We start from the raw sequence: 144179 nt of genomic DNA on the forward strand, positions 1-144179 counted from the left end.
AATGTTGATTATGCATATGGATCCTGTGCATCTTGAAACTCGGGTCCATATGGATTTGGCTGACTGGTTGATTCTTTAGAGGAATTTGAACTTTCTGAACTTTCTTCTGAATTGGACTTTGGAGCTGGTGCAGGAGGTTTATCATTAGAAGGTTCATCTTTTAATTGGGCCTGGGCCTGATCCATCAGGAGACGGGCCATTTGTAGCAATTGATCACTGGATGATCCAGGTTTAACCTTGGGCTTTGATTGGGCTGATTTGGATTTATCCTTGGACTGGGCCGAGGCTGCAGGAGCAATGACTTTAGCCTTGGACTTTGATTTATCAATTGTGGGCTTTGCTTTATCAGTTGATTTAATCTTTGCCTTGGATGATTTGGGCTTGGAACCACTAGATGAGGGGCTTCCAAGGTTGATTGTAGGAAGTTGGCTTCCTTGCGTAATTGAAGCAGTTGGGTTCTGCTGAGCTTTAACCATAGCAGGAGTAGGAGCATGTTTGTTAATTGGGAATTTAGATTGGACAATTTCAACAATGCGATGCACTGTGAATTTGTCCCACCATTTAACAGAATGTTGCCGATAGACCACATCATCAGAAATACCATAGTGCCATTTAAATATCCAAGGAATTTAATATTTGGATATAAAAATTAACAATTTGGGGAATTCCTTTTAGTGTGGAGTAAAGGGAAAACAGTTGTAAAATAGTTAATTTGTTCAATCAGAATATCAGGGAAGATATCTGAAATGGCACCATAATGAGTCCACCATTGCAGAAACCAAGAAGGAAATTCTGATTTGAACTTTTGATCAAATTGTATGAACCAAGAGTGACTGAAGGCTTCATTTTGGTACAAGAAAACCTTGAACCAAGCATCAATGTAATCATAGTAATTATATGGGAGAGAGTGACTAGGTAATTGTTGAAGCCGATAAGGAGAACCCCATTCAGCTAGGGAAACAATGTTGTGAATATACAAAGAATGGTAAAGAACCTTACTAGAGTAGGTTCGATCATAAATGGGTTTAATCAAAATCGATTGATGATTGGTCAGGATGTCTTTATAGAAGGTAATTGATTTTTTTGGATGCATGGGAACAAAATGCCATCCAGGAGGAAAATAAGATTTAGCAAGATCAGAAACAGTTTGACTCTTTGGGTGACTAGGCTCTTTGAAAAAGAGATTAGTAGTGGTTGATTTAACATAATCAGAACGGGTAGATCTAATTGGGTTAACAGGAAATGGAGTAACTGAAACTGCTTGGTTGGGAGAGGCAAAATGATTAGTAGCCAAAGCAGAAGAGTAATTAGATGGTCGAGGAATGTTACTAAGAACTTGGTAACGGTTAATCATTTTAATAGGATGGTATTAGGTTACTAACTCTAAAGGAGGAGGAACAATTTGTTGATTAGATGGGACCAAGGCTTTAGAAGGAGGCCTTGGGCGAGACATCTGAGAAATAGAAACAAAGGTTAGCAAAAAGATTAACAACTACTAAGGAGATCTAAATATGATTGATGATAATCCAAACAATTGTAATAATCAACAAGTAAATGGCGACGAGCTTGGATTTGGTGGTAATTGATGTACTGAGCACGTTTAGTAGTTTTTCTAGCTAATTTGAGTCGGGCAATGCGATAAGCAAGTTGGTTTATTAGGGTTTGGTAATTGGTAATTTGGGATTTATGGTAAAAGATAAAAGGAGTGGCCATCCCTATCCCCCTTGTAAAAATTCCCGGGTAAGAAAATCAGGAATAGAATTTTTACAACCAGGTATATATTCAATATCAAAATAAAAAATACTTAATATAGATTGCCATCGGGCAAAAAGTTGTTTACTAGCAAGATTTTGAACATCTTTTTCTAAAACATATTTAGCAGATTTGCAATCAACACGAAATAACAACTTTTGATTTAAAATATAATCTTGAAATTTACCAATACATAAAACAATGGATAAAATCTCTTTTTTAATAGTACTATAGTTTAATTGTGCTTTATTCCAGACACCAGAATGATAACGAACAATTTGTTCAGATGATTGAGGAGTGACTTTCTGAAGAAGAATGCCACCATAACCAATATCAGAAGCATCAGTTTGGATAATTTTGAATGGATTTTCAGTAGGAATACCAAGACAAGGAAGAGACTTAACATATTGTTTGACTTGTTTAACAATAGCAGTATGAACAGAAGACCAAGGAGGAGGACAATCTTTCAACCGATCAAAGAGAGGTTGACAAGTTTTCCTAAGGTCTTTATAGAACTCAGCAATGTAATTGAGTGAACCTAAAAACCTTTGTAACTAGGTTTTATCCAATATTTCATCAGGAAACTTAGATGCAAACTCAATGGAACGACTAATGGGTAGAATGGTATTTTGGTGAATATCATAACCTAAAAATCTAACTTTCGTTTGAAACAATTTAATCTTAGGAGCAGAGATAACTAAACCATGACTTTTAATAGTATAAAAGAATGCATTTAAATGTTTCCAATGTTCATTAATTGATTTTGAGAAAATTAGTATGTCATCAATGTAAACAATAGAAAAATGACTAAATGGGTTAAATATGTCATTCATTATATTTTGAAATTCACTAGGAGTATTTTTTAATCCAAATGGCATTACATTCCATTCATAGTGACCAAAAGGTGCAGTAAAAGCAGTTTTATATCTATCTTTAGGATGAATTTGAATTTGCCAAAAATCACTTTTTAAATCAAATTTACTAAAAATAACAACTTGACTAAGTCTTTTAATCAAATCTTTTTTATTAGGAGTAGGATATCGAATCCATTCTAAAACTTCATTTAATGGTTTATAATTGATGACTAAGTGAGGGACACCTCTTTCTAATTCAGCATTTTTATTAACATAAAAAGTATGACAAGACCAGGGTGATTTACTTGGACTAATTATTATATTTTTTAATAGTTCATTGTTTTCTTTTTTACACATTTCAAGTAATTCATGATTCATTTGAATCGGTCTAGATTTAGTAGGAATTTATTTTTCATTAAAATTCTTAATATATGGCAATGTGACTACATGCTTTTTCCTATGCCAAAATGCAGTAGGTAAAGTAGAACAAACAGTTGTTTCTAATTTTAACTTAAAATCATTAATTTGAGAAATAATAACTGGATCAATTAATTGTTGATCAATTCTTTTATAATTAATTTCTTCTTTGAGAAAACGTAACTGTCAAGTTAATCGATTAAGAGTTTGGGAAATAGAACAATCTTTTAATTGATTTAATTCTAACATTTCAGGAGGAGATAAAAATTTAAAAGTAACAGGTTGATTGAAAACATGTGTAGTGATTCCTTCACTAGAAGTAGTAAATGGATATAATAAGAATATAAATGGTGTACCTAAAATAACTTTATCAGTCATATTTTTTATTAAAACAAATGAGATTTTAAAACAAACATTATCTTGACAAACATGAACTTTAGGTAATTTATATTTAATATGCATTTTACTACCATTAGCAGAGGTTAATTTTTCATGACATTTCTCATAATATTTAGTGGGGAGTAATCCTTCTTGAATACAATTAAGATTAGCACCAGTATCAATTAAAGCAATAACATCTAATTCAAAATTATGAATAACAAGTTTAACTTTTGAATACCATTTTTGAATATGAATTTTATTAATTAGGTTTAATCTTTTATCTTCAAGATTGTGGGATTGATGTGATCGATTATCAAATAATAAATTTTCAGGATTAGTAGGATCAGAGTCATGCTCAGATTCATTAGGAGATTCAGCATTATTTTCTTGGAAATTATCTAAACTTTTATTAAGCTTTAATATAATAATTTCATCTTTTAAGAATCTATCTTTACTTTGTAAATCTTTAATAGTTTGTTTAATCTGATTGATTTCATGTTGTAAATCCTGTAATGTAACTTCTTTTTGTTTATTTTTAAATCTTTCTAAAGTTTTAGATAAACTAATAATAGGTTTATTAAACTTAGGTTTTCGATCAGGATTAGTTAATAGAGATTTTAATTTATCAGTATATTTTTGTTTTAATTCAGGATCATCTAATCGGCTAATTAATTTAATAAGAGCAGATTCTTCTTGATTTTGTTTAGTAAGAACAGTAATTTGTTTAACTGGTTTACAACAAACATCATTACATCCTAATTCAATATTATTATCCGAATCATTACTAGGTGAATGGTAATCAGATGAAGTACTAGAATTATCAGAAGAATTACTAACAGATTGATTTAATTGAAAGATTTCATATAATTGATTTTTGGTTTCATCATTAATTTGGAGTTGATTAACTTTATCTTTTAATTTTTGTCTTCTACAACTCTGGTTTGAAGATTTTTGTTCATCTATTTGGTAAGGTCTTTCCTCTTGTTTTTTTGTGATTATTTGGAATTCACCTAAGGGTGATTTTGTGAGACCGTTCGTGTCTCGTTTGTAATCGTTTGGAAACTCTTTGGTTGATAGTGGAATCAGATTTCGATCCCGTGGACATACCTCATATTAAGGGAACCACGTAAAATTCTTGTGTTACTTTTGATTTAATTTTTCCGCATTAGTTTTTATTCTCATTGATTGATTTACTTGTGGGAAATCTTATATTTTCCCTAACAACAGTCATTGTGCTACTTTCGATTTTATGACGAAAGTTTTAAAAAATTTGTATTGCAATTTATTGAAGCGACGTTTGGCCAATTGTTTCAAACTCCTTATGGGCATGTTCTAATCTAAGCTGCAATTTTTGAAAATGGAAAAGGCCACGTGCGTCACGTGAGGAAGGAGCATTTGGCATGAAATGCTTTCCATGTGATTTGAATAGGAGCGTCTGCCTTTCCAACACATATATTTTTTGGATATAAATTGAAGTGTTTTGGTTGGAGAAAAATAAGAAGTGAAGAAGAGAAAATTTTGTGATATTGGATTGCTCTTAAATATTGTATTGCACTTCATTGAGTTATATTTTATGTGAGAAAATTTGTCGAGAGTTTGAGCAAATTGTAAAAGGGTTTTCTATCCCTTCCTCTTATTATTCTCGTAAAGAAGAGTTTTTGTGAGTGATTTTTCGAGATAAAATCACTTGGGTTAGGTGAGACTAGATATCGGATTCAAAACTAGTCAGAGTGATTGGGTTCGATTACTTGTTGTAAAGGTGCACTACCACCCGTAAAGCTAGTAGTGTAATTACTATTTGAAGAATAGTGGAGAAATTCCTGTGGAGATACTTAGGGAGTGGATGTAGGACTGGCATGCCGAACCACCATAAATTGCTGAATTTGTTTTTCTTTTCCTTTTACTCATTTTATTTCATTACACTATTTGATATTGTTGAGCATAATTAATTATTTATTATTTGGGTTAAATTTTAATTTGACAATTTATTTAGAGATTATTATTACTCTGTTATTTTATTTGTTAAAATTCAAATATTTTGATTATTATTTTTAATATTGTAAAATTATTTTTAATAACCCAATTCACTCCTCTCTTGGGTTGCCTTCCTGAGGTAACAAATACGATCGGTTTGGCAGTTTGAACTTTACAAAATTTGGGCATTGTTTTGAATTATAATTAATAACTTTTACAATATCTAATAACTAGTAATCTGAAAAAAAATGTATTATTTGTCTATAGTAGGTTGTAACAACCCTGACCTGAGATTAACTTTTAATCCATGTTTAAGGATGCCTAATAAGTAATTAAGGGGAAATTCTGTGTTAATTGCTTATGCGTTGCATTATTTGTGTTTCTATCTGTCTAAGGTAGAAATATATGTTTGTGTTTTTGTTTTGTTCTGCGAATTGAAGGCCTTATCGGCATTCGATTACGAAATTAACTTTGGTTATGTGTTATTTGGAATTTTTAGGATTTTATGGTAGGTTGAACTGAAATTCGATTCAGAATGAAATAATTAGAATATAATAATTGCCATTACTTAGCTTAATCCAAACTTAATTAGAGCCCCTAACCAAGCCTATTTAAGGCCACTTCTTGCACTATAGATACTTTACACTCTTGTTTCATCATTCTTGAGACTCCAAATGAGAGAGAGGGGGGGGGGGATAGAGCGTGAGAGTTGAATTCAAGAAGGAAATTGAGGAATTGCTAGAGCATTCAAGGGAATTAGCTTGGTACCTTAGTGAATTCACCATCTAGAGCTGAATTGAGAAGTTGAGGTAAGGACTCAACACCTAGAGTATATAATTATGATGTCTAAACCATGAATTCAAGAGGATTAAGTTGAGTTAAGCAAGAGTTGAGCTAATGAGTTGGTAGGAAGATCATATCATGCATGTATGCATAATTCTTTACATTTTGAGTTTAATTGTTAAGAATTCTCACATGCTAGTTTTGAGAATTTACCATGTTTTCCATCAATCTACCTTAGTTGATCATGATTTGGAAGCCTTGAACTCAATCCATTACTTACATGTTATGCTTTCAAAATTTTGAGTTTGAATTTGCACAATTAACATGCTTTTGGACCTTGATTTCGCGAAACGATTTTCAATTCTCAATGTTTACAAGTTTGAGCTTGTTTTCTCAAGTTTTGGGCCTAAAAGTTTCATTTTGAGACTTTGGGTTCGAGTTTTGAGCTTGAGAGCAAATCTAGAAATTTCAGAATTCTGCTCCTTCGCTCGAGTGACAGAACTTATGCTTGAGCGACCACCTTAATTTTTGTACTTTCGCTCGAGTGATAAATAGTTGGCTCAAGCGTGAATTGCATGCTCCCAGAAATTTACCATTTTTGCAGACCACTTGAGCGACAAGAGTTGCGCTTGAGCGAGGACCTCAGTCTCACGCTTGAGCGACCGTCGAGCGTGTGTCGAGTGGAAAAATCAAGCAACCTGTACTTTTGCAGAGTTCACAGACCACTCGAGCGACTACTCACATCTTTGAGCCTCTGCTCGAGCGACGAAAGTTGCGCTCGAGCGAAAGCCCTGTTTTTAGCAAATTTTGTTAAGTATTACAAAGTACATTTTGGCATTCTCATTGCATACTAGGCATTCCTAAGCCATAATTATGACATAATAATGAGGATAAGAAATAGAAACACACCAAGATAAGAAAGAATTAAGTTAATGATTCCGAGTGTGTAATTCAATATGCATTCATTCTGTATCTATGTAGGTCACGCGTCGCAAATTATCTAATTTTTCTACTCTCTTTGTTTACTTTGGAGCCATCTGTGAGTAATAAATTTGTAAAGTTACGTTTACGTTTAAGTATTTTTTTATATGATATGATATGAAAAGAAATGCTCTTTTCTGATATGTTATGTTCTGAATTAATGAATGATTGTCCATATATTGAAAAGTAATCGTGGCATCTTTAGCACAAGGCCCTAGCCCGGGGGTAACAATACCGTGGTCTATGAGCACAAGGCCCTTGCCCGGGGGTAATAATATCGCGGTCTCATGGCCCACGCCGGGGGTAACAATACTTTGGCTCAAGCATGTTACAAGTTCCTGGTATCGAAGGTTCCTTTATGGAATGGGTCAAGTATGACCTTTAATGCTCTGTATATGATCTGTTAGCGCTAATGGATGTATTACGTATGATCCTCTATGAAACTGAACAAGCACATGTTTCTGAACTTCGAATAAAAATATGCATCTATTTCTGCTTTTCGAATTTGATTTGGAACATCGTTCATTTAACCCTTTACTTTGTTATTGTTCGTTGGGCTTCCGCTCACTATTTATATTATGTGTGTAGGTGAGTAGGCGCGTAACCAGGCTAAAGCTACTGCCTGGAGAGCTTTGGTTTTGTCAGCCAGCCATTGTGCCTCCCGAGGAGGTTCTAAATGTCATGTGGTCATGTTTGTGAACATATAAGACTTTGTTTTCTTTTGGAATATGAACAAGTTATCTATTTATCTGTATATTGGGCTAAGTCCCCTTTTGGCTATCTGTAATGACTATGATGTATGACTATGCTAATTATGACGTCACGTGTATATATATAGAGTTTTGAAATTTTTGTCCTATGTATGTCTTTACAGCTCAATGAACTATGTATATTTTATATATTTGCGTCCGTAGCCCTTGATTATGTTATAGTCTATTTAGAGGCCTTTGGTAATCCAAGAATTACTGGCCGGTTATGATGCTAAACCTATAGGGGCGGGTTTGGGTCGTGACATAGGTCATGACACCACGCATTCATATTTTTAAGGCATTGTTTTTCATTTTCACAAAAATATATATTTTATTTTTTCTACTGTATGTTGTTACTTGTTCGCACTTTTTTCTTTTTTAAACTTCATCTACAGGCGGATCGGATTCATACGGGTGCATGATGGTTGATCCGCTATCCGAATCGTATCCACGAATTTTGAAATATTTCATCCGCATTTGTTCGTTGAAAGATACACATTCGTTCACAATCAATCGGGTTGAATTGGTTCAGTCAAGTTAGGTGAGTTGGACAGATCCATGATTATCCCTAATTAACGGAGTTGGACTTTGCTTTAGTCCATACTATAAGGGAGTTATGTGTATATTTTTCTTCATCACAGAAAAGTAATGCGTTTTTGAGTTAAATCATAAGCAAGTAAAATATAATTAATCTTACTTTATAATATTTACAAAAATATTTTATAATTGAGATAGAAATGAAGACAACCCTCTCTCTCAGGTGATTATTCGGTAGTCTAAGAATATGATCACGTGGTACTCTATGATAATATGATTGGTGGAGAATGTTGAGTATTAATAATTTGTATTGAGTGATTGAGGAACATGAGTCAACATAATGAATGGTGATTTGTGAAGGAGTATGACCACGTGATATTCCGGGACTATTGTATCATTTTCTTCCTCTCATGAAAAATTATAACATAGGTCCGCCCCATATTCCATGTGGTATGCCCTTGTAATTCTATTGGTTACATAACCACTATTTTCTATTTTTTTTTTTCTTTCTATGTGTTACATAAAACAACCAATAAAATTGAAAGGGCACACAACCTAATTAGAATTCCTAGAAGCTAGGATAATTGTTCCCCTCCCAGATACTTACACCTATCTTTATAATAAAAATAAAATAAAAAATATTTTTATTCTCTTCATAAAATGTTCAAGTTTGTCTCTAATTCACAAAGTAGACTGAACAGTGGTGTTAGACCTTGTGAGCCTTGTAAATAAATTGTCGGGGTTTGAGCCTTGTAAATGAATTTTAAATTTTGAATTTTATCAATTTAAATTTTAAATTTTTGATTAATCTAAACTATTTGTCTATTTTTATTAAGTAAAATCGATAAAAAAAAATAAGTTTTTTAGTCTTTAAATTTAATGAAAATAGTACTTTATACATTTTATGTATACTGACATTGAGTTTAATGACTAAAATTAACTTTTTTTCCTTTGGTATTATTTAATAAAAATAGATGAATTGTTAAAATTGAAAACAAACCAACATATTAGAATTTATATAGACAAAATTAAAAACTCCGGAATAAATTACAAATACACTCCTAGAGATTTGTTTAATTGTTCTATTTGATTTGAAAAATTACAAATACGCCCTTATTAGAATTTTTTATTTAACAAAACTAATTAAAAAAATAAAATTTCTAACTGCTCTCCTTCCTATAAAATAATAAAATTACCTAAATCATTAATTGAAATAAATTTACGAGACCATTAAAAATTATTAATTAATTTTGATTTATTAATAAAAGTGATTATTTGTTATGAAATTTAAAACTTCAAAAAATAGGATATAATTTTTAAAACTACAAAAATTAATTTATATTTTAAATAAATTTCAAAAAGTGTATTTATAATTTACCCAAACTCAACTCATTTCTTCACACTATATCTATACACTTATATAAGAGGGAGTTGGGTTGTGGTATGGTAACATGGCTCTCTTTTTTGTTTTCCCTTTTTGCCTTTGTCTTTTGTTTTGTATTTGTCTTTTATTTATTTATTTATTTATTTTGCTTGGATAATTTTGTAATTTTTATATTTTATTTATAATTTTTGTGTCTTCTCATAACAGTTATAAATCATTTATGTAATAAACAAATTTCACTATTAATTTTGGTGGATGAATCTGGTACCTGAATTGATAACAAATTCATTTATGTAATAATTTATTAGTTTCTCTATGTTTTGGTGGCTGTTCTGAGTCTAATACCAGAATTGATGCAACGGGGGTTGATCTGTCCTGATTTGGGTTCCTATTTTTGGTGGATGAATCTGGTACCTGAATTGAATTGGAATCAAGATCTTCTCTTAACTTTTCTCCTTGACTCTCTACTTGTTAGGTTATTGGGCCCAAAATTTTGATGATCCGAACCGTTCTCATTTTAAGATTTATTAAATATATCATACCTGTAAAAAATCAAGTTAATCGGATATCAGAAACTATGCGTTCGGATCATCTAACTAAAAACCATCTTTTAAAAAAATTTAATAAACAGTTTTCCGAACACATACTTTCTGATATCCGATCAACTTGATTTTTTACAGGTATGATATACTCAACAAATCTTAAAATGTGAACGGTTCGGATCATCGAAATTGGGCCTAAAAGTAGGTCCAATAGCTCGGCAAGTAGGAAATCAAGTAGGAAAGTTAAGGAGAGGATCCGGGTTCCCTGATGATGAACCTGTCTTGGTTTGGGTTAGCTATTTCTGGTTGAGTCTGTTTTTGGTGGATGAGTCCTGGTCTGCTGGTTGTTTTGTTTTTAAATTCTGCCCTGCTGCTCATTCTGGTTGGTTGTAGGTGGTTGTTGGCTGTTTGTTCTGTTTCCTTGGTTGGTTGGTCACCAACTCTGGGGGTGTTAGTAAATGATAGGATGAGTTTTTTTGTGCCAATTTAGTTGGGATGATTTACCTCATTTTGATGCTTTTGCACCTGCCTCTCTTTATTGATGTTTTTGTTATGTACTCTGTACTGTGCTTTATATCAATGAAGTGTCTTTGTTTTGCCGATCAAAAAAGATTATGCTTGATTGTAATTTTATATTATAATTTATTGCATTTTCTCAACTAATTTGAAAGATAAAAAAAAATGAGAAATATTTTTAAGTTGTAAAATATGATTTTTGAAACTTATTTAAGACTCTTAATACATATAGACAAAATAACTCTATTTCTTTTGTCTTAATTATAATTTTTGAGAGGATGTTAGATATTTGCACATAACGTGTAACTAAACAAGTTTAACCTTTTGTTATTTTTATTTTTTTATTTTAATAAAAAAAATATAAAAAACTTATACGAAACAAAATTATAACTTATTTTAATTTTTTTAAACTAATAATCTAAAACGTTATAGTTGTAAAAACTTGGTTACATGCGATACAAAATTGAGTCATTAGCTATCAATATTTTATTCAGAGTAAATATGGTAGAGACTTAAATCACTAAAATTGTGACACATCAAATGATAATAAAGTATTGTATATAAATTTGTCATATTCACATTTATTATTATTCAATGATGATAAATACTAATATCCAAATATTTTTTTTTAGCTGGTTTTACAAATATTTTTAGTAAATTTTTAAATTTTTTACTTTTTTTGATAATGTTATTATTGCTAGAAAAAACCTATGTATTTGAGAAAAAGAGGGCCATGCTACCCCCGCACAACCCAACTCTCTCTTATATATCAGTACGTAGATATATATTTGGTAAAGTTTAAGTGAGTGTTGGATATGACAATACCAAATGTTACTTAAGTAAACAAGAATTTTATGGGAGTGTTTAGAGATTTTTTTTTAAATTATTTTTATTCTTATTTTTATTTTTATAAAAAGGTTAGTATGTTAGTAAAATTAAGTTATAACTTAAAGGAGCCGCTGCTGATCTATCAACTCAAATCTTAGACCTTCCACTCACCGCACTCTAAGGCACGACTACATACATGCCACTCGGCCACAAGGGCCTTGGCATTTAGAGATTAAAAATGTCAAATATTGCTAGACAGTCACCTAAACAATAATATATTTGTTAAAGATTGTCACGACCTAAACTCGGTTCCTGGAGGTTCGGTGTCGCGATAAGACAAAAATTGAAGTCATAGCAAATTAATATTACAGCGGTGTAAAATAAAATGGTATCCAAAACTTTATTTAATTATAACAAAAACATATGCATTGGAGCTTCTTTTTAATTACATTACCAGAGCTGGACTATGACTATAAAGTGCCTTGTGCCTACCCCATGCGATGGTCTTGATACGTCACCTGAAAGTGGTTAACAACTATAAACATGTGGCAGAGCGAGAAATATTATATTGAGAGCATAAGATAGCCACCATGGATAAATATTTGGCTAAACAAAAAATGGTTTAGTTCGAACGTATAATACAGAAATCATATAAATAAAATAACTATAACCATGATACAGAACAGAACAAAACAAAGGTCAATGGATTTTTAAGTCCTCCAAAACATGAGATTTTCAGAGGGCCAGATATTTAAGTTCTCATGCATGGAACTTTCAGAGGGTTACAAAAATACAAATAGAATAGAACAGAGGGTCACATAAAATGTGACAAATTAAATGACCAACAGATATTAAAGTCCCCCAAGACATGGGACACCGTGGTGATACTTATAAAATAATTATTTAAAAATGTATTTAATAAACAATTTTATCCATAAATTTTCCATTTAAAGCAAATAAAATTCATTTAACAAATAAAATATTTGAAAAATTAGTATAATTTACAAAATATAATTTCTATAAAATAATTTATAATCACTCAAAATATGGTATAATAAAACTCATCCTAAAATTAATCCCTAACTTTTTGCTCCGGACTCACTCCCTCTCATAAATCTCTCGTTTGTCAGAGCATCCACAATGGACACACTAAGTTGTGTGTTAGTGTCAGTTGCCAATTTTTGCCTAGCTGAGGGTATTGTTTGGTGCTGCAGTGGACCTGTTAACGCGTGTGTTAGGGGTGTCTGTTAAAGTCAGCTGCTAAGTTCTTTGTTATCTGCAGTGAGTGTTCTAGCGAGGGGAGGGAAGCGTTTTTTTTGTCTTACGGGTTGACTGGCCGGTTGATCGGTCAACGGCAAATTTTTTATTTTTTATTTTTTTGGACTTGAAATTTAATTTTGGGCTTGAAATTTTTGATTAAACTAAATTATTTATTTATTTTATTTATTATATACACACACACACACATATATATATATATATATATATATATTTATGCTACGTAGCTCAAATTTTGTGGCTCAAAAGTGGCTCAAATGGCCAAAACGACGTCGTTTTGAGTACAGAACAACATAAAAATGGTCAAAACGACGTCGCTTTGGCCATTTGAACCACTTTTGAGCCACAAAATTTGAAGTACGAGACATTTTCCTTTAGTACACACCTTAATACACCACTTAACACATCCATTGCACTACCACTCACTCTCTAAAATTAACAAATTCTTAACACATCTTAACAAATATTTTTGAGTCCCATTTTTATTATTTTTATATTATATAACACATACTTTAATAAACAATTTTAACTATCCCGTTATAAATGGCCTCATATTTCCTACCTCTTCTATTCTTCCACACGACTTACCACGTTCCCCAACACGTGGTACCACGTTTCCTTTCTTTTCGGTATGTATATATATATATATATATATATATATATATTTTGTGGGTGTCTTTTTCTCCTATAATTTAAACTTTATATCATTTTGATTATTAATTTTTTAATTATGATATATTTAATTTTAAATTATAAATTTTGTTTTAAATAAGGACATTTAAATATATCATTGCTCCATTTCAAGAGTAAAGTTATTAATTTGATAAAATATAAACTTTTGACAAAAATAAATGTCAAAAAAATATTTTTGAATTTTTAAAAATTATTTCTATCCACTAAAGATAAAATTATGTAAAATTGATAAATTTTGAAGACATTTATTTATTTTTTTACCAATTAATTTTTATTACTTGTTGGATGATGATCATGTAATGGGTGTTTATTTTTATTTTCATTAAATTAGTTTCTATTTTTTCAAAAGTTAAATATATCGACAACTTTGATATTGTTATGAAACCAATTCATTAAATCAAAAAATCTAAAACTAAAAAAATTTCATATATTAAATATATCGACTGTATATTAAAAGCCTAACAATCACCTATTACATGATTATCATCCAAACGCATAATAAAAATTAATTTGGTAAAAACATAAATAAATATTTAAAAAATTTATCAACTTTATATAATTTTATCTTTGGTGGATAAAAATTATTTTTTAAAATTCAAAAATATTTTTTTGATATTTATTTTTGTTAAATTAATTTATATTTATCAAATTAACGATTTTATCCTTGAAATTGAACAATAATATCTTCAATTATCTTTTATTTAAAATAAGATTCAAACTTTAAAATTAAATGTGTCATAATTAAAAAATTAATAATTAAAATAACACCAATTTCAAACTACAAAAATTATTAGCGCCTTTCATGCTGTTTTTCCTTCTCTCTTCTTTCTATCTTTCTTTCTTTATTATTATAATATATCTATCTATCTATCTATCTATCTATCTATCTATCTATACTATTATAAAGTGAACACATAATATGGTGTCCTGAAGCTTGCTTTACTTTCCTCATGCCATGTGGCAGTGTTTTTTATTTTTTTAAAAAAAGTTAAAAAAAGAGATGGGCAAGGCTTGAACCCATGACCATGGGTTTAAGTATGAGGACTCATACCACTTAAACTAAGTACACATTATAATATTAATTTCATTATTATTTCCTTTTATTCCTATTTATTTAATTTGCACGAGTATGAGGACTCATACCACTTAAACTAAGTACACATTATAATATTAATTTCATTATTATTTCCTTTTATTCCTATTTATTTAATTTGCACACACATCGTGTGTGCCCAACCGCTAGTACTATTATAAAGTGAACACATAATATGGTGTCCTGAAGCTTTACTCTCCTCATGCCATGTGGCAGTATTTTTTTTTATAAAAAAAAGTTAAACAAAGAGATGGGTAAGGTTTGAACCCATGACCATGGGTTTAAGTATAAGGACTCATACCAGTTAAGCTAAGTACATATTATAATATTAATTTCATTATTATTTTTTCTTATTCCTACTTATTGCACACACATCGTGTGTGCCACCCACTAGTATATATATATACGAACGCTCGCAAAGTGGCCAAACAATATTATATTATCATTATGTTTTTTTATTTTATTTTATTAAAACACAATTATCTTTCTTTCCCTATTATTATAATAATATAATACTATATATATATATATATATATATTAATTGTTTGATTGCTTTAAGGGAACGCAAATTGGCCAAACAATATTATATTATCATTATGTTTTTTTTTTTTAAAAACACAATAACTCTTAATTTAAATCTAATTATATTTTATTATATACAATTATAAAATTAAATATTTTGAGATGTTACAAAGATACTTTTATGCCACTTCAAATTATTTTCCTTTCTTATCCAATTGATAGTAAAAAATAATAAAAAATAATTAAATATTTTTACTGCATTCTAATCAAACATAATGCAATAATCTCTAATTTTTATTTAAGAGTGATGATATACAAATAGAATTGAAAAATTAAAAAAAAAAAATTTAAATTTTTTATTTGTTTTCAATCTAAATCATTTGAATATTTTTGTTAAATAAAACGGACGATTTTTTTTTATATTTAGTCATTAAATTCAATATAAGTATATAAAAAATATCTAAAATATAATTTCCGTTAAATAATATATAGAATAATATAAATTATTTTAATTGTTTCATTTTCAATCAAAATACAATCTATCATCATTATCTTCATAATTTAAAAAATGTCATTGACACTTCATTATAAATATTTTTTTTCTTGTATAAATTTTTTGCTTGTAAACAATATTTTCTTTTGTATAATTTTTTTAAAAGTATATTGATTAATGTTTGGTTTATTGGAATAAAAGTGAAATGTAATATAATAATTATTAGGGAAAATTATAAAAAAAAAATCCAAGGGCTTGAAACCTTATAATAAAATAAAATTTTAATTTTATTAATTTAAATCTTAATCTTTTTATTTATTTTTAATCTAAACCATCTATTGATTTTCATTAAGTGAAATTGACGAAAATAATCAGTGTATTTGGTTTGAGTTTTTTTGAATTAAGTTTTTTTGAAAATTGAGTTTTTTATTTTTCGTATTTTTTTTTTATTTTTAGTGAATATTTTTAAAATTTTAAGCATTTTTTTTTTACTTTTTTAGATGCATCTTACTTAAATGTGTTTAAAAAGTAAAATATTTGTGGAAAAATATTTTAAAAAATTAATAAATACAAAAAAACATGAAAAATGTACTGATTTTTCTTATTTTTTTAATTTTATATTTTTGGTATTTAGTGAATTTTTTAAATATTTTTTTCACAAAAATTATACTTTTTAAGTGTATTTATGTAGAGTGTGCCTACAAATTAAAAAAATTTGCTTAAAATATCAAAAAAATTTAGTAAAAACAAAAAAAAAATATGAAAAACAAAAAAAGTAAAATTTTATGAAAAGTATTTTTTAAAAACTCAAACCAAACAATCACTAAACTCAATAAAAATAGTATTTTAGATATTTTTTATACACTTACATTGAGTTTAATGACTAAAGTATTAGTTTTTTGGGTCCATTTTACTAAATAAAAATAGATAGGTGGTTTATATTGAAAAAAAATAATAAAAATAGAGTTTAAATTGACAAAATAAATAATTCAAAATTTATATTTTATGAAACGATTTTATCTATTTTGTAATAAACACTGTTTTCAGTAAAACTAAAAATATTATAGTTGTAAAATTTAAATTTATAATAAAAATTATGTGTTTGGTTTGAGTTTTTTTAATTAAGTTTTTTGAAAATTCAATTTTTTGGTTTTCCTATTTTTTTGTTTTTAGTGAATATTTTTAAAATTTTAAACATTTTTTTTTACTTTTTTAGATGCACCTTACTTAGATATATCTAAAAATTAAAAAATTTGTGAAAAAATATTTTAAAATTTTAATAAATACATAAAAATATAAAAAACGTACTGAATTCTCATATTTTTTTTTGTATTTTTAGTATTTAGTGAATTTTTAAAAGGTTTTTTTTCACAATTTTTTTACTTTTTATGTATGTTTATATTAGGTATGTCCAAAAAGTAAAAAAAAGGGAAAATTGGTCTAGGGCCCCTCTCCCACTTTTCGTAATGGAAGAAATCCACAAAATTATTTTTTGATATCTAAGGTCCCTAAACATATATCAGAGAAATTTGACTCTTTGTCTCGTCTCTACTCTCTCTCTCTCTCTCTCTCTCTCTCTCTCTCTCTCTTCTCCTCTCACCCACTGTTTTCCAAACCCAAGGCAACAAGCTCTGCTCCTCCACCCTCCTTTCCACCCTCCTCTACGACCTCTTCCTCAACACCTTCTCCTCTGACTCCTTCCTCCGCTCTGCCATCGTTGCAGACCTCCGCGCTGCCCGGATCTGCGACCTGGTCTCATAACAGGTCGCTACTATTCTCTAAACCTGAGATTCATGCATATATATATATATATATACGCATCTAGTTGAGCCTTGAGGTTGTAAAATTGAAGTGATAAAATATGCAGATTTGGTATTCTTCTTGGCTTCCAAGTTTTTGAAGACAATTCCTCAGGTAGTGTTAATTAATCACTCGCTGAAATTTTTGATGATGTACATTTAATTTATATATCTTATTGTAAGTATTTATAGTAGGTGCAAGTGTGTTAATGAATTTGAATTTTTGTTCAGGCCGCTGCGACGACTTGCTACGTTGCTACGCATCCGAGGCTTGAAAACGTTTCTGGAAAGTACTTGGCAGACTGCAACAAAGCTTCAACATCCAAATTGGGATCAAACTCTACCGAAGCTGCAAGGTTGTGGTCTGTCTTGGAGCTCATGCCCCAAGAATTTCTCAAATTTCTCTAGATTCAACCCAGAGAAATTTGAATTTTCTCTGGATTCAACCCAGAGAAAATTCAAAGGATCAGACCAACATTCATGTTTATCCTGATTGGGCAGCCATGCAAGTTTTTCATTTGATGCATGCTCTTATGGAACACAAAAAATCAAGTTATCATGTTCCAAAGAATTTTATGTTTAAGTAGTGATTCAAGATAGTTTGTTACATCTACGTTGCTACCCCGAAGTCCTCTTGGTGTGGTTTTGCATTAGAGCTTGGGGCTAGCTTTTAATTTATATATATATATATATATATATGTTGTTATTGTTGTTTATTCACTCAATGGAGTGAACTGTTGATAACTTTTATCTTGCTTTTGAATCTAACCTGACAATAATCCCAGTCATAAACAAAATTGACCAACCAACTGCTGATCCAGATCATGTTAAAGCTGAGCTAAAATCAGAGAATTTCTCTGGACGAACCCAGAGAAATTTCAGTTCAAACCAGAGAATTTCTTTGGACCAACCCCGAGAAATTTCAGTTCAAACCAGAGAAATTTCAATTCTAACTTGTGATGCAACTTTAATATTGATTAAGTTTACCTTCTTTTCTAACCATGCAGCCAGAGAAATTTTGAATTTCTATGGAGAGAAGGGTGATATTGCTTTGTCGGCATGTTAGCTGCTCGGATCATCCACCAACTGGTCTGTTCATATAAAGGAGAAAAGAGAAAATAAGAAAAACTAGCAGCCCGCCAAGCATACATCTAACCATAATCAAGGTAATCTTCTTTGATGATTTTGGGTTATGTTTCTTTGGTGGCAAACTAGCCACAATCTTTTTTGGGGGATTAGGCCCAGCAAGGTTTCCATCATAGTTGCTTAATTTGAAGATCTCAGCTCCATTTAAAATGACGTTATAATATTGAGATTTTGTTTTCGTGTTTGGGTGTAGCTCTAGCCACAGGTCTTGCTTCTCCCCATTGTTTACTTTTGGAACCAAAACAACATAGTCTCAGTACACTGGAATTGCGTACCCGTTGCTCCAAGCAATAACATTAGCTTTAACTTTGGCTGTTTCATTGTTGATGAATATGTCAAACACCCCCTGGTTTACATTTTTCATCCACCGATTCACCTCGCAAAAATGCAGCTGAACAAGGTAGAAGAAACCAGAATCAATGGGGAAAAACCAGCTCAAATTGTAAAGCACATTGACATTGGAATATAGTCCCATGGCTCTAGCTATCTTGTAGACCATCTCAGGTGCAGTGCATAGCAAGGAAGTGAGTTGAGGTAGGGAAATTCTTATGTTAAAAAAAAAAAAAAGGGCAGAGAAATTTACAGTGGGAATTTTAAGGAAGTCCAGAGAAATTTTCAAAATTTCTCTAGAAAGTCCAGAGAAATTCTTCCCATCATAATATCAGGGACCTTAAAAAAAATACCCCTAAAAAAAATACTAAAAATATTAAAAAAATTCAATAAAAATAAAAAAACACGAAAAATAAGAAAGTAAAATTTTCTGAAAAATGTTTTTGAAAACAGCATGGTTAATAAAATGTAAATTTATTACAATAGTGTCCTACGCCTTTCGCGGGCATTTTTTTTCTAGTATATATATATATGTTCATGGATGCAAGCAATGGCACCATTCTTTGCTTAACTGACTTATTATCATCTCTCTCTCTCTCTCTCTCTCTCTCTCTCTCATCATGGAAACTACTATCAAACAACAACAGCAGAAGCCTCACATAGTCATTTTCCCCTCACCAGCAATGGGTCATCTCATCCCACTCAGTGAGTTCGCTAAGCGACTCGTCCTCACCCACAACTTCTCAGTCACCTTCATCATCCCCAACTTTGGGTTTCCCATCAAATCCCAAAAATCTTTCCTCGACTCCTCCATGCCCAAAACCATTCAAGTCCTCTATCTCCCTCCTCCTCCCCCTCTGGCCGACGTTCCTTCCGATGCCGATCCTTCTTTTTTTGTCATAACGGCCATGACTCGTGCTGTCCCGGCTCTCCGTGACTCGCTCAAGCTCTTAACTGAGTCAACTCGCCTCGTCGCCCTGATAGTCGATGTCGTTGGCACCGACTCATTTGAAGTAGCTCGAGAATTCAATCTGCTACGGTACATTTTCGTGCCTTTATGTGCAATGTCACTGTCATTGCTTTTGCATTTGCCCAAGTTAGACGAAGAAGCTCAAGCTCACGGTTGCAGTGACTATAAAGACATACCCGACCCAATCAAAATACCCGGTTGCATCCCGATTCGGGGCACACAGTTTGTAGATATGTTGCAGAACAGAAACACTCACACTTACAAATTGTTCATTTACCATACCAAAAGGTACAATCTGGCTGATGGGATTATCGTCAATAGTTTCCTGGAGTTGGAATCTGGAGCTTTTAATGCTTTTGCGGATGACGGGGAGGATGGGTCGGGTAAAAAACCGCCCATATACCCGATTGGACCCTTGTTACAAACCCGTCCGATAAGTGGAAATGATGATGATGTGGAGTGCTTGAGGTGGCTCGATGAGCAGCCACGTGGCTCAGTGTTATTTGCGTCCTTCGGGAGCAGTGGAACCCTTTCACAGGAGCAGCTAACTGAACTAGCCTTGGGTTTGGAGATGAGTGAACAGAGGTTCATTTGGGTTGTTAGGAGCCCAGCTAAGGATGGTGCAAGTGGTGTTCACTACAATGCACAAAGCATTAACAAGGATGATGACCCATTTGATTTCCTACCAAAGGGGTTCATGGAGAGGACAAGAAGAGGGGGGTTGGGTCTATTGGTTCGGTCGTGGGCCCCACAGATTCAAATCTTGAGCCATGGCTCAACCGGTGGATTCCTGAGTCATTGTGGTTGGAACTCAATACTAGAAAGCTTAGTCAATGGAGTGCCTTTAATTGCTTGGCCACTCTTTGGAGAGCAAGAAATGCATACAGAAATGCTAACCAAACAATTCAAAATCGCGTTTAGACCAAATAAGAACGAGGAAGATGGCCTTGTTGGTCGTGAAGAAATCGCAAAACTTGTAAGGGATCTTATTTTAGGAGAAGGCGGGAAACCACTTCGACAAAAGGCAAGGGAGCTGAAAGAGGCGGCCGCCACCGCCACGAGTGCACATGGATCATCTGCTAGGTCACTTGTTCAAGTCATCCAAATTTGGAAAAATCATGAAACGGTAATGCTTTGACACCCGCTCTGATACCATTTGTAATGCTCCACCTCCACCACCTGCCTACCTGCCTGTTCTGTTGGGTCTATCATCATGACTTGACTCGAAATGCAAAGGTTTAAGTTATTTAGTAATAAAGCTCGGGGTGCGGAGGTTCAAGTTATTTAGTAATAAAGCTCGTGGTGCCATGTATAATCAAGATCACCCATATGTAATCTTTTGATATCCTCAATGGTTTGTTGTTTAATGCATCACTTATGTCTTTGTTTTCCTTTCTTTCTTTCGTTGTTAAACCGTGGAGTTACACTTCTTGTATCAGTTAATGTTATTCAAATCAATCAATATGGGAGAATATGTTAGTATCAATAATACTACAAATTTAAATTTTTTATTTTGAATGTTATTTGAAAATATCAATTCTTGATTCTAATTCATTCCATACTTAAATTCCACATTAGATTAATTCAATTTCCATTACATAAGTGCATTATCGAGGGATAATTTTTCGGTGTCAATAAGATTTCAAGTACAAGTATTACATTTATTTTAAGGATTTTCATAGTATTACATTTATTTTCACTTTCTCTTCGCTGGGGAAATTTCTCTTAATAACTTTAGAAAAAAGTTAAGGATCATGAAATTTTTTTCATGAAAATAATCATGAAAGATTTATGATTTTTAGATTACTTTGACTAGTGTGTGGTGCTTTATTCTAAGTGTAATCCAAAGATCACAAAGCTTTCATGATTATTTTCATGAAAGGTTTTTCATGATACCTAACATTGTGATAACTTTATGGGAACTTATTTGTAGGAGTTAATAGGTGAATTTGTTATTCAATAGTTTATATGATAATTAATGTGTTTTTCATCAAACACTATTAAAAAACATCATTAATTATTAATTTTTAGCGACAATTTAAAAATTGTCATAAAAAATGCCACTGATTATAAGTTTTAGTAACAATTTAAAAAACTTGTCACAAAAAAATGTCACTAATTTTTAACTTTCAGCAACAGTTTAAAAAATCGTCACAGAAAATTTTTTCTAATTGTAAGTTTTAGTGACAATCTATAAAAATTTTGAAAAAAAAAATCACTAATTATCAATTTTTAGCGACATATGCAAAAAATATCACAAAATTATTTTTAGCGACGATTTTACTAGGACTTATTTTCAATAAAATTTGATGAAAATTAAATCTAATTATTGGGACCTATTGGTAGTTTACCCTTTATTTTTAAGGATAAATTACAAATACACCTCTTGAGATTTATTTAAAAATAAATTTCTCTTTCTAGTTTGAAAAATTACAAATATCTCTTTTTTATAATTTTTTATTTAATTTAATTAATTGAAAAAATAAAATTCTCAATTGTTCTATAATGATAAAATTACCTTAATTATTAATTGAAACAAATTTATGATATTATTAAAAATTATTAATTGATTTGATGATTTATCAATGAAAGGGTCATTTGTTATGAAATTAAAAACTTTCGAGGATGGAATGCAATTTCTAAAATCAAATGGATAAATTATATTTTAAGCAAATCTCATGAGTGTATTTGTAATTTACCCTTATTTACAACACAAAATTCAAATTATAATACTATAACTCCATAATTACGCTCATTTTTGTTGTAAGTTGAAATCACAATGCAACGGTACCCATTTTTTAATTATATTTTAAGAAAGTGAGCAAATATTATAAATAAAAAAAAAACTTGTAAAATATATTATATCAGAAATGTCAAGGATCCTAAAAAAACTACCATTGCTCCTACCATATCATTCATATTCTCTTCATTATATCATTTCATTATATTATTTAATGATTGTGAAAGGATACGAATTATAAAAAAAAAATATTTAAAAAATTTGTGAAAGAACAATATCAATAGCTAATATATATATATATATTAAATATTTAATTATGAAATAAAGGTAAGTTGACATTTTCATTACAAGGTACACCCCTAAGAGCATCTCCAACGGTAAAAAGCATTTTACTTATCTAAACATTATTATAAAGTATATATTTTATTTTGTCTATCAACTATTTCATATTTCTTCTCCAACCATGCTCTTTATTTTAACTATTCATCTAACACTTTGCTTGGTTAGAGTTTTCAAAAAATATTTTTAAAAAAATTCTACTTTCTTGTTTTTCGTATTTTTTTATTTTTATTGAATTTTTTAAATATTTTAAGTATTTTTTTTTAATTTTTAGACATACCTAACATAAATATACCTAAAAGTAAAAAATTTGTGAAAAAAAACCTTTCAAAAATTCACTAAATACCAAAAATATACAATAAAAAAAAGAGAATTTAGTACATTATTTATATTTCTATGTATTTATTAATTTTTTAAAATATTTTTTCACAAATTTTTTACTTTTTAGATACATCTAAGTAAGGTGCATCTAAAAAAGTAAAGAAAATGTTTAAATTTTAAAAATATTCACTAAAAACAAAAAAAATGCGAAAATCAAAAAACTTAGTTTTCAAAAAATTTAATTCAAAAAACTAAAACCAAACACACTGATTAATTTTATAAAATGTCACATCAGCAACAAAGATGGAGGGAAATGATCTTAATGATTAAATAGATTTTGCCTAACTTTGAAGGTTAGCTATGATAGGGAGTAGTTTGTATTATGCTGCTGTGCATCACATGTGATTGTATACCTGGATTAGTTAGAGAGAGAATAGGTGGTTAGGCAGTTATATAGTTTGTTACATAGATATATATAGTTATATACATATGGTAGCTAGTATATATAACGCTCTTCAATGTAACTGATTGATTAAGATGAATGAATAAACTTTGAAGTTCTTCGTGGTATCAGAGCCCTGTTAAGCTCCATCGAGCGATCAATGGGTTCCTCTACAGAATCTTTATCTTCTTCTTCTTTCATTCCGTCAAATCTCAACATGCTGATTTCAAATCTAAGTTCTCTTGTTACCATAAAGCTTGATAGCACAAATTTTATCATCTGGAAAAACCAGATGCAAAACATTCTTCGTGCAACAGACTTGTTGAAGTTCGTCGATGGTTCGTTTCCATGTCCTGTTGCTCATATTCGCAATTCTTCAGCAACAGAGGTTAGCAATCCAGATGCGATTCAATGGCAGATGATTGATGCACATCTCTTGAGTTGCATCACAGCTACGCTTTCACCTGCAATTTTTACAATAATTCTTCACCTATGGTCCAGTTCTGCGGTGTGGACTGCACTTGACAAACGTTTCACGAATCTTTCTCGCTCACACATTCATCAACTGAAGAACAGATTGAATTCTGTTTCGAAAGGCTCCGATTCGATGGAAATCTATCTGAACAACATCAAATCTATTGTTGATCAACTTAGTATTGCATCTTCCTTTATTGATAATGAGGATATCGTTCTTATCGCCTTGAACGGCTTACCGACTGTGTATGATTCTCTCAAGACAGCCATCCGAGTGAGACCTGAAAGTATATCTATAGAAGATCTCTCTTCTTTGCTCTTCTCAGAAGCTCTTCATATTGAAGGCAAGTTACAACACAACTCAGATCTTCATTTTGCTCATGCAACACAGTGAGATTCCAATGTCAATGCTTCCAAAGGTTATGTTTCCTATCATAATAATCGTGGCTCTTCTCGTGGTGATTCTCGAGGCACTTTTCGTGCAAATCGATTCAGTTCTAATCGATACTCTTCTTTTCGAGGAGGTCGGTCTCAAAATTGCACCAGATCATCTTTGGAACCATTTGCCAGATTTGTGGAAAAGCTAATCCCTCTGCTTCTAAGTGTTGGCATCGGCTTGATCTTCAATATCAGCCCCAGACACATCAGTCTCAACAATCACCTACTGCTTCTTCATCTGGTGCTTCCGTGCCTCATCAATCCAAGGCTTTTCTCACCACCACCCCTGATGATACTGCATCTCATGCTTCTAGTCCTTGGTTCTTGGACTCTGCTGCTTCTGACCTTGTCACAAATGACCTTCATAATCTGAATTCTTATCAGTCCCATACTGGTTCTGAACAAGTTACCATTGGCAAAGGCACTTCTCTTCCTATATACCACACTGGCAAAGGTATTCTCTCCACCCCACACCACTCCTTTAAGCTTGCGAAAGTTCTTCATGTCCCTTCCATACAGTCCAATTTGCTCTCTGTTCAACAATTCGCCAAAGACAATGATTGCTCCATAATTTTTGATAAAGCTACCTTTTCCATCCAGGACAATCATTCTAAAGCAATTCTTCACAAAGGTTTTCGTGCTAATGGCCTCTACCATTTTCCTGTGGGTTCTTGCCCTTCTCCACATGTTTTTGCTGCCTCATCAACATCTCCTTCCACTGCGGCTATATGGAATAAAAGACTTGGCCATCCTTCATTTGCAAAATTTCAATTACTAAAATCTGAATTGTCATTGTCTCATTTTTTCAATAAAAATGATTTGTCTTGTGTTGCGTGTTCCATTTCTAAATGTCATAGACTTCCATTTGTTCTTTCTAATTCCAAAACTAATGTTCCATTAGCTTTAATTCACACTAATGTTTGGGGACCATTTAATTGTTCCTCTAGTGCTTATCGCTATTATGTGTTGTTTGTTGATGATCATAGTCGCTTTACATGGATTTATCCTCTTGTCTATAAAAGCGAAGTCTTTTCTAAATTCATGATGTTTAAAGCATTTGTGGAAAAATAATTTGGTTTCCTCTTAAAATACTTCGCTCAGATGGGGGTGGTGAATTTATCAATACTCAAATGCAAGACTTTTTGAATTCTCATGATATTCTTCATCAATTTTCTTGCCCACACACTCCCTCTCAAAATGGAGTCACGGAGAGGAAGCATTTGCACATTATTGAAATAGCCATCGCCCTGTTATATCAATCTTCTTTACCCCTATCTTATTGGTTTGAAGCTATTGCTACAGCCACCCATCTCATTAATCGGCTTCCTAGTGCTTCTCTCTCTAACTGTTCTCCTTTTGAACTACTGTTCCACATTAAACCTGATTACTCTCATCTTAAAGTGTTTGGTTGCTTGTGTTTCCCCTGGCTTAAGCCTTATGCTTCTCATAAATTGGGACCTAAATCTGCGTCTTGCGTTTTTTTGGGCTATCACCCTTCTGTCAAAGGCTACCTCTTCTCTCAAGGGTTTATCCAAAGCAAATGTGATTCATCCTTGTTTGTTCATAAAACCCTTTCTTCTCTTACCTACCTTTTGATATATGTTGATGACATCCTGCTAACTGGTTCCAATGAGTCTTACATTCAAACTCTCTTGACTGCCATGCATCACACTTTTTCAATGAAGGACTTGGGCCCTCTGTCCTATTTTTTTGGTATTTCAGTCTAATCCTCACCTTCTGGGTTTTTCCTCTCCCAAACCAAATATGCAGTAGACTTATTAGCTAAGGCCAACATGGTTGACTGCAAACCTTGTGCCACCCCTGTCTCCCTGAAACCTCTTATTTCCTCTGATGCCTCTTTTCCTTGTTCTAACTCCTCTCTTTATGGGAGTCTTGTGGGTGCTTTACAATATCTCACTATCACCAGACCTGAGCTCTCTTACACTGTCAATCAGGCGTGTCAACACATGCATTCTCCTACCATTGCTCACTTTTCAGCTGTCAAGAGGATCTTGTGATATGTTAAGGGCACTATCCATTTTGGTCTTCAGTTCCATCCCAGTCAGTTCTATTTGCATGCTTATAGTGACTCCAATTGGGCTGGGGACTCCACTGACCGCCGCTCTACTTCTGGCTACTGTATCTATTTGGGTAGCAATCTCATCTCTTGGTCCTTCAAAAAGCAAGCCACTGTTTCCCGATCATCCACTAAAGCTGCATACCGCAGTCTTGCTCACACTGCTGCTGAGCTGTCCTGGTTACAAATGCTTCTCACTGAGTTCTCCATTTCTCTATCAACTCCTCCTACGTTATGGTGTGATAATCTCTCCATGTCATTGGCTACCAATCCTGTTTTCCATAGTCGATCCAAGCATGTTGAAGTCGACTGCCACTTTGTCCGTGAAAGAGTTGCTGCCAACAAACTTCTCCTCAAATATGTTCCTTCTGCTGATCAAGCTGCTGACATTTTTACCAAACCTCTCTCTACTGCTCGGTTTTCCTTTCTCACTGACAAGCTCATGGTTTCTTCCGCTTCCATTAGCTTGCGGGGGCATAATAGGGAGTAGTTTGTATTATGCTACTGTGCATCACATGTGATTGTATACCTGGATTAGTTAGAGAGAGAATAGGTGGTTAGGCAGTTATATAGTTTGTTACATAGATACATATAGATATATACATATGGTAGCTAGTATATATAAAGCTCTTCAATGTAACTGATTGATTAAGATGAATGAATAAACTCTGAAGTTCTTCAAGCTACATGTAGCTAGTGAATGCGAGTTGAGTTAAAATGCCTAATCATATGTCTAGTGCATTGGAGTTAAAAAAAAATGAGTTATACTAGACATGTTGACTAACAAGTATTATATACCTACTGGGTTGGAGATGCTCACCAACTACGTGTGGGATCTAGACTGTCCACTTTCAAGCTTAAAATAAAAAATTAAGTGGATATATCCTATTTTATTATAAATTTATTTTTTAAGTACATTTAAATTAAATGAATTTAAAATATAAAAAAATCATTAAAAAAGTTAAAAATTAAATAATAAAAAAAACTCAAAATTATTTAGTTTTCAAAACCAAACAGTGATTGATTTTCTATACACTCCTACTACCGATGATTGATCTTCAAGGTCATTCAAATTTTGTTTTTATTCACCTATTAGCTTTCACCTTTATAAAACTTGTTTATATAGAGGTCTTCTCTCACAAGGATTAAGACGAAAATTTACAAACAATTAGTGGGAAATAAACCAATAATTGGGAATTAAGAGAAAGTGGTGATTTGGTCAACCACTAACTCATATTACAAATAACTCATAACAATGAATACAATATATATTTATTCAAAGCTTCGTTCTTGGTCACAATTCATATTCGAAAAGGACACATGAGCCCCTAAGCCTCATCACCTAAAAATATGTAAAGAGAAATAGAGTTAGATTTAACAAGCTTAGTAAGTAAATTAGTACAATGCCAAAGCTAAAAAACTAAAATTTCAGAAACCTACGAACCAATGAGTATGAAAAGAACTAAAAATTACTAACATAAATTAGTATAAAGAATATAAGTTTTGAACCGCTTAACTATAATTCGATGTGAGAGGTCACAAACTCAACCTAAACAATGAATCTATTCAATTACACTCATTTAGATTTTATTTGAATTTTTCCAAATCTATAAATGAGTTTAAATGTATTACATCTTACAAATGTAATCAAAATTTATTTTAAAATGGTTAGAAGTGAGAATATATAGCGATCCCGATTTTACCCCGACCTTCATTGTGCTCCAGACTCGGGTTCCATGGTTGAATATTGTACCCATGTCTTATTTTCCTCCTTTAATTCTTTAAATTTGAGCTTTGAAATATGTTGAGCGTGTTTGGAATAGGTTGGTTGTTACTTGGTCTAGGTTGTTGTTGCTCAGATTTTAGTTTCTTCGCTCAAGCGAGGTCTCTTGCGCTCGAGCGAGCCTTGTGTAGTTTGCTTCTTCGCTCGAGCGAAGTTTCTTGCGCTCGAGCGAAATTTGAGAGTTCTCAGGTTTCTCTCCCAAACGCAAATTTTCTGGGGAGGTGAAGTTCTTTGCTCGAGCGAGGCTTCTTGCGCTCGAGCGAGTCTTGTGAAATTGCTTCTTTGCTCGAGCGAGACTTCTTGCACTTGAGCGAGCGTGTGCGTCTGTGGTAGACCTGAAGCTTTGCATTCTGCGCTCGAGCAAGGTCTCTGTACTGTGCTTTATATCAATGAAGTGTCTTTGTTTTGCCGATCAAAAAAGATTATGCTTGATTGTAATTTTATATTATAATTTATTGCATTTTCTCAACTAATTTGAAAGATAAAAAAAAATGAGAAATATTTTTAAGTTGTAAAATATGATTTTTGAAACTTATTTAAGACTCTTAATACATATAGACAAAATAACTCTATTTCTTTTGTCTTAATTATAATTTTTGAGAGGATGTTAGATATTTGCACATAACGTGTAACCAAACAAGTTTAACCTTTTGTTATTTTTATTTTTTTATTTTAATAAAAAAATATAAAAAACTTATATGAAACAAAATTATAACTTATTTTAATTTTTTTAAACTAATAATCTAAAACGTTATAGTTGTAAAAACTTGGTTACATGCGATACAAAATTGAGTCATTATCTATCAATATTTTATTCATAGTAAATATGGTAGAGACTTAAATCACTAAAATTGTGACACATAAAATGATAATAAAGTATTGTATATAAATTTGTCATATTCATATTTATTATTATTCAATGATGATAAATACTAATATCCAAATATTTTTTTTTAGCTGGTTTTACAAATATTTTTAGTAAATTTTTAAATTTTTAAATTTTTTACTTTTTATGATAATGTTATTATTGCTAGAAAAAACCTATGTATTTGAGAAAAAGAGAGCCATGCTACCCTAGCACAACCCAACTCTCTCTTATATATGAGTACGTAGATATATATTTGGTAAAGTTTAAGTGAGTGTTGGATAGGACAATACCAAATGTTACTTAAGTAAACAAGAATTTTATGGGAGTGTTTAGAGATTTTTTTTAAAATTATTTTTATTCTTATTTTTATTTTTATTAAAAGGTTAGTATGTTAGTAAAATTAGGTTATAACTTAAACGAGCCGCTGCTGATCTATCAACTCAAATCTTAGACCTTCTACTCACCGCACTCTAAGGCGCGACTACATACATGCCACTCGGCCACAAGGGCCTTGGCATTTAGAGATTAAAAATGTCAAATATTGTTAGACAGTCACCTAAACAATAATATATTTGTTAAAGATTGCCACGACCCAAACTCGGTTCCTGGAGGTTCGGTGTCGCGATAAGACGAAAAATGAAGTCATAGCAAATTAATATTACAGCGGTGTAAAATAAAATGGTACCCAAAACTTTATTTAATTATAACAAAAACATATGCATTGGAGCTTCTTTTTAATTACATTACCAGAGTTGGACTATGACTATAAAGTGCCTTGTGCCTACCCCATGCGATGGTCTTGATACGTCACCTGAAAGTGGTTAACAACTATAAATATGTGGCAGAGCGAGAAATATTATATTGAGAGCATAAGATAGCCACCATGGATAAATATTTGGCTAAACAAAAAATGGTTTAGTTCGAACGTATAATATAGAAATCATATAAACAAAATAATTATAACCATGGTACAGAACAGAACAAAACAAAGGTCAATGGATTTTTAAGTCATCCAAAACATGAGATTTTCAGAGGGCCAGATATTTAAGTTCTCAGGCATGGAACTTTCAGAGGGTCACAAAAATACTAACAGAATAGAACAGAGGGTCACATAAAAAGTGACAAATTAAATGACCAACAGATATTAAAGTCCCCCAAGACATGGGACACCGTGGTGATACTTATAAAATAATTATTTAAAAATGTATTTAATAAACAATTTTATCCATAAATTTTCCTTTTAAAGCAAATAAAATTCATTTAACAAATAATATATTTAAAAAATTAGTATAATTTACAAAATATAATTTCTATAAAATAATTTATAATCACTCAAAATATGGTATAATAAAACTCATCCTAAAATTAATCCCTAACTTTTCGCTCCGGACTCACTCCCTCTCATAAATCCCTTGTTTGTCAGAGCATCCACAATAGACACACTAAGTTGTGTGTTAGTGTCAGTTGCCAATTTTTGCCTAGCTGAGGGTATTGTTTGGTGCTGCAGTGGACCTGTTAACGCGTGTGTTAGGAGTGTCTGTTAAAGTCAGCTGCTAAGTTCTTTGTTATCTGCAGTGAGTGTTCTAGCGAGAGGAGGGAAGCGTTTTTTTTGTCTTACGGGTTGACTGGCCAGTTGATTGGTCAACGACAATTTTTTTTTTTTTTTTTGGACTTGAAATTTAATTTTGGGCTTGAAATTTTTGATTAAACTAAATTATTTATTTATTTTATTTATTATATACACACATATATATATATATATTTAACACACACCTTAACAAATCCATTGCACTACCACTCACTCTCTAAAATTAACAAACTCTTAACACATTTTAACAAATATTTTTGAATCCCATTTTTATTATTTTTTATTATATAACACACTCTAATAAACAATTTTAACCACCCCATTGTGAAGGCCCTCATATTTCCTTCCTCTTCTATTCTTTTTCAATTCACCGCACGGCCACACGACTTACCACGTTCCCCAACACGTGGTACCACGTTTCCTTTCTTTTCGGTATGTATATATATATATATATATATTTTTTGTGGGTGTCTTTTCGTACTATAATTTAAACTTTATATCATTTGAATTATAAATTTTGTTTTAAATAAAGACATTTAAAGATATCATTACTCTATTTCAAAGGTAAAGTTGTCAATTTAATAAAATATAAATTTTTGACAAAAATAAATGTCAAAAAATATTTTTAAATTTTTAAAAATTATTTCTATCTACTAAAGATAAAATTATGTAAAATTGATAAATTTTTAAGACATTTATTTATTTTTTTACCAATTAATTTTTATTACTTGTTGGATGATGATCATGTAATGGGTGTTTATTTTTATTTTCATTAAATTAGTTTCTATTTTTTCAAAAGTTACGTATATCGACAACTTTGATATTGTTATGAAACCAATTCATTAAATCAAAAAATCTAAAACTAAAAAAATTTCATATATTAAATATATCGACTGTATATTAAAAGCCTAACAATCACCTATTACATGATTATCATCCAAACACATAATAAAAATTAATTTGGTAAAAATATAAATAAATATTTAAAAAATTTATTAACTTTATATAATTTTATCTTTGGTGGATAAAAATTATTTTTTAAAATTCAAAATATTTTTTTGATATTTATTTTTGTTAAATTAATTTATATTTATCAAATTAACAATTTTATCCTTGAAATTGAACAATAATATTTTTAATTATCTTTATTTAAAATAAAATTTAAAATTTAAAATTAAATGTGTCATAGTTAAAAAATAAATAACTAAAATAACACCAATTTCAAACTATAAAAATTATTAGTGTAATTCGCCAGTTTTTCCTTCTCTCTCCTTTCTATCTTTCTTTCTTTATTATTATAATAATATAATATATATATATATACGAACGCTCGCAAAGTGGCCAAACAATATTATATTATCATTATGTTTTTTTATTTTATTTTATTATCTTTCTTTCTCTATTATTATAATAATTTCTTTCTCTATTATTATAATAATATAATACTATATATTAATTGTTTGATTGCTTTAAGGGAACGCAAATTGGCCAAACAATATTATATTATCATTATGTTTTTTTTTTTTTTTAAAAACACAACAACTCTTAATTTAAAATTATATTTTATTATACACAATTGTAAAATTAAATATTTTGAGATGTTACAAAGATACTTTTATGCCACTTCAAATTATTTTCCTTTCTTATCCAATTGATATTAAAAAATAATAAAAAATAATTAAATATTTTTACTGCATTCTAATCAAACATAATGCAATAATCTCTAATTTTTATTTAAGAGTGATGATATACAAATAGAATTGAAAAATTAAAAAAAAAAAATCTAAATTTTTTATTTGTTTTCAATCTAAATCATTTGAATATTTTTGTTAAATAAAATTGACGAATTTTTTTTATATTTAGCCATTAAATTCAATGTAAGTATATAAAAAATATCTAAAATATAATTTCCGTTAAATAATATATAGAATAATATAAATTATTTTAATTGTTTCATTTTCAATCAAAATACAATCTATCATCATTATCTTCATAATTTAAAAAATGTCATTGACACTTCATTATAAATATTTTTTTTCTTGTATAATTTTTTTGCTTGTAAACAATTTTTTCTTTTGTATAATTTTTTAAAAATTATATTGATTAATGTTTGGTTTATTGGAATAAAAGTGAAATGTAATATAATAATTATTAGGGAAAATTATAAAAAAAAAATCCAAGGGCTTGAAACCTTATAATAAAATAAAATTTTAATTTTATTAATTTAAATCTTAATCTTTTTATTTATTTTTAATCTAAACCATCTATTGATTTTCATTAAGTGAAATTGATGAAAATAATCAGTGTATTTGGTTTGAGTTTTTTGAATTAAGTTTTTTTGAAAATTGAGTTTTTTATTTTTCGTATTTTTTTTTATTTTTAGTGAATATTTTTTAAATTTTAAGCATTTTTTTTTTACTTTTTTAGATGCATCTTACTTAAATGTGTCTAGAAAGTAAAATATTTGTGGAAAAATATTTTAAAAAATTAATAAATACAAAAAAAAATGAAAAATGTGATTTTTCATATTTTTTTTGTTTTATATTTTTGGTATTTAGTGAATTTTTTAAATATTTTTTCACAAAAATTATACTTTTTAAGTGTATTTATGTAGAGTGTGTCTACAAATTAAAAAAATTTGCTTAAAATATCAAAAAAAATTTAGTAAAAACAAAAAAAATATGAAAAACAAAAAAAGTAAAATTTTATGAAAAGTATTTTTTTAAAACTCAAACCAAGCAATCACTAAACTCAATAAAAATAGTATTTTAGATATTTTTTATACACTTACATTGAATTTAATGACTAAAGTATTATTTTTTTGGATCCATTTTACTAAATAAAAATAGATAGGTGGTTTATATTGAAAAAAAATAATAAAAATAGAATTTAAATTGACAAAATAAATAATTCAAAATTTATATTTTATGAAACGATATTATCTATTTTGTAATAAACACTGTTTTCAGTAAAACTAAAAATATTATAGTTGTAAAATTTAAATTTATCATAAAAATTATGTGTTTGGTTTAAGTTTTTTGAATTAAGTTTTTTGAAAATTCAGTTTTTTGGTTTTCGTGTTTTTTTGTTTTTAGTGAATATTTTTAAAATTTTAAACATTTTTTTTACTTTTTTAGATGCACCTTATTTAGATATATCTAAAAAGTAAAAAAATTATGAAAAAATATTTTAAAAATTTAATAAATACATAAAAATATAAAAAGCGTACTGAATTTTCGTATTTTTTTTTTTGTATTTTTGATATTTAGTGAATTTTTAAAAGATTTTTTTCACAAATTTTTTACTTTTTAAGTATATTTACATTAGGTATGTTCAAAAAGTAAAAAAAAAATATTTAAAATATTAAAAAGATTCTATAAAAATAAAAAAACACGAAAAATAAAAAAGTAAAATTTTCTAAAAAATGTTTTTGAAAAAACAGCATGGTTAATAAAACGTAAATTTATTACAATAGTGTCTTACGCCTTTCGCGGGCATTTTTTTCTTGTATATATACTAGCGTATACCCGTACCTAAAGACACGATATAAATAATATTAAGATTAAAATGCAGTTATAAAAATATATTTAACAGACTATACAATTCCAAACAAATCAAATATAAAAAAAATTAAATATCAAACAATGCACACCAGCTAGTGCTCTACAATTTAAAAGAAATTAAAACTAAAATGCACACCAGGAAGTATCCACAATTCTACACATAACCCAAGTATTCCATTTCGAGCCGGTATTGCGATTTATGGGTGGAAAATGCCAAACCCACCAATTTTCCACCCATAAATCAAAATGGGATTCGTGGATATTTTTGTGATTTGGTGTGGCTCAAGTGTATGATAACATATTTAATGAGATTACTATCCCAATTGAGGATAGTGATTCCCTCTATTTAGACATTCAATTTAAAAATCTATAAACAAATAAAGAATGTTGATCCGGATCCAAACCCAGCAAAATTTTTTTAAAAAAAAATGGAACCCAGTTTGGTAGAATATAAGCCTACCAAGCTTTAAATAATATTAAGATTAAAATGCACGAATCCCATTTTTTTTAATATAAAAATTAAAAAATAAAAATAGAAATAAAAGAAGAAGAAGAAGAAAAATAAAAATAAAAGCCTATAAGTAAAGAGATGATTACCACTATGTGAAAAGGTAAAAGGAAGTAGATAACCTGGAATATAATAAAAACTGCAACCTTATCCAACATACAAAGATGTTTGAACAGATAGGAACATCTCAAACGTGCGCGGCGCGCACACACATAAATCACAGTTTCTACAGTAGAAACTACGACAAACAATGATACTTTTATTGCTTTGCAAAATGAACTCAAATCAATGTTATTTATTGCTTTCCACCTTCTGCTTAGCAATTATAGCATTTTATTGCTTTGCAAAATGAACTCAAATCAATGTTATTTTTCTTATAAAAAACTACAGGCTAATAATATGAAAAAGGACAATCATCTTCCCAATACAGATTTCCAAATGTATAAATTCAAGAACGCCACTTTGACTGACAAAATCATAGATTGCAGATGAATTCAAATCCAAATTCCGATCAGATAAAACCTTTACAAACAAAAGATTGAGTCTTGAAGAACAAATTGCAAATATATAAATTAGGTAAATTAGTAAAGGGTTCAAACAAAAAGTAAAATGGAAAGATCATACACAATAAATTTGTGATTGTTTAGAGGAATCGGAGGCCCCTATTTGAACCTGTAGCTTCAAAAAATCTCGACTGCAGGGCAAAGATGATTGTATATAAGCTAAAGATCTTACAATAAATATATCATTTCAATACCCATATTACATTATTCAACAAATCCACAATTACTTTTCATCTCGAAAATCCCAATTCACCTTTAACTAAAACTAAGCAGGTACAAAATCTTCAAAAATCAATTCCTTATTAAAAAAAAAAATGGAAGAACATATCTCAACAAAGGTAGCAAAACCCTAATCGTGTCAATCAGTAATCGATGTCAGACCAATGTAAGAAACTATAAAGTGAATAAAATTGATAATCAAAACAACAAAATTAAATAAATAAATAAATTCAAGAACGCCACTTTGACTGACAAAATCATAGATTGCAGATGAATTCAAATCCAAATTCCAATCAGATAAAACCTTTACAAAAAATGATCAGAGAGGTTAATCAAAGAAAAACAATTAAGGTTTTTTAGTTCTTAATAGTAATCCTATAAAAGAATAAAAATATTATAATAATAGGTATAGTGAGCTAAAACTTTGTGTAAGTAGAATTTTCCTTTCATTTTATTAGGTAGTTAAAAAAATGTTTTAACTTTTTGTGTTCATAGAATTACACTGCCTTCGTGCTTGTTGTTGACTTGAATTGGCAAGGAGTCAGTTACAGTGAATTGGCAAGGAGTTGGTTACATTGTACTATAACTCTTCATCCATCTATGACATTATTTATATTTGTGGTATATGACTGTAGTTGGGAGGCTTTAAATGCATCCTAAACTTTTAATTGTATTTAGAGCCTGCCCTTATAATTGTATGCATACCTAGGATAAATGACAAATATATCAAGTAATTCATGGTTTCATATATTGATTTTTGGGAAATTTAAAAAAGAAAAAAAAAACTTCAAAATCTTGACCTCGGTAACAAATTAATCCTAACTTGAAATTATTTTAATTCTAACCATTCATTTCTATGGGCCATTTAAACAGTCTAACAATTTTTTTCCCTTTATTTTGGTGTTGACAGTCATTTGCTACCCTTACCATGATCCATCACTACCCCCATCTCTTTTCCCCATCTACCACTACTCCTCATTTTCCTCACAAATGGGCATCAAAACGTCTATTTCTCTAACCCCAATAAAAAACAATGGTCACCACCACAGACATTAATTTCATATGGTACTGTCAAAATTTCACAGGTCATGTATCTCACCAACTTAAGGTACAACTCTACAAACCCATATCAGGTAACCTGCCCTCATTTCATTTCCAACAATTGGAGCCTTAGGATTATTGTTTGGTAATCAATATTCATGCATAATCCAATTGGTTTTTTCGCCTTTGGGAGAAATTCCTTTGTAGAATACTAATGCGGTTCTAAAGCCAACATCGGCACCCATAAATCTCAGTCTTGTTAGTACCGGTAACCTTCCAGTATCCATCACCTGCAGCTCGATTTGGCTGCTTCCCATTCTTATACTTTCGATCTCTTGGTGTAAAGAAATACCATTCCTTCTCTTCATATGGCTTGTAATTTTCTGTTAATTAACACCAGACATAATATAAATAAAAGTCATTGAACATGTTAGACTATTAGCCGGCCCTTATTCCTTAAAACTTCATCGAATGTTAGAATATACAATTCATAAACCAAAGAACGAATATGCATACATCAAAGGAAGAAATAAAAAGAAATCAGAATGCGCTAAATTTCAATATGAGTAACAAAACTAATGCAATATTGGGACAATCATAGCAGCCAACATGATCTTGTTAATAGCCGATCAAAAAAACATGATCTTGTAAAAAATATACTCACAAAGATAATATATATAAAAAATGTATACAATCCAGATTCTTTATAAAAAATCTATATATAAATAAAAAAATCTATACAATGTATATCCAAATAAAATCTATACAATCTATATCCAAATTCTTTATAAAAAATATATAGAATCTATAAAAAAAAAATCTATACAATCTATAAACAAATAAAATCTAGCACATAGTCACCACATAACATGAAAAGAGTGATCTTACTTGAAGAGCAGCAGTTTCGGGAGCGAGGGTATGGAAGAAGAAGAACAGGGCTGGAGAGCAGTAGAGGGAAAATCTAAAAAGAAATTGAAAATATTATAACTTCACATACCATAGGCGCAAACATTTCAAAGCAAACTAAAAGTTCAACACATCTCCTGAAACTAAAAAAATATAAAAAGTTTGAGATTCAAAGCAAACATTTCTCTCATAATCCATTAAGGTAACCCGTGCCTAAAGGCACGGAGGAAATAAAGTTCAACACACCTTTGAAACAGGGCCATGCTATACTTAGGTGAATTGTTTTGCCTAAAAAGTGGGAAAAAGTTGAACAACTAATTAATTTAAGGATAAATTACAAATACATCTACTGAAATTTGCTTAAAATACAAATTGTCTCATGTGGTTTAGAAAATTACAAATACCTTCCTGTCAGATTTTTTTATTTAAAAAAATTAATTGAAAAAGTGAAATTTCTAACTGTTCATTTATACCATAATAAAATTATCTGAATTATTAATTAAAATAAAATTTTAACATTATTAAAAACTGTTAATTAACTTGAAGATTTATTAATAAAATGACCTATTTTTTTATGAAATTAGAAACCTTAGGAGGGCATAATGTAATTTCTAAAACTACAGGGAGTAATTTATAATTTGAGTAAACCTCAGGGGTGTGTTTGTAATTTACCCTTAATGTACTCAGGGGTGTGTGTGTTTGTAAACCTCAAAATCATTTGGCAACTGGTAATTTATTTAATGTACTCATAATAACATTATTAAAATGTAAGAAGCATCCTGCTTGAAGAACAGATTTTGAAGGAAAAAAAAAAAGAAAAATTTATAAATGCACAACAGATTTTAAAAAATAAAAATAAATATAAAAACATATCAGGAGCATCCAAGTTTGAGGGATAACAACAAATTGGCTGGGTTGTTTTGCCCAAAGAGTGGGGAAAAAAATTGAACAACTAAAAATTGTATATTAAATTTAATATTTTTGAAAACTGTTAATTTATATTTTGTACTCATAAGAAATTTATTACATTGTAAGAAGCATCTATGTTTGAAGAACAGATTTTGAAAGAAAAATATATATATATATGCACAATAGATTTTGAAAAAAAAAAAAAAAAATATCAGAACATCCATGTTTGAGGGATAACAACAAATTCTCTGGTTTGTTTTGCCCAAAAAGTGGGAAAATACTTGAACAACAAAATAATTTAACAAAAAATGTATATTAATTTTAATATTTTGTGAAACTGTTAATTTATAACACAATTGTTAATTTTGTACTCAACACAATTGTTAATTTATATTTTGTACTCATAACAAAATTATTAACTTGTAAGAAGTATCCATGTTTGAAAAACAGATTTTGAAAAAAAAAATTAAAATTTTATAAATGCACAACAGATTTTGAACAAATATATATATATATCTACCACTCGCTTGTTTGAAGTATCCATGTTTGAAAAACATGTCTGGTCAAAGCTATCACTCGCTTGTAACATAAAGAGCACAATTTAAAAATCAAATAAGCTTGAAATGCTAACCTCAGGAGACCATCTTGTACTTATGGGCATTCCAGCCAAATTTACAACAGCATTTGAACCTTGAATACAGTCTTTCCACTCTGGCTCCTCTGCAATCACAATTCTTGGAAAGTCCATGACTATAATTGCAAGGACAACAAAGAAGGAAATGATGAGAATCAAGCAATAATTCCAGCTATAAGAAGAAATACAAACACCAAAAAAAAACTTAGTTATTGTGTTAACACAAAAAATAACAGTTTTAAAACTTTAAAAATAAATAAAAGAAAGTCTTTATGTGGTGGAACTTGAGAAATAACACACTGCAATGCAAGATAAATGAGACCAAATGTACTCTGCCTACAACAAATCTGATTATCATTTTGTCAGAAGGCAAAATCAGAAGGCAAAATCTGATTATCACAATGTACTAAGCACCTATTCCTAATCTTCTGCCGGTTTTATCATAACATGAGCATCAAACTAAGAATGTTCTTGAGCCTCAAAATGTTGCTTCTTCTTATGATGGCTTTTTGAGATTGATGCCATTGATGCCATTCAAATGATGGGATAAATTGCGTTGCTCTGATCTTGATTTGTTTGAATAGTAACACTTTTTTTACATGCCAGAAGAGATCCTCTTAGCCAAGAAGAAATGGAGGTTGTGAAAGATGCAACAACCGAGAGTTGAGTTTATTTATGAGTTTAAATTTAATCAGGCATATAAGTTTAATTATAATTTTATTATCAGTATTGTTAATTTAGAATGTATTTATTAATTTTGCTCATCTATGTATGAGGCTCGAGTGTATTGAATTATTGGAGCTTATTGGAATAATTTGGAAATAATTGAGTTTCCTTGGCTAGCTCTCTCAGAAGATTCTCTCACTCCCTTTACGCTTGCCATTCGCCTCAACTCTTCCCCTCTTCTCCTTCTGCTTCAACTTTTTTCTCTCTTCTCTTCTCTCCTCTTTGTTATCTCAGTTCATCTATCAACTTCTCTTTCTTTTCTTCTCTCTTCTTCCCCTTCTCAGTTCATCTAAAACTGTGTCATTACCAAAATTTAAGAAACAGCTTTAAGCAATATCTCATCCAGGTACTTCATTAAACCCATCTCAAACCAAGCTTAAAAGAGAAACCTTAAGTTTGCAGCTATTATACAGAATTACCAGTGAGTTGCACACAGTTGCCCACAAAATTTATAACATTAAAGAATATAAAGATGCCCATTAATCTAAAAGTAAATATAAATAAAAACACATTTCCAACAAATGCACAATGAAAAACATAAACTGAGCACATTTCCACTATATCACTAATGTCATATACTAACATCTTGTAAGGATTTATGCAGACAAATGTAATCATTACCTTTTTACCCGGAAAAATTACTTGAGCTAGGAATTACTTGAAGAATTAGGTCCCAGACCTTAGGCCGTAAAACCGCCGGAATTCCCTTCCTTATGAGATTCTTGAGCGTAATTGCATTTGCTAAAGCTGAAAATCTAATGGAGCTTTAAGGGTAGAAGAAACATGAGTATGCAAATACCAAGTTCAGGTAAATCTTGAAATTTATACTCTTAAACATTGATTTCAATGACATATTTGGTTATAAATTTCTTGTAGTTGTCTCTAATTTTTATTTTTTGTTTCAGAATTTAAAGAAGGAGCATGCAGCTTTATGCAATGAAGTGAACGACATCAATTAGATGTTCAAACATAAATAGCAGTGGAGAATCTCATTTCCAATAACCCTGTGGGAGAATAAAATGCATAGCCACTACAAATTAAATTTGCCCACCTTCAATTTGTAGAATTTGGGAGAGCTGTGTCTCTGCTAGCGACCAGAGCGTCGAACAAATTTTAAACTCTACAACAACACATTTCAATTTCAATTTTCTTTTTTTTCCCCTTACAAAAAACCCTTAAAAAAAAAGTGAATAGTTGACGGTGTCGCAATGGCGGGGGTTGTTGCAAGGAGAGGTGGTCGGTGGTCGCAATGGGTATGGGAGAGAGAGTAGCGTATGAAAGTATGAAAGAGATAGGAGCAACAGAGGAAAGTTTTGAGGGGAGAGATAGAGAGAGAGGGAAAAGGTTCTGTTCAAGAAGAAGAACAGAGGGGGAAAGAGAGAGAGAGAGAGAGAGAGAGAGAGAGAGAGAGAGAGAGAGAAAAGAGGGAATGGGGAAGGAGACGTGGGTAGGTGGAAGGCTGAGGGGAACAAATGTTTGGACGGGAAAGCAAGTCATCTCAACCATTGATCTTTATCAAAATTGATCTGAGCCTTTGAACCTAAATGTATCTCACATACATTTTATACATAATTAAGTCCATCAATTGCTTTATCTGGCATAATTAAGTCCCCAGACAAATTCCAAAATAGCCAATCAAATGTTCAAAATCCACCCAACAAAACTAAAGATGAACATTGATATGGGGATAAAACAACGACAATAGAAAAAAGAGGACAGAAGTTTTGAAATGTACACTCAACTCCTCAATCCTGATATGTTGCCAAGCCATTACTTCTCTAATCCTCCTTCAATTGACCTTCATCCTTCTTTTTGCAGTTAAGGACCTCATCCCATTTACATCATTCTGCTAAGGTCCTCATCCCATTTATAATACTCTTCCTCTTCTCCATTTACCAATGTAGTGTCACGACCCGAACCCGCCCCCATGGGTTAAGGACGTAACCGGCCAGTAATCCTAAGATTACCTACGGCCTCAAACCAAAACAGACTTAACACATCAAAGTAAAGGGGCCAAAATGGAAGCAAAATTTAAAACTTTGTCCATAGAGCTGTGCTTACATGGCACATCAAAACAAACCATACATATGTACGTTAATAACTCACAACAGAAACATAGCGACATAGGTTCTGTACAGACAGGATCATCCAAAACTAAGTCAACCCATAAAAACTATAAGCAGACATATACAAAACTTCGCCAACCTGACAAAATATAAATACATAACAAAAGGGCGAAGACGGGTCTCGTGCGTGAGACACAAGGGCCGACTCTCTCAAAACCTTAGTTGTTCCATACAGACTTCACTGAGACTGGGTCTGGACTTCTCTTGGCTCACCTATAAACACATGAATGAGCGTGAGCGATAGCCCAGTAAATAATATCAAATCAAATACAGAAGTTACATAACAATGTAGAACAACATGTTCCAAAAGGCCTTAGGCCCAATTCATATTTCCATTTAACAGATATATAACTATACGAAATTCAAATCAAGTGACTGTAGTTCTAAACATTCTGGCCTTTGGCCCATTCAGATTTCCATTCATGTCAAAACGGCCTTCGGCCCATTCATTTATGTCAAAACGGCCTTCGGCCCATACATTCGTGTCAAAACGCCCTTCGGCCCACTCATTCATGTCAAAACGACCTTAGGTCCATTTATTTCTATCAAAACGACCTTCGATCCGTTTATTCATATCAAAACGACCTTCGGTCTACTCGTTTACGTCAAACGGCCTTCGGCCCATACATTCGTGTCAAAACGGCCTTCGGCCCACTCATTCATGTCAAAACGACCTTAGGTCCATTCATATATGTCAAAACGACCTTCGGTCCACCCATTTCTATCAAAACGACCTTCGGTCCGTTCATATATGTCAAAACGACCTTCGGTCCATTCATATAGGTCAAAACGACCTTCGGTCCATTCTTTTGTTATCAAAACGACCTTCGGTCCATTTATGTTTATCAAAACGACCTTTGGTCCATTTATGTTTATCGAAACGACCTTTGGTCCATTTATGTTTATTCCTGTCAGACTTTTGTCCACAATCCCAATTAGCAACTTACAAAGCATATAAGGGAATAATAATTGGTCATTCACAATCATTCAAATATCGATATTACTCACAGTGATCGGCTTGTGGATTTGCCCTGGAGCTTGACCCTACACATTTCATGAACACAAAAGGGTCACTAACAGTTCAATCCGTTCTCTAATTCACATATTCCTCTTTAGGCTTTATTCTTAACTCGTTAACTCATTTACAATGCTCAATGCATGCCCAAGAGTGCTTACAAGTGAAAGAGGACGGAAAAATTATAACACAGAATGCATTTTCAAAGTTTCAGAAAACAGGGTCCCCGCTCGAGCGTGGACTTCCCCGCTCGAGCGGACCCTTAAGCCTGCAAAAGTGCTGGTTACACCAAAAATACGCTCGAGCATGAAATAGGACGCTCGAGCGGAAAGCCTGTCAAAATAGCTCCCCCGCTCGAGCGTGAATTACCCCGCTCGAGCGGACATTAAGTCTGCAAAAAGTACTGGGAGCACGCATTTCCCGCTCGAGCGTCAGGTTCCCCGCTCGAGCGGACCTCAAAATTCTAGAAAACCCAGAACTGTGTTCTTGAGCTCCAATTCGATTTTCCAGCTACATTACTTGCATGCAATGGCTCAAATCTCAAATATAATCATACCAACATGGTACCAATGCAAGATTATAACATTATGAAGCTCAATTTCTTGATTTATCTATATGCATGGCCCAAAATATGTCAAACTCAACACCAACATAACAAATCCATGCATTCAAGCTCATATCTTCTCAAATTGTACATGCATGTGATGAATTAGCCACATTCTCAACTTGGATAACCCAAATGGTGATCAAAACATGAGTTTCCTTTAACATTACATATGGATTACACACATTTGTGCTCAAACATGCAATTTCACAGTAATTTCTTACATGCATGCACATATTAAGCTTCAATTCAACAATTCCAACACAATTTCATTTCAATCTTACTCTTGATCACCAAATTAGCGTGAACACACAAAATTACGAACTATAATCCAAGAATTACTCATCTAGAGGTTTTGATCTTCTAAGCTCTAGTCAACTCTTGAGCTAAATCCCCAAAATTTCCAAGCTTTAAGCCAAATTGCACAATTTCTCTCCCTTTCTCTCACTAAGGCCAGCCCTCACTCTCTCACAATTGAATCCCTCAGATTTTTGAGTTCATAAGAGTTAAAGGGGAGTGTAGTGCTATCATACAACAAGCCCCACTAATATAATATTTTAATATAAAATATTTTGGCACTTAATTCATAAATTTAATCAGTTTAATCTGACCAGAATTAATTTCTAATTAAATTTCACCGTAGGCTCTAAAAATTATGCCAATCACAGTGGCGTAATCAATTTCAGATTCTGTGGCCGATAAGGCCCTCAATTTAATTTCCAGAGCAGATTATTCAAACAGATATTCCTACGGTGAACAGGTAGAATTCCAAAGTCGCATATATTCACATAATGGCATACAAAAATCATATCAAAACATATAATCACATACGTATTAGGGACCAATTAGCATATTACGGAACAGGGGCATCACAGTCTTCCCCCCTTTAGGAAGTTTGGTCCTCCAAACTTATTTTACCTTCAGTCGAAACAATTCGGAACACTTTTCATTCAACGGTTCCAACCCTTCTTAATAGTCATTCACTTAGTCTTGAAATCAAGCAACGCTCTATTCTCAATCAGTCATAGATTTACCTTTTTCCGCCATACAAGGCTTGTATGGTGCCATGCCAAACTAGAGTGTGGGTTGTTGTTGGGAACAAAGTTTGCCAATGATGGATAAATCTTTCCAACTCCCCTGAAAAATCTAATGCATATCTTTGGAGCATTCCTCCCAAAAATCTAAAAAGTTCTTTCTGAGCATACATCAATTTGCGGATGGAAAACAGCGCCGAATCATAATTCAGTTTCGTATCAAATTCATAATTTGTCCAGATCATATACAGAAATCATAAGTCATGATTAAGTTTACGTGATACATCCATTAGCATTAACAGATCAGAACGAAACAGAATAGAATAGAACATATACACGTGAGGTTACGAATAACCAGTTCCATAAAGGAACCTCCGGATCCAGGTAACAGAACAGAACAGAAGTTGAGCCCCCCTTGCCTCTTGAAGGTTTGTCAGAATTCAAACACATTTTAGAATTTCTGTCTAAACAATAGATACTGGGACCCCATGCAAACGAGCAATCTTATCAATGTAAACAGTGACTAGTCTACAAGCATCATACAAAAATTTTACATACAATAACTCAAACGGGACTTATACCTTGGGTGCTCAAGGTAGCCCCACAATGAAGTTCGTAGTCACATATCCCTACTTCCATTCCAAAATAGGGAGATTGAAGTAGTTCCGCCACTATCTGATATTCGGCTTCGACCTGTTGGCCCCGAAAAATACTCAGACGCACATTCACCAATTACCCTCTTCAAAGCAGGTCATTAACATATTTATTTCAAATGCCAGCTAGCTTTATCATAGAAGTTCGGTCTATTCCCTTGTCACAAAAGTTCAATTCATTCTTCAATAATTCCACAATACACAATCCGATTTGGTATTTAGTTCAGTGACTCGTCACAGCTATTCCAGGCCAACCAAAAGTTCACAGGAATTTAAAGTGGATCCAGACAGTGATCCCCGAGTCAACAAAGATAGTATCGAGGCAATTACCCATACAACGCATATAGTCCGTATATCCCTATAGTACCAATTGTAAAATACAACAACACTGAGGCAATCGACTTCTAATAGAATACACGTATTCTCAGTTCATTTAACAGTTTACGGTTTGCAATTCACAATTCAGTTCAGTATTCAATTCTCTGTTCCATCGAGTCTTTCTACTTTATCTGGTAGTTGTTAAAAGCATAAGGCAGTTCATATACGTAAATCCCCATGATGTCCAGGCATTATCAAAGGAGTCAATCGCATATCAAACACAATTCACACATTCTCAGGGTTCCAATCACAGAATATAATGACACTGGGTGGTTATATACAAAGCGTACCGAATTCACGCACTTTTCGGACAATCAGGGTTTTTCAAAGTTTCTTGGATGTTAAAACATTTACATAATACCAAAGGATGACATTCCAAACAAAACAAAGGAATAATCGTCTCGGAATCGAAGCACACCCGTTCGCGACCGTCGGTGGCCGATTCCAGATCGATTAGTCAAACCCACCCGTACGAAACCGTCGGTGGCAAAAGGTATCTCAATCAAAGGTGCTACATAAGCTTAACGTCCCCTAGCACAAAAGGACACTCTAAGAATGTCATCAAAGCAACACAACACCATTCACTATAACCTGATTTCTCCAAAATCTGATAACACTAAAACAACCACTCTCCCTTACAAAACATGTTCTAATCAGTCAAAGACAAATGTTCAGTACTGCTCAAAATTAAATCAGTCTACCGTCATCGGTTCCCATAGCATCAAACAAACAAAATGGAACAACACTCCTTACGACACCCAATCACGGGGTTTGTACAATTCGGTTCGTTTTTAACACGTATGTTCTCAATAGTTGGGGATTGGTTCTCAACGGTGTTCATAGTTAGATCAATCTGTTGATAGCCCACAAAAGGTCTTTCAAATAAGTCAAGTATCCCAAATGAATTCAAGTTTTGGGTCTATCAGTTTTTCTGCCAAGAATAATCTGGCTATTTATTCACAAGCCATTCTTAATCTCCTTTTTACAAAATCAAATTAGATAGAAGGTCTTATCGGTCGATCCAAGCAACGGTTTTGTCAGATTAGATCGAACAAAGGTTCCATCAAATTATATCAAATGAGGGTTCCATCGGAACAATATCAGGCAAAGGTTCTATCGGATCGAATCAGATAAAAATTTTCTCAAATAGGGCACATTCGGTTCTGTAAGGCATACTTCGTTTGCTTAGGTACTTGGTTGATAGTTTCTCATCTGCCCTAAGTTCATCAGTTCTCAAAGTCATGTCAGAATTATTCATCACAACTGTTCATATCAAAGCATTTCAAGTCATATACAATATGGCATCGACTACATAAATTCGGGGGTAGTTGCATAAACGTGCAATTATTCAGATCAGGAGGTATGTACCATAATCAATGCAGCAATTCCCAACAAGTCTTATATACAAGCACATGGTGCACAATAACACATTAAACAGAGTTCCTCGGTTGTACATAAGATAGAGTCAATCAATATCCCAAAACGTATTTCACAAATTTCCCAAATGGGGCATATACCTCGAATGAATGCAGTCTCGATCTTGCGAGTCCAACCAATCTAAATACACATGCAGCAGATGCGAAAGGATATGTCGATTCGAATCAAATAATATCCCAAGCAAAAATGTACACATATACTAATTCAAGATCAATCAACACATAAGCATTCGTTTGTAAACATATAGATACCTGGGATAACAATCACAGCATTCTGAGTGCTTTCTAGGATGAGTGTAATTACTTTATCCTGAGTAGCAATTCCTACCACTGGTACAAATCTAGTTGAGGCAGAACGTTTATTCACATTTTGTTCAGTTTGGGGACAGTTCTTTACCATACGGTCCAGTTACCACACCTATAACAAGCCCCAGAAATCCGATAACAAACTCCTCGATGTTTCGTACACTGGTGGTGGCAAAGGTTCTCGCCGTAGCGGCAACTGACGTTGTTGTCTTAAGATCTTTGCCATTTCTTGTACCATCCTTTCCTATCTATCAAGTCGGGCTGTGAAAGAGCCTTCCAGCTCGTATGCCCTTAATTTAACCATCCTCTCCACAAACTCTTATTAAATCATGCCAAATACCAGGATTTCCAATACAAAAATAAACACATACGTAACAGATAATTGCATACTTATCAGATATCGCATGCTGAACATTTACTAAGTAATCATATACTCAAATCATGTTCATATTTCACATAGACACCCGTCGGTAGAATTGAATGCACATAGACAACTTTTCATGATTTATATATTCATGTATGTGCATTATATCAAAACAAACTTGTTGTACACATTAGTGTAACAATTCATATTTCATATTCAAATCATGTGTGGTATTTCCTTGAGCATAACATATCATGTTGGTCAAGCATATCAAGTTCCATGATGGAACCTCTAATACCAGGTAACATATCACATACATAGGCCACGGTATTGTTTCCCCCAGGCGAGAGCCTGTACCATGGTATTATTTCCCTCGGGCTAGGGTCTCATGACCATAAGCCACAATATTATATCCCCTGGGCGAGGGCCTCTGCTAAGGATACCACAATTACGTTCAAAGAGGATTTTGGGCAATCATTCATTCATATCATCAGAAAATGTTTAAAGCTAAACATAACCTTACAGAGTTATTACTCACCATCTGATTAAACTTGCATTATACCTTATACAAAAGATTCACAAGTATGCATATATCAAAAAGCATACATATTCCAATGGTTTACAATGCAAGCGAATCACAAACTTATAATACATAATCGTTCGCATTAAACATTTAAGCGTATTCTTGATGCTTTCAGATTCATATTATCACATGAATGCATCCTAGACCTTATCTAGACGCTTATTGCTCTTTTGGACAAGTGTGTGAGTTATTAACTCGTGCTCTGATACCACTCTGTCACGACCCGAACCCGCCCCCATGGGTTAAGGACGTAACCGGCCAGTAATCCTAAGATTACCTACGGCCTCAAACCAAAACAGACTTAACACATCAGAGTAAAGGGGCCAAAATGGAAGCAAAATTTAAAACTTTGTCCATAGAGCTGTGCTTACATGGCACATCAAAACAAACCATACATATGTACGTTAATAACTCACAACAGAAACATAACGACATAGGTTCTGTACAGACAGGATCATCCAAAACTAAGTCAACCCATAAAAACTATAAGCAGACATATACAAAACTTCGCCAACCTGACAAAATGTAAATACATAACAAAAGGGCGAAGACGGGTCTCGTGCGTGAGACACAAGGGCCGACTCTCTCAAAACCTTAGTTGTTCCATACAGACTTCACTGAGACTGGTTCTGGACTTCTCTTGGCTCACCTACAAACACATGAATGAGCGTGAGCGATAGCCCAGTAAATAATATCAAATCAAATACAGAAGTTACATAACAATGTAGAACAACATGTTCCAAAAGGCCTTAGGCCCAATTCATATTTCCATTTAACAGATATATAACTATACGAAATTCAAATCAAGTGACTGTAGTTCTAAACATTCTGGCCTTTGGCCCATTCAGATTTCCATTCATGTCAAAACGGCCTTTGGCCCATTCATTTAGGTCAAAACGGCCTTCGGCCCATACATTCGTGTCAAAACGCCCTTCGGCCCACTCATTCATGTCAAAACGACCTTAGGTCCATTTATTTCTATCAAAACGACCTTCGATCCGTTTATTCATATCAAAACGACCTTCGGTCTACTCGTTTACGTCAAACGGCCTTCGGCCCATACATTCGTGTCAAAACGGCCTTCGGCCCACTCATTCATGTCAAAACGACCTTAGGTCCATTCATATATGTCAAAACGACCTTCGGTCCACCCATTTCTATCAAAACGACCTTCGGTCCGTTCATATATGTCAAAACGACCTTCGGTCCATTCATATAGGTCAAAACGACCTTCGGTCCGTTCTTTTGTTATCAAAACGACCTTCGGTCCATTTATGTTTATCAAAACGACCTTTGGTCCATTTATGTTTATCGAAACGACCTTTGGTCCATTTATGTTTATTCCTGTCAGACTTTTGTCCACAATCCCAATTAGCAACTTACAAAGCATATAAGGGAATAATAATTGGTCATTCACAATCATTCAAATATCGATATTACTCACAGTGATCGGCTTGTGGATTTGCCCTGGAGCTTGACCCTACACATTTCATGAACACAAAAGGGTCACTAACAGTTCAATCCGTTCTCTAATTCATATATTCCTCTTTAGGCTTTATTCTTAACTCGTTAACTCATTTACAATGCTCAATGCATGCCCAAGAGTGCTTACAAGTGAAAGAGGACGGAAAAATTATAACACAGAATGCATTTTCAAAGTTTCAGAAAATAGGGTCCCCGCTCGAGCGTGGACTTCCCCGCTCGAGCGGACCCTTAAGCCTGCAAAAGTGTTGGTTACACCAAAAATACGCTCGAGCGTGAAATAGGATGCTCGAGCCGAAAGCCTGTCAAAATAGCTCCCCCGCTCGAGCGTGAATTACCCCGCTCGAGCGGACATCAAGTCTGCAAAAAGTACTGGGAGCACGCATTTCCCGCTCGAGCGTCAGGTTCCCCGCTCGAGCGGACCTCAAAATTCTAGAAAACCCAGAACTGTGTTCTTGAGCTCCAATTCGATTTTCCAGCTACATTACTTGCATGCAATGGCTCAAATCTCAAATATAATCATACCAACATGGTACCAATGCAAGATTATAACATTATGAAGCTCAATTTCTTGATTTATCTATATGCATGGCCCAAAATATGTCAAACTCAACACCAACATAACAAATCCATGCATTCAAGCTCATATCTTCTCAAATTGTACATGCATGTGATGAATTAGCCACATTTTCAACTTGGATAACCCAAATGGTGATCAAAACATGAGTTTCCTTTAACATTACATATGGATTACACACATTTGTGCTCAAACATGCAATTTCACAGTAATTTCTTACATGCATGCACATATTAAGCTTCAATTCAACAATTCCAACACAATTTCATTTCAATCTTACTCTTGATCACCAAATTAGCTTGAACACACAAAATTACGAACTATAATCCAAGAATTACTCACCTAGAGGTTTTGATCTTCTAAGCTCTAGTCAACTCTTGAGCTAAATCCCCAAAATTTCCAAGCTTTAAGCCAAATTGCACAATTTCTCTCCCTTTCTCTCACTAAGGCCAGCCCTCACTCTCTCACAATTGAATCCCTCAGATTTTTGAGTTCATAAGAGTTAAAGGGGAGTGTAGTGCTATCATACAACAAGCCCCACTAATATAATATTTTAATATAAAATATTTTGGCACTTAATTCATAAATTTAATCAGTTTAATCTGACCAGAATTAATTTCTAATTAAATTTCACCGTAGGCTCTAAAAATTATGCCAATCACAGTGGCGTAATCAATTTCGGATTCTGTGGCCGATAAGGCCCTCAATTTAATTTCCAGAGCAGATTATTCAAACAGATATTCCTACGGTGAACAGGTAGAATTCCAAAGTCGCATATATTCACATAATGGCATACAAAAATCATATCAAAACATATAATCACATACGTATTAGGGACCAATTAGCATATTACGGAACAGGGGCATCACATGTAGAATCTACTAAGAGAATGAACACCACTGATTTTTTGTCGTAGAACATAAGGCCACGAAGTTTTAGACAAAAAGACACTAAAAAGGCCAATTCCCAAATGAACCCTAAGTTAACTGATTTTTTTTCAATTAGAAGATTGGTGAAATCATGTTGAAATAACCAATGTCACATTTGATTATGGTTGTTCTGTAAACTAAAATAATAAAAAAAAAAGCTGCTAATTATGGAAACCACATATTAGTCTATCACGAAGGCTTTTTATTTCACTCTTTTGACCACCTACTTTCTCCATCTAATAGTTATTTTATGTCCCACATTGACACAGACAACCTTCAGAAGTCATAACAGCTTACCCGAAAACAATTGGGGCGGAAGAGTTAGTGACCAAAGATGGCCCCATAATTGTGTCAAAATACAGAAAATTAGATACATAAAAACCAGACGTCCCACTTCCATCTGTATACTGAAATGAATAACCGCACTGATTACTCTGAGTAGAGCATTCAGCAGGCAGGATCAAAGAAATTGAGCTTTATCTGCACACACTTAGACATTTTATTAAGAGAATTGTCTCAGCCAACCCACCAACAAAACTACTCCTATTAAGTCTTAAAACTCAAAACCCAATAAAAATTATCTTTTTTCTGGCAATAATTTGAAACACATACATAAACACAATTACAAACTAATCGAAACCCAAAATGGAATTGAACCCAAAACCGAAATGGTATTTTTCGGAGAATGATTTCTGGTGGCTGAGCGTAAATCTAGGGTTTGAGAGAGAGGGAGAGAGGAGAGGAGCAAACAGAGGAGCGAACTTGGTAAGCCAATCGAAGCACAATCGGATCAAAAACTCAAAAGTGGAAAAAAAAGGGAAACAAACACATATTACAAACTTGATTTAGAGCAATCCAAATACCTAAAAAAACCCTAATTAACAAATCAATTTAAGGTTTAGAAAAACAAAAATCAAAATCAAAATGAGTACTCTGTTATATGATCAAAGCCCCAACTCTTCTGGATATATGATTAAAGCCACAAAACTATACTGAAATCGTTTTGGGTTGTAAGGGAATCTTACCTTGCGATGAAGAGAAGCGTGGCGAATGAGGAGGAGGAGGAGGAGCGTCGGTAGCGAAGAGGGTGGGGGTCGATGAAGAGAATTGAAATCGAACGGTTGATGAAGAGGAGCGTGACGAAAGAGGAGCACCGGTAGCGAAGAGGGTGGGGTTTTTTGCTTCTGTCGAAAAAGAGCAGAGAGTGAAAGAGAGAGAGATAGAGAGAGGGAAGGTGGGGAGGATGTGGTTAGACGTGCGTGGGTCAGACGTGCATGCGTGAATGAATCAATCATCATTCATTTGAACCAATCTGAACCATCGATGTAAGCTTAAGAATCATCTAAACCATTGGATTAAAATGTATCTCACATACATTTTAAGACATTTTCAAAAACACTCTTGACTTATTATATAGATATGTTCATGGATGCAAGCAATGGCACCATTCTTTGCTTAACTGACTTATTATCATCTCTGTCTTCTCTCTCATCATGGAAAAACTACTATCGAACAACAACAGCAGAAGCCTCACATAGTCATTTTCCCCACACCAGCAATTGGTCATCTCATCCCACTCACTGAGTTCGCTAAGCGACTTGTCCTCACCCACAACTTCTCAGTCACCTTCATCATCCCCAACTTTGGGTTTCCCATCAAATCCCAAAAATCTTTCCTCGATTCCTCCATGCCCAAAACCATTCAAGTCCTCTATCTCCCTCCTCCTCCCCCTCTGGCAGACGTTCCTTCCGACGCTGATCTTTCTTTTTTTGTCACAACCGCCATGACTCGTGCTGTCCCAGCTCTCCGTGACTCGCTCAAGCTCTTAACTGAGTCAACTCGCCTCGTCGCCCTGGTAGTCGATGTTGTTGGCACCGACTCATTTGAAGTAGCTCGAGAATTCAATCTGCTACGGTACATTTTCGTGCCTTTATGTGCAATGTCACTGTCATTGCTTTTGCATTTGCCCAAATTAGACGAAGAAGCTCAAGCTCAAGGTTACAGTGACTATAAAGACATACCCGACCCAATCAAAATACCCGGTTGCCTCCCGATTCGGGGCACACAGTAAATGTGATGCAGAACAGAAACACTCACACTTACAAATTGTTCATTCACCATGCCAAAAGGTTCAATCTGGCTGATGGGATTATCGTCAATAGTTTCCTGGAGTTGGAACCTAGAGCTTTTAATGCTTTCGTGGACAAGGAGGAGGATGCGTCGGGTAAAAAACGCCCGTCTACCCGATTGGGCCTGTGTTACAAACCCGTCCGACAAGTGGAAATGATGATGATGTGGAGTGCTTATGGTGGCTCGATGAGCAGCCACGTGGCTCGGTCTTATTTGCGTCCTTTGGGAGCAGTGGGACTCTTTCACAGGAGCAGCTAACTGAACTACCCTTGGGTTTGGAGATGAGTGAACAGAGGTTCATTTGGGTTGTTAGGAGCCTAGCTAAGGATGGTGCAAATGGTGTTCACTACAATGCACAAAGCATTAACAAGGATGATGACCCATTTGATTTCCTACCAAAGGGGTTCATGGAGGACGAGAAGAGGGGGGTTGGGTCTATTGGTTCGGTCGTGGGCCCCACAAATCCAAATCTTGAGTCATGTCTCGACGAAAAATGCTTGAGAGCTCTAGGATAAGAGCTCTAAAACATGCACTAATGACATGGAGGTGTGTGAGGTCCAATTTGGTGTGATGTTTTAGCTTGAATTTTTTTTTTTTTTTTTGGACATGCCAGCTCAGTAGAGCTCTTTTTAGAGCTCTATAGCATTGTTGATGTCTCGACCGGTGGATTCCTGAGTCACTGTGGTTGGAACTCAATCCTAGAAAGCTTAGTCAATGGAGTTCCTATAATAGCTTGGCCACTCTTTGGAGAGCAAGAAATGCATACGGAAATGCTAACCAAACAATTCAAAATCGCGTTTAGACCAAAGAAGAACGAGGAAGATGGCCTTGTTGGTCGTGAAGAAATCGCAAAACTTGTGAGGGATCTTATTTTAGGAGAAGGAGGGAAACCACTTCAACAAAAGGCGAGGGCGCTGAAAGAGTTGGCCGCCACCACCACATGTGAACATGGATCATCTGCTAAGTCACTTGCTCAAGTCATCCAAATTTGGAAAAATCATGAAACGATAATGCTCTGACATCCGCTTTGATATATTTGTAACGCTCCACCTCCACCGCTTGCCAACTTGCCTGTTCGATTGGGTCTATCATCATGACTTGACTCGAAATACGGACGTATAAGTTATTTAGTAATAAAGCTCTTGGTGCCTTGTATACTCAAGATCACCCATATGTAATCTTTTGATATCCTCAATGGTTTGTTGTTTAATGCATCACTTATGTCTTTGTTTTCCTTTCTTTCTTTCGTTGTTAAACCGTGGAGTTACACTTCTTGTATCAGTTAATGTTATTCAAATCAATCAATATGGGAGAATATGTTAGTATCAATAATACTACAAATTTAAATTTTTTATTTTGAATGTTATTTGAAAATATCAATTCTTGATTCTAATTCATTCCATACTTAAATTCCACATTAGATTAATTCAATTTCCATTACATAAGCGCATTATCGAGGGATAATTTTTCGGTGTCAATAAGATTTCAAGTACAAGTATTACATTTATTTTAAGGATTTTCATAGTATTACATTTATTTTCACTTTCTCTTTGCTGGGGAAATTTCTCTTAATAACTTTAGAAAAAAGTTAAGAATCATGAAATTTTTTTCATGAAAATAATCATAAAAGATTTATGATTTTTAGATTACCTTGATTACACTGCTGGAAAAATGACTTTTAGCGGCGTTTTAAAAACGCCGCTATATGTATGAAAAACGCCGCTAATTCATTTAGTGACGCTTATCACCAAACGTCGAGGACGCGGCCGTCGCTATAAGTTTATGACGCTTTAAAAACGTCGTAAAATTAGTATAGGCGGCGTTTTTACGTTTTTAAAAACGCCGCTAAATGCGATAAATAATGATAAAATGACGTCATCCAATATTTAGCGACGTTTTTAAAACGCCGTGATAGATTTTTTTATTTTAAAAAAATGTCTGTTGGCACTGTAGTGGCGTTTTAAAAAAACGCCGTTATAGCTCTTTTTTTTAAAAAAAAAATTGTTCTGAATCTGTTATATTTAACTAAAAAACATACCTTTAATAAAGCTGAAAAATAACAATAATATGAATAAAATTTTACAGCTACTTCAATATATTGACTAAATAAACATTACATGATTGTGTCTGAACCAAAATCAAACAACAAACACAATCAAAAAATAAAAAGAAAAAATAGATTAAGTCATTTGCTTGCACATGCAGATGCAATGGAATAGTCAAGCATATTACACATCATTACACTGCAGAATAGGGATTCGTATTCAATTAATCAAAATAGGTTCATGTACAACAAAGACAATTTTGAGCAGGATACATTCCCAAATCCCAGTCAACACAAAGGAATGCAGAGAGCCCGGTGAACAGTGGCGCTGACACCTTCTCCAACTTCTTCATGTAATTTGTAATTTTCTGCATTGAAAGGAAATTTGTTCTCTGACACCTGTTCCTGTTGAATTGCTTGCAATAATAATATCACCTACCTCAATCTGTAAGAGGTTATAGTTAAATGTCAATCATTAACTCTTTTTATCTCAGCAGAAGAAGACTAAATAATTTCAATAATATACAACTTAAATTTTAAATTTTCATGTACCTGCCAGTAACCATTTTGTGCGATTGGGGCAAAAGTGTGGTCACCCCTGAAGTGCCTTCAATCAACACCACCAAAGACAATCTCACCTCCTATCTTTGATTTAGGATCTCGATTCAGCCATAAAGAGAAGACTTGTCGGCTCACAAGACCTTGTTTAACCATGTTGTACCTGAACTCCCAGCAAAGTCTAGTTTCAATTTCAAGCAATATAAAGAAATCAAAGGAAAGAGCCAGCTAGAGAAACACCAATTTTTTTTTTTTTGGTCTATTTCTTCACTCATTTAGGCCTCGTTTGGGAACCTTCTTTTTTAGCCAAAAAGTCAAAAAGTTACTAAATTATCCAAAAAACCAATAACCCATACCAAAAAGTCAAAGATTCTCTTTTCTCTTTACTTTTTGCACATCTTTTCGTAAAAAGTCAAAAAGTCATCCCAAACATACTAGTTTTTTTTAATTCATATTTTAGCCAAATAGCCAAAAAGTTACTAAATTAGCTTGTTCCCAAACGAAGGCTTAGTAGCAAATTAGGGTGACCATGTGATGCCAAAACAGTCAAATTAACAATCAGTGACTAAAAGAACTATACCACACTGGTGAGACTTGCCCAACTGCAATGTCCTGAAACCCAAGTCCAATAATCCCATCAAATTGTGCAAGCAAGAACATAAATAATCCTTCCTTTGTAGCCTCGGTGAACACCTAAATGTCATGAAATCAATGTTGCCATGACATGAATAATAACAACAACAACAACAACAATAATAATAAGAATATAGTAATAACACAACATGAAATTTGATACAAACAATCACGCACTTGATCTTTGATGATAACATCTCCAACTCTCACATTATCTTGGCTGAAGAAGCCAAATATAGATCCAGAACCATAATGGATTTTGCAAGATGTTCCTATATCAGAATGGAACAAGAAACCTGATATTATGGTTCCATCAGCATGCACAACACCAGAATCTAGCTTTATTATGTATATAGGAAAAACATACAACTCTATGAGAAGTTTAACGAGTTTTTGAAAGTAATGTACCAATTTCAGTATATGTACTGGATAGCTTTGCCCTGTACTTAGAATGCATATAGCAAGCAATCTGCATGAAGTTATTGCATTATAATTTAATTTATAGATATATATATATATTACCCAAACCCAACAAGTGTTACAATTACAACACTAGGCACTCAAGTGGTAAAAAAAAAAAACTCACAGAAAAGTGGCATTTCGAAGATGGCACCCAAAGATTGGAACTGCCGGTATCAAAGACAACAGCAAAGTGTTGTGGAGGTGAACCAATGCCAATCTCTCCGTAATATTGGGTGTCCATAAAATTTTTCAAATACACCACATCATCTTTTAAATTGTCAACACAATTACTATTGGAATCGTTGCCCTTACCATTGGCATGGATAACCTCTCCTCTGATGATTGCTACGCCATATATACTGTTAAGGTCCAAATCCCGTCTCTTTAGACCAATTCTCACTAACCCGTCAGAGGAAACATTGAAACCAAAGATGCAAGCCAAATCCGATAAGCAGATGATAGTTAATAGAAGGGACTGTCTTGACGAGGGAAGAAATGAAAAGTCGAGGGAAAAGTATTTGGTTAGCTTTCTCATCTAAGCAGTGAGCAAACTAGGGATATCTTCAATATACAGCTCAATTGCAGTAAACAAACAAATGCAATTAATCTCACATTTCCAACCTAATACCACCATATTAGTAATCCCATCACTCAATCCCACCGAATTCATAATCATAGTGAACCTAATCCAGATATCAAACACAGCCAAAACATTATCGATCAATGTATCAGAAATGTAGGACTGTGCCCCAGGAAAAGTGGGACGAAAGTTGAACTGCATTAAGGCATTGGATTCAAGGCAGATGACAACATTGGTTCACTTTTTATTTAAAATTTCAGGGGGGAAAAAAATTCCAAGAGTCAGAGCCATATGTAATTACATTAATTTCACCCTTCTGTCTTCTATATTTTAATATTTATTTTCACTTTTGAAGACCTAAGACTAAATGGTGACATCTAGTGAGAAAATAATACTGATGACAAAAGTTAACAACAAGAATTGACTTCAGAAAAAAGGAAGGAAAAAGAAAAAAATAATAATCAGTGATTGGGAAAATAAATACATTATTCTGGTTCCACTTACCCAATTGACACCAATTCATTCAATCTCTGAAGATCCACAGGTTTCTTGAGGGGTGTCATTCCATAACGCTTTTGCTCATCTTTCTATTACCTTTACTACCCATTTTAAAGAAGAAAAGAAACAAGCAAAAAGCGAACAGAATTCAATATTTTACTTGACTCCACACATCAGAAAGTTTCTTTTTTTTCTTTTCAGAAATATTTTACCTCTAAAAGTTCGGTATCCTTGGAGTGAAGCTGCTTTGAACGCTTTCTCTGCATTGTACTTCCTTCTTTTTTCTCCACATACCGTTCATAAGCTTGATCAAGCATCTCTTCCATCTGCTCATCGTATCTGACAAGAGAATGCATCATTTAATTACAGTGGCATACAAAATATTCATCAAGCTTATGTCAAGTACAATGATGAGAGAGAATCACCTTCTGCGTTCTTCGTCAGAGTCCACATCACTAGATAAAGATTCCTGCTGCCTCTCACGGGTTTCTTCATTTTCACTATCTACCACATCTCCAGTTTCATCATCATATTCAGCAGTATCAACAGTCGCTAAATCTTTCTTGCCCTGAGTGTGAATAATACAAGAGGGTAAGTGAATGATGCCTCTCAAAAATTCAGTAAGACTCACTTTTTAAGGTTTTGTTGAGATTAACAAGACACAGAAATTGGCTTCAAATAGAATATGTGGGTGTCTTGTTCTTATTTTTTAATTGTCTCCATCCTAGTTTGGGGGGAGAGCACTAAAACCTAGGATACGTGGGGCACCAGTTAAATTGAAAATTAGCATGTTTGACACTTGTTGACATGACCCCCTTGTCTAATGCCTATTTGGACACTTTTGAAGAGAGTGGTAATTCTTAACTTCAAAAATGTCCACAACAACATGGGTCAATAATAAATCAAAAGAACAAGAAGTCCAACATTGAAAAGAAACCTCAGGTCTGAACTACAAATCATACAATGGCATATACCATAATGTAAAAAAAATAGTGCTTTCAAGTTCAATTTCTCACAATAAGTATCCTTTTTCATTGACAATGGCTCTGTCCAAAATCCCCAACTTGCTCTTGTCTTGGTTTGAGCGTTAAACTCAGCTAAATCATTTCTACGTATATTGTTCTTATCATTTCAAAACTGTTCAAATACATCAAATGATAAGGGTCCCAAGAATTCCTTGAGTGTGACATAACTTCAAAATATGTTCTGCATTGTGTTCTTTATATAATAGAATAGATAATAGGATACAAAATAATAAATAAAAATATCCGAATTTAAGGTTTGAAACCAACAATACAATTAATTAACAAATCATGATGAAAACTGACCTTAATAGAAGATAGAGAAAACAACTCATGATCAGTATAACCATCAGAAGTTGCATCCACTTGCATCCCCATTTTCTTTCGTGCTTTGTCCTGGAAATTCAAAATGAAGTGAATCAAAGCAAATTATCAGTAAAACAGAGTAAGTGACCGTCTTCCCACATTATATTGTGCATGTGGGGGGAGAGAGAGAGAGTTAAAACATAATAAAAGAAACAGAGAAAGAGTGGGGAAGGGAATCCCAAACATAGGCCTTGAACCTTAGCTAGTCTTTTTGCGAGAAGTTTCTTTGCTCGTTTCTTTTTATGATCCATAGCATTGGTCAACTCCTCCATTTCATTAAGTATTCTCTCATCTTCATTATCCTTATTATCATCATCCTTATTCTCATGCTCGACGTCTGTGGTTGTAGAAGTAGCCTTATTTGATGGGGACAGTGCTTTTCTTATACTGATACGCCACCTACAAAAGCAAAAACAAAGATAAAAACATCCATATAGTATCTTCATTACAAGTAGAATATGAGAACAAGGAAACTAAAGCCCCACTCTGTAGATCAAAACAAGGATCCACTAATGGAATCTATCATGTGTTCCATGTGCACGTAGCTAGATGCACCATCAATTGCATGTCATCACCAACAATAATTTATGGATAATGACATGTGCCTAAAATGCTTAAAAAACTGCAAATAAGATGATTCTTTCAATATTCACAGCCATACATGCTGATTCAGCATTTTGATGATACAGTCATCTAAGCAAATTGAGTACACCCTGTGATTAGGCAAAAATTCCCAAAGACTTACTTAGCAGAGGAATTGTAAATAAATGGCATTCAAGCTTGTCAAATTGGTCCCAATTGATTGATTGGGTAGTCAGAGTAATTTAACTCCATATCCTGTTTTTTTGTTTCGCTCATTACTGTTTTCTTGTTCCTAAATTCTGTCCATTGCTCCTAGAATTCTGATAGTTGAAGGACAACCTCAATGAATCTAAGTGGAGATATTTTTTACTATATGTTTCTTTCAAGCTTTGCCACCTTACCTTCATTTTAGGTGCTTCAAGCACAAAATCTGAATTACTTGGTAGAAACTCTCTTTTATTCCAAAAACAGTCCTACAACAAGTCTTATTGCTTCCAAATGTGTTTGATAATCCAAAAAAATAAGAAGAAATAAAATAAATGTGTAGTTTCAGACCAAATTCATTGTTTAATGGAACTTCTGTGAGAAAAAAAAAATATTACAATAGAGGATCACAGGTACTTTAGGTGCACAACAAGCACTACAATAAAACAAATCATAGTGTCAACCTTCAGATCATGTAAACAGATAATACCAAGTATATCACACAAAGAGGGTAAAAGAATGCCCACATGCAGATGTTAATCACTCACTACTAGTATGAAGAAGGGAAAGTGTTCCTTACTTCAAAAGATGCTTGAAGTCTTGCTTTCCCAAGACACGCAGATCATCACACAGAGTTTCAACCTGGAAAGAAAACAATGGGCCAAATAGTTAAACAACTGTGCAGGATAGCTAATCAGGAACTGAAACCCAGACACACACATGCACACTGAGTATACCTCCTCTGTTGTCAAAGTATGATCCTTTATAGGCAAACAAGCAGGATCCTTGAAATCGATAGATGTAACTGAACCAAGAATCTCAAGAGGACTGTCAGACCAAATAAAATCTGCGGCAGAACAAACCTTCCTCAAAATTGACTGCCCATCTTCATACCTAAAATGAGCAAGTAGTAAGCAAAAGCCCTTCTATTGACGCACATTGACAGAAATTCACATTAAGATGCACACAGGCATTTAACAATAAATAAAACAATGGCCTAAGCCTTTGTTATATCATTGTCAACAACCACAACATGTATGTCTCATAAGCACATCAATTCTGACAGCATAAAATCGTGCCACAACCCGCAAAGGCAGTGACCTTATCTTTCTATACAGTGAAGAAGTAAAGCTCGTGATTCTCATGGATATATGAGGAAACTGACAGATTTAATGGCACATATAGAAATGTCACGGTTCAAGGAATTACCCATCACGGTGTCTCTTTTGCTTTGTTCCTCTAAGTACATCCACCACCTGTGTCAGGGAAAATCTGAAGTTTAATATCATGATTCATGAAACAACAAAGTACACAAAGGAAAGCATACAAGGCAGGCGAATTTTTTTCTGAATAATTTATATCAAATTACCTTTGGGGGTTCTTTGCCTCCCTCGAAGAGATGCTTCACATCAAGAAGACGGGGGTCAATCTTTGAAGGGGCCTTATACTTGAAACCTAGAATATAAATCTCAGCAGATGTTGAACGACTGGCCGCTGGTTTATCCACTTCAACCTTTTCAAAAAGCTGCCAAGAAAATTCCAACATCAGTGTCTCGTCCATCTACAAGGTCTCCCCAGGACATTTTAATGGGGAAAAAAAATCATCACCTGTCTAAGGCAGTAGAGGACAGCACTGTAATCCTGAGATCTGAAAACCTACAACATCCAATCCAATAATTAGTACTCCACGCTGCGGCAAAATGGAGACTCAAATCACCTCAAATGAAATGGAAAGAGACACAACTTCCAAAACCAATACACGGGAATTGCTCTAAATTGGGAAAAATAAAAAAGAACAACACGTTTAGATTGAATGATTTGGAGAGAAATTAATAGATTTCTCTTGGTCTCAACAATCTGTTTAAAGGAAAAATAAACCATTAGCACTGGTGCAAGTAAATTTAGTGACAAAAATCAACTTTTTTTTAGCCATGACATCATCCACAAGAACTTTAATGTTTGGTTAATAAAAAAATAAATTTGTGCCCGCATGAAATAAAAATGTTTAAAGTGAGTACACCATAAAAAACCAAATACAATGAAAACAAATCCATGTCTGAATGATAATTATTAAAACAAATCATCTTGCATTTACTTTCAAGACATTGATCGACAACATAATTCAATACCGAGAATGGTAACCAACATTATCAGAAGAGAAAGTACACAGAGCAAACCTTGGGGTTTCTGAAGATGTCATTTGGATCATTTATCACAAACCAACCAAGTCGCCAACCAGGGACTATCCATCGCTTTGATAAAGAGCCAAGCGTGGGAACTGGAACAACTGAACCAAAAACTCCCATCGGCACAAAAGGATTAGCCCCAAAAGCAAGAAGGCCATAAACTTCATCAGCAATTACAAAAAATTTTAGCCTTTTTGCAGTTTCAGCAATCTAATTGCAATAAATCAGTTAATAGAAAACCCAATGCTTATTGTAACCATAAAACCAATTATGAAGTGAAGAATACCTTCTTCAAATGTGGATAAGTATAGACATTGCCACATGGATTCCCAGGATTTATGATTACCATTGCAGCAGTGTTATGGTCTGCAAGAGCTTCGACAGCATCAAGATCAACTTCCCAACCCTTTTTGGGAAGAAGATCAAAATGCCGAACTTCAAGATGTCTAAAAGCAACACAAAGTTCGTAGATTGGGAACCCTGGCCTTGGAAGCAAAATATTCACTCCCGGGCGAGCTAACATTGACAATGCCACATCAATAGCTTGAGTGCAACCAGATGTGACAAAAGCATCGTCGGGTGATAACTTGTAAGGGAGATCATGTGACAAATATTCGGCAATTGCCCTGTTTAAAGAAAAAACAAACAAAATGAACATAAAAAAATCCCATTTTCAAATACCAATTCCACCATTCCAAACAACTTGTTAATGAATGCAAGCTAGTTTCATGTATTTTAATACCCAAGTCAGCTTCTTCTATAGAAAAAAAGTAAATTGAAATTTACTAAATATCTAAGGACTCTAGAATTATGTGAAAGATATGTTATGATGCATGAAGAATATTTCAAGGTCTGAGTCTAGAAGAGTCTTATGTTAAGTATAATTAATGAAGAAAGCCACCATGAGAGAGCAGAAATGAAAAGCTTAACAAGGTTTATTGTAAGAAAAAATTCAGTCACAATACAAAATTTTCCAACAGTAATACAGAACTAGCCCAAAATTTCAAACATCTTCTGTCTCTTTCCTTACGGACCACATTTCAGCAGATTGATTTTTTTGGGTGGAGGAAAGAGCTTTCTCCTTTCCTTTCCCTACTCTCCTCCTTAATCTTTTCTATCATATGGAGGAAACCTTCCCTTCCCTTTCTATCACAAGGCTAGATTAAGAAATCCCAGTCTAGCAATTCGACAGCAAGTATTAGAGAGAGGGGAATAGATACATTCATAATTGGTATGAAATTAATAAACAGAGGACAAATAATTGGTATGAAATTATTTTTGCATTAATTAATGCCGAACCCAGCATAAAATTTTAGATTAAGAAATTATTGTTTCGAATGAAAATTTTTAATGAGAAATTTCAAATCATAAACATATATTTTCGAATGAGAAATCTCAGATCTGAAACATGTGTTTTTGAATAAGAAATTCCAGATCTCAAACATATTTTTGAATGAGAAATCTCAGATCCGAAACATATGTTTTTGAATAAGAAATCTCAAATCCCAAACATATTTTTGAATGAGAAATCTCAGATCTGAAACTTAAGTTTTGAATGAGAAATCTCAGATCTGAAATCTTAAACTTATGTAAACCCTAGGAGGAGAATCGCCGGAAGGAAAAGCTTGAGAGAGAGAGAGAGAAGAATACGAAATTGAGATTGTAGACGATGGTGCTCACCTTAGTCAACGGTGGTGATGGTGGTGGCGGTGGAGCTTCAAAATCGAGAGAGAGAGAGCTTCGAAATCGAAATCACTTTGAGATTGGATCTGAGATGAAACCGAGCTGAAAAAGGTTGAATCTTAATCTCTGAGACTGAAGGGTTTAGTGAGAGAGAGAGAGAGCGATCGAGTGAGTGAGAGATTTGAGGGATCGAGTGAGTGAGTGAGAGATCTGAGATGAAACCGAACTGAAGGTTTCCAGATTCAAAATGAGGGCCTGAAGAGAGAGACAGTGAGAACGGTTCTGATAGCAGAGCTAAAAGAGAGGGAGGAATAACATTGTAACACATGTGAAGGCGTTAAAAAACGACTTCTATTCCTTAAACGGTACCGTTTTAATTAAAACAAAAGGTGACGTTTATGAAACGTCGTTAAAGGTTAGAAATAGTGGTGTTTATAAAAACGTCGCTAAATAAACGCCGTTAAATTCTATATTTCTTGTAGTGTTAGTGTGTGGTGCTTTATTCTAAGTGTAATTCAAAGATCACAAAGCTTTCATGATTATTTTCATGAAAGGTTTTTCATGATACCTAACATTGTGATAACTTTATGGGAACTTATTTGTAGGAGTTAATAGGTGAATTTGTTATTCAATAGTTTATATGATAATTAATGTGTTTTTCATCAAACACTATTAAAAAACATCATTAATTATTAATTTTTAGCGACAATTTAAAAATTGTCATAAAAAATGCCACTGATTATAAGTTTTAGTAACAATTTAAAAAACTTGTCACAAAAAAATGTGACTAATTTTTAACTTTCAGCAACAGTTTAAAAAAATCGTCACAGAAAATTTTTTCTAATTGTAAGTTTTAGTGACAATCTATAAAAATTTTGAAAAAAAGTCACTAATTATCAATTTTTAGCGACGATTTTACTAGGACTTATTTTCAATAAAATTTGATGAAAATTAAATCTAATTATTGGAACCTATTGGTAGTTTACCCTTTATTTTTAAGGATAAATTACAAATACACCTCTTGAGATTTATTTAAAAATAAATTTCTCTTTCTAGTTTGAAAAATTACAAATATCTCTTTGTTATAATTTTTTATTTAATTTAATTAATTGAAAAAATAAAATTCTCAATTGTTCTATAATGATAAAATTACCTTAATTATTAATTGAAACAAATTTATTATATTATTAAAAATTATTAATTGATTTGATGATTTATCAATGAAAGGGTCATTTGTTATGAAATTAAAAACTTTCGAGGATGGAATGTAATTTCTAAAATCAAATGGATAAATTATATTTTAAGCAAATCTCATGAGTGTATTTGTAATTTACCCTTATTTACAACACAAAATTCAAATTATAATACTATAACTCCATAATTACGCTCATTTTTGTTGTAAGTTGAAATCACAATGCAACAGTACCCATTTTTTAATTATATTTTAAGAAAGTGAGCAAATATTATAAATAAAAAAAAATTGTAAAATATATTATATCAGAAATGTCAAGGATCCTAAAAAAACTACCATTGCTCCTACCATATCATTCATATTCTCTTCATTATATCATTTCGTTATATTATTTAATGATTGTGAAAGGATACGAATTATAAAAAAAAAATATTTAAAAAATTTGTGAAAGAACAATATCAATAGCTAATATATATATATATATATTAAATATTTAATTATGAAATAAAGGTAAGTTGACATTTTCATTACAAGGTACACCCCTAAGAGCATCTCCAACGGTAATAGGCATTTTACCTATCTAAACATTACTATAAAGTATATATTTTATTTTGTCTATCAACTATTTCATATTTCTTCTCCAACCATGCTCTTTATTTTAACTATTCATCTAACACTTTGCTTGGTTAGAGTTTTCAAAAAATACTTTTTAAAAAATTCTACTTTCTTGTTTTTCGTATTTTTTTATTTTTATTGAATTTTTTAAATATTTTAAGTATTTTTTTTTAATTTTTAGACATACCTAACATAAATATACCTAAAAGTAAAAAATTTGTGAAAAAAACCTTTCAAAAATTCACTAAATACCAAAAATATACAATAAAAAAAAAGGAGAGAATTTAGTACATTATTTATATTTTTATGTATTTATTAATTTTTTAAAATATTTTTTCACAAATTTTTTACTTTTTAGATACATCTAAGTAAGGTGCATCTAAAAAAGTAAAGAAAATGTTTAAATTTTAAAAATATTCACTAAAAACAAAAAAATGCGAAAATCAAAAAACTTAGTTTTCAAAAAATTTAATTCAAAAAACTAAAACCAAACACACTGATTAATTTTATAAAATGTCATATCAGCAACAAAGATGGAGGAAAATGATCTTAATGATTAAATAGATTTTGCCTAACTTTAAAGGTTAGCTATGATAGGGAGTAGTTTGTATCATGCTGCTGTGCATCACATGTGATTGTATACCTGGGTTAGTTAGAGAGAGAATAGGTGGTTAGGCAGTTATATAGTTTGTTACATAGATATATATAGTTATATACATATGGTAGCTAGTATATATAACGCTCTTCAATGTAACTGATTGATTAAGATGAATGAATAAACTTTGAAGTTCTTCATGGTATCAGAGCCCTGTTAAGCTCCATCGAGCGATCAATGGGTTCCTCTACAGAATCTTTATCTTCTTCTTCTTCCATTCCGCCAAATCTCAACATGCTGATTTCAAATCTAAGTTCTCTTGTTACCATAAAGCTTGATAGCACAAATTTTATCATCTGGAAAAACCAGATGCAAATGCAGAGGTTCAAGTTATATAGTAATAAAACTTGCGGTGCCTTCTATACTCAAGATCGCCCATATGTAATCTTTTGATATTCTCAGTGGGGTTTGTTGTTTAATGCATTGCTTATGTCTTTGTTTTTCTTTCTTTCTGTCGTTGTTAAACCATGGAGTTACACTTCTTATATCAGTTCATGTGATTCAAATCAATCCTATATGGGAGAATTTGTTAGTATCTGTTAATGTACACCTCCTACACCACTAAAACCTACCACTACCACTACACACCTCCACTACTCCTCACCCACTCCACCTACCACCTCCACTTTACCTACTACCACCACCCACTCTACACCTACTACTCCCAAAACCTCTCTATATATAGGACTTGTAATATACAGATACAAATAACAATACAACAATCTTGTAATCAATCAATCAATAATATACATCAGTTTATTTTACATGGTATCAGAGCAGGTTTAGAACCTAATAGTTTCGCTTCCCCGGCGGGCGGCAATCTCGCCTTGGCCGCCCGCCGGACCTCAACCTATTCAGCTTATTTTCTACACATGCCTTCTCTCTCTCTGTCTCTCTCTCTGAAAATCCATATCAATTACTTTAAAGTTGGTTTTTTCGTATCTCGCTTTACCTTCCTCAGCAAGTGCCTTGGCGAATCCTTCTGTGGTACCAGTCTGCTTTACCTTCGTCTTTCCGTCATCGACCTCCGGTTCCAGCTCCGGCTCCGTCGTCACCATCAGAGGTTTCAAAGGCTCGGCCATCTTGGAAGACTTCTGGCCGGCCGATCGCTGCCACACCAGCACCACCACGCAGCCGATCAGCACCGCCACTGACGTTGTGAGAATCATCAGTAGCTCCCGATTCTCCACCAGCGCCGCCAGAGGCGAATCGCCGGAGCCCGACAACACGTTCGATAGGAGGTCCATGCTCCATCCCTAGCGTTGTTCAATCCGGACAAAATCATACTACATCGATAGAGAGAGAAAGAGAAGGATATGTCGTCGCCTGACATTAATGGAATGATGGACAACTCGAAGGAGCTCGATCGGTTAAGGAAAGAGCAAGAGGACGTTCTCAGCGAGATCAACAAGATGCACAAGAAGCTCCAAACAACTCCTGAGGTGGTTGAGAAGCCTGGTGATAATTCCTTGGCACGGCTTAAGATGTTGTATACACAAGCCAAAGAACTTTCAGATAGTGAATTGACTGTTTCGAATCAGTTATTAGATTCCCACCTTCCTCTTTTTCAGCTTTTTCTTTATTTTTTTCATTCTAAACTATTTTCCCACCGCCCCACTCCAACCCCGCATCACCTTTTGTCCCCCTCGTTTCTTTTTCTTTTCATCTTATCCACCCCCAGGTCACATGCTTTCCATTACTTTTTTATTATTATTATTATTATTATTATTATTATTATTAAAAAAAAAAAAAAAAAATGGAGACTCCAATTCCGACTGTCCTCTTCTTCTTTCTCTTATCTCTTCTCGGGTTGCATTTTCAAAGGAAAAGCTGAGCATACACAGCACCCCACTCATCACCTTTTTTATTTTTTTACTTTTCTTCTTTTATTTCTTTATTTTTTCTTTACATCACTCAATCTCCCTCTCTCTCCTCTTTTCTCACTTTATTTTTTCCCACTCATATTTTTTTTTTGGTTCCATCTTTCCACCCACGCATGTTTCCCACTTTCTGCTTTCTCCATTCATATTTTATTTTTATTCTTCTTATTATTCAAAAAAAAAAAAAAAAAAAAAAAAAAAAAAAAAACAAACAACCAAAGAGGAAGAAGACGAACTGCAAACTCCTTTTATTTATATCGGGCTTCACCCCGATCACCATTTTACACAAAAAAAAAAAAAAAAAAAAAAAAAAAAAAAACACAAACACAAACACAACAACCACACCCACAGTGGGATTTTTCTTCTTCCTTCTCTACTCTGCCGCCGGTCTCTTCTTTTTTCCTCCGTCCTGGCCAGCCCTTGCCGGTGTTGCCTCCGTGTTTCCCACTCCACTGGGCATGATCAGTACTCCCTGCTCCTCCACTGCAGCATATGGCGGCCCTCCAAATCGGAACATCACGGTGGCCTTCCGCTTCAGCTCCTTGTTTTCTGCCCTTAGCACGCTTATCTCTGCTCGCGCATCCTTATACATGCGTTGGAGCAGAGCCAGCTGGGAGTTTAAATGCTGCACCTCATTTGTCCTACTCTGCAGTCGGTTCGACAAGTTTGTGACCGCCGTCATGCTTTCCACACATGCCTTCAGAGTATACTGATTGGCCTCCACATCCGTTTGCACTGCCATTTTTTGCTCCACCGACTGCATCGGAAAGTTCAACGGAGCAAACCCAGTGGTGTTTGGTTGAGGTTCACGGGACACCGCACCTGCTATCTCTCTTGTGGACTCGTTGAGGTCGGGAAAGAGAGTAAGTAGACCACGGGACGACGAAGCCATTTTCTCTCGCAACAGAGTGTTACAGACTCTCTCTCTCAGCACAACAGTGTTACAACCTCTCTCTCTCAGCACAACGCAGACTTCTTCAGAGGTTTCTCTCAGTTTCTTGTCTGAGCCTCTGCCTCGGCCTCAGCTCCGTCTTGGTTAAATAGCCGAGGCAGCCACGCGCATCGCGCGCCTCTTCTCGCCGACAAACTGGCACGCCTTTTCATGGCACGCCTTTTGATGCATTCGGGCACGCCTTTTAATGGCACGCCTTTTGAGGGTGCGGGCACACCTTTTGAGGGCACGACTTTTGAGGGCTCGATATATATCTACATGTATATTTTTTTTGGGCAGCCTCTCTACACACTCATACAGTGTCTTCTACACCGGTCAGCTTTATCCATCCCTTTGTTTCAACCTCAAATAGGTTTCTATCTTTACACCTATTTGAGTTTGAGGGGGGGTTATACACAGTATCATGTATAAGTCGCTCATGCGCGCACTCCCTAAGTCGCCCCCATGGCGCACTCCCTAAGTCGCCCCCTTGGTGCACCACCACAAGCTGCTACAACGGTCCGACATGACCCCGTAAACTGTCCTGCTTCAACGGTCCGACATGACCCCGTAAACTGTCCTGCTACATCGGTCCGACATGACCCCGTAAACTGTCTTCTACAACGGTCCGACATGACCCCGTAAACTGTCCTGCTACATCGGTCCGACATGACCCCGTAAACTGTCCTGCTTCAACGGTCCGACATGACCCCGTAAACTGTCCTGCTACATCGGTCCGACATGACCCCGTAAACTGTCTTCTACAACGGTCCGACATGACCCCGTAAACTGTCCTGCTACATCGGTCCGACATGACCCCGTAAACTGTCTTCTACAACGGTCCGACATGACCCCGTAAACTGTCCTGCTACAACGGTCTACTACAACGGTCCGACATGACCCCATAAACTGTCTTCTACATCGGTCTGACACGACCACACAGTGTCTGCTACAACGGTCCGACATGACCCCGTAAACTGTCTGCTACAACGGTCTGACACGACCATACCGTGTCTCCTATCCTGTTTTATTTTATTTATCAGTTTATTTTTTCTGTTTTGTAACTCTCTCCAAACTCAAGTTGGTTTGTGTCTAACCTCCTTGAGTTTGAGGGGGGCTGTTAATGTACACCTCCTACACCACTAAAACCTACCACTACCACTACACACCTCCACTACTCCTCACCCACTCCACCTACCACCTCCACTTTACCTACTACCACCACCCACTCTACACCTACTACTCCCAAAACCTCTCTATATATAGGACTTGTAATATACAGATACAAATAACAATACAACAATCTTGTAATCAATCAATCAATAATATACATCAGTTTATTTTACGTTAGGCAGTTATATAGTTTGTTACATAGATATATATAGTTATATACATATGGTAGCTAGTATATATAACGCTCTTCAATGTAACTGATTGATTAAGATGAATGAATAAACTTTGAAGTTCTTCATGGTATCAGAGCCCTGTTAAGCTCCATCGAGCGATCAATGGGTTCCTCTACAGAATCTTTATCTTCTTCTTCTTCCATTCCGCCAAATCTCAACATGCTGATTTCAAATCTAAGTTCTCTTGTTACCATAAAGCTTGATAGCACAAATTTTATCATCTGGAAAAACCAGATGCAAATGCAGAGGTTCAAGTTATATAGTAATAAAACTTGCGGTGCCTTCTATACTCAAGATCGCCCATATGTAATCTTTTGATATTCTCAGTGGGGTTTGTTGTTTAATGCATTGCTTATGTCTTTGTTTTTCTTTCTTTCTGTCGTTGTTAAACCATGGAGTTACACTTCTTATATCAGTTCATGTGATTCAAATCAATCCTATTTGGGAGAATTTGTTTTTTTTTTTTGATCGGCAATGGGAGAATTTGTTAGTATCAATAATACTACAAATTTAATTTTTTTATTTTGAATGTTATTTAAAAATATCAATTCCTAATTCTAATTCATTCCACACTTAAACTCCACATTAGATTAATTCAATCTTCATTACACAAGTGCATTGTCAAGGGATAATTTTTCAGCGTCAATAAGATTTCTAGTTCAAGTAATACATTTATTTTAAGGATTTTCAGAGTAACTTTATTTTCACTTTCTCTTCGCCAGTGAAATTTCTCTTGCTTCTAGATTGATTTTTGTCCCGTTATGGGCGAGTCTCAGCGTGGTGGTAAAATTGTTCAATTGCAAAATCAACCTTATAATTTCTAAAGACTACTTAGGCTCGTTTAATGAGTGTTTATTTTAGTTTAAAAGTTAAAAAATTATTAAAAAAATTAAAAAAATTCATAATTTATATCAAAAAATTAAATATTTTCATTTCTCTCTACTTTTTGTACATTTTTTTGTAAAAAATTAAAAATTCATTCCAAACATACTAATTTTTTTTTATCTTATATTTTAGTCAAAAAGCTAAAAAGTTACTAAAATAGTCTATTTCCAAACGAGGCCTAAGCCTTCGTTTGGCATTCCAATCTTGGGTTAAAATAGTCACAAAATGATAAAATAAGCTAAAAAGTTGATAAAACAAAATGTTACATCCGAACTATAATCATTTCATTTTTTCTCTCACAAAAGTTAAAAAAATCAAAAAGTTCATCCCAAACGAAACTTTTTAACCTAGGCTAAAATAGGCAAAATGTCAACCCACATCCTAAACGAACCCTAATAACTTTATGGGGACCTATAAGTGTTAATCGCTGGACTTATTATTTAATAGTTTCCATAATAACTAATGACGTTTTTCATCAAACACTATTAAAAAGCGTCACTAATTATTAATTTTTAACAATAATTTAAAAATTGTCACAAAATATAAGTTTTAGGGTCGATTTAAAAAAAATCGTCACAAAAAAATGCCATTAATTTTTAACTTTCAATGATAGTTAAAAAAAATCGTCACAGAAAAATTTCACTAATTGTAAGTTTTAGTAACAATTTATAAAAATTGTGAAAAAAGTTATTAATTGTCAATTTTTAGCAACATATGCAAAAAATATCACAAAAAATTATTTTTAGCGAGGATTTTACTAGAACTTATTTTCAATACAATTTGATGAAAATTAAGTCCAACTATTATGACCTATTGGTAGTTTACCCTTTATTTTTAAGCATAAATTACAAATATACTTCTTGAGATTTATTTAAAATAATATGAACTGCTCTCTAATTTGAAAAATTATAAATATCTCATTGTCGTAATTCTTTTATTTAATATAATTAATTGAAAAAATAAAATTCTCAACTATTCTCCTATAATGATAAAATTACCTGAATTATTAATTGAAATAAATTTATGACATTATTAAAGATTATTAATTAACTTAACAATTTATCAATAAAAGGGTCATTTGTTATGAAATTAAAATTTTCAAAGGGTGCAATATAATTTCTAAAATTACATAAAGAAATTATATTTTAAGTAAATCCCATCAAGTGTATTTATAATTTACAACACAAAATTCAAATTATAATACTATAACTCCGTAATTAAGCTCATTTTTGTTGTAAGTTGAAATCACAATGCAACGGTACCCATTCTTTAATTTTTTTTAGGAAAGTGAGCAAATATTATATATATATATATATATATAAAAACTTGTAAAATATATCAGAAATGTTAAGGATCCTTCAAAAAAACTACCATTGCTCCTACCTTATTATATAGATTTGAGGGATTCATTCATATCCTCTTCATTATATCATTTAATGATTGTGAAAGGATACGAGTTATAAAACAAAATTAAAAAAAAAAAATTTGTGAAAATCAAAGCTAAAATATTTCATTCATATCCTCTTCATTATATTTTTAAATATTTAATTTTGAAATAAAGGTAAGTTGACATTTTCATTACAAGATACATAAGAGTGTAAAAATGAACCATAGCCCGTGGACAGTCTGAAACTTGCCCACGGCTCGAGGCGGGCTTGGCCTATTTGGGCTTGGGCTCGAGCCATCATTTTGAAGCCGTGGCCCAGCCCATCGGTCCGCTTAAGGCCCACTCAAGGCCTGGCCCGTCTGGCTCGCTCGAGGCCCATTGTCTTTTTTAGTGAAAAATAGTAAACTTTTAGTAGAAAAAATTTAAAAAAATCAAAAAAAATGATTAAGCCCGCCCAAGCACCGAATACCCCTGGTTCTGGGCCTAATTTTTTGGCCCACGAACTGGCTTGACCTGAATTTTGGCAAGAGCTCGAGAGGCTCGCCATGGCCGGGCTGGGCCAAATTTACATCCTTAGAGACACACCCTTAGGTCACCAAGAGGGATCTAGAGCATCCACTTTCAAGCTTAAAATAAAAAATTAAGTGGATATATCCTATTTTATTATAAATTTATTTTTAAGTACATTTAAATTAAATGAATTTAAAATATAAAAAAATCATCAAAAAATTAAATAATCAAAAAATCAAAAAATAATTATTTAGTTTTCAAAACCAAACGGTAATTGATTTTTTGTGCAACCCTACTACCGATGATTGATCTTCAAGCTGATTCAATTTTTGTTTTTATTCGTCTATTAACCTTCGTCTTTATAAAACTTGTTTATATAGAGGTCTTCTCTCACAAGGATTAAGAGGACAATTTACAAACAATTAGTGGGAAATAAACCAATAATTAGGAATTAAGAGAAAGTGGTGATTTGGTCAACCACTAACTCATATTACAAATAACTCATAACAATGAATACATACAATATATATTTATTCAAAGTCTGAGAGATTTATGACTTAACAGTCTGGGAGATTTATGACTTAACAATAGACCGAGCTAAGTTTGGGACGGAGTCAAGGTCCTTTCTTGGTCGGACATCGGGTGTGTTCGGTCCGGTCAAGTTGGGATAACTTTGGACTGCTAGCCCGGTGGAGACGTGCGCCCTGTTAAGTTGGACGGGATTAGTCTTCAGAAGATCGGGTTTGACCGGACAGAAGCTCAGTCGTGACTGTGGAGCTCGGTTGAGTATGCAATCAAGAATTACCGATGAGACCAGACAAGTATCACGGTCATAAGGTGATGGCGTGGCACTGCACTAAGAATAGCTCAGTGGGAAGTACTACGTGGCGTGACGGGACCGCAGGGAGGAGATCCCGCTGTTCGTACGCGTCAATACCGTTTGGCAGTCTCGTTATGTGGTGTTTAATTGTATTAGCCCTTACATGTGGGGGAACGTGAGATGAGAGAAGGTCCACGCGTCCAGAGGGGAATAGACGCAGAAGCGCTTGTATAAACTATATAAATGATGCTACGCCTCTATACACAGACCTAGAACATCTGGTGATCAGAACTCACCTACCACTTTGTCTCATCTCTTTTCTCTTTCTCTAAGTGTGCTAAGTTGATCGTCGGAGGGGTTTTCGGCAGCACACCGCCTGGTAGCTCACCATCTTTGTGTTCTCAGGTCAGTCGGAGGGAAACGCAGCTTGGATAGGAGTACGGGTCGCGTCGGATATTTTGGCTCTCGTATAATTGGCGCCATCTGTGGGAAGCTTTTGACAGACAAAACCTTGTCCTCTAAGCTCGTTCAATCATCTTTTGATGGCAAACAACGACGAAACTCCATTGTCCGTCATCGACGACATCACCCTAAAGCCAGTCCGGAATAGAGTCAGACCTCCCACCGTTTCGAACATGGTGGGCCTGGAGACTTCATCTAGAGGGCTGCCCAGAGATGCGAGAGACAAGCTCGCCAGGAGCACCGATCACTCTCAGAGTCCAGACGGACACCAGCGGCGAAGAGAGTTGCACGCTCAACGCCTGGAGCATAAGTTGAGAGACCAAGTCGCCATCATCTGGAAGATGGCAGCGAAAATGGAAGCGCTGAAGCTGCAAGTCAAAGGGAAGGATGTTGCTGGAGTGGGAAACCACAGTGAGCGCACCTAACCCCGTCGCTCAAGCAACCAGAACCAGCAAAGGACGCCTTCCCTTTCCATCACCAAGAGCTATGGATTTTGTGACTCTGACCCGCTGGTGAAGAAGTCATGCGAACGAGATAGCAGTTACCGTCCCTCACGTCTGTCGACAACCTCAAGATACTCTTACTCTGCCCGGTCAGAGGACTTAAGGGACGTCTTGGAAGAACGAACGCGCCAGTGGGAGGCGTAAAGGGTGCCGGCACTGCAACGGCTGTCCCATGACAGTCGCGCCAGTGAAGAAGTCGTAATGTCGCCACCATGCCCAGTTGTACATGTCCCTTTAAACAGAGACTTGGTGAGGCTGAGCGCCACCCCTTTCTCTCTCGAGATAGAGACCACGCCGCTCCTTGCGAGCTTTCACCAAGCCAAGTTTACGCTCTATGACGGAAAAACCGATTTATATATGCAAATGAGCCACTTCCGGCAGGTTATGACTGGTCACAGGCGGAACAACGCACTTATGTGCCTTATTTTCCTATTAAGTTTGGGTGTGTTGGGCCTGAAATGGTTTGAGAGGCTGCCGGAGGAAAGTATCGAAAGGTGGCAACAACTGGCGGAGGCGTTCGTGACCCGATTCAAAACAAACACCAAAACGCCCAAAGAAGTTGACCATCTTCTGAGTGTCAAGATGGAACCAAGCAACTCACTAAAGGCGTACAACGCCAAGTATTGGGAGACTTTCAATAAAATCCTTGACTGCCCGACCAACTTGGTGATCACCCAATACAAGCGTGGTCTCCTAGTCGAACATAGACTTCGAGACACGCTCACCATGAACCAACTGACGACCATGAAATTATTGATGCAGTGCATCAATGAGCACATCCGAGTTGAAGATGATGCTGTTGTGGCTACTGCGAAGGTGAATTCGGTGGCAGCGGACCAAAGAGTGGCCGGAAAGGTCCACGCGATCGGACAAGAGGCAAACCGTTTGAACAACCGCGATAGATATTCAGCTTGCGGTGCAAACCGCAACAATCGGGGTAAGAGTCGTTGTAATGACCGAGCTGACTACCCCTGTGATGCTGTGGAAGATGCAAGGAGAAAGTTGAACGCCCGAACAGGCATCACCACGGTTTTCATCCCAATTTACTGCATCCTTAGTGAAATTCACTAAGAGGCATATGTCCGATTTCCAGCTAAGTTGGGTGATGCACAGAGAGGCTTCAATCTGAGATATTGCTGCACCTATCATGATGAGTGCAGCCAACGCATAGAAGATTGCGTCCCTTTGAAACAGCATCTAGAGGAGTTAGTGGCTGTCGGCCACCTAGATTGCTATATTGATGGCGGTGCCAAGGCCGTGCCATATGCCCAAGCCGAGCCTAACGGTTTGGACACCTTAGAAGCCCCTCCAAGGCGTCATCAATGTGACCCATGGTATCGTCGAGCTAGCGTGGGTATATGAGCTCTGAGGGATGATCAAAAAAGCAGAGCATATGAGGAAAGTTATGTCGGTCTAACCAGCCGTCAAGAAAGGCAAAACCGAGATAACGGATGTACTCAGCTTTTCGAGCAAGGATCTCGAGCGCATTCAAAGGCCGCACAATGATGCGTTAGTAGTCACGCTCCGTATGAAGGACTTTAACTCGGACTTCGACCAGGGTAGCTCGAACGAAATAATGTATTACGATGCTTTTAAGCAACTAAAACTAAACGACAAGGACTTGGTCCCAGTGACCTCACCATTGGTCGGCTTCAACTCGTAGCCAGAGTAGCCAGTAGGGAAGATCATCTTACCGGTCAAAGCGGGATCTGTCAATTCTGGGTGCTGAAGGTGCCCTCCACATATAACCTAATTCTGGTTAAAGGATGGCTTCATGTTATGCAGGCGGTGACATCGACTTACCACCAAGTCATGAAGTTCCCCTCTACTGCCGAGAAGATAGAAGAAGTGTGGGGAGATCAAGTCATGGCCAAGTAGTGTTTTGTGGCCATGAATGGAAGTCGAGCTGCCAAAGGCTTCGTACAGATTATTGAGGGGCTAGAAGATCAAAGTGTCCTGGACGATGTGGGCACCAAGGCTGAGGAGAAGGCTGCTGAAGACTTGGTGGAAGTAAGGATCAACGAGAATGATCCTCAAAAGTTCTTTCTATTGGGATCCAGCCTGACCGCCCAAGAACGGTTGGAGATGGTTAATTTCTTGGCCTCAAACATCAAAGTGTTTGTGTGGACGCCTTACGACATGCCTGGTGGCGTCGATCCAAACTTCATTTGCCACAAACTCAATGTTTTTCTTGACGCCCGACCAGTCATTCAACGAACACGAAGATCAGTGCTTCATTACGCCGAGGTAGTGGCGGAAGAGGTAAAGAACTTGCTCGAAGTGAGGCTATCCAGGAAGTACACTACCCATGGTGAGTCTCCAACATGGTCGTAGTGCCGAAGAAAATTGGGAAATGGCAAGTTTGTGTTGACCATAAGACGGTCAACCATGCTTGCCCCAAGGACAGTTTCCCCTTACTTAGAATCGACCAACTGGTGGACCTAATGGCCGGTCACAACCGCCTCACTTTCTTGGATGCCTACCACGGCTACCACCAGATCGCCATGCATGAGCCCGACCAAGAGATCACTTCTTTCACAACCCCTAGGGAATTGTTTTGTTACAGAGTTATGCACTTCGGATTAAAGAACGCTGGAGCAACCTTTCAAAGGGTGGTTACGAAGATATTCGCTTCATTGCTCGACCAAACGATGGAAGCCTACATCGACGACATGGTCGTGAAAAGCAAATGTGAGACCGACCACTTGGCCAACGTAGCAGAGATGTTCTTCATCTTCAAACAACACAAGTTGCATCTGAACGCATCGAAGTGTGCCTTCAGCGTGGGGTCAGGAAAATTTTTGGGTTTCTGGTCACTAACTGTGGGATTAAGGCGGATCCCTCTCAAATCAAAGCTATACAAGTATTGAAGCAACCCAACTCCGCAAAGGACGTGCAACACCTTGCCGGGATGGCAGCCGCGCTCAACCGATTTATAAGCCGGTCCTCAGATCGTTGCCGCCTTTTTTTTTCCAAGCCTTGAAATTGAAGTTTTCATGGGATGCAGAATGTGACAAGGCATTAACCGAATTGAAGACATATCTATCCTCTGCCGCACTTCTTGTCACGCCAAAGCAGGGCGAAGAACTCTACCTCTACTTGGCCGTTTCCGAGCATACGGTTAACGAGGTGCTGGTGAGAGTGGAAGACATACAGCATCTGCCGATCTTTTATGTTAGCAAAACCTTACTCCCAGTGGAGTTGAGATATTTGCCGCTGGAGAAGCTCGCCTTGGCACTAATGATGGCCTCATGAAAATCGGCACATTACTTTCATGCTCACACGATCGTGGTGCTGACCGAGTTCTCTTTGAAAGCCCTGTTTGAGCAGGTAGACTTCTCCGGCCGAATCCTCAAGTGGGCTGTCAAGTTGGGACAATTTGATATCAAGTTTCAACCCTGAACCGCCATCAAAGCCAAAGCATTGGCCGACTTCGTTGCAGAATTCTTCCCTGGAATTCACCTAGTTTGCCAGTGGACCTTACCAACGCAATTGGGCTACGGGGGGTAGGCACGGGGGAAATTGCACATCCTTCCACCAAACTGAACGTAAAAAGCAATGCGAAAGTTACGTGCCCGTCTATAGACCCATCACTTGAAGGCCCACTTCAACCTAGCAATGCGTCGTTAGATTTGCGAATAATAGATTAATTGGATCCAACAACGCCGCATCGCCAAGAGGGGATGAAGGTATGTTTATTGCGATCATTGACGGGGCGCTTGGCGCGGATATAGCCGAGCAGCCGAGCAACTTAGAACACTTGAACCTTCAAAAATCCCAAGACCCCGTAGAATGTAAGAAGCTTTTTATCGGCGAAATGTGGAAACTTTTCGTCGATGGTGCTTCAAATAGACACAGAGCTGGGCTGGGCGTTGTCTTAATTTCATTGGATGGTCTAACCATTGAACATTCCATTGCACTTGGGTTTCTTGCATCCAACAACGAGGCCGAATACGAAGCACTGCTAGCTGGATTGAAAAGTGTACTCAGATTGCAAGCATCCGAGCTAATGGCCTACAACGACTCCCAACTCGTGGTAAACCAAGTGTCAGGGAAATATGAAGTCAAAGATGACCACATGGCCAAAGCACTGCTAGCTGGATTGAAAAGCGTACTTAGACTGCAAGCATCCGAGCTAATGGTCTACAACGACTCCCAACTCGTGGTAAACCAAGTGTTAGGGGAATATGAAGCCAAAGATGACCACATGGCCAAATATCAAACTCTGGTAAGAGAGCAGATCAAAAAGTTCCAAGCCATACGCGTTGAACAAATCAGCCGAGAAAATAATGGCCTAGTAGATGAGTTAGCCGGTTTGGTTTCCATGGCTAACAAATCAACTTCCAGCCCTCTTCTGATTGAGTTCCTCCCAAGACCCAACATTAAAGGCTCTAAGCAGACAGAAGTTCGCTGCGCCGAGCTAGGTCCCTCTTGGATGGACTCTATCGTCCTTTTCTTGAAAGAAAGAATCATGCCGATCGAAAAGAAAGAGGCAAACAAAATTCGGGTGAAGCCTGAGCGATTTTGGCTCTCTCCATCCGGCAGCTTGTATAAGAAGTCCTTAATTGGCCCATATCTGAAATGCGTCCATCCGAGCAAAGTCGATACCTTTTTGTTTGAAATCTATGAAGGGATATGCACCAGCCAAATTGCGGGAAAATCCCTAGCCTACCGTGCTATTTCACAGGGATATTGGTGGCCCTGCATACAAGCTGACGCATAGAAGTATGTGCAAAAATACGAGAAGTGCCAAAAGTTCGCCCACCAAATCCACCAACTGACCAGAGAACTTCTCCTCCTCACAAGCTCTTGGCCATTCGCAATGTGGAGCCTGGACAGAGTAGGACCACTCCCAACCGCACCAAGCAACCGCAAATTCTTTATTGTGGCAACCAATTACTTCACCAAATGGGTCGAAGTTGAGCCCCTAGCAACAATAAAGGAAAAAGATGTGAAGAAATTTGTCTGGCAGAATGTGGTAACGCGGTTTAGGGTCCCCAAGGCTTTAATCTTTGACAATGGCACCCAATTTGATGGAAGATTGTTCAGAGGATTTTGTGAAGAGCTGAAGATAGAGTTCTACAACTTGACGCTGGCCTACCCACAATCGAATGGCCAAGTAGAAGTATCAAATAAAACCATTTTGGATGGGTTGAAAAAGAGACTAGAAAAGGCCAAGGGAAAGTGGACCAAGGAACTTCCAAATGTCCTCTGGGCCTACCGAACTACGCCAAGACGCTTAACTAGTGAGACACCATTCGCTTTGGCATATGGCATGGTGGCGGTCATCTCACTGGAGATCGGCATGCTCGCCATCCGTAGCGAAAATTTTGAGCCAGACTTAAACACCGAAGCTATCGCTCTAGAATTGGACCATGTAGAAGAATGCCAGGAAAATGCGCTAATCCATGTCGTAGCATACCAACAGGAACTGTCCAAAAAGTATAACAAAACAGTTCAGCCCAAAGAGTTCAGGGTTAGGGATGGGGTTCTGTGGAAGGTAATGGACAACACTCTTGTATCGGGCGAAGGGAAGCTAGGGGCAAACTAGGAAGGGCATTACAAGATAACCGGTTTGGCGGGAAAAGGGGCATACCATCTAGAGGACTTAAACGGCAAAGCAATACCCCGACCATGGAACGCGGCCAATCTGAAATTGCATTATTTTTAGTTTCAATCTTTGATGTAATTTTTTGCAAGGGACAAGCATTCCCCTTTATTTGCCAATGTAATTCTTTCAGTCACCATGTGAATTTATGAAAGCTATATGTAATATAAATGAATTACTGTACACAGAAAAATTACTGCGGTTAATGGATTGCAATGCACAATGGGGAACTGTCTCTCAGTCGAGGTGATTTTACCCGATCAAAAGAGTTGATCAATTGTTCAACTCAAAGCTTTTAATCGAGGTGATCTTGCCTTGCCAAAAGAGTTAATGAATTGTTTAATTCAAAGCTTTTAACCGAGGTGATTTTACCCGGTCAAAAGAGTTGATGAATTGTTCAACTCAAAGCTTTTAACGGAGATGATCTTGCCTGGTCAAAAGAGTTGATGAGTTGTTCAACGCAAAGCTTTTACCGAGGTGATTTTACCCGGTCAACAAAGTTGATGAATTGTTCAACTCAAATCATTTAACCGAGGTGATCTTGCCCGGTCAAAAGAGTTGATGAATTGTTTAACTCAGAATTTCGCCCGGTCAAAAGAATTGACGAATTGTTCAACTCAACGCTTCTGGCTTGGATGTTTTATGCCCGACTACTAGAGTTGATGATTTGTTCAACTCCATGAACTTAGCCGAGGTGTTTTGCCCGGCTACAGGAGTTGATGGCTTGTTCAACTTCAAGAACTTAGCCGAGGTGTTTTGCCCGGTTACAGGAGCTGATGGCTTGTTCAACTCCAAGATTTTAGCAGAGATGCATTTTTCCCGACTAAAGGAGTTAATGCTTTGTTCAATTAGGAATTTTTAGCCGAGATGGTCTGCTCGGCTAGAAGAGTTGATGTGTTATCCAACTTTTGACTTTTGGCCGAGATGTTTTCCCCGGTTACAAGAATAAATGCTTTGTTCAAGCATATAGCACGGTTGTAATGAGGAAACACAACGCAATTGCAAGTAACAACGGTTGTAAAATTTTCATTGATTATAATTCTAAGTACAAAAGTTGGGGGCTAGTAGCCCGATTACAAAAGACTTGCAAGGGAAAACAAGAAAGAACACAAATCTAAACTAGGGGAGAGGGGAAAGATCAGCAAATTCGTCTCCGCCTCCGGCGGTGGCCTTCTTCAAGTGCACCACAACGGTTGCATCGCCGCGCTCCCCTTGGCCAATCTAGTTTTGACCGCCTTCTTCTATGACCTCCTCCTCAGCTTCCTCTGTAGAGAGTTGAAAAGGTTGTTGGCATAGGACACCATATAGCTCGACAGGAAGGCGGGGGGGTGGAGAGGTGTACACCTCGGTTATGGGTCCTTGGCCGAGCTCCTCATAAGCTGCCTTCCAGCTGCACTCGAAGAAAATGTCTTTAGTGGCCTTGACTTGCTTTGTGTAGCTTTTCTCGGTCTCTTTGAAGCCAAGATTATTGGCTTCATTCACTGCTTTGTTCTTCGATTTCTTCACCTCCTCGAGCTCGGCCTTCGAGGCGTCTCTCTCTTGCTCAGCTCTACCGAGCTACCCAAGGAGCTGTGCATTGTCAGCGTTAGCAATTTCCAGCAAAGCCTTAGCTCGGCCTAATTCAGCCGAGACATTCTTGCTAGCAGCGTTTAGCTCAGTCACTTTTTGCCGCAGGCTGACAATGCGATCCATGACAAGGTGGGTCTTCTGAATGGACTACAAAGTAAAAGCCAGAAGAAGATTAGCCCAAGCAAGCAACAAATCGAGCAAACAATTAGAGAAACTTTGAATTTGAAACCCTTACCCTCATTATTGATTTCACCGCGGACTTGACAAGCCGGGTATCGGGAACATGCTCGGTCCCTATCATGTCCTCTTGTAAAAGCAGGGACTTGAAAATATCGAAGGCAAGGAGGTGCTCCTTGTCCCCCGTTACAGAAGCATTAGCCGGGATAGGGCCTTCTCGGGACTTCAACCTCGGCTGCCATGCTGGAACCGGCTCAACCTCGATTGTCGCATACTTGGCGTTGAGCTCGGCTTCCAACTCAACTGAGGGATTAGGAGACCGGGCCCACTTACCAGCACAGTGAGACTCACGGCCCCTGAACTCTGACCGACAGATGGAGCAAGATGAGGGTTACTCGGTAGCTCAGTAGAAGTGGCGGTGATGAGGTTCTTAATTCGACTCCTTTTTGCCATTTTCTACTCCTCGGTCAAGCAAATGAGGGGAATGTCTGGAAGTGTTGGGTCGGGAGATGGAGAAGGCACCCGTAGAAAATTTGTGACCTTGCTCTTGCGGGGAGCTGAACAACGGTAGGTCGGTATGTAATCGTGAAGCTCGTGGAAATCTCGGTGCCTATATCTCAACGCGGCCCTTATCGCCTCTTCGTTTGGATACTGATAATTGGCTTGTAACTCTTCGATAGTTGCAAAAGGAAGGCAATTAGCTCGGCACAATTAATATTGACAAAATCAACCAGCCAAAAAGATCGGCTTACAAGAAGAACCGAAGTCCTTGCTGATGTACCAACCGGACACGTCAGCAGTTTCACAGTTATCGAACACCCAGAAGAAATCATCATTATGCATGTCCTTGTCCAGTGTGCCGATCAGTAATCGCTCGCTACCTAGTTTTATTTTCAAATAATAATTGTAACCGTATTTTGTTCGACCGAGTGTATATTGACGAAGTATCTCATCCAAACCCAATTGTAGTCTTAACCGCTTGTTCAGCTCGGCCACTCCATTTATGATCCTAAAAGTGTTTGTGGACACCTGTGTGGGGGCTAGCCCGGTGTGTCTTAAAAACTCACACATTAGGGGCTGCACTGGGAAGCGCAACCCTCCTTCAACTATACTTAGCATGGTGAAGGGACAGGACTCTAACCTACCCCATGGGTTTATGTCCTCCTCGCCAAGCTCCAAATGCACTTCAGCCAGGACACCATACTCTTCTCGGAACGTGGCCAGCGTGCCCGGTGTGTTAACAAACAAGCGATAGCGCCTCATAGGAGGTCGGCTTGTTCAGCGTGACAGTATTAAGTTGGCAGAGTTTTGCACGGTGGCTGTTCGGTCTTTAAGAGCCCTTGTCCTAGTATGCCTGGTCCCCTAGGATTCTACAGTTAAAAACCAAGTGTGAGTGGCAGCGCGGTCACGTATATGAGTCTTATCTTAGCTTGATCACTTTGAGCGCACTTTGCAACTCAGCCTATAAGATTTTCCAGATCCTAGCTCGGTCGCGTGAACATGCCAAATATTAGCTCAGTTGTGCAACCCCGTGTATTGGATAGCCCAGTTTATGCCCCGGTTTCATAAACAACGAATTAGCTCGGTCTATTTGCGTTTTCAGATCAAAAAGGCCCTTTGAGCCCAACCGAGCCCAAATCCGCACCTGTTCATTGCAAGAGACAATGAATGATGGGAAACTAGGGACACGAGAACTTTTTGGCATCAAAAAGCAATGCAAAACCTTAGCGTTATTCAATTTTTAGTAGTGTTTGGGTGTTTCAATGTTCCTTAATAGTTGAATGTGTGGGTTGAAGTTTGAAAGCGTGATAAACATATGAAGAGCAAACGAAGAACTCACCAGATAAGGGCTACGATAGACACTCCAATCGGAAGAAAGAATTTCGACAGTAGCGACGGGACCAAATCCATTCTAGGGAATGCTCTGATTCAAGTACGGTGAATGGAAATTGGAGGTTAGATATTCTGGCTTGCTGGGTCGCCTAAGAAGAAGATGAACAGTGGAGGTTGAGGCATGAAGAGGCATGAAATATATGTGTATGAGGTGAAGAGGAGCCAAAATTTGAAACTGAAGAGTCGGCGCGTGACAACAGGATAAGCAATACGAGGTCAATCAGTGAACGCCACGTGTCTATGATGAGATCGGTGCCAATCTTGAAAAGACAGGCCGGAAACACAAAACGTCAACTGGGCAAGCTATACGACCAAGCGTGCTAACTAGCATAGTTGAAGGTGGTGAACTAATCTGGGAACACAAATGGCTAGGCATGAAACCAGGCGACGACAACTGAGCAAGGGAACAATCTTGGCTCTGAATGTAATCTCGGCCACGCAAGTGCGGACGGAATTAAGGGGCAATTGAAAGAGAGATTTATGACCTAATAGTGGGTCGAGCTAAGTTGGGCCGGAGTCAAGGTCCTTGCTCAGTCAGACGTCGGGTGCGCAACCAAGGGCTCGGTCCGGTCAAGTTGGGATAACTTTAGACTGCTAGCCCAATGGAGACGTGCGCCCTGTTAAGTTGGACAGGATTAGTCCTCAAAAGATCGGGTTCAATCGGGCAGAAGCTCGGTCGTGACTGTGGAACTTGGTTAAGCATACGATCAAGAATTACCGATGAGACCGGACAAGTAACATGGTCATAAGGTGATGGCGTGGCACCGCACTAAGAATAGCTCGGTGGGAAGTACTACGCGGCGTGACGGGACCGCAGGGAGGAGATCCCGCTGTCCGTACGCGTCAATACCGTTTGGCAGTTTCGTTATGTGGTGTTTAGTTGTATTAGCTATGACAAGTGGGAGAACGTGAGAGGAGAACAGGTCCACGTATCCAGAGGGGAATGGACGCAAAAGCGCGCACAAAAACTATATAAACGATGCTACGCCTCCATACACAGGCCTAGAACATCTGATGATCATAGCTCACCTACCACTTTGTCTCATCACTTTTCTCTCTCTCTAAGTGTGCTAACTTGATCATCGGAGGGGTTTCCGGCAGCACACCGTCGGGTAGCTCACCATCTTTGTGTTCCCAGGTCAGTCGGAGGGAACGCATCTTGGATACAAGGAGTACGGGTCGCGTCGGATATTTTGACTTCCGTATAGGAATTAAGAGAAAGTTGTGATTTGGTCAACTACTAACTCATATTACAAACAACTCATAACAATGAATACATACAATATATATTTACTCAAAGCTTCATTCGTGGTCACAATTCATATTCAAAAAGGACACACGAGCTGTAGACACCCCATTTTTTACAGTCCTTTAAGACTTGGTTGTTCTTACAAGTACATCCAATGATGAGTCTGTTTGATTGCCGAATGCTCGAAGTCTCTAGCGGAATACCACAGCTTTGAGCATTTCAAACCCTGTATCCATTTGTCTCATCTTTGCACCATGCCTGGGCCTTTTCAGTATGAAGTTTCTGATGGCTTGCCGACCATCCTTGGAGTCTGCCGGGCACCACTTCTCCTTTGCCGGCCATTGATGTGCATTGCCTGCAATCAAGGAAGCCTTGCCGGCCACCACTGATGGCTGACCGGCCACCATTGTTTGCTACAGATATTTTGTACTAGCTGTTTGCACAGATTCATGCATCTTCCTGCACGTGTATGGCTGGATGTTTGTGAAGGAAAATTGTGTTTTCTATATATTGGACCCCTCTCTCTTATGTGTATAGGTTAGAAAAATTTGAGACATAAAAATTTTCTCTCTCTCTAGATTTCTCTCTCTCTTGCAAAATTGTGTATGTTTGCCTAGTTTCTCTACACGTTTGCCTACATCTCCTAAACCAAATCCTCTCACCTTTGAGCTGAGGTTACTTGGGTCTTCTTGGAGCTCTTGAAGGTGGTTTTAGCTTGGTTTTGTGCCTAAAATTGACCTTTGCTTCAAGAGGTAGAATACTAGTCTTGTTATCTTGTTTTGCATATTTGTTTCTTATCCTTTTCAACTGTTTTGGGGCTGGTTTTAAATTGCAAAAAGTTCTATTTTTGTGGCTTAAAAGTGATGGTTTGAGCCCTTTTTCAATTAAGGGTGGTCCACCCTTTCTTGCTTCTTAGTTTGTAAAGCTTTATGCCTTTATTCATCACTTTCAAATCAACTTTTTTGGGCCTTTTAACCATTGAATTTCAGAGGTTTTTCAGTGGCAAAAATCTCATTTTGAACTCCAAAATTGGAGGGGTTAGCCTCCCCTCCTTGTGTCTTGTTTGCATGCTTAGTTAGCTTTACATGTTAGCATGTTTTTCTAGCTTAACTTAGCTTAAGTCTAGCATGTTTTAGCCTCTGAAATAGCCTGCTTTAGCTCTATTTTGGGCTGTTTGGTTCATCTGAACTTTGTTTTGTATAGTTGTAGTGTAAGTCCTTGCACTAACTTGTTGTTTTAAGGCTTTAAACATCATTGGTGTGACTTGGTTGCATGTTTTTAGTGCTTTTATCACTTAATTTCAGCATCTAAATCTCTGCAACCTCCCTCTTTGCTTCACTCTTTCATTTGCTTTTGAGGATTGTTTCAAACTTGGGATCCTTTAAGCTTGAGATTGTTTCAAAGGCATGATGTCTCTCTTGCCTTACATTATCCCTTGGTTGACACTTCCTTTATCTTAGAGGACACTCACTAATGGACAAATTAATTAAAGAAGGATTTGATAATTAAAATGTGTAAACAAAATTGACAAGTAAAAGTGACAAGATAAGCACTTCCTTGTGTTGCATTGCATGTGTTCAAATTGGACGTTAATTTGAACACAAGGAAAATGGGACATTTCGTACTCAAAAGTGATTAAATGTGCCACTTTCCTAGGTCTCCATTGCCCTTGATCATGCATGATAGGGTGGTGGTCTTGTTGGTTATATTTGTGCATTTATCGAAATTGTACTACTTGGATCCTTGGCCATCATACAATGAACTTGCTTGATTGGTGATTTTGGATCCAAATGTGTCACTCCTTTGAGACATTGAGATGATAAGGAGGGATACAGTACAAACAAATCCTAAAAAAAACCCTTTTTTTGTTCTGTTTGTGCTATGTTACAGCATGGTGATCCAATGCATCAATGACCGGCAGGTCACCATCCATGGCCGGCAGGCCACCATTCATGGCTGGCAGTTCATCATTTCTGGCAGGCAGATGGCCGGCAGTATCCATCCATGGCCGACAGGCCACTAACAAAAACCTCAACAAAGGTTTGGTATGGTGCAGCAGAAAGGTTCTGGAAATCCTCACCTTTACAAACAAAGAATTTCCAGAGCAAAACGGTGGTCTTTTCAGGGCAAAAACCGAGCATGTGCATCTTCCACTTCCCGAGGCGGAGCAGTGGCAGCGTGGTTTAATTGCTTAGTTTACCTACACTTGTGTTGTAATAATTAGTAATTAGTTTAGCTAGTTATTCATTTGATTTGTTATAATTAGTCTAATTAGCTTAATTAGGTTAGCTTAGTTTAGATTAGCTTAGCTCTTATTCATTTGGACCCTCATTCGCGAGGGCATAATGTTGTAATAATTGTGCGTGCGTATGTGTATGTGTATGTTTTCTAACCCCCCACGTCTTTCTCCCTTTTATTTAATTGCTTTTGATGGTTAGATTAGAGATATCATATTTCAATTAGCATATCGCATGTTTGCATCCATTCATTCATATTGCATGCACCAAGGCTAGGCACATCATTCAAACTGCATTGCAATTTCAATACCTTATTTGAATACGTGTTGATCGCATGTTATTTAATTAAATCGTATGCCATATTAGTAGCCGAGCCTATTAATTGAATTATTACATGTGTTACATTAGACACTTAACATAGTTAAGAATCAGGCATATTTCACTAACTCATGTTTTCCTAGCTCGGAGTACTAGGTGAGTTTTACGCTTTAGCATACTTGCATAAGTGTGAATGTTGCCATGATTAGCATGCTTGCCATGAGGTTATGTGCTTAAGTGCTAAACTGCATGAATACCTGTGGATGAAGACTTGTTGTTTGAATTGGAACGATTCAATGAATGTAAGTTTTAAGCCCACTTTGTCAAGTGACAAATCATGTTTTAAGCCCACTATGTTTGGTGGCAAGTCTGCAATCTTTTAAGCCCACTTGAAGTGGCAAATTCAAACCATTTTCACAACACAAGCATGGGTTGAATTGTTCCAAATTGAGCAAACTAGTCTATACTTGATTGTGGGCATCACATAGTAAAGCTAGCTTAATAGCCGGAATAAGAACACATAATGTTTATAAAAGATCATATCATGATTAGTAGAGTCCGATCTTTGATCGGGCGAGCGGGGGTGCTCAATTCATGACATTTCCCTCTCGTACCTAAGTTCCTGAGTCGAGGTAACTTTGGTGATGATGGACACGTTGCCTTTGGCACGAGTCATGGGTTTCCTAAATTTCTCCAAAATAAAAACACTTAGGTGGTGACTCTGTATCTGGCAAATCAGTCCAATTTTGGCACTTTTTGATCAAAATCAATTTTCCAAAACGATTTGTCGGATTTGGGCTCTTTAATGATTATCAGTTTCATATTGCACTTGTGAGATTAGATTCAGAACTGCGGGAGTCCGAACTGAGGCCTTTCTTTTCAAACCTTCCAAAAGGGGGCACGAAAAAAGGCCAGTCCACAATTTCTGGCGACTTTGCTAGGGATTTAGAGAACTTAACTCGAACTCATGATATGTTGTTTTTTTCTACACTTATGTATTTCTTTGCATTGCATTTGCATTGGTGCACCTAAGTCACAGTGTTTGCCATCTGCTATTCCTGAGAAGTTTACTGGAGGCTTGCTTGGAAAAGCTTGCCAAAAGGCTGACCGGTTGTGGGCTCTACCACGATGGGAATATAATCCTTGGATCTGGACTATCGCTGTACCATTTGATCCTTCTTTCACTTCTCGGTGTTAGGTGTGAGAGGTATATTAGGTAGTCTTGCCGAGGTACCCTTTTTGACCAATTGACCTAGTTATATATCGAAAACCATAGAGACTGTTCCAAACTAGGACAGGTTGCTTACCCGAATGCAGGTTTGTGTGAAACCACTTTTTGTGCATAGTGAACCCCTAGTTCTTGATGAAATTAGGACAGGGTAACCCTACCTCATCATAGGGGTGTTTTAGTTCTCACATGCGTGATATGTGCTTTTAGAGTGAAACTCTGCAGGAATGTATATATCAGTTGCAAGTCTGGGTATCAGTTTTGAGGCAAAAATCAGCGTTGAGTACTGTTCTCCAGCTTATGATTGCAACTGCGTGTTATTTGTGTCTGAGTCGAGGTGTTGTGCGATTTCTGATTTTGTTTCTTTTTGCAAGGTAGTTTTTCACCATTGCTTCAGACGATTCTGTTACCCCCCAAGCACTCTGGACTCGTGTCAGGAGATTGTACAGATCTGGAGATCTAGTTAGGGGATCGCCAGTGTTTGCTTCGCTCCCGCCGATTACAAAATGGAGGAGGGTTAGGCATAGGTCACCAATTCAGCAGTCACCACTTACTTCGCCTGTGCCTAGTCAGGCCCAGTCTTCTACTTCTACTCCAGAAAGAGAGTATTCACCAGTTCTGATAGCTCAACATCCCTCAGTCAGCATGGAAAATATGCTTCGTCGGCTCCAGCAGACTAACGAGACTATACAGCTAGATGCTGCCCGCCAAGCTAAGGTCACAGCCTGCCAAGCTGAGATCACAGCCCGTCAAGTTGAATTGATAGATAGGCTTCAGCAATAACAACCCCAACCGACAGTAGCCTCTGCATCACATGCACCCCCAGCGGGAATTTCAGTACCTAGGGTCACAATTAATGTCCAAGAAAATGCGGGCATTCAAGCAGATTCGATCCCACCTCAAACCTCTAAGGCACCAGTTTACCAGATAGAGGCGCCATTTGAATTTAAGGTTGACCCTACTGCATTAAAGGTCAGCAAACTAGAAAAGCTCTTCAAACGGGCACAGGGTGTGAATTCAATCCCTGATATTGAGGATGGCTACACTGACTCGGCGGTGACTTTTCCAGGTAGATTCAAGATGCCGCACATAGACCGGTTTGATGGTTCCTGGGATCTTATGGTCCATCTACGGTTATTTTCGGATATCCTACGACCAATGGGTCTCACCAGACTGCAAAAGCTATCGCTTTTTGGCTGGATCCTGTCGGGTACAGCGGTCATCTGGTATGCCAAGCTTGAAGACTCTGTGAAGAGAAATTTGGAGGAAATGGCTGAGGCCTTTGTAGTGCAGTACTCTTATAATACCCAGATCGAGGTCACTACCTGTGATTTTGAAGTGACCCGCCAAGAACCAAAAGAGGGTTTCTTGGACTTTGTGACTCGATGGAGGGCTAAGGCATCTATGATGACTACCCGACCATCCGAAAAAGATCAAATCAGAATGATAGTTCGTAACCTATAAGGGAGATTGCTACAGAAGATGATTGTCTTACCCTTGTTCACTTTCGTTGATCTTTATGAGATAGGAGTTCACATTGAGGAAGCAATGAGATAAGGGTTGATAAATGATAAGAAGGATCTACCTAAAAGGCCTTTCACACGCAGTTCCAATGCGACCATTAGCGGTAACGCAATTGCAAGGCCTTTAGATATAGGTATGGTCACCACCACACCCAAGACTACCAACCCTTTTGCCGGTACATCTAACACAACTTCATAAACCTCAAGCCATCAGGCCTGAGGCCAGAGGGTTTTCACCCCGCTTTACATGTCCTTATCCAAAGCCCTAGGGGTCCTAATCAGAAAAAGGCATCTTAAGCCGTTAGAACAACGCCCATTGCCCGATCCTCTCCCACCTAAACACAACCCGGCCAAATACTGTGCTTTTCACCAACAGCATGGTCATGACACTAATCAGTGCTACAGACTACGTCATGAGATTCAAGATCTCATTGACAATAAGGTGATAACACCTCCTCAAAAACCTAACGTCACTACAAATCCTCTCCCACCACATAACTAAGTCCCTCCACCCTGGCATATAAACCTCATCTATACACTGGCCGTCCCTTATGACCCCAGTATATACATCACCCCTTCCCACTTACCTAAACCGGCGTTGTTCATTCCTGAGAGCACAGACTTATGCATGATGAACACGTCAACAATCCAAACTGAACCTGTGGTGGTGACGTTGGTAGAGGAAGACAGGTTGGCCTCATTGGAACATGCCAATCCGTTACTCGAGGGCTCTGAGGACTCATCTAAAGAGGTGTACAACCCGTACTGCTATATTGTGCCAACCAATCAAGCAAAGCCGAAGGTGGTGTTGCCAGTTGGGATGGAGGTTCATGTAGTTTGTGAAGATGGCCCCAGTTAGGGATTAGATGACCTTGCCAACCTAGAAGAGGATATAGACAATTTGCAGTTCTTTGATGAACATGATCAAGGAGACGTGCATATTAATTCGTTTGATCTAAATGGGTCGACCAACAATTCAAGGTGGCTAAGTGATGAACCCGATATAGATGAGGGAACTAAACTAAAGCTAGAAGAACAGAAAGAGGAAACCGCTGCAATGGCTGAAACGGGTGGTATAGAACAAGTGGCTCAGGAGCTGGGCATAGTTAGTACTGTATCTATAAAGCAAGAAGCCGTATTGAGGTGCCTTAAGCAAGAAACGGATCAAAATAAACAGAAGTCTGGAAAGGCCTAAGACCCTGTGGGGGAAATCTGTGATGAGAAGATGACCCGAACGGAGCCGAACAACTGCTTGTCGGCTGCCAAAGGAATCTGGTGGGATGAAAATGACCTGCACTTGGCCCACACTGATGAGGACTGGGGTGAGGACCTTCCTGACAACACCTGGTATGTGGAGGAGGTCGACCACATGACAAGAAGTGGCCAATATTTCAAACCACCGCATTTGGACCAACCCGAGGCATCCGAGAAGGATAAAGAAACTCAAAAACTAAAGGAAAAGCAGTTAGAGGAGGAGACTGTGCTGAAACAGTTGAAGAAGATTCAAGCTAACATATCTATCTAGGGTCTGCTTATGGCTTCGCGAGTGCACAGACAAGCTGTACTGTTGGCGATGGATAAAGCCAAATTGTTCATCAAAACTATTCCTGAATAGCTAGTCAGACTGGTCTTCTTAGGAGGCGCCGCGCCAACTTTGACCTTTTTAGATAAGGAATTGCCACCAGAAGGCTCTGCAAACAACAAGCCTCTCTGCAAATCAGTGGAGTCCCGAGAAAAGTGGATACCAATGGTATTAGTCAACACCGGCTCAGCAATCAATGTCTGTCTGGCACGCACAGCATATGCTATTGGCTTGAAGCCAGCTGATTTTGTACCTTTGACCTAGGTGATCTAGGCGTACGACAACACTAGCAGAGAGGTGATGGGAACAATTCAGATCAGAACACAGGTCGGGCCGGCTCAACAGGACATCGAGCTCCATGTCCTAGATGTTTTAGCCACTTTCAACTTACTTCTTGGGCGACCCTGGCTGCACCAAGTAAAAGCTGTCTCTTTTACCCTCCAACAAATGCTGAAGTACCCCCATGGAAAGGGGATGGCTATAGTCTTTGGGAATTCATCTATATATCCTCCGCCAGAGGTCACTACACTTGTGCTGGAGATTGTGCTTGGCAAAAAGGATGCTTTCCTTTCTGGGTTTACCTTAGCTGAAGCCTGGGCAGTGCAAAATATCTTGGCCATTGATGAGGGCTTGTATGTCAGCACCCAATCTGTATACCTCATGAACAAGCTACAGCACATGCCCGGAATGAGATTAGGAAAAAGTGGGTGGAATGACATTACTGCGTTGGCCGATGTGCCACATAACCCACATGCCTTTGGTCTTAGCTATACGCCCGCTAAAGAGGATTGGGTAAGGAAAGGGAAAGAAATGGCAGGAAGAGCCAAAGCTAAGTAGACCGGCAAACACTACGAACTTGTGCATAGACCAATCTGGAAACCCTGAATAGCTATTTTGTTCAGGAGGGAGAAGACTTCCCATTCTGTGGTTTCCCCAAACCCTGGTTCAACTCTGAGAAGCAGCGGGTTCCTGGCTTTGAAATTTTCTTTGACTTGCAGCTACAAGACAGTGATACAAAGGAACAGACTGAACTAATCGCTAAGGCTGCAAAGAGCACAGAAAGTGATTTCGGCAGTAACGAGTCTGAAGTAGGAGCAGCACTGGCATGTCTCCTTTCGGATCCTCAGATTGACTGAGAGAGCTTGAGGGATAACCTGACCGTTTCCATGATAGGGGACCAACTGGGTGTGAACCTTTCTAGTGGTATCTTGGATACATCTGACGCACTATCCCTCACTTGGTAGCTGGAAGAGGGCTACCTGTCTAGTAGTTTTGAGTCAGGTAGTGAACCAGAATCTGATATCACAGAGTCTGTGGAGTCAGAATCAGATTCTGGTTCTTCTGAGTTTGGGTCTGGTATTCCTAGGGTTGATAACCCAGATGTCGAGGTTTTGTCCAGGTCGTCTTTTTTATTTTTTTTGAGTCGGTTGTAACCGAGGAATTGGATGAGCTAGACTTTGTGAATGAGAATGCCATCGCAGATTCTGAGTACTTCTTTATGCCTCTTGTTTGTTGCATTGATCATGACTTTCAAATTTTTGATGAAAACGACGAGGAAGGAATTCCTCTGGTTTTGAAATATTTGATTAATCGAAAGGAGAAGAGGTTTGTAAAACCCCTTGTTGATGAAATCATTTCAATTAATGTGGGTACTGAGAAGGATCTGTGTCTGGTCCAGATCAGGTTCACGTTGTCTTCAGATGAGCGCGAGTGCTTAGTCGCTTTATTAAAAGATTTCAAATATGTTTTCGCGTGGTCCTATGAAAACATGCCTGGAATCGATCCTGAGATTGTACAGCATCGGATCCCTCTTGACATCGAGGCCCAAACCATCAAACAGAAGTTGCAGAGAATACGCCCGGATTGGGCTTTGAAGATTAAGGAGGAGGTCACCAAGCAGATAGACACAGGTTTCTTGCTAGTATCTGAGTATCTGACTTGGTTGGCCAACATTGTTCCAGTGCCGAAGAAAGATGGCAGAATTCGGGTGTGTGTGGACTTCAGAGATCTAAACAGAGCCAGTCCGAAGGACGATTTCCCTCTACCGCACATCGACAAATTGGTGGACTTCACTGCAGGCCATGCACTGCTCTCCTTCATTGATGGATTTTCTGGGTACAACCAGATTCGGATGGCACCCAAGGACAGAGAGAAAATTGCATTCACTATGCCGTGGAGAACCTACTGTTACAGGGTGATACCGTTTGGGCTGAAGAATACCGGGACTACCTATCAACGGGCTGCAACCACGATTCTGCATGATATGATCCATAAAGAGGTCGAGGTGTACGTGGATGACATGATTGTCAAGTCCAAGGAAACAGAGGGCCACTACACCGCCTTGAAGAAACTCTTTCAACGGATCAGAGAATACCAGTTGACGTTGAATTCTCATAAATGTACTTTCGGTGTAACGGCAGGGAAAATGCTGGGTTTCTTAATCACAAAGAGGGGCATCGAGGTAGACCCTTCCAAAATCAAGGCCATCTTAGAAATGCCACTACCAAGGACCGAAAAGGAGGTGCGAGGCTTTCTGGGTAAAGTGCAATTCATAAGAAAGTTTATTTCTAAATTAACCTTGACTTGTGAACCACTATTTGGTCTCCTAAAGAAAGGAAAGAAATTCTGATGGATGACCGATGTCAATTCGCTTTCGAGCAGAAGCAGTACCTACAAAACCCGCCTGTGTTGTCGCCGCTAGAGCTAGGGAAGCCCTTAATTCTGTATCTATCAGTAACGGACACAACAATGGAATGCATGCTTGCTCAGGAATCTGAAGATAGGGTGGAGAAAGCCGTATATAATATTTGAGCAAGAAAATACTGAACTACGAGACCCGTTACACTTCGCTAGAGAAGGCTTGCTTAGCCTTGGTATGGGTTACCAGGAAGTTGAGGCACTACTTGTTAGCTCACTCTGTAATTCTAGTTTCAAGATTAGATCCCATCAAATATCTCTTTGAGAAACCAGCGCTTATGGGTAGGCTAGCCTGTTAGTTGCTTCTCCTCTCTGAATTCGATCTAAGAGATGTCACTCGCAAGTCTGTCAATAGGAGAGCGGTAGCTGAGTTCCTGGCAGATCACCCAGTAGAAGAGGATGAAAAGGTAGAATACCTATTTCCAGATGAAGCTATTCTACAAGTTGAGGAAGAGATTTAGACAATGTACTTTGACGGAGCATCTAATCAGTACAGTTATAGGATAGGGGTGTTGCTGATAGCACCAGAAAATTCCCATATACCTTTAGCCTTCAAACTCCGGTTCAAGGTATCTAACAACGAAGCAGAATACGAGGCGTGTATCACTGGTTTGGAAGCTACCCTCGAACTAGAGGCAAAAAGGTTGGACGTCATCAGGGACTCAAACCTAATTGTGTCTCAAGCAAATGAAGACTGGAAGGCCAAAGAAGAAAAGATGAAGATCTATCACCAAAACCTAGATGTTCTGATTCCTAGGTTTGAGAAGCTAACCTTCACTCATCTACTAAGAGAGGAAAACAGGTTTGCTGACGCTTTATCAACTCTATCTTCTATGATAGACATCCCGTTTGGAGTCCGGATGCGTCTGATCATCATTGAACAGAGATATACGCCAGCCTACGAGACTATCCCCGCAATAGATGAAGTGCAAGATCAAAACCCCTGGTATTATGATATCTGGAACTTCTTGGAAAATGAGGTTTATCCACCGGGGGTGAATGACAAAGATAAGAGGGCAATACGGCGGATAACCGTTCAATTTATCATCTGTGGGGGTAAATTGTATAAGAGGGGTCATTTGGGAATGCACAAGTTATGTGTCGACACAAAGGAATCGAAGTGCCTCATAAAGGCCATCCATGGGGGAGAGTGTGGAGCACACATGAGTGGAGTAATGTTAGCTCAGAAGATTCTCAAGCAAGGTTACTACTGGTCTATCATGGAGTAAGACCACTGTCAAAACTGTACAACATGACTTCGTTATGGCCTTTCTTAGTCTGGGGAATTGACGTCATTGGGGCAGTTACACCAAAATGGTCAAATGGGCACGAATACATTCTGGTGGCAATTGACTATTTTACAAAGTGGGTGGAAGCTCAGACTTATGCAGTGTTGAAAGCAGCGGATGTGGCTAAGTTCATCCGAAACAACATCATTTGCCGTTATGGAGTCCCGAATGAGATCATTTTAGACAATAGCTCCCATTTCAAGAAAGAAGTGATCGACTTGTTGGAGAAATACAACGTGGCTTTTCAAAAGTCATCTACATATCGGCCACAAACCAACGGAGCTGTTGAGGCCGCCAACAAGAACATCAAGCACATTTTGCAGAAAATGGTTGAGACTTACAAGAATTGGCCATACAAATTGCCATTTGCTCTTTGGGGCTACAGAACTTCAATTCAGATATCTACTGGGGCAACTCCGTACTCTCTTGTTTATGGAATGGAAGCTGTTCTGCTGATTGAAATAGAGGTTTTGTCGTTACGGGTTATGGCTGAGTGCTAGATAGCAGAAGCGGACTGGCAGTAGAGCAAGTTCAAAGAACTGATGTTGTGTGATGAGAGAAGGGTGAAAGCACTATACCATGTTCAGGGTTATCAACGCAAGATTGCCAGGGCTTTTAATAAGAAAGTTAAGTCTCAGAATCTGTCACGACCCAAACCCGCCCCTATGGGTTTAGTACCGTAACCGGCTAGTAATCTGAGATTACCGAAGGCCTGCTTAACAGTAATACAATAATACAGAGTACAGGGGCTGGCGGAAGCCAATACAGTAAATAGACAATGTCCAATGAGCTGTGACAGTCTGTATGCAAAAAGACTTTTCATATGGATTCACATTCAGAAACAAAACAGTATGTACAATATATACAATCATTCAAGACAGGGACTTAATCCCTATTAGAATAGTACAGTACAATAACATTCAGCCTATACAGATCATAAACAAAAAGGGGAAATCTAAAACTCCCCAAGCAGCCTAAGCTTGAACAGATGAGGAATCTCAAAGTGAGGCACAAAGGTTGGCTTGACAAAACTGGAGTTTACCCTGACGCTTCTAGCAACGGTCCGGTGCCTGTACACCTACATATATATATGAGCAGTGAGCTAAAGCCCAGTGAATAACATAATGCGTAAAGAGGTTAAGAATGAATGTCCTTTCAGTATTGAAAACAGTCAATTGATTCAGTGTATCAATCATTTAGTCATAACAGTCATATGTGGTACATCCACTAGCAGAACAGTATAGTAAACAGTAGGTCTTGAAAGACCGAACAGTCAATGATGGCCATCAGTAATGGTTCCAAACATGGGAACCGACAGAGATTTTTGTAACAGTAGCAGTAACAGTAACAGTAGTTGCTAAGGATACCACAATACAGGTCAGAATAGAGGACAAACATTATTCAGTTAACGGTAAACAATTCAGAAAACAGTTCAGTTAATCATTCAGAAAATATTCGTTTTCGAATATATCTTCACAACATTGTTAGAGCGCGTCTCCGGATGCCAACCCTACACAGTTACAGAGTGAACACACACTAAGCTACACAGTTGGGAAAAATAGTAACTTAATCCCTATCTTGACTCGGTGTGGTTCTACAACAATATCCTCATCAAGATGCCTTAAACTAGGCCTAAGAATGCCTAGAATAGAATGAGGATGCAAAAACATTTCCAGGATTTTCAGAAAATAGAGGTCCCGCTCGAGCGTCACTTACCACGCTCGAGCGTACAGGCAAACAAAATACTCTGCTCCAGCGCGAGTTACCCGCTCGAGCGGACTGTAAAACATGCAAAAAGTATTGGATGTGTGAAAATCACGCTCGATTGGGCGCTCGATACCCGCTCGAGCGTGTGACACAAGTCCTTGCTCAAGCATCCAATACCCCGCTCGAGCAGACTGTAAAATAGTGTAAAGTACTGGAAGCACGAATTTCCCGCTCGAGCGCCAGTAACCCCGCTCGAACGGAAGTCCAAATTCTGAAAATTCCAGATTCGAACCTCAAGCTCAAAAACAAGTTTTAAAACACCAAATTCGATCCTTTTGGGCCAATTTTCTGGAAAAACACTTCAAAACTCATAATATAACATGTTTCAAAGATCAATTTGAGAAATCAAAGCCCAAAGGCAGTTCAATTAAATCCAATTTCAAACCAATTTTCATGAACATAGCTTAAACATGACATGCATGAGTTTAAACCAATTCAAAGCTTCAATTACATGCTCTAATGAGCTAATTCTCCAGAAACAAGATGAATTCATGGTCCAATGCAAAAATATGGACATGCATATGACAATTTTCCATGAAAACAACTTTAAACTCAGGCATGCATGCATGAAATGAGCTTCAATTCAACATATAGAATCAATTCTAGACTTTAACTCACTAAATTTCCATGATTCATGAAGATACAACTTAAATACATAAACCAAGGGATAGAATCTCTACCTTAGGTCTCCAATCACGAGTCTAGAGACTCAATTTTGCAATAAACTCTACAATTCCATCAATTTCCAAGCAAATCAACAAGATGAACTCAATTCTCTCTCACTCTCTCTCTCTCTCTCTTGGTTGGCTAGAAGCTCAAGAAGGATGAAGAAATGTGTTGTCTAATGTATAATGAGGCTCAAAATGTTTAGATAGTGGCCACTTTGAGTGGCAAAATTGTGAATAAGGCCAACTTTATAATTTATCCTTATTTAATCTAATTAAATCATACCAAGTCACATTTCAAATAAATATGCCATAAAATCACATAAATTATGATTAACACATATCACTAATCAATTTCAGATTCGGCCGCCGATAAGGCCTTCAATTTGCAGTTTAAAGCGTAAAACATGAACAGATAATTTAACAGTCAACAGATAGATATGCATTCAAACTAGCACAATCAATCAATCAGTTTAGTGATTTTAGTTAATTCAGTCAATTATCATAATCAGTCTCAGTTTAACAGTAATCAATAGTTTATTAGTAATCAGTGGTGAGGGTTGTCACAGAATCTCAAAGAAAGGGATTTGGTATTGAAAGACAACCAAGCTCCCATCCATGACCCTAGGGGCAAGTTCAGACCCAATTGGACTGGTCCTTACATTATCAAAACTATTTAGTCAGGTGGAGTTGTGATTCTTATGGACTTGGATGGCCTAGAATTTTCCCCACCGATCAACATGGACAAGTTGAAGAAATATTACCCCTGAGGGCTTGCTAGGCCGAAAACCCGTAAGGGCGACCTAGGCAAAAGTTAGTGCACAAAAAATTGAAAAAAGAAAAAAAAAGAAAAACTGAGCTCGCAAGGTTGAAAACCCAGAAAGGGAAGCCTTGGCTCGAGTGAACCCGAACCGAACTACGTAAGGCCTGATTCCCATCTTCGGGATACGTAGGCAACTTCATCCTAAAGTTCGGCCGTAAACACCTTCAAATAAACTGCTCTGTCCATGTGTTTGATCAGGCCATCTTTGTCTATGCTTTATCTGGATGTTCGGTTGTGATGCTTACTCTGAGAGAAGAGCTGACTACAGTGCTGAGCAGTGCCATTCAGACAAGGGGCAATTTTTCATCTTCGGATTCGAAGTTGTACATCTCGAGGATAGATTCCGTGTGTGTCAAGTTGTGATCCTTATCGAAAATGATTTTGAAAAGTTTTAATAAAAGTTGATTTTGTTCAAATTAATCTTTTTACAACTTAGACCATTTTTGGACCAAAAGGAAAATTTCCAGTGCCCATAACTTCAATTTCATTGATTTCAATACAAAGTTCTCCAACTTTTGATATAAATTAAAGTTACTTTTATTACATTCAAAAGGAAAACTTGAAAATTAAGATCAAAGCAATAAACTTGGGGCATAGATGTGTCAGGTGTTCCTGCGTCCACTCCCTGTTCTTGTGGAAGCTTCTGATGCTAAAGTGGGCTCGATTTGTGCCTCATCTTCAAGCCAAGTTAGGCACTCGCCAGAAAGTGCGTAGTTGAAACTAAGGGCAGGAGCCAGAAGCTCTCTCATCCTCCACGCGGCAGGATATCGAGCAATTGTGAACCTCAGATTGGGAATGAAGCCGGGTACTCTACCCCCTCTTTTGGGAAAATCTAGTCATGTCCGAACTGACGCCTGAACCGGAACGGAAAGTAGAATACACAGTGTGTCAAGGCAATCAGTTGAACGCCAGGTTGCCGAGCCATGCTGTAGCTCATCTTGGGCAAATCAAACTAAAGTGTAGACACCCCATTTTTGACCGACCTTAAGATTCAGATGTCATCGATTGAGCGCTCGGTGAATGTGCATGTTGAGCTCGTTTCGAGGTTCCGGAGTTTTGGCCGAGTGCCTTGCCTTCGGGCCTCTGAACTCTTTGTGCTTTGGCTCGGTTTGCGGATCGAACCTTGTTTCTCTTCCCTGGAGGGAGGGAGAGGTCTGGTAGACCATGCTTTTGTGGTTGTAGACCACTTTTTGTGGTCATAGACCACTTTTCCCGCGTGGAGATTAAGTTTTGGTTTCCGGAGCCTTCAGCCGCGCGCCTTGGATCGGGACCGCTTAACGTTCTCCGTTTGGCGTGATTTTTGAACCACACCTTGTTACCTCTACCTAGAGGGACATTGTGGTCTTGGAGACCACTTTTGTGGTCGTAGACCACTTTTGATGCCCGTAGACTAGTTTTTGAGTCTCCCGACTGCGCGCCTCGCCTCCCGAACTTTCGTCTTGCATCCTTTTTGGTTTGTTTTTGGTACAAACCTTGTTTTCCTTGTTTGAAAGGTGATACAAGGATGGGAGACCAGTATTTCCCCTTGGAGACCACTTTCCTCCCCTCCAGCCAATTTTCTGGTTTGATAATTGGTTTTCTTGGTCTTTGGGCCACCTTTTCTGGTCGGTCACCACACCACCACCTTGTTTTCAATGTGTAAACCACCTTTGCATAGTGGCCGACCACTTTTTCTTCTGGCTAGCCACTTCCACTGGTTGGCCGACCAGTAGAAGTAGCTGGCTGACCACTTCAACTGGTCGGCCACTTTCCAGCTCATTCCTGGAGATATTTTCTTTACAGCTGTAACAACTGAAGGGCACAAAAACCATCCTCCATACACGTGTATGGAGGGATGGCCTTGAACCCTTAGCTTTTTCAAGAAGCTTGAGCTTTTGTTTCCTATAAGAAGGAAGCTCCCCTTCCCTTCTCCAGGTTCAACTTTTTGGTGTTAGAGAGTGAGAGATACACCTTTATCTTTATATCTTTCTCTTTGCTTCATTTTTGTGCCTTAAAGTGCCCTTTTGTCATACTTTAACACACAAACACACACTCAAACACCATCCTTTTGTTGTTGAGGTGCTTAGGAGTTGGTTTTGAGATTTTTGGTTTGGTTTGAGCTTGAAGAAGCTGCTGGAGTTGTAGTTTTGAAGGTGGTCTTCAAGGGTGAGCTTTTAACCTTTTAAACCCCCATTTTTGCTTAAGCTTTTGGACCTATTTTCATGGTGTTTTAGGCTTAACTTCCTACTGCAAAAAGTTCTGATTTTTGGTCCTTAAGATCTTTGTTTAAGGTCATTTTTGTGTTGGGGGTTGTTTACCCCCTCTTAGGCCTTGTTTGGCTTTGCTTTTGTGCCTTCTTTTTAAGCCTTTGGGACCACCTTGTTTTGGCCTTCTCACCACTGAAACTCAGAGGAATTTCAATGGTGGGAAGGGTGTTTTGAGGTCCCAAATAGGAGAGGGTCATCCCGTCTCCTTATGTCTTCAATACTTGCTTTGAATGCCTCATGTGTGAGCATGTTTGTTAAGCTTATGTTGACCATATCTTAGCTTGTATTTGGGCTTATTTTAGCATGTCATGCCACTGTTTTTACTTGGTTTTGTCACTCCATGCATGCCTAATACACTTGTAGTGTAAATCTTACAAACTAGCTTTATGTGCCTCATGTTTGAGCATGTCTTTCTAGCTTGTTTTGGGGCCATCTCAGTAGGTTTTTGGTATTGTTTTAACATGCCTTAGATCTGTTTTGGGTTGGTTTGGTTAGGTCTTACATGCCTTATACACTTGTAGTGTAAATCTCACAAACTAGTCTTGTATGCTTCATGAAGTAGCATGTCATTCTAGCTTGTTTTGTTTCCATTTCAGCACGTTTTTGGTGTTGTTTTACCATGTCAGACCTCTGTTAGGGTTTGGTTTGGTCACCTCTTGCATGCCCCATGCACTTGTAGTGCAATTCCATGAAATAGCCTAACATGCATCATGCTTTAACATGTCATTCTAGCATGCTTTTGGCTTAACTCTATGAAGCATTTGTCCATGTTTTAACATGCTTAAGCTCTAATTTTTGTTGTTTTGGTCATACATGCCAGGCTTTGTATAGCTATAGTGCATTCTAGCTTGTTAGCTTTGTGTATCAAGTCCACTAGCATGCTTTACTTGGACTATTTGAATGATTTGGCATCATTTGTTATGTGATTTTAGTCTATGTTTCATGGTCATACACTCACATTTTTCACTTATTCAATGCGTTGGAGGTTTGGTCCTTTATGTCTTTAACATGGATCATTGCGTATGCCTTCATGCTTAAGCTTGCGAGCTATCATTTCAGTGTGTATTTAGGGTTATTTTGCCATGATATAACTCTGATTTTTGTTGGCGAAGCCATCTTATGCTTGGTCTTATTAGATGTAGTATAATCCACCTTATTTGCCTTGTATGCATCATGCCTTATGCCCTTCATGCTAGCTTATTTTGGCTTCCTTCCATACATGTTTTAGTATTATTTTGACATGTTCTAGGACTATTTTGGGTTGCCTTGGCCACATGCTTCATGTTTTGCATAATTGTAGTACAAATGCATATGCTAGCTTCAAGCTTTGGGTACCATAGCATGCTTCATTTGTGTTGTGTACATGATTTGGCATCCTTTAACATGACATTTCAGAGCATGTAGCATTGCTATGTTCCCACTTCATTCACTTTTTAAGTGCCTTTGAGTGTTATGCATTGTCGCCTTGTTTGTGGCCTAGCATGTATGCCATCTTACCTAGGTCCTTGAGCCTCCATCTTAGCATGTTATGGTCCTTGTTTGACCTATTTCAGCTCTGTCCATGGTTGGTTCATACGTTTGTGCCATGTATTGCATGCCCCCTTTGTAGTCCTCTTTGCTAGCCTTAATGCTTAAGGACCTTTGCATGCTATACTTGTGTTATTTGAATGATTTGGCATCATTTCATACCTTATTTGAGTGCATTTAGTGTTGTTACACCTCCATGCTTGTCACTCTTTGAGCACTCTTAAGAGTTGTGCTCTTATGCCTAGTTGATGGGCCATTGCATTGAGCATGTTTGTCTTGAACTTCATGCCTTAGTTTCATCCTTATGGCCACTGATTTGGACATGACTGAGGTCTGTCCATTTTGGTTTAAGTCCATTGAGCATGTTTACTTTCATGTTATGTGAATGTTGTTACATTGCATCATGTTGTTGCATGCTTATGTTGCCTTGCATTGTGTATGCATGCCATTAGCATTGATAGGTTGCTTATATTGCCTTGCATTGAGTATGCATGTCCTTAGCATTAATAAGTTGCTCATGTTCTTCATATTGTGCATGCTATCTTACATTGCATTGTGTACGCCATGTTGCATTGCATGTTTGCATGTTTAAGTTGCATTTTGTGTTTGCATGCTTGAGTTGCTTGCATTTGTTTGGATTAAGTGTTAATCCGAGCATGAGAAACGAGAGATGTTTCATACTTGAAGTGATGAAATGTGCCTCAATTCTCGGTTGTCGACGCTCTTGATCATACATGATAGAGTTTTAGGCTTTATGTGTTTGTGTGCATTCATTTTATATTGAATTGTGCAATTTGGATTCTCGGCCATCATGCATTGAGATGCATGATTGGTGGCCCGAGGGTCGAGAACCGCACTCCCTTGAGCTTATGAAATGATAGGGAGGGTGATTGTGCACACATATCTTGCAAATACATTGCCTTGCCCTTTCTTGCTCTCTATTACAGCAAGCTAGAAGAGTGCAGCAGTAACTGGTCGGCCGACCAGATAAACTAGCTGGCCGACCACTTTTTCTAGTCTACAGCAATAGAAAGTGGTCGGCCAGTAGCTAAAAGCATCCCTAGGTGGTTGGCAGCCCTCCCACAGGTCTCCAAGGTGAGTTGGAAGCTTTCTGGAGCTTTGTGTAGTGTTCTGAGATCAAATGAAAACAGAGGCAAGTCGGGGCATCGCAACGGATTTCCAAACGAGGCGACCGAGCATGCGTGCATTCTTCTCCCTCTAAAGACATTACTTTACTGTTTCACTTAGCTAATTTGCTTAGCTAGTTTATGCTTTGGTTTGTACTTAATTAGTTAATGCGTTTAACTATTCGTTTTGTGTTGTAATAGTCTAATTAATTAGCTTGTTAGTTAATTAATTCTGTTTTGTAATAATTAGTTTAATTAGCTTAGATTAGCTAGTTAGCTTCTTATTCGGACCCTCCGTCGAGAGGGCCAATTGTTGTAATAAGCGTGCGTGTGTGTGATGCATGTCTTCCAACCCCCATTTCTTTCTCCCTTTTACTTAACCGCTTACGATGGTTAGTTTTAGGGCATGTTTCGATGAGCATACCTTATGCTGGCATGCGTGCACCCATTCATTTGTTTTGCATGCACCGGGCTCGGCGCATCATACTAACTGCATTGTATTTCAATACATTTACTTGAATACATGTATCAAATTGTTACATTTCATATGCCATCTTAGAATAGCCGAGTCTATCTGAGTTGCATTTTTGCATGTGTTGCATTAGCCATCTTAACATGAACTAGGATCATGCATGATTTCTAACTAGTTCTCTGTTTTGGCTCGGAGTACACTGTGAGTGTTTATGCTTTAGCATACTGCATGTGTGTTAATGTTGCCATGAGGCTAACTGCTTATTTGATATAATTGCCTGAATGCCTGTGGGTGAATGTTGGATTACTTGAATTGGAACAATTCGTCAAAATCCACGATTTAGCCTACTTGCAAGTAGCAAACTTCAAATCATTTTCACAAACGAACATGCAATGTTTTGTTCCAAATTAGGCGATCTAGTCTATACTTGTTTGTTGTGCGCATCACGTAGTAAGATTAGCTAATTAATCGGAATAAGAACACATGTGTTTTCAAAAACAAGATATCATGTTAGTAAAGGCTGATCTTTGATCGGGCGAGCGGGGGTGCTCATTGCATGACCTTCCCCTCTCGTACCCAAGTTTCCGAGCTGAGACAACTTTGGTGATGACGGACACGTGGCCTTAGGCACAAGTCAGGGTTTCCTAAATTTCTCAAAATTAAAATATTTAGGTGGCGACTCTGTATCTGGCAAAGCAGTCCATGTTTGGCATTTCTTTATTAAAATCAGTTTTCCAAAACGATTTGCTGGATTTGGACTCTTTGGTGATTTATCGGTCTCACATCGCACATTGTGAGATTAGATTCAGAACCGTGACATTGAGTCCGAACTGTAGTAGCTAAAGAACAAAACGGGATTCACGCCCTCGCAGGCGTGGAGCCCGGGGAGTTCTCGGGGCACGTCTACATAAGGGCAATGCCAAGAAGTGTCAGCAGCAAACTTATTGCACATCCAATGGCACCACCATCCCTCTTTCAGGAAATCCACTAGCCGTTAGCGAAAGAAGTAGCCCCGTGCTGAATATGCAGGGAAAGAATCCACTACCTTCAACCTGTTCATGAGCCATATTTGGGTAGAGATGAAAGAAAAGAGAGATTAAAGAATAGAGAGGTGTGTGTTGAGAAAAAAAAGTAAGAAAAGGGCTTTAAGAGAAAAACAGATCATGAGTGCCGAGTGATGTGAGAAACACATATGAGAAGGGTGGGAAACATTACCTGAAGAAGTAGTGGACTCCCCGCAAATTTGGTGGTCTCTCGCCGATGAAAGGCGTCCAACTCCATCAAAGTCTTAGCCAGTACCAAGCCCATGCAACTCTTGCCCTCTTTCAAACCTTGGGCTACTTCGATTAATCGAATGCTAGACTCACCAAAACTAGAGGCAAGGAGAAAATGCGCCAACATACACAAACAAAGGGCGTGTTGTCGAAAACCCTGCCAGAAAAGGTCACCGCGGTCACCGACGTCAGAAAATCAATGAATCAAGCTGGGGATGTCTAGCTCTCTGTTGTGAACCAAGGATCGGGCATCGTGTAAAGTGAGCCCACACAACCTTCCCAAAGCTTGGATGTGACCAAAATGGGGCTGAGGCAGAATTTCCTCATCGCGTCGAAATTCCATTAGCGCTTGAAATTCTTCGACTGTCGGGCATATCTCTTGTCTCCCGAAACTAAAGACGTGCGTGATCGAGTTCCAATATCTAGCCGCGGCATGAAGGAACGGAAGACAAAGTGGAGAATGACTCAGCGAGAATAGTGCATTTATGCCAAAACCCCAAAAATTCACATTTTCTGAGCCATCCAAAGTTGTAATCCAATCGGAGAGTTTTTGGCGAAAAATGGCTCCATTTGTGAAGAATTTGCAGTTGAAATGAAGAAATCACGAAACTCAGCCTTTTATGGAAGATAAGGCAGTGAGTGGAAGTCAAGTGTCAACAATTTGGAAGTCCTGCACATTGATGGCCGACAAGAGGTATAAATGGCCAGTAGGCCACCCCTTAAAGCCGACATGTGGCCGGCATTCACCACTTATGGCCGGCAGCCTTTCTCTCATGCCTGCTGTCCTCCATTGTGAAGAATAATGTTGGATGTATGTGTAGACGTCCCCGAACGCCCCGGGAGAGATGAGTCCCGTTCTGTTCATTTGGGGTCACTACAGCTCGGACTCTCAAATTGTCACGGTTCTAAATCTGAACCAAAGAGTCCAAATCCGGCAAATCGTTTTGAGAAAACAGATTTTGAAAGAAGTGCCAAACATGGACTGCTTTGCCAGATACAGAGTCGCCACATAAATATTTTATTTTGGGGAAATTTAGGAAACCCTGAGTCGTTTGCCTAAGGCCACGTGTCCGTCATCACCAAAGTTGCCTCGGCTCGGGAACTTGGGTACGATTGGGGAAGGTCACTTCGTGAGCACCCCCGCTCGCCCGATCAAAGATCAGCCTCTACTAACCATGATATCTATTTTTGAAAATATTATGCGTTCTTATTCCGATTATTAGCCTAGATTTAATATGTGATGCGCACAGCATACAAGTATAGACTAGATCGCCTGAATTGGAACAAAACGTTTCATGTTTGTTTATTTGAAAATGATTTGATGGTGCTACCCGCAAGTAGGCTAAGACGTGGATTTGCCACCCTTGGGTGGGCTTAGAAAAACATGATTTTGCCACTATCTAGTGGGCTTAAAACACACATTTGATGAATTGTTCCAATTCAAATAACCCAACCTTCACCCACAGGCATTCAGGCAGTTATATCACATAAGCATATAGCCTCATGGTAAGCATGCTATCATGGCATTCACTCACACACATGCAAGGATGCTAAAGCATAAAACTTACCGAGTACTCCAAGCCAAACAGAAGCTAATTAGAAATCCATGCATGATCCTAATTTATACAGAAATGCCTAATGCAACACATGCAAAAATGCAACTATAGCAGGCTCGGCTATTCTAAACATGGCATATGAAATGCTACAGCTAACATGAATTCAATTTGGAATTGAAAAAACGATGCGGTTAGTATGATGCGCCGAGCCCGGTGCATACAAGACAAATGAATGAATGCAAACATGCTATCATACTGTATGCTAATTGAAACATGCCCTAATCTAACCATCATAAGCGGGTAAATAAAAGGGAGAAAGACGTGGGGTTGGAAGACATACATCACACACACGCACACTTATTACAATTATGCCCTCGCACAAAGGGTCCGAAAGAATAATACGGTCCCCAAATAATGCAATCCGAATAAATAATACAGTCCAAATATGTACAAAAATCCTAATTAATTACCAAATTAACTAAGAAAACAATAAACTGGCATGCAAGTCAGGGACTGCCTTGACTCTTCTTCAGATGATGAATAATGCATATCCGGCTTGCCTTTGCATGGAAATCCACTGTGATGCCCCAATTAGCCTCTGTTTTGCAATAATTTTTTGGAAAGCGCGCTAAGCCCCGGAAGACTGCTAATTCTTGATTTGCTACAACAGAGAGCAGGAAAGAGGCATGGCAATGTATTTTCACAAATGTATGCATGCTTCGATCCTCGTGCCACCAATCACGCATCTCGATGCATGATGGCCGAGGAGTCGAATTGCACAACTCAATATGAAATGAATGCACAGGAAAATGTAACGAGACCTAACTCCATCATGGATAATCCGGAGTGTCGGCGACTGGGAATTGAGACACGTTCCGTCACTCGAAGTACGAAACGTCCCTCGTTTCCCGTGCTCGGGCTAACTCCTATCCCAAGTGCAATGCAATATGCATGACATGCATGAATGCAACTAATATACAACCTAGCATGCACAATACTATGAGATGGCATACACAATGCACGATGTAACAAGGCATACGCAATGCTCTAACATACAGCCTAGCATATACAATGCTATGAAATGAAATGGCATACACAATGCAATATGGGCTTACACCAACATGAGTGGACCTCAGCCACACTCACACAGGAGGCCATTAGATGAAAATGAGACACTCGAGATGCGTGCACACATGCACGCAAACCGAGGACCGATCCTAAGGCACAAATTCCACTCTAACAAAACATGGCAAGGCATGGAATATGGTATGCAAACATGCAAATTTCAGTGCTGAAATATGATGCAAAATAGCCCCGAAACATGGCAATATGGTACCCGATGTATGAAATGAGACCCGAAACGCAAAACTAGGCACACGCAATGGCCTATAGCTATACAAAGCATGCATTATTTGAACATGAAGTGTGAATACAGAATCAAGACAGTCCTAAAAAAATCATATTTACAGTTTTAAGCAAGGCCAAAAGGTAAACACAAATAGGGCTAAGTTAACATGCAAAAATGGCCCAAAAAGAGAGATAAAGAAGCAGGTAGCAGCTGCGGGCCCCAAAAAATGAATAGCCCTTCAAAAAAGTTAAAGAGGGGCTCAAAAAAAGGTATTTTACAGTTTATGTCCGAGCCCAAAACAGTGCACAAGTAAGCTTAAAATACTATGCAAGAAATAGGCCTAAAAGAAGGTTTAAACACAAAGTGTAAAAAGGGAGTCTCAAACAGCAAAAGATCCTTGATCAAACATGAAGATGGGGTCAGAATATGACTATTTTCAGTTTGGACCAGAGCCCAAAAATACAAGCACAAGGGGCTAACAAAACATGCAAAAATAAGGCCAAAAAAGGGATAAAGAGGCAAGTGACAAAAGGAAGCCTCAAACAGTGAAGAGCCCTTAAACAATGTTGAAGAAGGGCTCAAAATAAGCCACTTTACAGTTTATAACCAAGCTCAAAACAGTTTACAAATGAGCCTAAAATACTATGCAAGAAAGAGGCATACAAGAGAGGTAAAGAAGCAAGTGTAAAAAGGAAGCCTCAAACAGGGAGAGGCCCTTAAACAAACATGAAAAGGAGCTCGAAATAATGCTATTTTCAGCTAGGGTCGGAGCCCAAAAATGTAAGCAAGTATGGCTTAGATATAGAACAAAATAAAGCACAAAAGAGGAAAAATGAAGACTCACCCTTGTAGACCAAGCTTCAATAACTCTTGGCTTGAGTTTGGTGGCTCCTTAGCCCTGGAAAATAGCTCCAAGTGGCTAGAATAGATGGTGGTGGTATGGTGCTAGGTGGTGGTGTAGAAATGGTGTAGGATTTGGGAGGTTTTAAGGGTTGGAGTGTAAAGAGAGAGAGATACAATATATGAGGCTTAGAGAAAATTTTGTAACCCTCAAAACACAGCTGGGGGGCCTGCTATATAGGCAAAAGTGTGGGAAAAGGAGGGGAAAAAAAGGGGGGGAAATGAATTCAAGTTTCCCCCCAAAAGTGCAGCCCCCCGGATACAAAATCTGGAGGGAAACAAAATACATATTTGTAATGTACCAGAGGAGGGGATCATGGCCGGCTGGTTTGCTAGGGTTTAGGTGGCCGATCGGCCTTCCCCATGGCCAGTCGGCCAAGGGTCAAAAGGCTCAATGAAGATTAATGGCCGGCCATGCCAAAAAGAGGGTCTCTCATGTGTGCACAACACAACCATGTGGTCAAAAACTGGATAAAGTGAAACAGGAGAGAGAAAATGCCACTTTTAGGAGGGGTTCAAAAGGGGCAAACACAATTACTGGCCGGCCATGTGATATTGGTGGCCTCCCAGGTGTGTATAACACAAATATGTGGTTTAGGGCTGGAAAAAGTGGCCTTAGGGTGGTCAACATTGGCTTCCAAGTGAGAAAAACGGGTGACGGAGGGCGACGGAGGAATAAAACTAGTTGTCAGAACAATTACTAGCCTCTCACCCTTCTACTACCTTCTTAACAATGAAACAGAGGTCCCTGCCAAAAATGAACCCAAACCAATGCAAAATGAAGGTTCGGGGGCCTAAACGCGCAGCCCGAGGCCCCGAAAACTGACTGTTAGGCACCAGAAGTGGTGTTCGACCACGAAGTTGGTCTCTCGAGCCACAGTGTCCCTCAAAAGGGAGCAAATAAGATGCATGCCAAAAACCGGAGCAAACGGAGGTGGTTAAGCGGTCCCGAACCGAGGCACACGGTCGTCGGCTCCGAAAAATCGGAAACCGGACTCCAAACGGGCAAAATGGCCTACGACCACGAAACGTAGCCTACGGCCACTGAGAGATGATCTACGAGACCTCTCCCTCCCTTCGGGAAGAGAAAACAGAGAAAATAGAGCCAAGTTCGCAAACCGAGGCAAAGCATGAAAAAGTCCAGAAGTCCGGAGGCAAGGCTCGCAGCCGAGACTCCGAAACTTCTGGACTAGCACAATATGCACCATCACCGAGCGCTCAATCGGTGACGTCTGAGTCTTAAGGTCGGTCAAAAATGGGGTGTCTACAGTTGCCCCTCTTTGACAGAACTCGAAAGTCATAAGTGACGGGAGTGAATGTCAAAGCCCAGAGACGACCCATTTTTGACAAGGCCGAAGACTTAGACAAGCAGGCGAGATAAACAGAGATGCGCCCGCGGGCGTGCCCGCAGGCAGGGGCAAAATGCAACCGACAATGCAAGAAGCCGAAGGTACTCAATGATTATGCAAATGAAGCAAGCTGTAATGAAGCACACATTCACAATAGATGCAACAGTTTTAAGCAAGAATGCAAAGCAACAACTACATTTCATGCAGTTAAGAATGCGGAGAATTATTCAATTCTCGCCACGTCTCACACGGAGAGGATACGATACCTGCGCGATTCGTCTGGTCGCACCAGCTTCAAATGAACCGTACATACAATATCGTGCCTGCAAAAGAAAGAAACTCAACAAGCACAACATATCTAACAACATACGTTCAATGTGATATCGAATGCAGACAATCGCAGTGTCGATGGAAAAGTGCATCGCAATGCGGGAAGAAACGCGCGTGACAACGCGAGTTTAAGCACGGAGGCTCGGTGATATCAAAGAGACACACATAACCATGCAAGTATGTGCATGAGAATGCAAGTTATGTGCATGATAATGCAGAACAAGCGTAAACCAGTATGTATGTTTGTCACAAAACAATGAGCAAGGAAATCCGCGTTTCAGCGAGGGCGACTCGATCGCGACCTCCGGTTCACCTCCCGGAGAGGTTACAACATGTTCAAAAGGATATATCTCACTTTCGATGAGTGATGATGAGACACGCATCGGAAGTTGAAGCTGAGGTTCCGGCGGAGCGATTTCGCGACAGAAAGTGCACTTCTCTTGTACTTTTTCAGGTCCTGGGGACTCCAATCCTCCCCAAAATTTGCAGGGACCTTGGGGGGCATGTAGGGAACACCACCGGCCATCTTTATTGGGAGAGGGAGGCCACCGGCTAGTTTTTGAACAGGAAATGGCCGGTCTGCCAGAAAATGTGGCCGATCGGCCACCTAGCCCAGATTCGGGGCAATTTTGTCTTTTTAGCCACTTTTCTTTAAATACACACATCCAAACACTTCGTGCTCACAAGTGCAGCTCCGAAAACATCTCCTCTTGCTTCCCAAACCATTTTCTCCCTTAGATCTGTGCTCTATACGCGTTTTCCAACGTCCCACGCAAGTTATTTTCGCGAAATCTTTCAGTTTTAAGCACTTTGAATCGATTAAATTTTGACTTCGGGGCTTCTTTTCTCATTTTCGCCACTTGAGGTGAGTTTGTCTCAATATTTGGAAGATTTTCTCGGGAGTTGACTTTTGTTTACTTTTTCATTTCCTGAGAGTTGACTTTTGTTGACTTTTTCCAATTTTGGCTCATTTTTGCCCCTTTTGCAGATTTTCCAAAATGGCTGGTCATTTCCCCCATGGTGGAGGTCCTTCGGACGCCGGAGGTGATCCCGACATCATGGCTCTGCCTCCGGGGGTTCGACCTTTCATACCCGAGAGGTACGACCCACCGGCACACATTCTTCCGCGGGCTGTTTTCTATCACTTCACCGATTTCGACGAGCGAGCACCCGGGGATCTTCTTCTGCGGGAGCCAGAGTATCACCTCTCCCATGAGGCACGAGAGGTATTTACTTCGTTCTTACCTTTTCTGTAACATATTATGAATTTTTCATGCATTCTGTTTGCATTCTGAACACACGGTTCAATCACTTGAATTCCTGAACACTCAGCCCATAAATTGATTGTGAACACACAGCACACACCGGTTGAGGGTTGAACACGCAGCCCACACACTGATTTTCTGAACACACAGCCCAAATTGAAAGTGAACACGCAGCACACACTGATTGAGAGTTGAACACGCAGCCCAAACACTGATTTTCTGAACACACAGCCCAAATTGAAGGTGAACACGCAGCACACACTGATTGAGAGTTGAACACGCAGCCCACTTACTTTACTTTGCACGCAGCCTATTCATTTTATTTGCACGCAGCTCATTCATTTTATGCTGAAACATGTATTCATTCTGAATGCAGGTGACTTCTCGCACTGTGCGGGGATATGGCTCTACTGCGGCGAGAGATTGGTACGCCGAGCTCCCAGAGGCTGTTCGGGATTTGGTTGACTTGGCGGGGTTTGGGCCCTTCTGTACTGGGCTATCTCGTTGTCCTGCCAGGAGGACGTTGATGGCCGCCTTGGTGGAGAGATGGTGGGACACCACCAACTCCTTCCATTTTTCTGCCACGGGGGACTTGACTATGACCCCGTTTGACTTTACTGTACTGACTGGTCTTGACGTGGGAGGTTGGCCCATCCCTTACGACGAGGACATGGGCCAGTGGGAGGCTGCTTGGATATATTTGCTGGGGGTTCGCCCACCTGTTGATAGACCTTCGGGGAGAGTCCGATATACCTAGTTCTCTTCCTATTTTCGGCGGGTGAAGATGGAGCCCGGGACTCCTGAGGAGGCAGCACAGTATCCCCGCGGCTTTCTGATGTTCCTCTTCGAGACCACTTTGTTTGCCGACAGGGGGAACACTGTTGGGCTTTATCTGTTGAGTGCTTTGGTGGACCTGTCACAGGTCAGACGGTATGACTGGGGTGGCGCCGGCTTGGCTACCTTTTATTGCTACATGAGCGCGACCTCCCGCGGACGGGGGTACTTAGCGGCTATTGAAGAGCCTGGGAGGTACTTTCTGCCCTCTTAATTTACATTTCTGCTCCTCATTACTTGCACATTGCACACACGACGCACTTTATACTCTGTATCGTGCACTTTGCCCTCAACACTTCGTATTCTGCCTTGTTTTCCACAGTTGTAGGTCTATGTGTATTTCCCGATATTGGCCCCGGAGTTGGTGGTAGAGGGACCTCTCGTGACCCCGTACTCACTTGTATTTGAAGGCCAGCACCGGCCAAGACCTCGGGAGTCTCTCCTTTATCTGCAGCAGTATTTCGACACGGTGCGGTCAACGGAGGTATTTCAGAATTCTTAGTTCTTTCTGTTTTTATCTTTGATTTGTCCTGTACATTTTCAATTTCTGCTTGGTTTATGCGTCTGTTATCCGTAGATTACATGGCAGCCATGGGCGCCTTTAGGTGAAGGTCTCCGATTCCAGTTTGCCGGAGGGTGGGGTGCCTCCCGGTACAGGATCTTGTTCAAAGGGCCAGTTGGTAGGGCCTGGTTTTTGGGGGACCGCTTCTTGCGTCAGGTCTGGGGGTACACTTCTCAAGACCCTCCCCCAGCACCCCCAGTCAATATGCGGATTGCTGATAGGCTCTCTTCCCGAGATGTTGTTAGTGCTATGCTCGGTACTGATGCTTTGCTACATCTTGAGGAGGGGGATTACGCTACTTACCGTCACATATACCTGATGCCTCCATTGACGGGAGTTCGTACTCCGACGATGAGGCCTGCTGGCATGCCATCTTCGAGCCAGGCTCGGGCTCGGACTGCAGACGCCTCTTCCACCAGCAGGGCTGGTACATCTAGAGGTGGGGGTGGATTGGTTCCCCCGATTTCTCCGACTTATCCTCATCCTGGATGGCCGGACATGCCGACCGAGTTGATGGGGTGGCAATATGGGACTACCTCTCCGATTCCGATCCCGATAGAGCCTCCGATGCCCAGTCATCGATATGTCAGAGACCCCGACTCACCACCGGTATGCTTTACGGCTTTGATTCATTACTCAGATACTTGGACGTTCATTCCTTTACTGATACCCTTGCCTTTGCATCTGCAGCCCCCTGTTGAGTACATGGATCAGGTGCTCGAGATGGTAGCCTCACTTGAGGGGATGGTCCTGCGGATGAAGGTGCAGTTGTCCATCATGGGCTTCCAGGTACCCTTTAGTTTTCTGGCATTTATCATGCTTCTGATGATATGCTGATTTCTACTGCATTGATAGGCTACTTGTGTAGAGCACATCTGACACACACCTCACTTATACACTGTGCTTACATGTACCCACTTCATGTAGTTTTCTTGTATCTGCATCTGATGTACATATTTGGACTGATGTATTTAAATTGAACTCTTTATTCTCAGATGCCACCGGTATATGCTCAGCCGCAGGCCGGGCCACCTGGGCCTTCTCGGGGAGGTGGACCATTCGGGTCTTTTCGAGGAGTTGGGCCATCCAGGCCTTTCTGAGGAGCTGGGCCATCCAGACCTTTTCGAGGAGCTGGAGGGGGGTCGTCTCTTAGACGCAGAGCATACATTGTAGAGGAGGAGCCTGGTGAGGATGAGGAGGAGGAGGATTTAGATCGTCAGTCGGAGACATCTGCTGACAGAGAGGACGGCTCCGGTCTTGGTTCCGGGAGTGGAGGCGAGGCTGAGGGAGATCCTGAGGATGACGACTCCGATTCAGATAATGATGATGGCGATGGTGGCGGGGAGTCTATTCCGCAGAAGAGGGCGAAGAGGGCCTCTTATTCCTGCTCTTGAGAGCACAGATGCGGCTGTTTCCTGTTTTATTTATCTTTTTGCTGGTAGTTGTAGCACATTGTACATTATCGGACAGTTTTATTCTTTGTAAAATTTGTGCCTTAGTCTGTAAAATGTTGTAACAAGCGAGGCATGATGGAATGAAACAGCTTTTGAAAAAAGTGTTGTATTTTAAACTCTTAGCATCATATCGCATCATTTTGCACCATAATGAGTTTGAATGGAAATGTGTATTGTGCATTTTGCCCAGTCAGGTAGTGAACCGACGCAACAACTTAACTTTCTAAGATATAACAAAACCTTAGCAAGTTTACAACTCGATAAACAAAACACAATAGTGTTGACAACTCAATAAACAAGACACAAACAAAAATTGCTTAAACAAAGAGTAACAACTCAAAAACACGAAACACGACAGCTCGCCAAACAACTCGATAAGCAAAACGACAACTCGATAAACAAAACAACAACTCGATAAACAAAACTTAACAAAACAAAGTGTACTTCGGACAATCTGGGCAACGGGACGCATCCGAAACAGAGGGAAATAGAGGCCTCTGACACACCCGTTGCATGGAAATGCTTGAAACTTTCCCTTGGAGGGTAAAACAGGGCTAAAGACACACATTGGAGCATGGCCGGTTACTTTTGAGAGCCGGCCGGCCAGATTTATTGCAAAGGGGAGGCCACCGGCCAGTTTTTGAAAAAAGAAATGGCCGGCCTGCCAGAAAAGGTGGCCGGCCGGCCACTCAGCTCAGCAACCGTCAAACTTTTGACACTTGTCCCTCGAATAGTGTCTTTTCCTCTTTAAAAGCCTTAGCTCCGTGGTTCATTCAATTCATCTTAGCTTTGCACAAAAATGGAGGCGTTTCTCGTTGAAAATCTCACAGCTTGGATCGCTTCTCTAGATGGTTCGAAAAAGTTGAACTTCCGGGGTTTCGGCTTGAATGCACTATTCACACTGAGCCGCACTCCGCTACATCTTCCTTTCCTCCATGCCACGGCGAGGTTTTGGAACCCGGTGACGCATGTCTTTAGCTTCGGCGGGCAAGAGGTATGTCCAACTTTCGAAGATTTTCAAGCTTTGATGGAATCCGAAAGTTGTGAAGAGATCTTGCCTCAGTTTCACTTTGGCCACGCCCAAGCTTTAGGGCGGATGTGTGGACTCACCGCGCATGATGCTCGGTCTCTGATCTGTAATGGGAAACTGGATATCCTTGGTTTGATTCATCGCTTTTCTGACGCTGGTGACCGCAGCAACCATTATCGGCAAGGTTTCCGGCAACACGCCCTTTGATTGTGCCTGCTATCTCACTTTCTGCTTTTCCCGGGCTTTGGCGGATTTAGCATTCGTCTGATTGAAGTTGCTCAAGGCTTGAAAAAAGGAAAGAGCTACATCGCCATGACCTTGGCCGAGACGCTGATGGGCTTGGATGCTATCTATTGCCGGGAGATGACTAGATTTGCTGGGAGTCCACTGCTGCTGCAGGTAATGTTTCCCACCCAATCTTACATATGTATTTGCTCACTTTGCTCGGCCCTCAGGCTCGATTTTTCTCACAAAAACCCTTTTCTCACTTTTCCCTCACCGTACATCTCTCTATTCTTTATTCTCTCATTTTTTATCCCTCCCCAAGTATGGTTGATGGACAAATTGCAGGTTGTGGACTCTTGCCCAGCCTACTCAACTAGAGGCTATTTCTTTCGACAACGCCTAGTCGATGCCCCTGATGAAAGGTGGTGGTTTGACTGGATGTGCAATTTGTCTGCAGGTCGCATTGTTTGGCGTTGTCCTTGGCTCAATCTCCCGGCAATGAGCTATAGCATGTCCCGACTGATCGGGATCCAGTTGATTGGTCTGACCCACTGTGTGCTCTACTTTCCGTTCCGGTTCCTGCGCCAGTTCGGTCATGATCAGATTTGCCCGCCAGAGGGGATTGAGTACTTGGCTGCTTTCCCGGTCCGAGGTGCACGGCTTGCCCGATATGCCACAGCATGGAGGACTAGAGAGCTCCTGGCCCCTGTTCACACTTTCAGTTGCACTTTGTCTGACGAGTGTTGGGACTGGCTTAATGAGAAGGCACAGGTCGGGCCCAGCTTGTCATCAGAGGCTTCGACCAGCTCTGGGAGGGGGCACAGGGATACTTGACTTGACTATGCCCCGGATTTATTGCTTTATTAGTACTTTCAAGTTTTCTTTATGAATGTAATAAAAAGCAACTTCGATTGTATGCAAGAATAGGAGAACTCTGTTTTGAAATCAATGAAATTGAAGGTTGTGGTACTGAAAATTTTCCGCTTTGGTCCAAAAATGGTCTTAGTTGTAAAGAGATTAATTTGAACAAAGTCAACTTTTATTAAAACTTTTCAAAACCATTTTCGATATGGATCAGAACTGGACACGCCTAAGATCTGTCACTGAGATGCACAACCCCGGATCCTAGCAACTGGAAAGTTGCCCCTAGTCTGAATAGTACCGCGACACTGTGTGGCAACGGAAAGTTGCCCCTAGTCTGAATAGCACTGCACCGGAGATTGCGATAAATGCTAATGGATAAAGATGACTGAGATGGTCGAAATAGACAAAGTTGATCGGGGAAAAGTTTATGGCTGAACTTCAGGATGAAGTTGCCTACGTATCCCAAAGATGGGAATCAAGCCTTACATAGTTCAGGCTTAGGTTCACTCGAGTATTTTCACTCTCCTTTTACGCTCTAACTTTTGCCAAGGTCGCCCTTTGCGGGTTTTCAACCTTGCGAGCTCAGTTTTTATATTTTCTAATTTTTTGTGCTCTAACTTTTGCCTAGGTCGCCCTTCGGGTTTTCAGCCTAGCGAGCCTCTCAGGGGTAATATTTCTTCAACTTGTCCATGTTGATCGGTTGGAAAAATTCCAGGCCATCTAGGTCCATCAGAACCACAGCTCCACCTGACCAGATAGCTTTGATGATATAGGGACCAGTCCAATTAGGTCTGAACTTGCCCCTTGGGTCGTGGATGGGAGCTCGGTTGTCCTTGAGCACTAAATCTCCTTCCTTTAGATTCCTGGACTTAACTTTCTTGTTGAAAGTCCGGGCAATTCTGCGCTGATAACCTTGAACATGGTACAGTGCTTTCAGTCTTCTCTCATCAAAGAGCATGAGTTCCTCAAATCTGCTCTGCTGCCAATCTGCATCGGCTATTTGACACTCAGCCAATACTCGCAATGACGGAACCTCAATCTCGATAGGTAGAACGGCCTCCATCCCATAAACCAATGAATACGGAGTCACTCCGGTAGAAGTTCTAATTGAAGTCCTGTAGCCCCACAGAGCAAATGGCAGCTTATCTGGCCAATCCCGGTAGGTTTCCACCATCTTCTGCAGTATGTGTTTGATATTCTTGTTAGCGGCCTCGACTGCTCCGTTGGTTTGCGGCCAGTATATGGATGACTTATGAAAAGCCACGTTGTATTTTTACAACAAGCTAATCACTTCCTTCTTAAAGTGGGAACCATTATCTGAAATGACCTCGTTCGGGACCCCATAGCGACAGATGATATTATTTCTGATAAACTTCGTAATGTGCGACGCCTTCAACACCGCATAAGACTGGGCCTCAACCCACTTTGTGAAATAATCTATCGCGACCAGGATGAACTCATACCCATTCGACCTCTTCGGAGTGACAGCCCCGATCACATCAATTCCCCAAACTGAAAACGGCCATGGCGAAGTCATGTTGTACAGCTTCGACGGCGGGATATTCATGCGATTCGCATGGATCTGACATTTGTGGCATCGCCGAACAAAACTAACACAATCCTCCTCCATGGTGGACCAATAGTAACCCTGTCTGAGGATCTTCCGTGCTAACATCACTCCGTTCATATGTGCACCGCATTCCCCTCCATGGATGGCTTCCATTAGATGTTTCGACTCTTCGGCATCAACACACAGCTTATGCATTCCCAGATGACCTCTCTTATACAGTTTACCCCCACAGATGATGAACTGAATGGCCATTCTTCTGATTGCCCTTTTATCCTTGGCATTTACCCCTGGCGGATATGCTTCCTTCTCCAAGAAGTTCCAAATATCGTAATACCAGGGGTTTTCGTCCTGAACCTCATCTATAGCAGCAATCGACTCATAGGCTGGCGTAAATTTATGGTCAATGATGACTGGACGCATCCGGACTCCAAACGGGATGTCTATCATGGAAGATAGAGTTGCTAAAGAATCTGCGAACCTGTTATTCTCTCTTGGAAGATGAGCGAAGTTTAGTTTCTCGAACCTAGGAATTAACAAGTCCAAGGTCTGGTGATACATCATCATCTTTTCTTCTTTGACTTTCCAGTCTCCTTTTGCTTGAGACACAACAAGGTTCGAGTCATCGATGACGTCCAACCGTCTTGCCCCTAATTCCAGGGCTGCTTCTAGACCGGCAATGCATGCCTTATATTCTGCTTCGTTGTTCGAGACTTTGAACCGGAGTTTGAAGGCTAGAGGGATACGGGAATTGTCGGGTGCTATCAGCAACACTCCTATCCCATACCCGTATTGATTTGACGCTCCGTCAAAGTACATCGTCCAATATTCGTCGTCGATGTGCAAAATGGCTTCATCTGGGAATAAGTACTCAACTGCTTCACCTCCTTCGACTGGATGATCGGCTAAGAACTCTGCCACTGCTCTTCCTTTGACTGACTTGCGTGTCACATATTTCAGGTCGAATTCGGAGAGCAACAACAACCAACGAGCTAGCCTACCCGTAAGTGCCGGTTTCTCGAAAAGATATTTGATGGGATCGAGTTGTGAAACCAACATTACGGAATGAGCTAACAGGTAGTGTCGCAGCTTCCTAGTAGCCCATACCAAAGCTAAACAAGCCTTCTCTAATGAAGTGTAGCGAGTCTCATACTCTAGCATCTTCTTGCTCAGATAGTAGATAGCCCTTTCCACCTTGTCCTCGGATTCTTGTGTGAGCATACAGCCCATTGTGGTCTCAGTCACTGAAAGGTACAATATCAACGGTTTCCCCGGCTCTGGTGGTGATAACACTGGTGAGTTCTGTAAATATTTCTTGATCTGTTCAAAAGAAGCTTGGCACCGGCCGTCCCATTGGAATTTCTTGCCTTTCTTCAGGAGACCAAAAAGTGGTTCACAAGTCAAAGTTAATTTCGAGATAAACCGTCTTATGAATTGCACTTTACCTAGAAAGCCTCGCACCTCCTTTTTAGTCCTTGGTGGTGGCATTTCTAAGATGGCCTTGATTTTTTGAAGGGTCGACCTCGATGCCCCTTTGTGTAATCAGAAATCCCAGTATTTTTCCCGCTGTAACACCGAACGTACATTTCTGAGGATTTAGCCGCAACCGAAATTCTCTGATCCTTTGAAAGAACTTTTGCAAGGCGGTGTAGTGGCCCTCTCTTTCTTTGGACTTGACAATCATGTCGTCCACGTACACCTCAACCTCTTTATGGATCATGTCGTGCAATATTGCGGTCGCGGCCCGTTGATAAGTAGCTCCGGCATTCTTCAACCCAAACGGCATTACTCTGTAGCAGTATGTCCCCTACGGGGTGGTGAATGCAGTCTTTTCCCGATCTTCAGGTGCCATTACTATCTGATTGTACCCTGAGAAGCCATCCATGAACGAAAGCAAAGCATGTCCCGCTGTGAAATCTACCAACTCATCAATATGCGGCAAGGGAAAGTCGTCCTTCGGACTAGCTCTGTTTAAATCCCTGAAATCTACGCACACCCGGATCTTGCCATCCTTCTTTGACACTGGAACGATGTTGGCCAACCAAGTCGAGTATTCTGACACCAGCAGGAAGCCTGCATCGATTTGCTTGGTGACCTCTTCTTTAATCTTGAGAGCCCAGTCCGGGCGGATCCTTCTGAGTTTCTGTTTGACAGGTCGGGCCTCAGGGTCAAGGGGGATCCGGTGCTGTACAATCTCATGATCAATCCCAGGCATGTCTTCGTAGGACCACGCGAAAACATCCTTGAAATCTTTTAATAAAGCGACTAAGCGCTCGCGTTCCTCCGAAGACAACGTGGACCCGATCTGGACCAGCCGCGGGTCCTCCTCAGTACCAATATTCACAGTAATGATTTCATCCGTTAAGGGTTTGACAAATCTCTCCTACTCCTGCTCAATTAAACGTTGCAAAATCGGAGGAATTTCCTCCTCGTCATTTTCATCAAAATTTTGAAAGTCTGAGTTTATGCAATAAATTAAGGGCACAGAAAAGTACTCAAAAACCACAGTTACTTGATTCTCATTAAGCACATCCAAATCGTCGGAATTCTCGGTTACAACAGACTCAAACGAGAAAGAAAAAGACGACCTGGACATAACTGTGGCATCCGGGTTATCATCCCCAGGATTGCCAGACTCAGACTCAGCCGAGCTGGAACCTGATTCCGACTCACAAGATTCGGTGGAATCAGATTCCGGCTCACTACCTGACCCGGTGCTGCTGGACAAAAATCCCTCCCCGTACTGCCAAGTGAGAGAGGGTGCCATAGATGCATCCAAAATAGTCGCTGGTAGGCCCGCAGTCGTTTCATCCCCGATCATGGAAACTGAGAAGTTATCCCCCAAGCACTTTTGGTCGATCGAAGGATCTGAAAGTAGACATGCCAGTGCTACCCCATCTCAAGTTCGGTGCCTTCGAAATCCACTGCCTTACACTGCCCAACCTCAGCTGATGAGTCTGTCTGCTTTTCGGCCATATCATCCCCGGGTAGTTGCAGGTCGAAGAAGATCTCGAAACCTGGCATGTGCTTCTTCTCCGCGTTCAGCCATGGCTCTGGGAAGCCACAAAACGGAAAGTCCTCCCCCTCCCTGATGAAGCATCCGTTTAGGGTACCCTGAATGGGCCTGTGCATCAACTCAAAAGGCTTCCCAGCCTTCTTTGCTCTGGCTCTCCCAGCCATCTCTTTACCCTTCCTTATCCAGTCCTCTTTGGTGGGCATATAACCCAAGCCAAAAGTATGAGGGTTGTGTGGCACTTTGGCCAATGCTGCGACGCCCTTCCGGCCGCTCTTTCCCAATCCCATCTCGGGGATGTGTTGAAGCTTGTTCATGAGGTAGACGGATTGAGCACTGACGTACACCCCTTCATTCACAGCCATAATATTCTGCACCACTCGAGCCTCAGCCAAAGTGAACCCTGATAAGAACACATCCTCAGTGCCGTGCTCGATTTCCAAGACTGGTGTGGACACTTCCGGCGGCGGATGGATTGATGAATTCCCGAAGACAATAGTCACCCCCTTTCCGTGAGGGTACTTCAACATCTGATGTAAAATGGAAGAGACTGCCTTTACTTGGTGCAACCACGGCCGCCCCAAGAGTAGATTGAAGGTTGCGGGAACGTCCAAGACATGGAATTCAATGTTGTGTTGTCCAGGACCAACTTGGGTCCGAATTTTGATAGTCCCCATCACTTCCCTGCTAGTATTATCATATGCTCTGATCACGTGAGCGGTCGGCACGAAGTCCGCGGGCTTCAACCCGATTGCATACGCTGTTCTGGCTGGGCAGACATTGATGGCGGACCCGGTATCAACAAGTACCACTGGTATCCACTTGCCTCTACATTCCACGGAAACGTAGAGGGGTTTGTTGTGATTTATGCCCTCAGGTGGTAGTTCTTTGTGTGAAAAGGTCAATGCCGGGGAACCTCCTCCCAGAAAAACCAGCCCAACCAGCTGTTCTGGTGTAGTATTTATAGAGAGTTTGGCCTTATCCATGGTAGATAAGACAGCCTGCCTGTATACTCGTGACGCCATAAGCAGTCCCCAGATGGAGATGTCTGCTTGTATCTTCTTCAGCTGTTTCAGTACAGCTTCCTCTTCGATCTGCTTCTCTTTCTATCTCCCGGCTTCTTTATCCTTCCCAGATGCCTCGGGTTGGTCTAGGTGCGGGGGCTTGAAGTACCACCCGCTTCTTGTCATGTGATCAACCTCATCAAGGTACCAGGTGTCGTCTGGTTGATTGCCTCCCCAGTTTTCGTCTGTGTGGGCAAGACATAAGTCATCGTCTTCCCACCACATTCCGTTGGCATTCAAAAGGCACCTGTCTAGCTCGGGCATGTTTGTACTCACAGCACTTTCAGCCTGCATGCTCACAGCATCCTCTGTTCTTATGCCCGTAGCACTTTCGATCCCCTCATGGATTTTGGCTTTCCCGGTTCTCTCAGAACCCTGTTGTTCTACCTGCGTCAGTGCAGTTTTTTGTTCAACTTTCCCTGCATTCACAATGCTTCTGTCCTGAGCGAAATTCTTTGTACCGGCGCTCTCCAGCAATGTAACCTGACTTCCGGCCCTTCCGGCCACAGTTGATACTCTCGCCCCTGCCGGGCCCTGTTTTGGTTAGGATTCTTCCACCACATCTGGTTGATCATCCAGCCATCAAGTGGCCTCTGCCGATTCCTCATAATCAAACCAGTTGACTGCCGCGCCCCATGATTCTTGGTCATCGAAAAACTGTAGGTTGGCAAAGTCCTCCTCCACAGCCGTCAAATCATTTGCCCCTTGCTCAAATCCGTTCCCCTGGATCACACACAGCTCTTCCTTCTCTAGCAATTCTAAACCCAGCCCAATCTGGCCTGTTGACAAGATGTACTCACTCGGATCATAGACTTCCCCAGCAAAACTCTATTTAATCCCAAAATCAACAATTCCATTCTTTTCTGAAGTCTGCCTTGCCCCGTCTTCGATGGTCACCACCGTCGGCTCTGGTTGGGCTGTGGAGATGTCCAACATGCACAAAGAGTCGATGCAGTCAGGAAGGAGCACCTCCGGCTTGGGTAGGTGGGATGGAGTGATATAGATACTAGGATCGTAAGACACGACCCCAGTCTGGATAAGATTGACTCTTTTGGGAGGTGGAGCTTGGTTGTGTGTAGGGAGTGGATTGGTTGTGACGTTAGGTTTCTCTGGAGGTAGAATCATATTTTTGTCAACGAGGTCTTGAATCTCGTGATGCAGCCTGAAACATTGGTCAGTATCATGACCGTGCTGCTGGTGATATGCACAGTACTTGGCTGGGTTGTGAGAGGGTGGACGTGGATTTGGTAATGGCCTCGGCTCTAGGGGTTTTAGATGCCCCTTTCTGATTAAGACCCCCAGAGCCTTAGACAAAGGCATGTACAGTGGGGTGAAGGTTCTTTGGCCTCTGGGCTGGTATTTAGTGGTTTGGGTATTACTTCCGGATGCACCGGAGAAGGGTGTGGCTGCCATGGGCCTTGGAAGGGAAGGGGGAATGGTGGCGACCATGCTGACCTCCGAAGCTCTTACGGTTGCAGCGCCACTCGGGCCTGCGTTATTGTTGCAGTTAAATGTTCTCCGGGGTTGCTCCCTATCCTGGTCAATCAGACCTTGCTTCATCGGATCCTCGATTTGTACCCCCATCTCATGTAGATCTGAAAAGGTGGGAAAGGGGAGTACAATCATCTTCTGCATCAATTTTGGTTGGAGATTGCGTACAATCATCCAGATTTGGTCCTTATCAATGGGCCTCAAAGTCATCATTGATGCCTTCGCCGTCCACCGAGTTACGAAATCTGAGAAAGTTTCTTTGGGCTCCTGCCTCGTTGTTTTGAGATCACGAGTTGTAATCTCGATCTGGGTATTGTACGAGTACTGTGCGACAAAGGCCTCGGCCATTTCATCCCAACTTCTTTTTACCTCATCTTCCAACTTCGCGTACCAGATAGCGGCCACACCCGACAGGGTTCGGCCGAACAGCGAAAGCTTTTGTGGTCGGGTTAAGCCCATTGGCCGCAGTATATCTGAGAATAACCGGAGGTGGACCATGGGATCCCCGGATCCGTCGAAACGATCAATCGGCGGCATCTTAAATCTATCTGGCAACGTTACGGCCACATCGGTATATCCGTCCTCGATATCCGGAATAGCCTTTACTTCTTGTGATTTCTTGAAAAGCTTCTCGAGCTTACTCAGTTTCAGAGCTGTATGGTCTATTTCGAACTCGAAGGGAGAGTCCGGATGGTTGGGTGTATGGGTCTTGGACAGTTGAGGCGGAAGCGGGAGCGGAGCTGGCCCCGTTGGAAGGTCTGTGTCCTCTTGGATGTTCTGGATATTGGGTAAGGTGTTCTGTGTATTTGGCGGGACATTCTGGACAGTTGGTGTCTGCTCTGGTAATGGGATCCCTGGTGGGGGAGGAACTGGATGTGAGGCTGACGCTCCGGCTTGTTGCTGGAGCCGGGTAATTATCTCCGCCTGTTGGGCCATGATTGCGGCCTGCTGCTTAGAGAATTCCGCTTGGCGGACAGCGTCCTCCTGTATTTGCTTCATGCTCTCTTAGAGCTGACGCATCATTTCCTCCATTCTGGCTACACTTTGCTGATCCTGCTGACTAACTGGTATGTGTATTTCTATGGCAGAAACTAAAACCTCAGCCCGATTGTTCACTGCTAGGGTAGACCACTGTTCTGGTAACCTCTGCTCAGACACACTGCGTCTTCTTAGCCTTCTTCTGACAACTGGGGGTAGAGAATGAAACACTGGCTGTCCGTCAACCAGATCCTCGGATCGATTGAGCCGACGACCTCTTGTCCAAAGTGCTTGGGGAATATCTACTGGGTCAGAAGCAATTGTGCTAAAACTGCCCTAGTAAAAAGGTAAATAAAGCAATAAAAAAATAAATAAACAGATAAACGGACAGCATAACAGCTTAAAGTAAATACACAACACACAGCTGGGCATAACAACACATGGTCGATAAGCTGAACACACACTGTCCTCAATCACTGATCATTATCCCTGAATCACTGTCCCCAGAGACTGAATCTGATACCCGTAGATAACTGATTCTCAAACACTGACTGATGCCCGCAGGCCTGATGCCCCAAACTTGCAAACTGATACATGCAACCCCTGTAGAGACACACTCTGACAGCACATAACAGATAATTGAGAGCCAAAACACCCCTATGTTGGGGTAGGGTTTTCCCTGTCCTATTTTGTCAGGAGCTAGGGTTTCACTATGCACGCAACGGTTTCAAACAACCTATAAACGGGTAAGTAACCTGTCCTAGTTTGGAATGGTCACTATGGATCCGAATATGCAGCAGGTCGAATGGTCAAAAAGGGTGCCCCGGTAAAACCGGGGTTTGTGTTCCCATACTGGCAGAGCCCACAACCGGTCAGCCTTATGGTCATGCCTTGACAAGACAAGCCTCCGGCAAACCGTTCAGGAATAGCAGATGGCAAACATGGTGTCCTAGGCGCACCAATGCAAATGCAATGCAAAGAAACACACAAGTGTAGTCAAAAACAGATATCATGAGTTCGAGTCAAGTTCTATAACTCCCCAGCGGAGTCGCCAGAAACTGTAGACGTCCCCGAACGCCCCGGGAGGGATGAGTCCCGTTCTGTTCATTTGGGGTCACTACAGCTCGGACTCTCAAATTGTCACGGTTCTAAATCTGAACCAAAGAGTCCAAATCTGGCAAATCGTTTTGAGAAAACAGATTTTGAAAGAAGTGCCAAACATGGACTGCTTTGCCAGATACAGAGTCGCCACCTAAATATTTTATTTTGGGGAAATTTAGGAAACTCTGACTCGTTTGCCTAAGGCCACGTGTCCGTCATCACCAAAGTTGCCTCGGCTCGGGAACTTGGGTACGATTGGGGAAGGTCACTTCGTGAGCACCCCTGCTCGCCCGATCAAAGATCGGCCTCTACTAACCATGATATCTATTTTTGAAAACATTATGCGTTTTTATTCCGGTTATTAGCCTAGATTTACTGTGTGATGCGCACAGCATACAAGTATAAACTGAATCGCCTGAATTGGAACAAAACGTTTCATGTTTGTTTATTTGAAAATGGTTTGATGGTGCTACCCGCAAGTAGGCTAAGACGTGGATTTGCCACCCTCGGGTGGGCTTAGAAAAACATGATTTTGCCACTATCTAGTGAGCTTAAAACACACATTTGATGAATTGTTCTAATTCAAATAACCCAACCTTCACCTACAGGCATTCAGGCAGTTATATCACATAAGCATATAGCCTCATGGTAAGCATGCTATCATGGCATTCACTCACACACAAGCAAGGATGCTAAAGCATAAAACTTACCGAGTACTCCAAGCCAAAACATAAGCTAATTAGAAATCCATGCATGATCCTAATTTATACAAAAATGCTTAATGCAACACATGCAAAAATGCAACTATAGCAGGCTCGGCTATTCTAAACATGGCATATGAAATGCTACAGCTAACATGAATTCAATTTGGAATTGAAAATACGATGCGGTTAGTATGATGCGCCGAGCCCGGTGCATGCAAGACAGATGAATGAATGCAAACATGCTATCATACTGTATGCTAATTGAAACATGCCCTAATCTAACCATCATAAGCGGGTAAATAAAAGGGAGAAAGACGTGGGGTTGGAAGACATACATCACACATACGCACACTTATTACAATTATGCCCTCGCACAGAGGGTCCGAAAGAATAATACAGTCCCCAAATAATACAATCCGAATAAATAATACAGTCCAAATATGTACAAAAATCCTAATTAATTACCAAATTAACTAAGAAAACAATAAACTGGCATGCAAGCCAGGGACTGCCTTGACTCTTCTTCAGATGATGAATAATGCATATCCGGGTTGCCTTTGCATGGAAATCCACTGTGATGCCCCAATTAGCCTCTATTTTGCAATAATTTTTTGGAAAGCGCGCTAAGCCCCGGAAGACTGCTGATTCTTGATTTGCTGCAACAGAGAGCAGGAAAGGGGCATGGCAATGTATTTTCACAAATGTATGCATGCTTCGATCCTCGTGCCACCAATCATGCATCTCGATGCATGATGGCCGAGGAGTCGAATTGCACAACTCAATATGAAATGAATGCACAAGAAAATGCAACGAGACCTAACTCCATCATGGATAATCCGGAGTGTCAGCGACTGGGAATTGAGACACGTTCCGTCACTCGAAGTACGAAACGTCCCTCATTTCCCGTGCTCGGGCTAACTCCTATCCCAAGCGCAATGCAATATGCATGACATGCATGAATGCAACTAATATACAACCTAGCATGCACAATGCTATGAGATGGCATACACAATGCACGATGTAACAAGACATACGCAATGCTCTAACATACAGCCTAGTATACACAATGCTATGAAATGAAATGGCATACACAATGCAATATGGGGTTACACCAACATGAGTGGACCTCAGCCACACTCACACAGGAGGCCATTAGATGAAAATGAGACACTCGAGATGCGTGCACACATGCACGCAAACCGAGGACCGATCCTAAGGCACAAATTCCACTCTAACAAAACATGGCAAGGCATGGAATATGGTATGCAAACATGCAAATTTCAATGCTGAAATATGATGCAAAATAGCCCCGAAACATGGCAATATGGTACCCGATGTATGAAATGAGACCCGAAACGCAAAACTAGGCACACGCAATGGCCTATAGCTATACAAAGCATGCATTATTTGAACATGAAGTGTGAATACAGAATCAAGAAAGTCCTAAAAAAATCATATTTACAGTTTTAAGCAAGGCCAAAAGGTAAACACAAATAGGGCTAAGTTAACATGCAAAAATGGCCCAAAAAGAGAGATAAAGAAGCAGGTAGCAGCTGCGGGCCGCAAAAAATGAATAGCCCTTCAACAAAGTTAAAGAGGGGCTCAAAAAAAGGTATTTTACAGTTTATGTCCGAGCCCAAAACAGTGCACAAGTAAGCTTAAAATACTATGCAAGAAATAGGCCTAAAAGAAGGTTTAAACACAAAGTGTAAAAAGGGAGTCTCAAACAGTAAAAGATCCTTGATCAAACATGAAGATGGGGTCAGAATATGACTATTTTCAGTTTGGACCAGAGCCCAAAAATACAAGCACAAGGGGCTAACAAAACATGCAAAAATAAGGCCAAAAAAGGGATAAAGAGGCAAGTGACAAAAGGAAGCCTCAAAAAGTGAAGAGCCCTTCAACAATGTTGAAGAAGGGCTCAAAATAAGCCACTTTACAGTTTATAACCAAGCTCAAAACAGTTTACAAATGAGCCTAAAATACTATGCAAGAAAGAGGCATACAAGAGAGGTAAAGAAGCAAGTGTAAAAAAGAAGCCTCAAACAGGGAGAGGCCCTTAAATAAACATGAAAAAGAGCTCGAAATAATGCTATTTTCAGTTAGGGTCGGAGCCCAAAAATGTAAGCAAGTATGGCTTAGATATAGAACAAAATAAAGCACAAAAGAGAAAAAATGAAGACTCATCCTTGTAGACCAAGCTTCAACAACTCTTGGCTTGAGTTTGGTGGCTCCTTAGCCCTGGAAAACAGCTCCAAGTGGCTGGAATGGATGGTGGTGGTATGGTGCTAGGTGGTGGTGTAGAAATGGTGTAGGGTTTGGGAGGGTTGGAGTGTAGAGAGAGAGAGATACAATATAGGAGGCTTAGAGCAAATTTTGTAACCCTCAAAACACAGCTGGGGGGCCTGCTATATAGGCAAAAGTGTGGGAAAAAGAGGGGGAAAAAAGGGGGGGAAATGAATTCAAGTTTCCCCCCAAAAGTGCAGCCCCCCGGATACAAAATCTGGGAGGAAACAAAATACATATTTGTAATGTACCAGAGGAGGGGATCATGGCCGGCTGGTTTGCTAGGGTTTAGGTGGCCGGTCGGCCTTCCCCATGGCCGGTCGGCCAAGGGTCAAAAGGCTCAATGAAGATTAATGGCCGACCATGCCAAAAAGAGGGCCTCTCATGTGTGCGCAACACAACCTTGTGGTCAAAAACTGGATAAAGTGAAACAGGAGAGAGAAAATGCCACTTTTAGGAGGGGTTCAAAAGGGGCAAACACAATTACTGGCCGGCCATGTGATATTGGTGGCCTCCCAGGTGTGTACAACACAAATATGTGGTTTAGGGCTGGAAAAACTGGCCTTAAGGTGGTCAACATTGGCTTCCAAGTGTGAAAAACGGGCGACGGAGGGCGATGGAGGAATAAAACTAGTTGTCAGAACAATTACTAGCCTCTCACCCTTCTACTACCTTCTTAACAATGAAACAGAGGTCCCTGCCAAAAATGAACCCAAACCGATGCAAAATGAAGGTTCGGGGGCCGAAACGCGCAGCCCGAGGCCCCGAAAACTGACTGTTAGGCACCGGAAGTGGTCTTCGACCACGAAGTTGGTCTCTCGAGCCACAGTGTCCCTCAAAAGGGAGCAAATAAGATGCATGCCAAAAATCGGAGCAAACAGAGGTGGTTAAGCGGTCCCGAACCGAGGCACACGGTCGTCGGCTCCGAAAAATCGGAAACCGGACTCCAAACGGGTAAAACGGCCTACGACCACGAAACGTAGCCTACGGCCACTGAGAGATGATCTACGAGACCTCTCCCTTCCTTCGGGAAGAGAAAACAGAGAAAACAGAGCCTGGTTCGCAAACCGAGGCAAAGCATGAAAGAGTCCGGAAGTCCGGAGGCAAGGCTCACAACCGAGACTCTGAAACTTCTGGACTAGCACAATATGCACCATCACCGAGCGCTCAATCTGTGACGTCTGAGTCTTAAGGTCGGTCAAAAATGGGGTGTCTACAGTATGTGTTCTGCTTTGCTGTTTATGTGTCTTGAGGTCTTGTGTTGAGTACTTTTGTTCCTTTTTTTTAACAAGTTTATCAAGTTGTATTTGTTGTTTATTGAGTTGTTTTGCTTATCGAGTTGTATAGTGCTTTGTTTGTATGTCAGTTGATGGGTTGGATCATTACCGTTTAAGTTTTTATTTTAATTAAGAGTGTTCTTGGCCGTTTTGTTTCCATGTTCATTCCATGCTACGAGATGCTCATGATGCAAAATAAAACACTTTTTCAAAAATACATCGGTTCTCATTCCGATCATGGTTGTTTTTACAATAGTGCAGTACAAGTTTTAAAGAAAATAAAACCTATCCGAAGCTATACAATGTGTTAACACTATAAACCAAAAGAAACTAAGCAAAAATACAAAAATCAGCACCATCTATCTCAAGATCTAGAGGCCCTCTTCGTCCTCTTCCTCGGAGGAGGGGACTCTGGGGCACAGTCTCCATCGGCGCCGCTGTCTGAATCTGGATCAGAGCCTGAGTTAGCGTCATCACCGCTCTCTGCTCCAAAGCCTCCCCCAATATTGCCTTCACTCCCAGAACCTGAGCTAGCGTCATCATCCCCACTTTCTAATGACTCTGAATGCTGACTCGTTGCTTCCTCAGCCTCACTAGTCTTAGCGTCATCATCACTCAGAATAGGCTCTAAAGGACCACTTTCAGCCCGGGTCTGCCTAGCTCGGCCTCGGTTGCGTGTTGGAGCCTGTCTCTCTCTCTTTGCTGCTGGAGGAGGCACTGCTGGTCCTGGTGCTGCTCCTGCTGGCGCACCCGATATGGATGGAACCTGAAAAGACAGTTGTCATATGTCAGCCACAGTATGCGTATCAAATGCAAGTATGGTGTGCAAGATGAGTATATGATGAAGTTAAGTACAGAGTATGAATACAGTATGGAAGTGCAGTATTTCAAATACAGTGTATTAGTGCAGTGTGGGCAAGTTCTCATGTCAGTTTCAGTGTATCAGTGGAAATTTGATGACAGGAATGTAAGAATACTGAAGAAATTTCTTGAATGCCGTGGAAGTCGAGCAGTGCCTCCCTCCTCAATATCATGCCCCCAAATGCGGCTAGTAGCTCAAGTAGATCCTCGGTATATCTTGGAGGTGCCTGTAAATGCATTGGGAATTATTAATGTGTAAATGCATTAGGAATGATTAATGTCCAGAACAAACAAATATCAAAAAGAGATGGGAAAACTAAAATGTGGTACATACCGGAGGTGCATCCTGGGCTCTGGTGTATCTATGCCCAGCTGCTATGGGCTCAATCGGGATCTGATAGGCCTCTCTAATATACTGCCAACATGTGAGTGCAGTAGGCAGCTCTGGCCACCCGGTCCCCTGCCTCGCCTGGGAAATCCCTCTACCACGGGCTTTGCTCGCCCGGGTCGCTCTGCGTCTCGCTCTCGCGGCAGGAGCTCTCACTCCCTTACCCCTACGGACACCGGTCAGAGGCGACATCAAGTGTGTCTGGATAAAGGCCGCGTAGTCGCCCTCTACATGGAAATACTCTACCTCCAAGCCTACCATGAACTGGATCACCTCTTCGGCAGATAACTTGTCTGTCGCTCTCATGGACACTGGCGGTGCCATCGGTATAAACGGAGCAGGTAAGCCGATGGTCTGGCACACGAAGCACTCGCCTAGGAACTAGGCTCCGCAAATTGGGCCCTCAAGTAGAATATGATAGCGGGAAATGCCCCAAGCCGCACGGTATTGGGCTCGAAGCCCTGTCGAAGCCCCTAAGCCTCATCACCTAAAAATATGTAAAGAGAAATAGAGTTAAAGTTAACAAGCTTAGTAAGTAAATTAGTATAATGCCAAAGCTAAAGAACTAACATTTCAAAAATCTACAAACCAATGAGTATCAAAAGAACTAAAAATTACTAATATAAATTAGTATAAAGAATATAAGTTTTGAACCACTTAACTATAATTAGATGTGACAGGTCACAAACTTAACTTAAACAATGAATCTGTTCAATTACATTCATTTAGATCGTATTTAAAATTTTCGAAATCTATAAATGAGTTTAAATGTATTACATCTTACAAATCTAATTAAAATTTATTTCAAAATGGTTAGAAGTGGGCATACATTTAAAAGAGTTTAATAAAGTAAATAAGTTGATCGGATTAATTTATTCATCTCATACTCAATTCAGTCCACCCTATTCCTATGTATTAAATGAGTAAGTTTCAATTTGATTGCTTTATTACACAATCCATGTTGACCCACCCAAACCCACCACACCCTTTGCCACCTCTCTTGAATCATTATTCAATCCAATTTTAAAAAATATTAGAATTTAAATTTTGTTTTCATATCACTCGCTCTATTTTTATATGAGTTTGGTTTTCTTCAATCTCACCCTTTATTTTTATTTTTTTTTGGGTCCACAGAGTAGAGATGGGGAGTGCCACCTCTTATGAATCATTATTCCAATCCAACTTCAAAAAATATTATCTAAATTAAGTTTTGTTTTCTTACGCTCTATTTTTATGAATTTTGTTTCCTTCAATCCCGTACTTTATTTTATTTTATTTTATTTTTGGTCCACAAAGTAGAGGTGGGGAGTGTTGGTTTGAGGGTACATTAGGTCCTGTTTTGAGTTAATGAGTGTGATTTAGATATAATCATTTTACATGAGATTTTATAATCGAATTACATGTACTTAGAATTATATATATATATATATATACATATATATAAGGAATAGTAAGGAAAGAGAAGGAAGAAGGGAAAAGAGAATAGGAAAGGGAACATAAAGACAAAGCGAAATAATTTTATTGTCAAAATTTATGTAAACATGATTGTCATGCACCTCAAAAAAAATTGAACCACAATCACTATTATTTTTAACAAATTATGCTAATTTTGCAATTTAATGGAAATTACACGGTTATGTGCACATTTCCATCTCTTGGGTTAAAATATTAAAGGAAAATTAATCTAAGGTCCCTCCCCCATTTTTAATAATAAAAGAGATCGACAATATTATTTTATGATGTCTAAGGTCCTTCAACCCCCAACATCGATATATCATAGAGAAATTTGATCCCCTCAAATCAAACTGCCTCTCTTTTTCTTCCTTTCTCTCCAACAAACTCCACCTCCATCGCCAGAGTTCATCGTCATAGTCGTCTTCTCCAACTCTCTCTCATTCGTCAAGCGAAGCACAAAGCATCCTTATCCATGGACGATTTAACCGATATCAGAATCAAAGCGTACTGCAACGAGAAGACAACCTAATGGTGGGAGTGAACAACGATATCATCATCGTCAAGGCCGATGATGGAAGTGATACTGTCACTTTCATGTTTAACAGCCCTAGTAAGCTTCGCTTTGTTCTTCCTCCTTCAACTCCGTCCTCTACTAGTCTTGGAACAAGGTCTCTCTCTCTCTCTCTCTGTCTCTCACAACTCTTACACATACAAACATCTATATATATAGTATGAAGTTAAACTGTTTGGCAAAATGCTTCTTAGAACCCCAAAACACAAAACTATGAGATTTGATTTGACAAAACTTTTCTTAGAACTGTAAAACATATTGCTGTGAGCTTTGAAGCTAACCTATTTGATAAAATGCTGCTTAGAAAAATAATCACAGAGAAAAACAATCATAATTTTCTCTGGTTTATTCAAAACACAAAGAAAATTGTGATTGTTTTCGGTTTCTAAGTAGCTCAATTTTCTCTAGTTTGTTCAAAACATAGAGAAAATTGTTATTTTTTTTAGTTTGTAAGTAGCCCAATTTTCTCTGGTTTGTTCAAAACATAGAGAAAATTGTGATTATTTTTTGGTTTCTTAGTAGCCCAATTTTTTCTTATTTGTTTAAAACGCAGAAAAAATTGTGATTGTTTTTGGTTTTTAAGTAAGCCAATTTTCTTTGGTTTGTTCAAAGCAATCACATGTGTTCTAATTTTCTGTGGTTTGTTCAAAAACAAAGAAAATTGTAATTGTTTTTGGTTTCTAAGTAGCTTAATTTTCTCTGGTTTGTTCAAAACACAGAGAAAATTTCTCTAGTTTGAAGAGAATTTCTCTAGGAAGTCCAAAGAAAATGGTTTGGAGAGAATTTCTTTGAAAAGTCCAGAGAAAACTAGAGATATTTGCAAATCAGAGAAATTTGTACAAACTAGATAAATTTGGAGAGAATTTCTCTAGAGAGAATTTTTGTGAAAAGTCCAGAGAAATTTTTTAGATTGAAATTTCTCTAGATCGGTGTGAGGAACCTTAGACATTATGAAAATATTTGATATCCTTTATACTATAAAATCTTAATACCAGAGATCTTAAAAAAAAATCCCCAAATATTAATACTAAATAATATTTAGAGAGACTTTAAGTAGAATTACATTATTATTGAATATTTTAAAAATATTTTGTAAATATTTAAAAATTTATAAAATTTTATTTTTTATTTTAAATATATAATTTTATTTTAAATACTTTATTATATTTGATAAATATATTTTGAAATATTTTAATATATTTTTTATTTTATAAATATTTAATTTTTTAAAATTTTAAATAAAATCAATTACCATATATATATATATATATATATCTAAATCATAACAAATTATTTGGCCAATACTTAAAAAAATAACAAAAATTATTTTTTAAAAATATAAAAATAAAAAAAATATTTTTCTTCAAAAATAAAAGTAAACAAAATATTTTTTCAAAAAATTATAAAATTAAAAATAATTTTAACCAAAAAATTTAAAATATTTTTTTGAAATTTTATTTTAATAGAACTTTGAAAAGAGTTTGGTTGTGAGTTTTTTGAGTTATGTATTTGGTTATGAATTTTAAAAATAATTTTTGAATTGAATTTTAAATTATGTATTTTATTACAATTTGTGTGTACAAGTGTGTTTTAAGTTTAACATATTAAAAAAATTAAAATATTTACAAAATAAAATAAAATATTTTAAATTAAAAGATCTAAAAAATTTCAAAATACATCTCAAAATTCAAAAACTCAAAGCTCAAAACTCAAAATACAACTTAAAACTTTTTTGAAAATTCAAAACTCTTCTCCAAACTCTTTTCAAAATTTACAACCAAACAATTGTTTTTTTTTTTTTTTTTTTTCAAAAATCATTCACAACTCCACATTTAAATCACAACTTCATGTTCAAATCATAATTTTAAAATTAAACCAAAAGGGCCATTTATCTCTGTTTTGATCTTTCTTTTGGTGCTTCGCATATATTTTAGTAGATCACTATCAACATATAAAACTACCGTTGTGATATACAAATTTGAACTTTATAAAACTGAAAAATATAAATTTGAATTATATATCTATACTATTATAAAGTGAACACATAATATGGTGTCCTGAAACTTGCTTTACTCTCCTCATGCCATGTGGCAGTATTTTTTATTTTTTTAAAAAAATTTAAACAAAGAGATGGGCAAGGCTTGAACCCATGACCATGGGTTTAAGTATGATGACTCATACCACTTAAGCTAAGTACATATTATATTATTAATTTCATTATTATTTTCTTTTATTCCTATTTATTTAATTTGCACACACATCGTGTGTGCCCAACCGCTAGTATATATATATATGTGTGTATATGTCTGCGCGCGCGCATATATGTGTTGTGTGCTCAGCTTTGAGGCACGTGCAAATAAAATCAAAAATAGAAAGTGGAATTAAGAGATGGAAAATGCTTCAGGGCCCGAAATGTCTGGCTCGAATGTGGCTCGAAATTTTCTTTTTTTTTTTTTTTTTCTGCCATTTTCGACCTGCAGAGAGGGAGAAAGAGAGAGAGGGAGAAAGAGAGAGGAGAGGAGAGAGGGAAAGAGAGGGAGAGAAGAGAGAAGAGGGAATGGAGGCACACACACAGAGAGGCCCGTGCATTCCGGCCGATCGGCCGATCGTCGCAGCTCGGCGGATCGTCGCAGCCCGGCGGATCGTCGCAGCCCGGCGGATCGTCGCAGCCCGGCGGATCGTCGCAGCTCGTCCGGCTGCCTCTGCCCGGCCGCCGTCGCCTCCCCTCTGCCTTCTTCTCTTCTTCTTTCTTCTTCTCTTCTTCTTTCTTTCTTCTTCTTCTGTCTTCGTCTTCCTCTGCTTCTGATTTCTGATCCAAAACAGACAAAAAAAAAAAAAAAAAAATTACAACGCCAAAACGACGTCGTTTCGTAGATTCGGGGCATTCGGGGCAACCTTTTTCGGGCTCCCAATCACTACTCTTAAGAGATATATGGAGTTGCGAGAGAGATGTGGAGATGAGTAGTGGAGGAGCGGCTACGAGATCGACGGTGGCCGTTTCACAAGCTTGACATCGAGATGCGACCCTTTCATGTTGTTTTTTTCGGCAACAGCTATGCTAGCCCTCTAAGCTTCGAGACGATGGCGACGCTCCTTAGAGTGCTGCTCGATCGACCAAACGCCTAGATTTGGCATTGTTAAGAAAAAGAGACAGAGGCCCATTTGGAAATCTTGATCGATCTTCAATGTGAGATAATCAGAGATCTCCAATCTGAGATCATCAGAGATATGGTGAAATCTCGATTGATTTTCTCTTTCTTTGACTTGCGTAGGTCTCGGCATTGATTGGAGAGAATGAAGCGAAGAGACGAAGCGAAGTGGAATAGATCGAGTGGAGGCGAGGCGGTAGGAGGTGTCGTCAGCAACAATGACGGTGGACAGTGACGGTGGTGGTAGAGTCGGAGAGACAGAGAAGAAAGATGAAAGAGAGAACAGAGGTTCGACTGAGAGAACAAAGAGAGGTTTTCTACCGTATAGCATATATATATATATATATATATGGATAGTGTCGTCATTTTACTTAGAATAATACTATATGTATCAATTAGTGTCCTAACTAGTATATTAATAGATGATGTACTAGTTAGTACACTAATTGGTACATATAGTACCACCGTTTTACTTTAGCTTGTCCTTATTTTTTGAACAGTAAAAAGTATCATTTAAGAAGGTCAAACGACACTTACAAGAGTCCATCAAAACTAAACCTTACACCAAAACAAAGTATAAATTTTGGAATAATACTATATACACCAATTAGTGTATTAACAAGTGTACCAATTGATGATGTGACATAATTTAAGAGATTTTTAGTATTTGTAATATGATTAATGAATGAGATCAATAATAATGTTATAACTGGTGTTAGTATACTAGTTAGTATACTAATTAATGCATGTAGCACTATCGAAAATTTTGCAAGAAGCACAAATGAGAGAAAGCTTGTCCTTATAGACAAACTATTCTTGTGCTTAGAGTTTTTAACCAAACAAAATTTTATTTTAAATTTATGGACCGACTATTTTTTTATTTATTATTTCATATTATCAATATTACATAATACACATGAATAGTAACCCTTTAAAACAATGTTGTGTTAATATACCTAAGGTGACAAATAAATAAATAAATAATGGTTAAAAAAAATTGTGATTATTCTAATATTGTTTTATTTCCTTTACTTTTCTGTATTCCCAAACGGGTCGGACAAAGAAAGCCGAGTATAACAATATCCATAATTAAACGGGTCTGGCCAGTCAAGGCAGATGAAACTCACCGACCTCTGGCTAGGGTTTGTGTCTGGTGCAAGCACAGAAGAGAGAGAGAGAGAGAGAGAGAGAGAGAGAGAGAAAGTTGGAATAGATAGGTAAACTCTAAATCAGGATTGAGAATGAGGTTGATAGGGTGAGTAATAAAAATGGGAATTGAGAGGAAAGAGTGAGACAAATTGAGACTGAAATTGAGATAGCAATGGAAAATTATATTAATTTGAAACTGGGTTCCAACTCTGGGAAACGTTAGATCCCAAGCGTCTTCATTACAAAAATTATTTCCCTCCTCTCTTCTTCTCTCCCTTCTTATACAATATCTCTCAACAGTTCTAACAACTACCCTAATCCCGCTCAACAACTTTAACATCTTCCGCTAATCCCGCACCAAATCACTGAGCTGTAATTGATCTGTTATCTAGGTTATCTGGGTCTGTTGTCTGGCCCATCATCCAGTCCAGCCCACTATCCAAACCACTGCGCACTGCTCCTAAATTAAGCCCCTTATCTTGGCCGATGGAAGCAGCGTCACTTCTAGTTGCTGGCCTATCATTCCCGCCCCCTTGAAAAGAGCCTTGTCCCCAAGGCTGGAAAGTTGGAAATTTGGCTTGGAGATCTTGATATAGCACCCAAGTTGCATCCTCTGGGTATGAATTTGACCATTGTACCAACAATTGAGTGGCTGGCCTACCTTTATATTTGATCAAACATCTGTCCAAAACTGCAATGGGTTCAGGTTCAGGTTCAAGGACACCATCAGTCCCTATGGGTGGAAATGTGGCTTGTGGTGTGGTGTGGGCTCCCAACTTCTTCTTGAGCAGGGACACATGGAAAACTGGGTGTAACTTAGAGTATGGGAGCAAGTCCAATTGGTAAGCTACCTAACCCACCTTCTTCAACACCTGAAATGGCGCATGAAATCTTGGGGACAGTTTCATGTTAGACCGGCATTGTAATGTACTTTGCTTGTAGGGCTGCAATTTGAGGAATACCCAATCTCCCACCGCAAATTGCCTTTTGGTTCGGTGTTGATCTGCATGTTGCTTCATGCGATTTTGGGCTTGGACTAGGTGTTCCTTGAGGATTTTTAGAGTTGCTTCCCTATCCCTACCCCACTGATCAACTACAGCCACATTGCAGACCCCTGGGATATAGTGGATGTGGGAAGGGGGTACTCGTCCATACACCACCTGGTATGGTGTCAGCTTGGTAGCAGTGTAGTAATTGGTATTGAACCACCATTCAGTCAAAGGCAGCCAGTGAGCCCATGCCTTGGGCCTATCTCCTGTCATGCACCTTAGGTACACCTCAAGACACCTATTGACCACCTCGATTTGGCCATCCGTTTGAGGGTGGTAAGAGGTGCTGAGGTTCAGTTTTGTTCCTTGTAACCGGAACAGTTCCTGCCAAAAGTTGCTGGTGAAAATGGGGTCCCAATCAGATACGATAGATTTAGGCATGCCATGCAATTTGTAGATGGTATCCAAGAATGCTAGGGCTACTTCCACAGCTGTATAAGGATGGGATAGGGCAATGAAATGAGTGTATTTGGACAATCTGTCCACTACCACTAGTATGACAGTCTTGCCATGGGAATTGGGGAGCCCTTCCACAAAGTCCATGGATATATCGGACCAGATGCCTTCTGGGATGGGCAAGGGCTGCAGTAGGCCAGGGGAAGCTACTGTCTCTGTTTTGTTCCTCTGATAATTATCACATTGAGCCACAAAAGCATATATGTCCCTCTTCATACCCTTCTAATAAAACGATCGTCGTGCTCGATGATAAGTTTTTTTGGTACCGGAATGTCCTCCCAAAGGAGTAGCATGTATCTCCTGCATAAGTAACTCCTTGAGCTGTGCATTTGAGCCCACTACTAGTCTGCCTTTGTAGGTCAACAGCCCATGCGTCCAAGAATAGCCTGGTTTGGCAGTTGGGTCATTGGTTAAGCCCTCAATGAGTGTTTTGAGGGTTGGATCAGTATGTCATTCCTGTTTGAGAGAATTAAGCCACTCAGGTTGAACAACTGAAAGAGCTGAAACTGTGGAAAATTGTTCCAAGCTCTATCTGGATAAAGCATCTGCAGCTTTGTTCTCGTGCCCAGCCTTGAAAACAATGTCATAGTCATAGCCGAGCAACTTTGTGAGCCACTTTTGTTGCATAGTAGTGGAGATCTTTTGATCTAGTAAGTACTTAAGACTGAGATGGTCAGTCTTGATGGTGAAATGTCTTCCCAAAAGGTAGTGTCCCCACTTGTGGACAGCATATACTACTGCCAATAACTCCTTCTCATAGGTTGATAGCCCCAAATGCTTAGGTGCCAAAGCCTTGCTAATATAAGCTATGGGATGCCTATCTTGCATGAGGACTGCCCCAATGCCTGTGCCAGATGCATCACACTCCAAAATGAAATCCTTATCATAGTTTGGTAGTGCTAACACAGGTGTGGAGGACATAGCTGCTTTTAAGGTGTTGAAAGCATTTTCTGCTTGCTCATTCCATCCAAAGGAGTCCTTCTTCAATAGAGTGGTAAGTGGTGCACAAACTTTCCCATAATTTTTCACAAATCGTCGATAATAACCGGTTAACCCCAAAAATCCCCTCAATGCCTTGATGGATGTTGGTCTGGGCCATTGCAACATAGCCCCAATCTTGACTAGATCTGCTGCCACACCCTGTCCAGAAATGATATGCCCCAAATACTCCAAAGATTGTTGTCCAAAGGCACACTTAGACTTCTTGACATAGAGCTGGTTAGTCCTCAGTAATTGTAATGTGGTTTGCAAGTGGTGAAGGTGGTCAGCCCAAGTTTTACTATATATCAAAATGTCATCAAAGAAGACCAGTACAAACCTCCTGAGGTAGGGTTTAAAAACTAAATTCATTAGGCTTTGAAAAGTGGAGGGTGCATTGGTCAGCCCAAAAGGCATAACCAAAAATTCATAATGGCCCTTGTGAGTTCGGAAAGCAGTTTTTGAGATGTCTTCAGGATTCACTCTGATTTGGTGGTATCCAGCTCTTAAATCGAGCTTTGTGAACACTTTGGCACCATGCAACTCATCCAATAGTTCATCAATTATAGGGATGGGGAATTTGTCCTTAACCGTCAACTTGTTCAATTCTCTGTAATCAACACACATCCTCCAAGTGTGATCCTTCTTTTTCACCAATAGCACAGGGGGGGAAAAAGGACTGGTACTCGGTCTAATGATTCCAGCGTCCAGCATCTCTTTGACTATTTTTTCAATTTCATTCTTCTGTATGTATGGATACCTATATGGCCTCACATGGATGGGTGCACTGCCTTGTGTTAGGGGAATTCGGTGGTCAATCAATCGTTGAGGAGGGAGAGCACTAGGCTCCACAAATACATCATTAAAATCATGTAAAATGACTGTAATATCAGTGGGTACCTGCTCTACATGTGTAGCTGTGATACTGTACAACTGAACCAGGTAACCTTGGCTGGTTTGCTGCAAAGCCTTGCTCACTTGCTTGCTAGACACTTGGTCCACCTTGCAGCCAGTGTCCCCCTTGAGAATGATGGCTTTTCCCTCCAATTGGAACTGCATTTGGAGGTTCTTAAAATCCCAAAGTATTGGTCCTAAGGTGGACAACCACTGCACCCCAAGTACCATGTCACACCCTCCAATAGCTAGGATACGCACCTCTGTGGTGAAGGTGGCTCCTTGCATTTCCCACGTGAAGGCCTTACACAATCCTTTGCTACATAATTTGGTTCCATCAGCCACTGTGACTGGCAAATCTGTGGTGGGTTCCACTAAATGTCCAGAACTCTTGGTCACACTTGGCTCGACAAAGGTGTGGGTACTGCGAGAATCAATTAAGATAGTGATGGGCCTCCTTTTAACCTTCCCAAGTATTCTCATGGTCCTAAAGGATAGGTTACCTGACAAAGCATGCACTGAAATCTGCATGTCATCACTCACCTGAGAGTCTCCATCCTCTTGTAATTCCTATTCCGGAGCATCTGATTCCTCATCTTCCCCAAACAGCAAATACAATTGTTTCCTTTGGCATTTGTGTCCCCTAACATACTTTTCGTCACAGTTGTAGCAAAGCCCTTTCTCTCTTCTAGCCTCCATTTCCTTGGGAGTTAGTCTCTTGATGGGAAAAGGGAGGGTACTGGTTAGAGTTGAGTTGGGAGAAGTGTTTGGTTGGTATTTGTAGTCAGTAGGTACTGGGGTTTTGGTATCAGGTTTAAGTCCACTTGAGGGAAAGGGTTTTGGTAATGAGAGGGTTGGGGAAGGGAAAGACCAATTGCTATTGGATGATCTTTGGGGAATTTTTTTTCTTCTACTAA

At 38.5% G+C, this 144179-nt stretch overlaps 3 protein-coding genes and 1 long non-coding RNA gene across 12 annotated transcripts; 3 read left to right on the plus strand and 1 right to left on the minus strand.

The window, feature by feature from the left end:
- The first annotated feature begins 19602 nt into the window (after positions 1-19602).
- LOC114312773 (hydroquinone glucosyltransferase) lies at positions 19603-21509 on the plus strand. Its single transcript, XM_028259346.2, has one exon. The coding sequence runs from the start codon at positions 19674-19676 to the stop codon at positions 21159-21161; it is 1488 nt and encodes a 495-aa protein (XP_028115147.1). The 5' UTR covers positions 19603-19673; the 3' UTR covers positions 21162-21509.
- A 31923-nt stretch (positions 21510-53432) lies between these two features.
- On the plus strand, positions 53433-54798 carry LOC145793608 (hydroquinone glucosyltransferase-like). The gene is made up of 4 exons (XM_082876472.1): positions 53433-53563; positions 53779-53926; positions 54028-54212; positions 54393-54798. Exons 1-4 carry the CDS (start codon positions 53433-53435, stop codon positions 54796-54798), a joined length of 870 nt encoding a protein of 289 aa, XP_082732598.1.
- A 1049-nt stretch (positions 54799-55847) lies between these two features.
- On the minus strand, positions 55848-65081 carry LOC145792914 (adoMet-dependent rRNA methyltransferase spb1-like). 9 transcript variants are annotated; one of them, XM_082874803.1, is made up of 18 exons: positions 64595-65081; positions 63201-63540; positions 62906-63124; positions 62337-62384; positions 62098-62253; positions 61938-61984; positions 61466-61622; positions 61309-61370; positions 60140-60341; positions 59883-59972; positions 58980-59122; positions 58767-58893; positions 58561-58650; positions 57423-57483; positions 57192-57286; positions 56962-57074; positions 56376-56544; positions 55848-56268 (listed from the first exon to the last, which is right to left on the minus strand). In XM_082874803.1, exons 2-13 carry the CDS (start codon positions 63435-63437, stop codon positions 58636-58638), a joined length of 1503 nt encoding a protein of 500 aa, XP_082730929.1. In that variant the 5' UTR covers positions 63438-63540; positions 64595-65081; the 3' UTR covers positions 55848-56268; positions 56376-56544; positions 56962-57074; positions 57192-57286; positions 57423-57483; positions 58561-58635. The 9 variants fall into 9 exon arrangements, with proteins under 9 accessions (XP_082730929.1, XP_082730932.1, XP_082730928.1 ...); XM_082874806.1 differs by having other exon boundaries at positions 58561-58655; XM_082874802.1 differs by lacking the exon at positions 57423-57483.
- On the plus strand, positions 56522-58577 carry LOC145792915 (uncharacterized). The gene is made up of 2 exons (XR_014333107.1): positions 56522-56660; positions 56893-58577. It is a non-coding gene; the product is annotated as an uncharacterized LOC145792915 (long non-coding RNA).
- Positions 65082-144179: the final 79098 nt, after the last annotated feature.

Source organism: Camellia sinensis, chromosome 6 (genome assembly GCF_055761805.1).
Source record: "Camellia sinensis isolate YWXY chromosome 6, ASM5576180v1, whole genome shotgun sequence".
NCBI classification, from domain to species: Eukaryota; Viridiplantae; Streptophyta; class Magnoliopsida; order Ericales; family Theaceae; genus Camellia; species Camellia sinensis.

Bases quoted from the DNA above. Each gene is read 5' to 3' on its own strand.
- LOC114312773 (XM_028259346.2), top strand. From the start codon at position 19,674: ATGGAAACTACTATCAAACAACAACAGCAGAAGCCTCACATAGTCATT.
- LOC145793608 (XM_082876472.1), top strand. From the start codon at position 53,433: ATGACTCGTGCTGTCCCAGCTCTCCGTGACTCGCTCAAGCTCTTAACT. The intron at 53,927-54,027 runs GTGGAAATGATG...ACTCTTTCACAG, and splicing joins GTTACAAACCCGTCCGACAA to GAGCAGCTAACTGAACTACC. The intron at 54,213-54,392 runs GTCTATTGGTTC...TGGACATGCCAG, and splicing joins GACGAGAAGAGGGGGGTTGG to CTCAGTAGAGCTCTTTTTAG.
- LOC145792914 (XM_082874799.1), bottom strand. From the start codon at position 63,437: ATGTTAGCTCGCCCGGGAGTGAATATTTTGCTTCCAAGGCCAGGGTTC. The intron at 61,985-62,097 runs GTAATTTGATAT...TCCCTGACACAG, and splicing joins GAGGCAAAGAACCCCCAAAG to GTGGTGGATGTACTTAGAGG. The intron at 61,623-61,937 runs GTAATTCCTTGA...TGCTCATTTTAG, and splicing joins CAAAAGAGACACCGTGATGG to GTATGAAGATGGGCAGTCAA.